The sequence below is a fragment of the Solanum dulcamara genome, chromosome 8, assembly GCF_947179165.1.
Source record: "Solanum dulcamara chromosome 8, daSolDulc1.2, whole genome shotgun sequence".
NCBI lineage: Eukaryota > Viridiplantae > Streptophyta > Magnoliopsida > Solanales > Solanaceae > Solanum > Solanum dulcamara.
This window is the reverse complement of record NC_077244.1, coordinates 2,882,188-2,996,559: the sequence shown is the minus strand read 5'-3', so window position 1 is coordinate 2,996,559 and position 114,372 is coordinate 2,882,188. Positions and strand designations below refer to the sequence as shown.

General features: G+C 34.2%; 6 protein-coding genes and 4 pseudogenes across 14 annotated transcripts; 4 read left to right on the top strand and 6 right to left on the bottom strand.

Annotated features, from left to right (window-relative positions):
- Positions 1–6,158: 6,158 nt before the first annotated feature.
- Positions 6,159–8,982, bottom strand: LOC129898911 (pentatricopeptide repeat-containing protein At1g63080, mitochondrial-like). Its single transcript, XM_055973622.1, has 4 exons — positions 8,433–8,982; positions 7,593–8,316; positions 6,921–7,154; positions 6,159–6,561 (listed from the first exon to the last, which is right to left on the bottom strand). The coding sequence occupies exons 1-4, from the start codon at positions 8,980–8,982 to the stop codon at positions 6,159–6,161; spliced, it is 1,911 nt and encodes a 636-aa protein (XP_055829597.1).
- A 2,467-nt stretch (positions 8,983–11,449) lies between these two features.
- Positions 11,450–14,729, bottom strand: LOC129900519 (putative pentatricopeptide repeat-containing protein At1g12700, mitochondrial). 6 transcript variants are annotated; one of them, XM_055975513.1, is made up of 4 exons: positions 12,656–14,729; positions 12,015–12,415; positions 11,693–11,919; positions 11,450–11,537 (listed from the first exon to the last, which is right to left on the bottom strand). In XM_055975513.1, exon 1 carries the CDS (start codon positions 14,637–14,639, stop codon positions 12,852–12,854), a length of 1,788 nt encoding a protein of 595 aa, XP_055831488.1. In that variant the 5' UTR covers positions 14,640–14,729; the 3' UTR covers positions 11,450–11,537; positions 11,693–11,919; positions 12,015–12,415; positions 12,656–12,851. The 6 variants fall into 6 exon arrangements, with proteins under 6 accessions (XP_055831488.1, XP_055831489.1, XP_055831483.1 ...); XM_055975514.1 differs by lacking the exon at positions 12,015–12,415 and having other exon boundaries at positions 11,693–11,780; positions 11,863–11,929; XM_055975508.1 differs by having other exon boundaries at positions 11,693–12,415.
- A 668-nt stretch (positions 14,730–15,397) lies between these two features.
- On the top strand, positions 15,398–39,469 carry LOC129898910 (serine/threonine-protein kinase prp4-like; annotated as a pseudogene).
- Positions 39,470–44,073: 4,604 nt separating this feature from the next.
- Positions 44,074–49,191, bottom strand: LOC129898909 (putative pentatricopeptide repeat-containing protein At1g12700, mitochondrial). The gene is made up of 2 exons (XM_055973621.1): positions 49,150–49,191; positions 44,074–45,840 (listed from the first exon to the last, which is right to left on the bottom strand). The coding sequence occupies exons 1-2, from the start codon at positions 49,189–49,191 to the stop codon at positions 44,074–44,076; spliced, it is 1,809 nt and encodes a 602-aa protein (XP_055829596.1).
- A 1,358-nt stretch (positions 49,192–50,549) lies between these two features.
- Positions 50,550–51,576, bottom strand: LOC129899327 (mitochondrial import receptor subunit TOM40-1-like; annotated as a pseudogene).
- Positions 51,577–63,388: 11,812 nt separating this feature from the next.
- Positions 63,389–68,454, bottom strand: LOC129899326 (pentatricopeptide repeat-containing protein At1g12300, mitochondrial-like). Of its 4 annotated transcripts, none has more exons than XM_055974256.1 (3): positions 66,465–68,454; positions 66,156–66,216; positions 63,389–63,672 (listed from the first exon to the last, which is right to left on the bottom strand). In XM_055974256.1, exon 1 carries the CDS (start codon positions 68,402–68,404, stop codon positions 66,617–66,619), a length of 1,788 nt encoding a protein of 595 aa, XP_055830231.1. In that variant the 5' UTR covers positions 68,405–68,454; the 3' UTR covers positions 63,389–63,672; positions 66,156–66,216; positions 66,465–66,616. The 4 variants fall into 4 exon arrangements, with proteins under 4 accessions (XP_055830231.1, XP_055830232.1, XP_055830233.1 ...); XM_055974257.1 differs by having other exon boundaries at positions 66,156–66,211; XM_055974258.1 differs by lacking the exon at positions 63,389–63,672 and having other exon boundaries at positions 66,107–66,216.
- On the top strand, positions 63,574–64,304 carry LOC129898908 (putative late blight resistance protein homolog R1A-3; annotated as a pseudogene).
- Positions 68,455–72,049: 3,595 nt separating the features above from the next.
- Positions 72,050–73,948, top strand: LOC129898905 (uncharacterized; annotated as a pseudogene).
- A 19,619-nt stretch (positions 73,949–93,567) lies between these two features.
- On the top strand, positions 93,568–95,608 carry LOC129901237 (CBL-interacting serine/threonine-protein kinase 11-like). The gene is made up of 2 exons (XM_055976366.1): positions 93,568–94,342; positions 94,715–95,608. Exons 1-2 carry the CDS (start codon positions 93,758–93,760, stop codon positions 95,474–95,476), a joined length of 1,347 nt encoding a protein of 448 aa, XP_055832341.1. The 5' UTR covers positions 93,568–93,757; the 3' UTR covers positions 95,477–95,608.
- Positions 95,609–96,947: 1,339 nt separating this feature from the next.
- LOC129899649 (CBL-interacting protein kinase 2-like) lies at positions 96,948–101,287 on the bottom strand. Its single transcript, XM_055974662.1, has 2 exons — positions 101,191–101,287; positions 96,948–99,565 (listed from the first exon to the last, which is right to left on the bottom strand). Exon 2 carries the CDS (start codon positions 99,201–99,203, stop codon positions 97,770–97,772), a length of 1,434 nt encoding a protein of 477 aa, XP_055830637.1. The 5' UTR covers positions 99,204–99,565; positions 101,191–101,287; the 3' UTR covers positions 96,948–97,769.
- Positions 101,288–114,372: the final 13,085 nt, after the last annotated feature.

Genomic DNA, 114,372 nt, shown 5'->3' with positions numbered 1-114,372 from the left:
TTGAGTTGGGGGTTTTGAGCATACTTAAGTATTGAAATATTGTTGAAAAAGGGGTGAATATTTAAATGAAAGTGTGTTCTTTCCGTTACTATTTATTGAGGGTAAATATCATGTGTAGGTTAAGTTTTGAGAATTTTGAACCTTATACCACATGTGAGTTGATTATTACTTCCATGCATATGTGATTTGATGCATTCATCCTCATTCATCATATCATGAAACATGGGAAGTTGAGAAATATGGAAATTCTTTTTGAGAAAGAAAATAAAACACCTTTAAACCTTTGTATCTTGAGTCCCTGACCGAGGCAGTTTTCCGGCAGGGTAGTGGATGCATTGTGATCCCAACCTTTGTATCTTGAGTCCCTGACCGAGGCAGTTTTCCGGCAGGGTAATGGATGCATTGTGATCCTAACCTTTGTATCTTGAGTCCCTGACCGAGGCGGTTTTCCGGCAGGGTAGTGGATGCATTGTGATCCCTTGACCACGAGGAGGTGGCAAGGATAATGAGATATTGTGATTAAGGTATATGGTCTGCGAGACCCCCATAGGTCCTGCTTGGTAGCACAGCTCGGCAGGTGTATACGACAGGCTGTGCGATAGTCTTGATTCCACCGTACCACCACATCATTGCATCATCATATTGCATTGCATTGCATTGACATTTGTGCTGCTTGAATTATTTGATTAATTGTGATTATGAGTTGTTATTATACTTTATTCGTGCCACTATATATATAAACTGGCGGCACCGATGCCGAAGTGGGACTTTTCTGTATGCAGGTGGAAGCGTTCCTTAGTTTATTTCATAGGTTTGATTAATTCCTTATACTCAGTCAGCTAAAACCTACTGAGTACATGTGAATTGTACTCACCCCTACTTTTGTGTCCCTTTTTGATGCAGATACTAGTCGGGGTACCCCACGTGACAGTTAATATTCTAGCGGATTGTGTATTCTCAGGTTAGTGGTGAGGTCCTAAAATTCGGATCGTCACTAGTCTATCTTTATTTTTCAGTCTTTTATATCATTCAGAGACTTATGTTGTATCTTCAGATTCGAACCTTGTATTAGATGCTCTTTATACTTATGACACCAGGTTTTGGGATAATTTCTTCATTTTTTTTTTCTTTTTATTTAAATCGTGGCATCACTTTCCCCTTTGGGAGTCTTGTATGAGTTTTATTTTTAGGGTTACAAATCAGATTGGGTTTTGAGATGTGTATCATCATGACCTCAGTTTTTGGATCGTGACAGGTATGTTGATGATAATGTTCGAGGTGAAATGGATTGGAGTCTAATGTGACTACATGATATGTGATTTGCATAATTTGATTTGATTGGAGTCATATGAGTATAAATTATTGTTTGAGAAAGAGTTTTAAATAAATAATTTGTGAACACTTTTGCATAGATTATTTATACACTATTTTGAGTTTAAAGAATGATTATTTTCATCTTTGATTTAGAAAGACTTTAAGCATGATTTTAGTTTGAAAAGTCTCTTAATCACTATTTTGAGTATAAACGAGTTGATAATTTTTATATTAAAATATCTATTTTGAGATCGAGTTGAGGAGTTAAAAACTATGTTTTAAATGCATTCATTGAGTTGAGATTGTATCAAATTTAAAGAGAAGAGTTTGATGATTGAGATGAGCTGATTTGAAGGAAGGTCCAATGAGGCCAGATTTGATTGAGTTTTGAAAAGAGTCCAATGAGACTAAATGAGTTGATTTGAAAGAGTCCAATGAGACTAAATGAGTATTTTGAGTATTTTACTCACCTGATAGATATGAGCATATTAAGTCTTGGGAGGAGTATTGAGCATCGAATTGGGTAAGAGTATAGTTCATACTCGAATCCCATGAACTACGTAGTCAACATAGGAAGGGATTGGACCATTAAAGTCGGATGTTTCCCATTTCATTGTCCTGAAATGATAGGACTTGATTGATTGATGGATCCATGATTGGTTAATTCGTTCATACCCTGGCAAAGTATGAACGGATGTGGCAACAACATCGGCTTGTTGTACATCACTGGCTCATAGATGATGTTTGTCGGTTAGAGAAACTCCCAAATTGAGTGAATTGTGCATGATATGATTGGTTTGATTGTGATTGTAGATGATTGAGTTGAATGGCAAAAGTTGTTAAATTCTAATTTGCATATCTATTGAGTTGAGTCCTTTGACTTGATTGTTGAGTTGATTGTATATGATTGGATTGGATTAGACGATATGTGATTGGATTGGATTAGATGTTATATGATTGGATTGGATTAGATGTTATATGATTGGATTGGATTAGATGGTATATGATTGAATTGGATCGTATGGTATATGATTGGATTGGATCGTATGGTATATGATTGGATTGGATCGGATTGTATATGATTTGATTGAACTATATTGTACATGATTGGATTTGATTGGATGGTATATGATTGGTCTCTGTCTAAACTGTATTCTTATTTTAGACTTATGACACCTTGATTGAGTATTCTTATCTTTATGACTTGAGATATTTGAACCGACATTGTTTTATTCTGCCATATTACATACTCATACATTTCACGTACTGACATCCATTTGGACTTGCATCATTACATGATGCAGAGACATGTTTAAGAGATCATCAATAGGCACACCGTTGAGGATCTGTTCACACTCAGCTTATTGGTGAGTCCTCCCCTACATTCGGAGGATACCACTTAAGTTATTCTTGCGTCGAGTTAGTATTTTCATTCTGATTTGAGGTAGCCATGAACCTGTCATTGACACCAATTAGATAGTAGTGATAAAGGCTTCATAGACTATATAGTGACGGGTCGATTGAGTATTTTATTTTCTTGAATTATTCTTATCAAACTATTTAACGACATAGATTAGAGTTCGATTTGCTGGACCATGGCCTTTATTATTTGAGTTAGATTGATGATTTAGGTTGCCCACTAAATTATTTCTTTATTTTAAACTTTTCGCTGATTGATTGATATGAATGGACGTGTGATTGGATCAAGTGGTTCGCTTGGGGACCAGCAATGGTCTTCAAGTGCCGGCCACGTTTAGGGTACCCTCCCGGGGCGTGACATATTGTTACTATCTTAGCCATATCATGTATCAAAAGTATTCATGTTATGTTGTGCACACCTGATACAAGTCAAAATTCATTGAGTATTGGACAAATGCTTGAAAAGAATCATTCATTGCATTTTATGAATTATAAATGTGTTGTTTTTGACTCTTTTAGGTTAGAATTATTTTGTGTTAAGATAAGTAACAAAAAATTTTCTGTTAATTGAGAGAAAACAATTGAGCAGACTTATATCAGTATTTCACAAATATGTATAAAACTATGACACAAAAAGTTTGGTCACTTAAATATAAGAAGCATCGTAGAGATGAAAAAAGGGAGTTAGTAAAAATTATGCCCGAGTTTTTTCTAATGCTCAAGTTTGTGAAATCTTTCAGTAGGGAAAACAAACAAAACTATCATTTCAAGCAAATCAAATATGAAAAGCTAACTAGAAACTTAAGCTCATGCTGGGTTCTAATGTTGAAATTGAATGGAAAATGGAGGGACAACAAGTAACTACACTTTTTGTAAAGAGAATTTCTCCCATATTGATGGGAGAAAAAAAAAACTTTCATATTATTTAGCTTAAAAATAAAACTTCCATTTTAAGTTTATTAAAGTAAAAGAAATTTTATTATTAAAATTATCTACATTTTAAAGTTATTTACATTTTAAGTGATAAATAAAAATATAATTTTTAAGTGAGTAATAAATTATTTAATTAAAAATATGCAATTTATTAGTGGAGTGAACATTTTAAGAGAAATCAAAATATAAACAAACATAAGAATTAGACAAATAAATTCAACTTATAATATATTCATAGTAGAAATTGTATTTATAAAATGTAACTTTTAATAGAAAAATATATTATCATAAAACCAAACAGGGAATTAAAGGGCACTCAAAAATTATTCCAAAATTAACTCTTCTTAGCTATCACACCAAACGACCCTTAAAGGATTATTTTGTTGCTCGTTAACAAGTAAGTTATTTATATATTATAATTATTATAACTAATAACACACTTAAGTAGTATTTTAGTTGCTATTCATAAACTTGAGAACTAGTTTATAATTTATAAATTGATACGCGTATAAATTATGAGAAATTTACTTACTATTTTATAGGGAAAAAAATAAAATAAAAAATGCTACATGAATAATTAAATCTTACCTTACAAATAAGTGAATAACTCTAACTAGCAAACAAACAACCCTTTAGGGGTGATTTGTTATGCATAAAATAACTCATACTTATAATGTATATTTTAGTTATGTGTGAGTGTAAAATAATTACACATTGTAATCAATTCGATCAAATTTTTAAAATTAGCTTATTTTAAAAAGTGGTTAAAAAAATATTTATGGCAAAAAACAACTAGTGTTTGATTATTAAATTTTAAAAAACACTTTTAAAAATAATTGTTGTTTGACCAAACTTTTAAAAAATATTTTAAAGTTTATTTTTCTCAAAGATATATTTTTAAAAAGTGCTTTTAGAAAAAAAAAATACCTTTTAGCACATGAAAAACAGTTTGTGCTACTATCCAAAGTACTTATATTCTGGCAAAAGTTTGGCCACACTCCTTTATATTTTTTATTAAAAAATATTTTTTATTAAAAAATATTTTTTAATTAAAAAAATACTTTCGACCTCCCAAAAGCTTAGCCAAACAGACTATTAGTGTGCTAAATTTATATAAAACCATTAAAATCATTAATATGATATTGAAAATTTTAATTTTTAATACATGAGTAATTCTCTTCCTAATTAGTAATCAAACGACCCCTTATATTTTAAAATTTAAACTCTTTTCATGTTTATAATATTCAAAAATCTACAAAAATATAATAGTAGAATTTTCTTTACCTTTAAAAATCAAACACCAAAATCCCTTAAAATGGCCGTGTAAGTAAATGAATTTAAAAAATATGAGGTAGAAGAATGAAAAAACAAACTAATTCGAAAAGCAAGAAAGCCATTACAATAAGTAATTTGTTGTTATTTCTAATTAAAGCCTTTTTAAATTGTGCATGCTTGATTAAAATGTCTGTTATTTTTTTAATTAAAGAAACGTGTATCCTATATGAATACATTGATTTTTCTAATAAAAATACAGGGTTTACACAAAAGCTCTTGGTTTCACCCAAACGTGTAGTTGATCCTCTAGTTGGCCCCTACGCATATATCACTTGGGCATCCTCCTAAATCAACCGAGAGGGAAAAGAATTTTTTTTTGAAACTTGTACTGTAAACATGTCGTAATATTTGTATGAATATAAAAACTTTTAATTAAGAAATTATAAGAATGTTATTATTATCTAGACGGATTAATAAGAAAATAGTGTTGAACAACATGAAAAGAAGTAATATAAAGTGAACAGAGTATCGTTCCTATGAGAAATTTTGATTAGCTTTCTAACTAAACTAAAACTAATAATATCTAATCCTTTTAGGCTTTGTGGCAGAAAAGTGAGGCTCCACTGATTCATGCTGTGGTGTCATTAATTATTCCTCTACACTCACACTTTGTTTAATTCTAGAATATTGAGCTGTTAAATGAATGACAAAGCAAATAGAGGGTGAATAGAGGGGAGAGGTTGGGTTATGTTGGGCAAGTTGGGTTATTACTCATTGTTTGATCCAAGCAAACTTTGAGCGTGATGGGTTTTGATCCAATAATTATTTTGACCCAACCGAATTTGACACAACTTGCCCATTTGCCACTGCTAATTCAGCCCCTAACATTAAAAGCTACTATCATATTAAAGTACAGAGAGGGTGAGGGTCAACAGTATCCCCTAGACTTGGAATGTTTACACATAAGGAAACTCATCTTATTTCTCATATTAAGAGAGCAGTAATATCTGATTTCCAAGATAAAGAAGAATGCAAAAACAATACAAATATAAGAAGTGGTTTACCTTTTGAATAAACCTGCGTACAAAGCCCAAGCGACATCCTAATTGCCATTTCTTATGCTTCCACAACTGCATTAGAAACATTTCTTTTGCAGTGCTAAAAGGAAATTGTATCATAGTGATAGTGTAGCCAAATAAATCAGGCTAAAGAAATATTCACTTCATAATTTTTGAGTGAAGCTCTAGTATCATGTCAAGGACGGATGGACTATCCCTTAGAACGTCTACCAATAACCCAGTTGTAGTTGCATCAAATGAGAAACCCCTGCCAGTCATTTCCTTCATAAAAGTTGTCATTTCAGTAATTTTGCTACACCTGAGAAATCCCGCACAAGGACATTGTAAGTGAAGGCGTTTGGCAAAATAACCGTTCTCTTCCATTTTTCTTACCATATCATTAGCTTCATCTAACAAACCTTCAAGACAAAATCCATTTATCATCTTATTGTATGTTGTCACATTCGGAAGCAATCCAATTAAAGAAAGCTTCTCAAGAATAGCACGAGCTTTGTAGAGTTTTTCATTTTTGCACAATCCATTGATGACGGCATTGTAAATACTAGACAGTATAAAGTACAAAGATCATTTGACAGAAGATTACATGTCTAACTAAGACCAACTATTTGTGTTGGCATCTAGTAAATCATCTTGAAAATACTAGACAGTATAAAGTAGAGATTCAAAACCATGTGTATTCTCATAGTTCCCCTTGTAAGTGAGTTTGAGTCTGAACCTATGAGCATAAAGAATAAGCTCTGAAAGAAATTTTCACTTCTTATTTTTTGAGTGAAGCTCTGGTATCATGTCAAGGACAGAAGGATTCCCCCTAATAACATTTATCAGTAACTCGGTTGTAGTTGCATCAAATGAGAAGCCATTTCCTTCATAAAAGATGCCATTTCACTAATTTTGTTGCACCTGAGAAATCCTTGCACAACAACATTATAAGTGACATTGTTTGGAGAACAACTTCTTACTTCCATTTTTCTTAGAATATCTTTATCTTCATCAAACAACCCTTCTAGACAAAATCCATTTATCATTACAGTGTATGTTCTCACAACCGGGAGCAGTCCAGTGAAAGAAAGCTTCTCGAAAACAGCATGCGCTTCGTTGAGTTTACCATTTTTGCACAATCCATTAATGACAACACTATAAAAATGCAATAACATTTTATTTCTGAGAAAAACAAAAGAGGATATAGAACTCAAAATATCAAAATTCGATGTACCTCCTCAGTAGGTCTGCCTAGAAAAATCAAGCAACGTTCTTATTGCCATCAACTTCTACAATTGCACAGGATGTCAATTCATTGGCAAGGATAAAAAGGAAATTGTATCACAGCCATAGTGCAGCCGAATAAACCAGGCTAAACAAATATTCACTTCTTTTTTAGCTAGTGAAGCACTGGTATCATATCAAGGGCGGAAGGATTCTCCTTTATAACATCTGCCAATAGCATTGTATTAGATACATCAAATGAGAAGCCCCTTCCAGCCATTTCCTTCTTAAAAGATGTCATTTCACTAATTTTGTTTCACCTGAGAAATCCTTGCACAATGACATTATAAGTGACATTGTTTGGAGAACAATTTGTCTTCCATTTTTCCTAGAATATCTTTAGCTTTATCAAACAACCCTTCGAGACAAAATCCATTTATCATTACATTGTATGTTCTCACATCAGGAAGCAATCCAACGAAAGAAAGCTTCTCAAAAATAGCATGACCTGCGTCGAGTTTACCATTTTTGCACAATCCATTAATGACAACACTATAAAATGCAATATCAGTATATTCTCTCTTTCTTTGTAACTTATTAAGGAGTGACATAGCTTCTTCAACGAATCCGTACTTAAAATAACCATTGAGCAAAGTGAAATAAGTGCATAAGTTAGGTAGGGGCCCTGTAGATTCCATCTCAATGAACAATTGTTTGGCATCACCAGTTCTTCCAACTTCAAACAGACCTTTCACGATAGTATTGTAGGTAACAATATTAGGTTTTGATCCCTTTTGAGAAATTTCACAAAACAATTGCATGGCCTCGGCGAGTTCCCTTTTCTTACAGTATCCAGTTATTAGTATGCTATAGCTAAAACTGTTAGGCTCAATGCCCTTATCTACCAAGCTATCAAAAATTCTCCTCGCTCTATCTAGTTGACCTCGCAAACAATACCCATGCATTATTGCATTGTAGGTGATTATATCAGGCTCTACACCCTTTTCGACCATGTGTTTCATTACTTCCTTGGCATCTTCAACTTTCCTTTCTTTGCATAGTCCATCTGTTAGTATGTTGAAGGTGCACACATCTGGATACATATTAAGATTCACCATCTCAGAGAACAAAATCTTAACCTTTTCCCACTAACCGAGCTTACACAAACATCAATTAATGAATTATCCGTTAATAAGTCTTGACGAATGCCTTTCTGTTTCATCTCATTCAAAAGGTTGATAGCAGCATCTGAGTTTCCATCTTTGCATAGGTCATCTATGACAATGTTGGGCTTAGTGCCACTCCCTTGTTTCATTAACTGGAGCAAACTTAAAGTCTTTTGAATATGACCCCTTTTGTTGAGCCCATTCATGACGGTTGCATACATTACTTTGTTAGGCTCACAAATCTTCTCTCTCACCAATTTCTTGAACAATTCAACTGCATCTTTGACCTTATTTTCATCAAACATTCCCCTTATTAGAGTGGTAAACAGAATGCCACTCTTTAAGTAAATGGGTAACACCGAAAATGCACAATCAGAACGATGCATCAGACAATAACTATTAATCACGATATCCAATGTGAAAACATTAATTGGGATACCCAATTTCTTCATTTCTCGAAAAAGAGAAAGGACAACAATGTAATACTTCATACTTATCATCTCAATCAAAAGGTTGATAGCAGCATCTGAGTTTCCATCTTTGCACAGGTCATCTATGACAATGTTGGGCTTAGTGCCACTCCCTTGTTCCATTAACCGGAGCAAACTTAAAGTCTTTTGAATATGACCCCTTTTGTTGAGCCCATTCATGACGGTTGCATACATTACTTTGTTAGACTCACAAATCTTCTCTCTCACCAATTTCTTGAACAATTCAACTGCATCTTTGACCTTATTTTCATAAAAAATTCCCCTTATTAGAGTGGTTAATAAAATGCCACTCTTTAAGTAAATGGGTAACACCGAAAATGCACAATCAGAATGATGAATTTGATTGAAGAGGCTTCATTCTAACCATTTGATTGAAGAGAGTAACAACATCATCTAAACACTCAAAATTGCAACTATTTACAATAACTTTAGTAGGGCGGCATGAAGAAGAAGAAGAGTAAAAATGGGAAATATGAAAGGAAGAGATAGAGAGAATAGAGCCATTCCATTTCCGCAGATAAATTCTCCTCATCTTCTATCTCTCTCACTCAATTTCTCCATAATTTTCAGTGGACCTAATTTTATAGAATGCATTGTATAAATTAGAGTTGCTTATTAGAGAGATAACGACTTATGTAATATGGATTTTTAAGTATACTAATAAGCTATCGATTGGTTCAATATCAAATTAGTAATTAACACTCTGTTTGGATGGTGGTTTTCCATGATTTTATAATGTATGGTACTGTAAGGTATGTTGTTTGGTTTGATTGTATGGTACTCTATTGTAACTAATAAATTTACAAAAATGCCCTTAATTATTACTGAATGTCAATGCGGTGTCGTTACAATCTCACAAAATGTTACCATTTCCTTCTTCTTCAATCAGATCTCATCGAGTTTTCATGGCTTCAACCATTCATCGACCTTCTGTGTGAGTTTTTTTTGCTCTTTGTTTTCAATTTTAAGCTAATGGGTGCCGCTCAATGTGTTTGTTTTATGTTCTTTTGTTCGCTGTGAAGTGGGTCTCGTTTGTTTTTTTCATTTTGTTATGTGATTCCACTGGAGATAACGACCACAAATGATTTCAATTTGAAATTTCTAGAAGCTTCAAAAATTATTGCGGAGGAGAATGAGTAATGACGTAAAAGCAGTAGATATATTAGGGTAACATTTAATAATGAATAAAGGTAAATTAGAATTATTTAAAATTAAGTAAGGGTATAATTGGAAAAAAAAATAAACGATGAGATACCACTGAATTAGTGGTTTCAAAAGGTGAATGTTTTCATGGCTACAAAACCATGAAACCAAACCATACCATACCACGAAAAACCGCCATCCAAACAAGATGTAACAAGCGATTATCGGGCGGTGTATTGACTCAATCATTTCATGCTCCCTTCTTCTCCTCATCTTCTTCAATGGCCTAAAAGTGTTTTTGATGACTATATATAGTGAGTAGGGTTGAAGGGATTATTTTAATTTTTTTCGACCAAAAATTACGCTCTTTCTTTTTATATGATTAAATTTATTTTTATGTATATACAATGAATTTTGAACGTAAATTTTAGAATAAAAAAGTTATTTCCAATAAACTATCACTCTATAATATTATACTTTGTACTTTGCTATCAAAATCATTATGTTATTTTAAGATTTGCACGACAAACTTTATTATTAGTAATTGATACTAATGATATTAGTCCTACTACTGCTACTACACCTAATTAATGCATGCATTATTTTTGCTAACACACTACCAAACGACCCCTAAAATCAGAAAGGTAGATCTCTCTGTCCGAAGAAAGTCAACTCTACGAATTCTAAACTATCTAAAGAAGTTCTAAAAAAAAAAAGGCAGCTCGATGCAATAATCTCCCGATATGCACGAATTTAGGAAAGAACCGAACTACAAGAGCCTATTGTACGCAACTTTACGATGCATATCCAAAGAATGACTCAAATTGCAAAATCAACTACTAGTGACAAGTTGCACCAGTTGACAATGTCTGCTCGATAAAAATACAAAACTGATGTTTCAATTCTTTTATTGCTGAGAAAACGAAGCACTTGCTAAGATGCTTTCAATTTACTTGTGCTCATATATTAAAACTTAATCCCTGTTCAAACATCCTCCTCTATTCTTCAACTGTGAGTCCAAAGCCAAAGTTGTAGTCTTTCCTTTTGTGATCGACCTGAACAAGCGATAAGGAGCACATTTAGGACACTGATGAAAGTTATACAGCCAAACTGTGTGAGATTGTATTCCAAGCAGTAAAAGCAACAAGGAAAAGAATAGACAGAGGGGTGTGCCCCTTATCTACCAAGTTTGTATCCATGCGCCCTTCGGAGATTTCTCGGTTATCAGGAAGAGACAAAAAAAAAAACAGGTTAAAGTTTGAAGCAAAAGCAAAAAGGTGGGAGGAAATCAAGAAGCTTTTCATATTTCAGCATCATTGAGAGAAGGAGAGACAGCCTCAATTCTAAAATAAAGGCGTTAGGAACATGTATTCTGTGAAGGAGCTACGACAAGATAAAAAAGTCCAGATGCAACCTACCTCGGCTGCTAAATTGAAATTAAGACCCATGTTCAAGCGCTCATCCAATAAAGCAGCAACACATCCATTGGAATCAATCTTCCCTCTGAGACTACACTGTAATGCATGAATAAGTGTTGTTATAGAAACAAAATTTTAGTATTCAGTATTTATAAAGAGAATACCGAAGTACATACATAAAAAAGTATAAAATAGTATTAGTACAAAACTAATTATTTAGATTTTCAGAAAAAATTACAACAAAAGGTTACCTGCCGAAGGATGTAATCATAACCAAAGCTTGATGTAACATCTCTAGACATATGGTTGGTTGTACATAAAGTCTGATCCTAGAGACAGCTGCATCGCAGAAAAGAGTTTAAGAAAAGCAAGTCACAACTGAAGTCCTTAAGATACTAATTCAGTGCAACCATTCCCGTACATGGTGCAACTTTCTGAACATAACTTGGTGCAACCATTCCCGTACTAGTAACTTGCCCTGCATCAACCTCCAAATAAATTAACAAACGTTAAAAATGTGAAAACCATTAAAAAAGATATGATTCTCTACAAAAAAAAACCCAATTATCTAACCTGCATCTTCTTGATCCCATTTATACCAGCACTTTAGTCATTCCATAGAAACACACGCAGAGATATGATTCACTACAAGTTTCAAAAAAATATATGATTCTCTACAAAAGACCCCCAATTATCTGCCTTAAATTTGGAGCTTTCATTTTTCACTAGATTGTGCACAGTTGTAGCAAATAGTAAAGTTACACAAGATCAAACCACCAAGTTAGAAACTAGGAAAAAAGATTTCCAAGCCAACAGGAAACTGCAAAACTACTGGAAATGCACATGCCACATAGTAAAAGTGTCAAGACCAACACTAGCCTGCAAAAAATCAAGTTAGATTCTCGGAAAAAATAATAACATAAACAAAGCATGTTGTAACTCAGTGCAAAACTAGCAACTTGCCGTGCATCAACCTGCAGATAAATTAACATATACTAAATAATGTGAAAATCATTAAAAAGGGTAAACCTAGAAAGATGAAAGACAATTACAAGCAATGCTGGTGAAATCGGCAAAAGAAAATATAACAGATATATTTTTTTTCTTTGGGAGGGTTTACTCAGAAACATGAATATTTTGATGTTTCTGAAGATATCAAATAGCACTGAAAATGATATTACTAGACTTATAGTGTGTACAAAAAGGGAACTTACCATTATTTCTTTTTTAAGAAAATCAGTATGGTCACCATTTTTTTCTCAAATCAAAACTGATGTCTGGAAAGGTCAAGCAATGTTCTAATTGCCATCACATTTGGCAAATGCATTGGGTGTCATTTCTTTTGCAGGGATAAAAAGGAAACTGTATCACAGTGATAGCGTAGCCGAATGAACCAAACAAAAGAGATATTCACTTCTTATTTTTCGAGTGAAGCTCTGGTATCATGTCAAGGACAGAAGGATTCTCCCTTACAATGTTTACCAAAAACTCAGCTGTAGTTGCATCAAATGAGAAACCCCTTCCAGCCATTTCCTTCATAAAAGAAGCCATTTCACTAATTTTGTTGCACCTGAGAAATCCTTGCAAAATAACATTATAAGTGAAATTGTTTGGAGAACAACCGCTGTCTTCCATTTTTCTTAGAATATCTTTAGCTTCGTCAAACAACCCTTCAAGACAAAATCCATTTATCATTACGGTGTATGTTCTCACATCTGGGAGCAATCCAATAAAAGAAAGCTTCTTGAAAACAGCACGTGCTTCGTTGAGTTTACCATTTTTGCACAATCCATTAATGACAACATTATAAAATGCAAAATCAGTATATTCTCTCTTTCTTTCTAACTTATTAAAGAGTGACATAGCTTCTTCAACAAGTCCGCACTTAAAATAACCCTTGAGCAAACTGACATGAGTGTATATATCAGGCTCGGTCCCCGCAGATAGCATCTCAGAGTAAATTTGTTTTGCTTCACGAGTTCTTCCAACTTCAAACAGACCTTTCAAGATAGTATTGTAGGTAACAATATCAAGTTTTGATCCCTTTTGAGAAATTTCACAAAACAATTGCATGGCCTTAGCCAAATTCTTTTTTTTACAATATCCGTTTATTAGTATGTTATAGCTAAAAATGTTAGGCTCAATGCCCTTCTCTATCAAGATATCAAAAATTCTTCTTGCTCTATCTAGTTGACCACGCAAACAATACCCATCCATTATCGCACTGTAGGTGATAATATTAGGCTCTACACCCTTTTCGACCATGTGTTTCATTACTTCCTCGGCATCTTCAACTTTCCCTTCTTTGCATAGTCCATCTGTTAGTATATTGAAGCTGCGCACATTTGGATAAATATTAAGGTTCACCATCTCAGATAACAAAATCTTAACCTTTTCCCACTGACCAATCCTACACAAACCATCAATTATTGAATTATATGTGACTATGTTTGGAGGAATGCCTCTCTGCTTCATCTCGTTCAAAAGAGTGATAGCAACATCACAGTTTCCATCTTTGCAAAGGGAATCTATAACAATGTTGTAGATATATATGTCGGGCTTAGTGTTCCCTTGTTCCATTAAACGGAGCAAACTTAAAGTCTTCTCAGTATGTCCCCTTTTGCTAAGCCCATTCATGACGGTTGCATACATGACTTCGTTGGGCTCACAAATCTTCTCTCTCACCAATTTTTTGAACAATTCAACTGCATCTTTAATCTTATTTTCAGCAAAGATTCCCCTAATTAGAGTGGTAAAGGTGACAACATCAAATGGAATGCCATTCTTCAAGTAAATGGGTAACACCGAAAATGCACAATCAGAACAATGCATCAGACAATAATTATTAATCACACCAGTCAAGATGAACCCATCAATTGGGATACCCAATTTCTGCATTTCTCGAAAAAGGGAAAGGACAGCAGTGTAATACTTCATACTTATCATATTGTTAAACAATTTAGAGAAATGGACAAGTGAAGGAAGAGGTTTCATTCTAACCATTTGACGGAAGAGATTCACAGCATCATCTAAACTCTTTACTTTGTCAAAATTGCTACTGTTTAACCCAACTTTACCCTTTCCTGAAATGGATTTATCAGAATAATCTCTCACTGTAATTGCGGAAGCAGAATGTGAATTAGGGAAGAAAGAGATAAAGGGAATAGCATTGCCATTTCGCAGAGAAATTCTTTTCATCTTCAATGGCTAATGGATGTCTCAGTGTTGCTCTGCTCAGCGTGCCCTAATTATAGCCTTTGTGCTTTTTGAAAATTTTTAGAATATTTAACAAGTGAAAAGGCGAATAATTTTTTCGATTCGATTTATTAATCGGTTTGATTTTTACACATTCTTACTCTCCACAATCTACTTTATGGAATTATATAGGTATGTTGTTGTTTTTGTTGGATAATCTTAGATTTTAAAAAATGTTTTGGACATAAGTAATTAATCTTAAGAGTAAAAAAAAAAGTAATTATATTTTCTCGATATTTTCTTGATATGTTAAAAGTAATATTACAAAATCTTCTCATATTTTTTAAATTTCGTACCTAATCAAACTGTATTACATAATTGTGACAAAAAATATATTTTAAAATGTGAAAAAAATGAAGATTTTTTAACTATTTTGTTTTATTTATCATTTGTACAGGAATTATAATGGATGGTCAAATTTAATCTATTTGGGATTGGAAACATAATTTTTTATATTAGCTTAATTTCTTCAAAATTAAATAATTTTTATTTTTGGACTATAATTTAATTCACCCGATCCAATATTTTGATTCGTTTTTATTGAATAGCTTAATGCATCATTTTGAATTCCACATGTTAAGCATAGTTAATAAATATATCATTGCCCAATTAGTAAAATTTTCAACGTTTGATTATTCAAATTGAGTTTATTTTGTCACTTCTACGAAAATTAATAATAAATATTTTTTTATCCATGATAAATGTATCAGGAAAAAATTGCTTTCCAACATGCTCAACAGGAAAAAGAAGAAGAAGAACTTGCTAGAATTAAGGAGAAGAGCAGAAGGCGCAGGCAAGCTATTCTTGAAAAGAATAAGAATCAGCCTTCACAGAAGGATCAAGTTACTCAATCCAGAGACAATGGTAAGTTATTTGACCTGTGATTTTTGTAAAATATAATTCAATTTTGTTTTGTTGTATTTCTTCTTGCCTGTTGTAGAGCTCTATCTGAAGAGGGGAGGGTCTGCCTGAAACAACTTCTCTACCTCACAAAGGTTGGGGTAAGGTAGGCGTACATCCCACCCTCTCCAAATTCTACTTGGGGATTATACTAGTATATTGTTGTTGTTGACTAATTAATAACCCAGTTTTGCTAAGCAATTTAACTGCCAAGTTCCTGCTTTCTTAATGTATTTTAATTTTGAATCCGAACTCTTAAACGTGCGTGTTATATAATTTAGGATTTGAGTTGGATACTGCCTCCACTTAAGATTTTATGAACATTGTAAATTCACCTGAGCCTCTTCAGAGTTATTTTCTCTACTGTTCCTCTGCATCTCTCTCTCTCTCTCTCTCTATCTATCTATCTCTCTCTTGTTGAGTTTTTGGTCTAATTGTACTTTTCATTTCTAGGCATTTGGTGAGGTTCATGCGGATCAGTCTACTGAGAAACGTGTAGCTGGAGATAGTATTGTACCAGAGCCCATTGATGGTCCAACCAATGGTGCAGATGTCCATGTTGATGAGCCAACATTTTCTTCTGGGAAATCACCTTCGCGAGGTAGTTATAATGCTGAAGAGAAAGCTTCTGGACCTGGTGGACTGGGACAGGTTACTCTAGAGGTAGGTGTGTTCACTTGACCCTGAGATTCAAATGGGTTTTTCTTTTCTGGTGATGTCATTCTTCCTTTTGTTTTATTTATCTTCCACACTAATTTCTGGGAGATCTTAATACTTTCTCCTTTTGTTAGGGGGTTTGTTTTCGAATTAGTTGATGAAATACTTCCCCATTGGGTTCAAATATTTTGGGATGCTGATAATGCAGCTTACTTCTTCTAATCATAAGTCATTACTTTGCAGTTTTCAACAGAGGAGCTAGTGAAGAAGCTTGAGAAACAAATTGAACGTCTCCAACAACAACCACAGGTTAGAATACGTGCTCATTCTCTTTTTTTCCCTATCCTTCAACACTTAGTTATGTGAGCTCGTAATCATTCTCCCACATTATGGGTTTTTAAAAAAATTAGTCGATGAAATAATACTTCGAAATGCTGATATTGCAGCTTACTTTTTCTGATCATAGTCATTACTTTGCAGTTTTTAACAGAGGAGCTAGTGAAGGAGCTTCCTAAACAAATAGAAAAATTCAAACAACATCAACTGGAGTTGTTACGTCGTAAAAAGATGGTTTAAAATTAATTTCAATTTTATAGAGAAAAAATCACCAGACCCCACGTTGTGGGATTTCACTAGGTTGTTATTGTTGTTATAGAGAAAAAATCAATTTTAGAAAAGAGGAGTCGCCACTTAATTTTTTAAAGTAATTAAGAAAACTTAATTTAAAAGACTCTAACAGATTTAAGTTTTAAACATTCAGAGAAAAATGTATGAGGTTCTTATTTCCACTTTGAGAAGATGTTAAGCATTCAAAGTGGGCGCTAACGCGCGGTTATCCGACGATTTGAAAAATTATATGACTAACTTTTGAAAATATTAATTTAAAAGAAAACGAAGACTTTAAAATTATTTTTTTTTTAAAAAAAAAAGATCAAACTTAAACATTTAAAAATAATATATATGTGTATGAAAAAAAGTAAAAAGTTTATCAAATGACTAAGTAAATGTAGACAATTATTTAAAGAGTAAATTAACATGAATTGGTTTATCTTTAGGGGAATCTAATTAAGTTAAAACAAATTAAAATTAATATCTAAGTGAGCATAAATAACGTAAGTAAATAAATTATTATAATCCGAATTAATATAAATAAATAATAAATAACTCATGAAAATATTGTCCGACGCTTAGTTTCTGTACGCCTGGACTTAGCTGTTGGGCCATCTGCGTTTGGGGTCTTAAGCACAATTTCACTATATATCGCAGTTGTATATACATTGTATATCGGAATGTATATATACTGTATATAGTGTATACAATAATATTTCTGTATATTGAACTGTATACACACAGTATACCACCTATTTTGTAACACCCCAGAATTGTTTTTGCAAAGACTCGAACGTTTTTCCACGTGTGTGTAGACTTAAACTGAAGGACTTGTAATTATATATATGAGTTTGGATTAATTCCTAAGTATTTCAAGTGTGTTAGATGTGTTTAGGGGTCATAAGGGATCTCTAACACCAAGTTGAGTCCAAAGATTTCCAATCGATTAAGTTTTCGGAGGAGTTAGTATAAGGGTCAACTTCAAACGACCATATCTCTTTGAATATAATGAATTGGGTAGCCCACGACCTACGAAATTAAAGGTCTTTGATTCATCTTTCCAACTCCACCAAGATTGTAATTTTTGGAGTTCGGAGTCAAAAGTTATGACCATTTTACTACATACTAGTATTGCAGGAATTTCAGGCTTGGGCGACCACTGCAGGAAATTTAGGCTTGGCGCTCCAGTGGCGCCCGACGCCACTATAGCGCCAACAAGATTTTTGCCCAGTTTTCTAGATTTTTGAGGAAGGGCAAAGTGGACTTTTTCCCTAATTATATATACCCAACTTGGAACATTTTGGGATGATATTTTTAGCCTCCTCACCTCCTAAAAACCCTAATCTTCATCCCCTCTTCTCTTCCAAACATCTCCAACAAGAATTTGCCCTCAAAAGCTCAAGGATTCAAGCTTCTCATTGAAGACCCAATAACAAGGTTTCTTCAAAATCTACTCTAAGGTATGTAAGGCTAACTTAAAATATGGATTGAGTTCTTCCATATGCCCATAGATGTGTTGGATAGAAGTTGTGAAAGATTTGAACCCTTTATGAAGATTTTTCTTAAAATTTCCTAAACTATAGAATATTATTAAAATGTGTTAATGATGTTTTTGAGTTGACTTTTTTGAGGGTATGGATTCATGTATTCATTCACATGAACCCAAGATGAGATTTCTTTTTGGTCATAATTTATCTTGAGGATGAGATTGATGGTTTTTATGTATAATAAAACAAGTATTATTTTTATAGTGAAATGGGGTATTCTTTTACTTGAGTTTGATGAAATTGATTTTGAGTTATATGAGAATTGGGATAGTTATGAATGTGAATGGCATAAAAATAAATGAAACATTGGTAGAGTTAGAATGTCCTTTTGTCTCTATAAATTGAACATAGAATTAAATAAGGATTTTGGAGTAGATGTTTGATGATGATGTGAATGGTGATATTTGATGATGATGTGATGATGATGTTTGATGATGATGTGAATGATGAGCCCTTCTTCTTCTGGTGTGCCATGATGGTATGGAAGATGCATTTTATGTTGATGAGGATGTTGTGTGATGAAATAGATTGGAGTCTAATGTGATTATGTGATATGTGATTTGCATAATTTGATTTGATTGGAGTCTTATGAGCATTTTGAAAATAAATGATCTTTAGAGAAGGAGTTTTAAATAAATGATTGTGAGCATTTTTGCATAAACTATTTATACACTATTTTGAGTTTTAAAGAATGATTATTTTCATCTTTGATTTTAAAAAGAGTTTAAGCACGATTTGAGTTTGAAATGTCTCTTAATTATCACTTTGAACATGAGTATTTTGAGTATAAATGAGTTGATCATTTTTACATAAAAATGTCTATTTTGAGGTAGAGTTGAGGAGTTGGAATTATATTTTAAATGCATATAATATTTTCTACATCCATTGAGTTGAGATGGTATCAATTTAAAGAGAAGAGTTTGATGATTGAGATGAGTCAATTTGAAAGAAGGTCCAATGAGACCAGACTGATTGAGTTTTGAAAAGAGTCCAATGAGACTAACTGAGTTGATTTGAAATTAAGTCCTAAGAGACTAAATGAGTATTTTGAATATTTTACTCACTTGATAGATATGTGCGTATTGAGTCTTGGGAGGAGTATTGAGCACCGAATTGGGTAAGAGTATAGTCCATACTCGAATCCCATAAACTACGCCGCTAACATAGGAAGGGATTGTACCGTGTTGGATGTTTTCCTATTTCATTGTCCTGAAATGATAGGACTTGATTGATTGACGGATCCATGATGAGTTTATTCGTTCATACCCTGGCAAGTATGAACGGGTGTGGCAACGACGTGGCTCGTTGTGCATCACCTACTTATAGGTGGTGGGATTGTTGTCGGTTAGAGAAACTCCCAAATTGAGTGGATTGTACATGATTTGATTGGTTTGATTGAGCTTGTTGATAATTGAGTTGGATTATATCACATTACTAAGTTCTAATTTGCATATTTATTGATTTGATTCCTTTGACTTGATTGTTGAGTTGATTGTATATGATTGAATTGGATTGGATGATATATGATTGGATTGTGTAAGATTGGATTGGAGTAGCTGATATGTGGTGGATTGGATTAAGCGATATATGATCAGATAGTGTACGATTGGATTGGGTTGAATAGAGCGGTATGCGATTGGATGGGATCGAATTGCAAATAATTTGATTGAACTATATTATACATGATTGGAATGGGTTGTATGGTATATGATTGGTCTTTGTCTAAAACTGTATCCTTACATTAGACTTATGACACTTGATTGAGTCTCTCTTATCTTTCTGAATTGAGATATTTGAACCAACGTTACTCTTCCTTGAGGTATGTTTCATCCTGGCATATTACATACTCGTACATTCCATGTACTGACGTCCATTTGGACCTGCATCTTTTCATGATACAGAGACAGGTTTAAGAGATCATCAATAGGAGCACCATTGAGGATCTATACACACTCAGGGTATTGGTGAGTCCTCCCCTATATTCAGAGGACACCGCTTATGTTATTCTTGCGTCGAGTTAGCCCTTTTCATTTTTATTTGAGGTAGCCATGAACATGTCATTGGCACCAATTGGATAGTAGTGATAGAGGCTTCATAGACTAGATAGTGATGGGTCGGTTGAGTATTTTCTTTCCTTGAATTATTCTTGTCAAACTATTTTAATGACAAAGATCGGAGTTTGATTTGTTGACTCGTGGCCTTTATTTCTTGAGTTAGATCGTTGATTTGGATTGCCCGCGAAATTATTTCTTTATTTTAAATTTTCCACTGGTTGATTGATATTGAATGGATGTGTGAATGGATCAAGTGGTTCGCTTGGGGACCAGCAATGGTCCTCAAGTGCCGGTCACGTCTAGGGTACCCTCTCGGGGCATGACATATTTGTTCCCTGTATTTGCTGTATATCACCATATATTAGATTGTATATATATTATATATCAGTGTATGCAACATTATTTTCTTGTATATCAGACTATATAGATACTGTATATCACTGTATACGATACTATTTTCCACTTGTATTTCATGTATACAGCTCAATATCAATATATAAATTATGAATATTACTTTTCTTTCCATGTATCAACTTTCCAACAATTCGAACAAGATGATGGGAGACTCAAAACTCAAAAATTGCTTTCATGTATTTCTTCTTGCCTGTTGTAGAGCTCTATCTGAAGAAGGGAGGGTCTACCTGAAACAACTTCTCTACCTCACAAAGGTTGGGGTAAGGCAGGAGATAGTGTTGTACTAGAGCCCATTGATGGTCCAACCAATGGTGCAGATGTCTATGTTGATGAGCCAACATTTTCTTATGGGAAATCACCTTCGCGAAGTGTTTATAATGCTGAAGAGAAAGCTACTGGAGCTGGTGGACTAGGACAGGCTACTCCAGAGGTAGGTGTGTTCACTTTACCCTGAGAATCAAATGGGTTTTTCTTTTCTAGTGATGCCATTCTTCTTTTTGTTTTATTTATCTTCCATACTAATATCTGGGAGATCTTAATACTTTCCCCTTTTGTTAGGTTTTTTTTTAGAATTAGTTGATGAAATACTTCCCCATTGGGTTCAAATATTTTGGGATGCTGATAATGTGGCTTACTTCTTCCGATCATAAGTCATTACTTTGCAGATTTCAACAGAGGAGCTAGAGGAGCTAGTGAAGAAGCTTGAGAAACAAATTGAACGTCTCCAACAGCAACCACAGGTTAGAATACATGCTAATTCTCTTTTTTCCCTATCTTTCAACACTTATTTATGTGAGCTTGTAATCATTCTCCCGTGTTATGGGTTTGTTTTAAACTTAGTCGATAAAATAATACTTCGAAATGCTGATATTGTAGCTTACTTTTTCTGATCATAGTCATTACTTTGCAGTTTTTAACAGAAGAGCTAGTGAAGGAGCTTCATAAACAAATAGAAAAATTCTAACAACATCAACAAGAGCATGAGGATGGAGTTAAGCAACATGTTGGAATTTAACTGAATACTTCTGAAAATAACCTGTTAATTATAGCTGACCACTAAATTTCAAGCTACAGGGCTCAAATACTTTGGCATGCTGATAATTCTCAAAAATAAAAATAAAAATACTTTATGTTGATAATACAACTTATTTTTCTGATCATTAGTCATTACTTTGCAGTTTCCAACAGAGGAGCTTGTGAAAGAGCTTGCTAAACAAATTGAATATCTCTAATAGCATCAACCGGAGTATAACGACCAAGTTAAGCAAAAGGTTGGTTTAGCTTTTTTCTCCTTTAGTGTTTTTCCTAAATGCTGGCTTCTTCTATCTGATAATTGACTTACTGTTTTAACACTTACAGAGTGAGAGGTTGGCTGACATGTTTTGTGACGATATATTTGGAGAATCACCTGCGGCCATTTCGAAAATGGTGAATCTATCTTGGTAACGTCGTCGAAAATTATTATTATTGTTATATTAATTCAAATAAAATGTGAGTGTCCCTTTCTTTCCTACTGAACCAAAAATGCAACGTAAAAAGGAACCATTTATTGAAGTGATGACTGCAAAATGGCTTTTATTTTATTATGTTTCTAGTTGAACGTTATTCCCTTTGTCCATATTGTGGGAGTGTATTACTTGGTGGCAGTTTTTGCTACTACTATTCAGTTTAGAGTGTGATATCTAGGAATCATGTATTGTTTGAACTCTATTGATTCTATGAATCCCTCTATCTTGTGTTGTATGCTCCAAGGTAAAACCCTAGCCAATAAGTGAGAGAAAAAAGAGGATTGTTTTTGTCACGCCCAGGAGGGTACCCTAGACGTGACCGGCACTCGAAGGCCATTTCTGACCTCTGAGCGAATCCCTGGTCCAGTCACACATTCATTCAATAACATTTTCTTAGCGGACACTCAATTAATGAAATACTATTCACAATATGGGGGCCGAAGGCCAAACATTCATCAACTCAACAAACAAATATAATAAGACTCCTCAAAATAACCGTTCAACCTCCCCACACTCCAGTCTATGAAGCCTCTATCGAAGCCTAAGAGGTGCCAATGACAAGTCCATGGCTACCAATAATCAAAATAAAGGGAATGACAACACACTATACATGAAAGCTCAACATCCTCCAAAAACTATGAGGACTCACCAACTATCTAGGAGTGTATGTGGATCTTCAACGGAGTGCCGGTTGATGATCTCTAGTACCTGTCTCTACATCATGAAACAATGCAGGCTAAATGACATCAGTACATGGAATGTACGAGTATGTAAAATGGACGAATACAACGAACATTAAGGAAGAATTAAATCAACTCGGAAGCTCAACTCAAGGGACACAACAACTCAATCAAGTGTCCTAAGTCTAAACAAGAATATGATTTAGATGGGACCAATCACATACCATTCAACTCACTCTAACTCGGAGTACTATCAAGACCTATTTGGGAGTTTCTCTTAACCGACAAACATCACTTATGAGCCAGTGAAAGTACAACAAACCGACGTTGTTGCTGCATCCGTTCATACTTTGCCAGGGTATGAACGAATTAACCAATCATGGATCCAATCCAACCAAGTCCTAGATGTTAGGACAAATCTCTCGGGGAAGCGTCCGACTTTAATGGTTCAATCCCCTCTATGTTTGGCAACACAGGTATTGGGTTCGAGTATGGACTATACTCTTGCCCAATTCGGTGCTCGATACTCCTCCCAAGAATCAATGCTCATAAAACTCCATCCAATCAACTCAATCAACTCATATCGACAAGTCTCATTACAACCTTGTCAACTCATAAACTCTATCACAATCAAATCTCTTCCAATCGTACTATCCGATCAATCTCAATCATCTCTTTAAAAGAAATTTAAATGCACATTCATAGCAACATATAGATATAATCAATCATTACCTCCATCCATTTGAGAAATCTTTGTGACTCATCACAACTTCAAGACTTTAAATCGACATTTTTAAAATCGACAACCTTTTTGGAAAAAATAACATCCTTTATCACAATCTAAATAATTAAAAGGTCAATAAAAAAACATATTTAACAACTCATCTTTATCAACTCATACTCACATGAAGGCCCGTTTTAAGAACCTTTTAGCTCAACAATATCAACACATATAGAGTCAAATAAATAGGGGACAAAGCTCATACAAACATAACCATACCAAGAAAACTCCATTTTTCATGAACATCTAACCTCAAAGCAAGAGTAGGGCACATGGGTGGACTCAACCCATGTTTTGGATAGCCTTACATACCTTAGTGAAGACTTGAAGAAAACCTTGTGGTTGGGTCTTCAATGGAGAACACAAACCTTGAAGCTCTTGGAATTCTTCTTATTGGAGGAGGATTTGGAGAGGAAGAAGAAGAGAGAGAGAGGAGCTCCTAGGGCTTTTTTTAGAGAGAGAGAGAGGGGCTGCAATTATGATCCCAAAATGCCTAAAGATGATACATATATAATTTGGGACATTTCCCAAATTGCCCCTTCTCAAAAGTTCTAAAAAATAGGCAAAAATGCACCTGGCGCGATAGCGGCGCGTCGCGCCATTGCAGCTCCAGACTGATTACGCCTAAAACCTGCACATCTCGTAGTGGCGCGCGCCACGGACCAAACTACTGAGGCACATTCTGTTGACACCCAATTTTGGCTCTCTGTACTCAAAATTAACGTCTTCAGGCTACTTGATCGTTAAAGAACACAAAATATAATATTTGTTTTTACACATTTTTTTTAGTTTTTTTTATTTATTTATAATTATCCTTATTTTTAGCATTTTCATGAATTTGTTTTCTCATTTTTTTATAATTTATGTATAAGCATTCTTATCCATGTTGACATCGATCCTCCACAATGCAAATTAATCATCGAGCTTCTCCAATTTTAACCAATTTGAAATAATTAATCTTTTAAAAATCCAAAAATATATATTTTAAATACTTTAAAATAACTTTGTCATTTTATAATTTTTGAATGATATATATAGTTATATATAATAATTTATTACTTTTTATCATTATTCAAAAATAATCTCAAACATATTTTATTTTAATTAATTAATTCATAAATTAGTGTTGACATCCAATTTTGACCGACCTATAACCCATTTTTCGATTGCTATTTAATTAAATGTGTATTCTTTAAATTTTTATTTATTGTATGTTTGAGCTTACATTTAGTATAATATTTAAAATTTTATTATTGTTATTATTATATAAATAATATTACTATTTACTTCATTGGTTATTAATTTAGAATATTTATTCTAATCATCCATCTCTTTTTGACTAATCCTACATAAAGAAAAAGGAAGACAATCTTATTTTTTTTTCTTCTTTCAAAAGAAGACTAACACATACTACTCTCTCTATTATCTTCTCTTTTCCTCCCCCACAAACACACCACTCTCTCCATTCTATTCTCTTTTTCTTTCTAAAAAATACATCACTTTCTCCATTATCTTCTCTTTTTCTTCCTTAAAAAGTCTCAAAAGAAGCTTGTCCTTTCATCTAGAACAAAGCAACTTCTCCCTTGTGGTAAGTAAATCAAATTCGATTTTTTGAAACTGCATAGCTGTTAGTAATTTTGACGTATATCATTGTATAGATCTTTGTTTTTAGTAAAGAAATATGTTTTGAAAAGATAAAATACGTACCTACAACTTTTATGTTTATGTTGGAGCCTAGATCTGCTGTTATTGGATCGAAAAATAGGACGCAACATAAGACAAGTTTTGTCCAGATTTTTTATTTAAAATTCCAGCATGTACAACCGCTTGTATTTTGATCATATCTTTTTGTACAAAATGTATTTTATGATGATTCTTTTCTTTTTGCAAGCTTAAGACATATATCTACAACTTTCATGAAGGACATAAAGTCCAGTTTTGCCGTTTGGAGTTTCAAATTTTAGGTACAACATGAGGTACATTTTTGGTCGGATTTACTGTTTTGATAGCTTTAAGTGTTGTTGTTTGTTGTTGTTGTTGTTGTTGTTGTTGTTGTATAGCCTTAAGTGATAATATGAAATATTACTTCAAATTTATATATAATTCAAATTATAACTGGCCAATAAAAAAATCTTTCCGTCGATTTTCGAGGCCTCCCCATTTTAAAAAGACGGAAATTTTAGTTTAAGTTTATATTAGACGTTATATTTTGCAAGTTAAAACAAAGTCCAATAATGTTAAATCAATAAACTCTGGGGTGGCTCCATCTTCGAGAAATAATAAATAGCTATTGCGATGGTAAATTCGGTAAGAAACTAACAAGTAACACAACTCTACCTCTCCTTTGTTTTTTTATTTTTTTTCATTATTATTTTACTTTTTTTTGTTTATAGATCTACTTTGTTTTATGATAGATATAATTATTGTGATGTGTTTCTATTATTTTTTTTTACTTTATTATTGTTGTCTCCATTATATCTCTTTATTAGTGATATTTATTGTCATATATGTTTGCTTTTGATTATTTTAATTGATTGTTTAAAAGATATGATAGTTTTGATCTACTTTGTTTTATGATAGATATAATTATTGTGATTTTTTTTCTATTATTTTTTTTACTTTATTGTTGTTGTCTCCATTATATCTCTCTATTAGTGATATCTATTGTTTGTTGAGTGAAAATTATTATTTTGTTTTTGTTTGACTACTTTTGTTAATAGTTTAACTTCATTTGTTTTGGCTATATTTATTCATCACTTTTGTTTGTTGGTGGACTATAATTGATGATTAGTGTATACTTTATTTATTTATAGTTATCTTGTATCTATTTTTATATAGATACAAGATAACTATAAATGAGGATATTCGAGAAATGAGGCTATTCGAGAAAAGGTAGGAGTGGCCTCGGTGGAAGACAAGATGCGGGAAACGCGACTGAGATGGTTTGGACATGTGAAGAGGAGAGTCCTAGATGCACCAGTGCAGAGATGTGAGAGGCTGACCATGGATTGTTTCAGAAGAGGTAGGGGTAGGCCGAAGAAATATTAGGGAGAGGTGATCAGACAGGACATGGCGCATTTACGACTTACCGAGGACATGACCCTAGATAGGAGGGTGTGGAGGACACACATTAGGGTAGAAGGCTAGTACATAATGATTTTATTCTCCCTTATTCGTAGGCGTATTAACGCACTATGATTTCTTGTACTCTGATGTATGCTATTTATGGTATTTATGTTATTATCCAATAATAATATCTACTGTTTTTGTGCTTTAATTATAATATTGTTTGGACCATTTTCGTCATCTACTTATTTATTCTAATATTCTTGTCTGACCTTTTTCTATGCTTTTATTGAGCCGAGGGTCTTTCGGAAACAGCCGTCCTACATTGGTAGGAGTCAGGTCTGCATACACTCTACCCTCCCCAGACCCCACGATGTGGGATTTCACTGGGTTGTTGTTGTTGTTGTATCTATTTTTAATTTTGTTTGACTACTTTTGCTAATAGTTTAACTTTATTTGTTTTGACTATATTTATTCATCAAAGGATTATAATTGATGATTAGTAATAATTTATTTTCTTTAATACATGATTTCTTATTTAATGGATGTTGATATTATTGTTTTTATTCTTTTTGACTATGTAGGATATACTAAAGCTAGGTTGATTCACTTTTCATTAACTTTAGTATTACTATTTTATTTTTTATATTATCATGTGTTTAAGTTAATTGATAAAATCTTCTCACTTATTTTTTTTGTCATATTGTACCTTTATTTTTGTGGGTGTTGGTGTTTGATGATGTAAATATTCACTAGTTATTTTTTTCTTTTGTTATTTTGTTTATGTTACTATTTTTGTTGAATTATTGTTGTTGGTTTGAATTTTACATCTTTTATCTAGTGTATTTCTTATTATGTTATTAATTACGCTATTATTGTTTCACTTCTCAAATATCTTATATGTTATCTCTATCATGTCGATTGTTTCATCAATTATTGGTTATCATGGCTTTCACGCCATTTTATTGAAATAATTTTATTATTTTTAATTATTATTGTAATTCATCATATTAAATAGAGATTACACCTAATAGGTCGATGAAGAAATTACCGTCGATTTCCAAGGCCTTCCATGTTTATAAGACGGATTTTATTTTTAGTTATTATTATTATTATTATTATTATTATTATCATCATCATATTTATTCCTTACTAACACTTCTATTAAGTCTTTTACAGGTACTCAAAATTGCTTCCTGAGAAAGCTATTCGAATTAAGTTCGAATAGTATATTTAATTTATTATTGTGTATATTATTGACGTTAGACAAACATTAGGCCGTTCCTTATATTATTGTTTCAATTTATTCTTTATGTATATTTCATTACATATTTGCGCAATATTTTCATCTCCTCAATTTAAAACCTGAGTTTAGCTGGGACCTGCAGTTGTTAATTTCGAAGGATGCTGATACCTTCCCTTTGAAATAACTTGAAACCTTACTTAGGATCCATTGAATTTGTAGACATTTTTAAATAATTGTTTGGTTTCTAATTATCCTAAAATTATGGTGACTCCTTAAATTAAACTATTTTCTTTTAAAATCTCTTTTGAACAATTGAATTGATTTTTTTACGAATCAACATGACGTTCTAATAGGAATGTAATATTTATTACAGTTACGCCTCTGAGCTTACTAAAAATAGAATTCTATTTTTTGTAGTATATATACACACATATTTTAAAATTATTTTGATAATAATTTATTCATTATTAATATTTTACCAAGTGTCTGTACATGTATTCGGAGATATTTTCTGCAAATGATATTCAAAATTATTTTTCTTTTCATATGATAAAAGAATTCTTTGTTCATATGAATAAAGGGCTATTCTTTTAATATTGCATAAAAACTACCTTTTTTATATACATATACCTTTCTCATATTTTTCTACATATAATTGGTGATAATATACTTTACTTACCTAGTACATACTTTTTTTATACATATATTCTTATACAATTTTAGTGTATATATTTTTATATATATGTTTGTTATACTTGCAAATAATAATTTTATCTCCTCCTTTTTTGATGAATTAAGTCTAGCTGGGTACCACATTTTGTGGATTTCGAAGGATGCCTAACACCTTCCCTTTGGAATAATGTAAACCCTTACCTAGAATCTAAATTGGTTTTTTGCAGATTGAAACGTGTGTCATACAGGTCATGCATCAAATAGGTTTTCCTTATTTTCCTTAATAAATTAGGTGGCGACTCTATACAATAATTAATCCTTTTAGAGTCTGTATGTTGTGCTTTATCTAATCTCGATTAAAAATAGGGCATAACACATTCTTGGCGCGATAGTGGCGCGTCACGACCTTATGACGCCAAGGCCAATATTTTCTGGGTTCTGGAAATTGGCTTGAAAAACCCTGCACACCTTATAGTGGTGCGCCGCGCCAGATCCCAAACTACTGAGGCATGTTTCTGGCGCGATAGTGGCGCGTCGCGCCACTGCGGCGCCAAGCCCAGTTTTCCAGCAATTGCAACCTAGGCCTGAAAATCTCTACTGTGCTAGTTCATCTTAGGATCGTCATATCTTTTGACTCCGAACTCTAAAAATTACATTCTTGGTGGCGTTGGAAAGAAAACTCGACGACCTTTAATTTGATGGGTCGTGGGCCGCCTAGATTGCCGTCTTTCAAAAGATAGGGTTGTTAGAAGTCAACCCCTTATGCGAACTCCTCCTCAAACTTAGCCACGACGAATCTTTTGGATTTGATTTGGTCCTAGGGGTCCTTCGTGACCCCACATCACCTCTAGCACTTCTCAATTTCTCAAGGACTCGTCTTAACTCCTACAAATGCTTTACAATACTCGAGTTCGACCCTACTCGAATACAAGAAGGGTCCGAATCTTAGGGAAAATTTTTAAGGGGTGTTACATTATCTCCCCTTTGGGATCATTCGTCCTCGAATGATGAGAAATCAAGAATAGACTTGGGGTGCAAATCAAAATCAAAACTCAGTCATTCAATCAATCAAATTCTCTATCAATTATCAAACAACACTCAAAATGCACAAATGAATTCAATGTCAAGGAAGTGGACATTATCTTCGACATTCTCCTCGGTAGGCACGAATAGATGTGGATATTTAGATTTCATGGCTTCCTCCGCTTCCCATGTGGCTTCCTCAACAAATTGATTCCTCCACAGGACCTTGACTGAGGCGACCTCTTTGTTCCTCAATTTGCGAATTTAGCGATTAAGAATTTGGACCGGAACCTCTTCATAAGACAAGCTATCCTTAACTCCAACGCTATCAATGGGGACTACCAACGAGGGTTTGCCCAAGCACTTTTTCAACATCGAAATGTGGAACACCGGATGAATAGAGGCTAGTTCTGAGGGTAACTCCAACTCATAGGCAACACTCCCAATCCACCTCAAAATTTGGTAAGGACCGATATATCGGGGACTAAGCTTCCCCTTCCTCCCGAACCTCATGACTCCCTTCATGGGTGACACTTTCAAGTATACCCAATCACCCTCCTCAAACTCTAAGTCTCTCCTCCTCACGTCAGTGTAAGATTTTTGGCGGCTTTAGGCTGTCTTTAGCCTCTCTTGAATAACCCTCACCTTCTCCATGGCTTGGTGGACAAGGTCAGGCCCAATCAACTCGGCTTCACCAACTTCAAACCACCCAATGGGCGATCTACACCTCTTTCCATACAAGGCTTCATAAGGAGCCATTTGAATGCTTGCATGATAGCTATTGTTATATGCAAACTCTATGAGAGGTAAGTGATCATCCCAATTTCCCTTGAAGTCAAGCACACATGCCCTCAACATATCTTCCAATGTTTGGATGGTGCACTCTGCTTGGCCATCTGTCTGGGGATGAAAGGCCGCACTCAAGTTCACCTTCGAACCTAATCCCTTCTGAAAGGATTTCCAAAATTGGGAAGTGAATTGGGATCCTCTATATGAGATGATAGACAAAGGGACCCCATGCAACCTGACGATCTCCTGAATGTACAACTTTGTATAATCTTCTACGGTATTAGTAGTCTTAACCGCCAAGAAGTGAGCTGATTTCATTATTCTATCCACAACCACCCAAATGGAATTGTGTTGCTTTCGGGACTTCGGCAAGCCTATAATAAAGTCCATGTTGATCATCTCCCACTTCCACTCTAGAATTTCTATATTTTGGGATAAACCACATGGCCTTTGTGGCTCAACTTTCACCTGCTGGCAATTCGGGCACTTGGAAACAAATTCCGCAATATCTCTCTTCATCCCACTCCACCAATAGATTTCCCTCAAGTCATGGTACATTTTTGTGGAGCCTGGATGAATAGAGTATCTAGAACTATGCGCTTCGGCCATAATCCTCTCTCAAACATCATCGACATCAGGCACACACAATCTACTTTGGTACCTCAATACACTATCTCCCCCTTTGGTGAAAACCATCACCCCTTGTTTGTGAACAACTTCTTTCAACCGGAGGAGGATGGGATCCTGATCTTGTTTCTCCTTTACCTCTATTACAAGTGAGGACGTAGCCCCATCTCGAACGTTTACTCCACCTTCATTGTTCTCTTCCAGTCGAACTCCCAATCGGGCTAATCGATGTACCTCCTTCGCCAATTACCTCCTTCCCTCTTCCACATGGGTAGTGCTACCCATGGACAACCTGCTAAGTGCATCAGCAATAATATTAGCTTTACTTGGATGGTAGAGGATGCTCATGTCGTAGTCCTTAAGTAGCTCGAGTCATTGCCTTTGCCTCAGGTTGAGTTCCTTCTGGCTGAAGACATATTGTAAGCTCTTGTGATCGGTGAATATATCAACATGCACTCCATACAAGTAGAGGCGCCAGAATTTAAGCACAAATACCACAGCTGCCAACTTAAGGTCATGAGTCGGGTAATTCTTCTCATAAACCTTAAGCTGTCTTGAAGCATAGGCTATCACCTTCCCCCTTTGCATCAACACACAACCCAAACCAATTCTGGATGCATCACAATAGACCACAAAGCCCTCTGTTCCATCGGGCAAAGCTAGAACAGGAGCAGTGGTTAGCTTGGTCTTCAATTTCTGGAAACTCTCCTCACAAGCATCGGACCATTGGAACTTAGCCTTCTTTTGAGTCAGCTTAGTCAATGGTAATGATATGGATGAGAATCCCTCTACAAACCTTCGATAATAGCCAGCCAAATCCAAGAAGCTTCTTATCTCTGTCGAGGATGTGGGTATGGGCTAATTCTTCACTGCTTCAATCTTCTGAGTGTCAACCTGAATACCATCTCCAGATATAATATGGCCTAGGAAGGCCACTGATGCAAGCCAAAATTCACATTTGGAGAACTTTGCGTATAATACCCTCTCTCTCAAGGTTTGTAAAATGACTCTAAGATGATAGGCGTGCTCCTCTTCATTCTTGGAGTAGACCAGAATATCATCTATGAATACAATCACAAACATATCAAGATATGGTTTAAACACCAGGTTCATGAGATCCATGAAAGCTGCGGGGGCATTTGTAAACCCAAAGGACATGACCAAAAATTCAAAGTGGCCATAACGAATCCGAAAAGTAGTCTTCGGAATATCACCTTCCCTCACCTTCAACTGATGGTAGCCGGATCTCAAATCTATCTTTGAGAAACACATGGCACCCTGAAGTTGATCAAATAAATCATCTATTCTGGGGAGAGGGTATTTGTTCTTTATGGTGATCTTATTTAGCTGCCTGTAGTCAATACACATTCTAAGGGACCCATCCTTTTTTCGCACGAATAGGACCGGAGTACCCCATGGTGAGACACTCGGCCTAATGAATCCCTTATCTAATAAGTCCTTTAACTGTTCTTTCAACTCTTTCAACTCAGTTGGGGCCATTCTATAAAGAGGAATCGAGATAGGCTGGGTATCAGGAAGAATATCAATCCCAAAGTCAATCTCCCTATCAGAAGGGACTCCAGGCAGATCTTCAGGAAAGACATCCGGAAACTCATTGATAATTAGAACCGACTCAAGGGATGGAGACTCAATATTGTCATCTTTCACTCGGACAAGGTGATAAATACACCCTTTTAAGATTAGCTTCCTGGCCCTAAGGTATGAAATAAACTTACCCTTAGGCGCAACAGGACTGCCCTTCCACTCTATGACAGCCTCATTCGGGAATTTGAACGTGACCATCTGAGTTCTACAATTAATAGAGGCATAATAGACATAGAGCCAGTCCATGCCAAGGATCATATCAAAATCAACCATATCTAACTTAACCAAGTCAGCCAAGGTATCTTTGTGATGAATTGACACAGTGTAATCTCTATAGACTTTCTCAGCTATGACAGAATCACCGACAGGGGTAGCTACGTAGAAAGTCTCACTAAGACATTCAGGGATTTTACTGAACTTACTAGACACGTAAGGAGTTATAAAGGATAGGGTGGCACCCGGATCCATCAAAATATAATAGTCAAGAGAAGAGACTTGAATCATACCCGTCACGACGTTTGGAGAGTTCTCCTGATCTTGGCGACTACCCATGGCATATAGGCGGTTTGTACCTCTACTCGTACCTAAAGTAGTGCCTCTCTGATTACCCCTAGTTGGCGGTGTGGTGGTAGAGAACTGGGCTCTGTTCCCCCATGCTGGACACTCCTTTTGAAAATAGTCTATTTGGCCGCATTTATAACAACCAACCCCTCTCGCTCTGCATTCTCCCAAGTGGAGACTACTACACTTGTCGCATGGTGGCTTCCCTTGCAAACCTTGAACCACGCTAGCTTGTGATTGAGAACCCTGGGGTCTGAAATTCTGGCGACTCTAACCCCACCGATCGTACCTATTCTGCGGCATAGGTGCACTGGCGGTAGATGAGGCATAGTTGGGAGGTCTCTTCTGGAAGAAGGACCTATTGCCCTTGTTTTGCCTCTGTTCACTCTCATGGCCCGCTGATTTTACCTTTTTGCTCAGGTGCTCTTCTCTGTCTCTTCGTTTCTCATCCTCTACCTGTTGAGCATACACCATTAATCTGGAAATATCCATATTTGAGATCAACAATGCTGATTTGCACTCCTTCTTCACATGCCTCCCTAATCTGGAGATGAACTTCCTCATCTTTGACCTCATATCTAGGATCATTTCTGGAGCATACCTGGACAGCTGGATGAACTTCAGGCCATACTCCTTAACTGTCATACCTTCTTGTTTCATATTTACAAACTCCTCCACCTTTGCTTCCCTCAATTCTCGGGGAAAGAAGTGGTCAAGAAAGGCTCCCTCAAATTCATCCCACATAGCAGGTTCAGCATCCTCACCTCTACCTTGCTCCCATTGGTTATACCAAATGTTTGCCACATCCTTGAGTTGATAAGACACCAACTCAACCCCCTCAATTTCCATAGCATGCATAGCTTTCAGAATTTTCCATATCTCATCAATAAAGTTTTGAGGGTCTTCATCAACCTTAAAACTCGTGAATGCAGGCGGATTCATCCTCAGGAAGTCTCTAATTCTAGTGACAGCAGACGACTCTTGGGAATTAGAGCTAAGAGTCGGCGAACTCTGGTTACCATTTCGGGCAGCCATTAGTTGCATGAGCATTGCAATTGCCCCTCGAAATTCTGCCTCTGATGTGGTTGTAGGCGGAGTAGCAGGCACTTGGGGCGCTTCCGCATACCTCACAGGTCAGCCTCTAGCCTTTGCCGGGCGTACCTCAGACTGAGGCATCTCTGCATTTTCGGCAGTTCTCTGGCTGACAGTACGTTTTGGAGGCATTATCTGTAACGTACAAACGCACGAATTAGAAAGGAGTTTTATAGAGTTTAACTTTATCGCACGAAGTCAGAGTATGAAAGAAGGGAAATAATTCCTAATGTCCTATAGCCTCCTGCATATAAGTGTGGTGCACAACACGCCCATAAGCAAGACTCCACTAGACACGGCTTCATAGACTCCCTAGGACTCTTGAACTTTGGGCTCTGATACCATGTTTGTCATGCCCCTGGAGGATACCCTATACGTGAACGGCACTCGAAGGCCATTTCTAACCTCCGAGCGAACCACCTGGTCCAGTCACATATTCATTCAATCACATTCTCTTAACGGACACTCAATTAATAAAATACTATTCACAATATGGGGCTGAAGGCCAAACATTCATCAACTCAACAAACAAATATAACAAGACTCCTCAAAATAACCATTCAACCTCCCCACACTCCAGTCTATGAAGCCTCTATCGAAACCTAAGAGGTGCCAATGACAAGTCCATAGCTACCAATAATCAAAATAAAGGGAATGACAACACACTATACATGAAATCACAACATCCTTCGGAAACTATGAGGACTCACCAACTATCTGGGAGTGTATGTGGATCTTCAACGGAGCCCCGATTGATGATCTCTAGTACCTGTCTCTGCATCATGAAACGATGCAGGTCAAATAGCGTCAGTACATGGAATGTACGAGTATGTAAAATGGTCGAATACAATGAATATCAAAGAAGAATCAAATCAACTCGGAAGCTCAACTCAAGGGACATAACAACTCAATCAAGTGTCCTAAGTCTAAACAAAAATCTGATTTAGACGGGACCAATCACATACCATTCAACTCACTCTGACTCAGAGTACTATCAAGACCTATTTGGGAGTTTTCTTAACCGACAACCATCATTTATGAGCCAGTGAAAGTACAACAAACCGATGTTGTTGCCACGTCGTTCATACTTTGCCAGGGTATGAATGAATCAACCAATCATGGATCCAATCCAACCAAGTCCTATGATGTCAGGACAAATCTCTCGGGTAAGCATCCGACTTTAATAGTTCAATCCCCTCTACGTTTGGCAACACAGGTATTATGTTCGAGTATGGACTATACTCTTGCCTAATTCGGTGCTCGATACTTCTTCCAAGAATCAATGCTCATAAAACTCCATCCAATCAACTCAATCAACTCATATCGACAAGTCTTATTACAACCTTGTCAACTCATAAACTCTATTACAATCAAATCTCTTCCAATCGTACTATCCGATCAATCTCAATCATCTCTTCAAAAGAAATTTAAATACACATTCATAGCAACATATAGATATAATCAATCATTACCTCCATCCATTTGAGAAATCTTTGTGACTCACCACAACTTCAAGACTTTAAATCGATATTTTTAAAATCGATAACCTTTTTGGACAAAATAACATCCTTTATCACAATCTAAATAATTAAAAGGTCAATAAAAAAACATATTTAACAACTCATCTTTATCAACTCATACTCACATGAAGGCCCATTTTAAGAACCTTTTAGCTCAACAACATCAACATATATAGAGTCAAATAAATAGGGGACAAAGTTCATACAAACATAACCATACCAAGAAAACTCCATTTTTCATGAACATCTAACCTCAAAGCAAGAGTAGGGCACATGGGTGGACTCAACCCATGTTTTGGATAGCCTTACATACCTTAGTGAATACTTGAAGAAAACCTTGTGGTTGGGTCTTCCATGGAGAACTCAAACCTTGAAGCTCTTGGAATTCTTCTTGTTGGAGGAGGATTTGGAGAGGAAGAAGAAGAGAGAGAGAGGAACTCATAGGGCTTTTTTTAGAGAGAGAGAGGGGCTGCAATTGTGATCCCAAAATTCCCAAAGATGATACATATATAATTTGGGACATTTCCAAAATTGCCCCTTCTCAAAAGTTCTGAAAAATAAGCAAAAATGCACCTGGCGCGATAGCAGTGCATCGCGCCATTGCAGCGCCAGGCTGATTATGCCTAAAACCTGCACATCTCGTAGTGGCGCGCCGCGCCAAGGATCAAACTACTGAGGCACATTCTTGGCGCGATAGTGATGCGTCGCGCCCTTACGGCGCCAAGGCCAATATTTTCTGGGTTCTGGAAATTGGCTTGAAAAACCCTGCACACCTTATAGTGGCGCGCCGTGCCAGAGCCCAAACTACTGAGACATGTTTCTGGCGCGATAGTGGCGCATCGCACCACTGTGGCGCCAAGCCCAGTTTTCGAGCAATTGCAACCCAGGCCTGAAAATCTCTACTGTGCTATTTCATCTTAGGATCGTCATATCTTTTGACTCCGAACTCCAAAAATTACATTCTTGGTGGCGTTGGAAAGAAGACTCGATAACCTTTAATTTGATGGGTCGTGGGCTGCCCAAATTGTCTTCTTTCAAAAGATAGGGTTGTTAGAAGTCAACCCCTTATGCGAACTCCTCCTCAAACTTAGCCACGACGAATCTTTTGGATTGATTTGGTCCTAGGGGTCCTTCGTGACCCCACATCCCCTCTAGCACTTCTCAATTTCTCAAGGACTCGTCTTAACTCTTGCAAATGCTCTACAATACTCGAGTTCGACCTACCCGAATACAAGAAGGGTCTGAATCTTAGGAAAATTTTTTGAGGGATGTTACAGTTTTGTTCTTTGTACTTGTGCTTAGACTGAATTATGGAAAATAATTTATTGTGCTTATGGAGAGTCTTTTCTTTGTCAAATCAGGCTGTAATAAGTAAACTGATTTCATTTGTTTTGGTTATATCTGTTTTGCAGGGCAAATGAGATGGCATGCCGACCGAGCGCAATTGTGTTCATGATAATTGGAATGATCCGGAAGGGTTTTATAGTAAGTATTTCATCTCACATTTTGCTTGGATATTTCTTATTGAGATTTTACTTCAGAGCATGTTGATCACACTTCTAAATTTGTTTTTTTTCTCCCTCTTTCTTGATATTTTCTCATGACAGTCCCTTCATTCTGTTATTTGATATATCATACTGCAAGTTGACATTGTCACCTCAAGAAAATAGCTTTATCCTTCTGCCTATTTTTGTCAACTTTTCCTGTAATGGCTGGTAACTTTTGTCTTAGTTGATGTTCTAATTCTCATTGACTTTTGCAAGATACTACTTCAGAGAAATTCTTGATGGCCGTTATGAGATTCTTGCTGCTCATGGGAAAGACGTGTTTTATACTATTGTTCGGGATAAAGATTTGAAGGTTATACCCGGTGACCCGACAAAAGTAGCAATAAAAATCATTCATAAAAATGAAACCATGTGAGTTAATCTATTAATTTCTCCATTTCGTACCAACCTTACTTGTTTTGGTGGCCTAATTTTGTTGTTTCTGCTCATCAAGTATAAAGCGGGTATGGAAGAGTTGGTCATATTGAAGAAGCTAGTTGCTTCAGATCCTAAAGACAAGCGCCGTTGTGTTCATTTAATCTCTAGCTTCAAGTACCGGAATCATCTTTGTCTAGTATTTGAGTCTCTCTGGATGAATCTCCGTGAGATCCAGAAGAAGTTTGGGCGTAACATTGGACTCAGCCTCGACGTTGTGAGGCTTTATGCGAAGCAAATTTTCAGTGCTTTGAAGCATCGAAAGAGTTGTGGCGTGCTTCGTTGTGATATTAAACCTGACAACATCTTGGTAAGTGGAATGTTTTGAGTATTGTATTTTTTGCTGGCTTGCTGATTCACCCACTTTGCATCTGCTGAGAGTAGCTTTTCATCACTTTGCTTTTGTATGCGTATGATAAGTTTTTTATATTTAATTGTTAAGGTAAATGAAGCGAAAGACAAGCTGAAGCTTTGTGACTTTGGCAATGCTATATTTGCTGGCAAAAACGAAATTACTCCATACCTCGTGAGTGGCTTTTACCACGCCCCCGAGATCAGTAAGTATCATTTCTCAAGATTTGCCATTTATTATTTTTTGATCTTCCTTTTCACTTTGCTTCTTTTGTTTGATGCTCCAATGTTTTGATCCTAAGTAGTTTTATGGATCTGGGGTTTTGTTTGTTAATGTATTTTTTCTTGTTGCAGTACTTGGCTTGTCATACGATCATCCGATGGATATTTGGTCAGTAGATTGCTGTTTGTTGAGCTTTATGCTGGGAAAGTCTTATTTCCAGGTTGTACTAATAATAACATGCTCCGTCTTCATATGGAACTGAAAGGTCCATTTTCGAAGAAGATGCTTAGAAAGGTTCGTCTTAAGACATTCTCTGAATGAAAACGTTTATGATTTGAAGTTCATAGGCTTGTCAATAATTTGCTGTGGATAATTCTGTTATGATGATTGTATTATGTGGCGGCTTTTATAGTTTGTAATGAGTAATGACATGATATAGCTAGTATGGAAACAATAATACTCTTTTCTTCTTTTATCACAGGGTGCATTTACATATCAACATTTTGACCAAGATCTCAATTTCCTCGCCACTGAAGAGGATCTCGTTACAAAGAAGGTACGTCTTGTAGACCGTTGAGCCCGTCTTTTCAATCCCTGATAAACAACCCTTTATAAGAATGAATGGTAATAACTTTGTTGTACTTTTAAGTTTTGCATGTGCTTCTATTTGTTTGCAGGCTATAAGGAGGCTGATTGTCAACATGAAGCTGAAAGATATTAGTTCAGTAATTTCAGGTGACCCAGGTGAAGAATTAAAGATGTTGGCTAACTTCAAAGATTTGATGGAGAGAATCTTTGTGTTAGATCCTCTAAAGAGAATCACTGTTTCTCAGGCATTAGAACACCCATTCATCATGAAGAAGTGAACAACAATGATGATGTAACACCATAAATTTTGTAAATTTATTATGTGCCTTTAGACGATCTTGTTCTTATAGTAAATATTATTTTATCATTTCTCTTGAATTTAAATTTAAATTTTGTTTGAAAAGAAGAAAAAGAAGACTTATTATATCTTGTTGATATTCACCATGATTTGCTTAAAACATCTTCAGATTTCAGACCCTTAGTGGGTGTTTGGTTGTGTATTAAGCTAAGGAGGTCGACATAATTGCTTGATTATTTGCTTTGAGGATCTATACTTGATGTTTGTTTGAGCTTTAAGTATGAAACTATGACTAAAAAGCCACATTCCTACTTCAGCTCAGATTCTAAAGACGGTTTACACAGAATATCTCCCTACCATTTGGTCTGGAAGGAATTTCAGAGTCTTTTGTGTAGAAAGAGAGAACTACAGATAGTCTAGCTTGGGAAATAACTTGCATTTGCAATTTTAGATCATCAGTGAAGCTAAGCGTTGTGTTCTACAGGCTATCCTTTTGATAATGTTGTTTACATTCCATAGATAGTAGCAGTGTTTTCAATGGTGAAAAGCGAAAAAAAGCTCTAAGGTCTGTTGGGGGTTTAAGCGCAAAGCGCAAATAAAGCTTGGGCTTTAATGAAAAAAAGTCAAAAGGTACAAAAAATACAACTATATATGTTTATTCCAATACTAATAATTATAAACATGAATGACAAATATATGACCAAAGAAATTGGAAAAAAAACTATGATAAAGTGAAATATCAATTGTTTAGTGTCACTTCTTTAGAAGAGGCTCATTGGCAAGTAAAATCTTGCCTTAGAACCTTGCAGACGACATTAAAGCGCACATAAAGCGAGGCGAAGCACTCAACACATTTTGAGCCTCGCTTCAGGGATTAAGCGCGCCTTTGACTACACTAGATAGTAGGTAGTGTTTTTTGATGTATCATGACTTTTATTTGAAAAAAGGTGTAATATAGCTTAGCTGTGGTGTTTATCATTCATTACTTGGTGATTAATACAAGTAATTAGTTACAAAAAAGGTACTTTCAACAGTAATCTTTATCCTCTTGATTTTTGGGTGGATTCCGGTTCTTCTTCTTATTCGATTATGCTTGATGTTGTTGTTTGACGTAGTGTTGGGCAAAATTAACTAATTGGTGGAATTTTGGATTAGCTTTGTGAAGCTTCTTGACAATTGAAATTTTGAATATTTGCATCTTGATATTTGATTTTCTTGAAGCATCTACCTTCATCATTAAGTATTTGATGGTGATTTTGATAAGCTCATTTCTAGAATTCATTTCTTGAGCACCTTATATGGCTATAGCTAAATTCATGTGTTTAAGTTTGATATGATATGTTGCAGTTTTTTTTATGGGAATTGGAGAAATTTATGGCTCCAATCCCAAAGTTTTTGTGCTACTAAGCTTTATGCTTAGCGATAGTCTGTTGCTATCGTAGGTGATGTGCCTGAAAAGACTTGAGGATGGTCACTTGAAGTGGACTCTCTAGAAGCATAGATGGTGATCATATTTGCATAAGCATATATTTTATCTTTTAATTATGATGGTTTTCCATATATATATATATATATATATATATATATATATATATATATTTGTAGACTTTTGGGGATTTGTACATGAACCATATGATACACTTAGATATGTACTTTTTAATGAATGTTGGCCATGATGTAACTTGAAATTGGTGAATAGTTTATCTACTTCTTTCTTCCATAGAGAGGGAACTTATCCTTAGACTTTTGGAGGGTGTGTAAATCGAGTCTAGTTATTTACTATGTTTACTCTTGAATTTCACTTTAGTGGCGAAGGGGACTTAAATAGTTAGTGCTTGACATTTGAAATTTTGGATTTCATGCCTAGTATGAGTCTAGAATGTAGTAGTATGAAAAATAATCTTCTACTTGATATTAGATACAATCTAAGGTGTTGATTTAATTGAAAGATGTGCTTCCCATTTTAACTCAAAGAGTCTTGAAGAAAATACATAACTTTGTATATTAGATTAGTTCGATTAATAAGTGGCCTTCAATTTAGCCTGAAAAGAAAAAAAGTGGGGTAGAAGTTAAGTTCCCTAGGAAGTTTCTACAAATGATATTCTACTAGACACAATCATCTGGGGGAGCGATGCTTGGAATGGTTGAAGTTGCAGAGACAATGACTTGTCGTGGGAAATCTATTATCTTGGCAAACAAGCTATCCTTGACACCACAGTGACACGGTTATCAATTTTATTATTTATTTTTTAAAAAAAAAACTTACCAACTTGCAGTACACGTTTTGGGTTTGTTGTCTCTTGAATAGACTTGTTTGTATCCCCTAAATACCATACATGTGATATTTTCCAACGACTTTTTATGCTTCAACTCTTTCTTTTCTAATTTTCTGCATAACGTGTCACCAGATAATCGCATCAAGCACATTCTTGTCGTTGATTAGACCGATATGACGTCCATGTAGATGTAGTCTGTGCTGTTGTAAGTGAACATTGGGATGAGCTGAACCGTTTAAAGCCTACATATAAGGAAGTCATTAGTTTCATCTTGTTTGGAAGGAGACCTTTTAAAATTTGACTTTACCGCTCTTTGGTGAACTTTTTTAATTCTTTGTAACTATTTGCATTGTTAAGGGGAGCCTTGATGCAAAAGTAAAATTTATTATCGTGTGACGAAGAGGTCATAGGTTCAAATTGCTGAACACAACCTTTTTTTCTTCTAATTTTAATATAGATTTTGCACGGATTGCCCTTATTTCAAGATGATCTTCTTGATTTTCATTTAATGAAAATTTATCGGTTAAAGTACTCTTAACTATGACCTAGTTTTGCAACTTGTACGACAGAAGTTCCATAGGAATAAATTATGCATAAGTATTCTGAAAATGACACAAGCACCGTAAGAACTAAATTATGCACGTAAAACTTGTAGGTTATGAACTTCTTAAGGCATAATGTTTTGAAATGGAACCAAATTTTTACTTGAGATTTTTTTCTTAGGTATAACTTATATCTTGCGATTTCTTTTTTATATCGGGGTATTTTCAGTTAATTTTTTGTAACTTCAGGTGTTGAAAGGGCAAAAATTAGAAATCATCCAGAAATAGGAGCATTCAAACTAATGAGCCAATTTTAGTTCATTAAAGTGGTGGTGGCTTTACGACCCCTACCTGTATATTAACCACCAAAAGGAGAATAAATGTAGCCAAGATTAATAACTATCCAAGTTGTCCCAAACCAAATCAAACACTTCACGTGAAATTAGGAAATAAATGATAAAGTTTAGCTTTTTCTATATTATTAGAATATATCAAAGTGGAAGCATTATATGAATATACTAATAGGAATATAACTTTTTCTTAAATATAATTTAATTTCATAATGCTAATGTAATTCCATTGAGGCATCAACTCACAGAAATTGGATTCATGCTAAGTAAAAGGTTAATCAAATATTGTCCCCATCTTATTTCTAACAATTTGGATATGTGAAGGTGTTAAACTAATGAAAACATCCTAACCAATATTTTAGTATTCTTTCTATGTTCCATCATTGGATAATTGAATTAAACTGTAACGTACCAACGGATTCCAAGTTACTGCAAGTTAATTATCTATTGTTAATATAACAAAAATATGTTTAACAACTCATATCAATCAACTCTTAGACATAACAAAATATGTATAACAACTCATATCAATCAACTCTTAGACATAACAAAATATGTATAACAACTCATATTAATCATGAAACATTTATCAATTTCTCAACTTATCAATATCAACATAACAAAATTTGAAGAAACCTTGATGTTAGGTCTTCAAAGGGAAACTTGAATCCTTGAGTTTGAGAGGATTTTATTGGAGATAATTTGAGAGAGAAGGGGATGAAGATTTGGGTTGTTTGGAGAGGCAAAAGACTGAAATTATGATCCAAAACGCGTCCAGTTGTGTATATAGATATTAGGTAATTTTACCAAAATATCCCTACAAAATCTGGAAAATCCGCCAAAATTTGCTGCAGGCCCTCTCTGTTCGACCAAGCATAACTTTTGACTCCGAACTCGGAAAAATACAATCTTGGTGGAGTTGGAAAGAAGACTCAAAGACCTTTAATTTAATAGGTTATGGGACACCCAGTTCATTATATTTTAGGAGATATGGTCATTTGAAGTTGACCCTTATACTAACTCATTCGGAAACTTAGCCGAAATGAATTCTTTGGACTTGGCTTGATTTTTTTTGGGATCCCTTATGACCCTAAATCACATCTAATATATTTTAAATACTTATGAATCAATCATAGATCATATATACAATTTGAATCCTTCGAGTTCGATCTTATACGTACATGAAGAATGGTCCGAATCTTAGTGAAAAAAAAGTTGGGATGTTACAGATAACATCTGATTTTTAAGAAAAAGAAGACAGGAATAAAAACTCAAAATATCAAAATTGATGTACCACCTCAAAAGGCCTACCTAGAAAGCTCAAGCAACATGCTAATTGCCTTCAGATTGTGCAATTACATAAGGAAATTGTATCACAGCGATAGCGTAGCCAAATAAACCAAACAAAAGAAATATTCACTTCTTATTCTTCGAGGGAAGCTCTGGTATCATGTCAAGGACAGATGAATTCCCCCTTTCAACGTCTACCAAAAAAACAGCTGTAGTTGCATCAAATGAGAAGCCCTTTCCAGCCATTTCCTTCATAAAAGATGCCATTTCACTAATTTTGTTGCACCTGAGAAATCCTTGCACAATGACATTATAAGTGACATTGTTTGGAGAACAACCGTTGTCTTCCATTTTTCTTAGAATATCTTTAGCTTCATCAAACAACCCTTCAAGACAAAATCCATTTATCATTACAGTGTATGTTCTCACATCCGGGAACAATCCAAGGAAAGAAAGCTTCTCGAAAACAGCATGCGCTTCATTGACCTTACCATTTTTGCACAATCCATTAATGAAAAGATTACAAAATGCAATATCAACATATTCTCTCTTTCTTTCCAACTTATTAAAGAGTGAAATGGCTTGTTCAACAAATCCGTACTTAAAATAACCATTGAGCAAAATGGCATGAGTGTATATATTCGGCTTGGTCCCCGCAAATAGCATCTCGGCGTAAATTTGTTTTGCTTCACCAGTGCTTCCAACTTCAAACAGACCTTTCAAGATAGTATTGCAGGTAACAATATCAGGTTTTGATCCCTTTTGAGAAATTTCATAAAACAATTGCGTGGCCTTAGCCAAATTCTTTTTCTTACAGTATCCATTTATTAGTATGGTATAGCTAAAAATGTCAGGCTCAATCCCCTTATCTATCATGGTATCAAAAATTCTCCTCGCACTATCCACTTGACCACGCAAACAATATCCATCCATTATCGCATTGTAGGTGATTATATTAGGCTCTACACCTTTTCCAACCATGTGTACCATTACTTCCTTGGCATCTTCGACTTTTCCTTCTTTGCATAGTCCATCTATTAGTATGGTGAAAGAGCGCACATCTGGATAAATATTAAGGTTCACCATCTGAGAGAACAAAATCTTAACTTTTTCCCACTGACCAATCCTACACAAACCATCAATTAATGAAGTAGATGTGACTACATCTGGAGGAATGCCTCTCTGCTTCATCTCGTTTATAATAGTGATAGCAGCATCTAAGTTTCCATCTTTGCAAAGGGCATCAACAACAATGGTGTAAATATATATGTTGGGCTTAGTGTTGCCTTGTTCCATTAAACGGATCAAACTTAAAGTCTTGTCAGTATGGCCCCTTTTACTAAGTCCATTCATGATAGTTGCATACATGACTACGTCAGGCTCACAAACCTTGTTTCCCACCAATTTTTTGAACAATTCAACTGCATCTTTAATCTTATTTTCAGCAAAGATTCCCCTTATTAGAGTTGTAAAGGTGACAATATCAAATGGAATGCCATTCTTCAAGTAAATGGGTGGCACTGAAAATGCATAATCAGAACAAACCATCAAACAATAACTATTAATCACAGCAGTCAAGATGAACCCATTAATTGGGATACCCAATTTCTGCATTTCTCGAAAAAGAGAAAGGACAACAGAGTAATGCTTCATACTTATCATATTGTTAAACAATTTAGAGAAATCGACAAGTGAAGGAAGAGGTGTCATTCTAACCATTTGATTGAAGAGAGTAACAGCATCATCTAAACACTGAAAATTGCTACTATTTACACTAACTTTAGTACGGTGGCATGAAGAAGAAGAAGAGTAAAAATGGGAAATATGAAAGGAAGAGATAGAGAGAATAGAGTCATTCCATTTCCGCAGATAAATTCTCTTCATCTTCAATCTCTCTCACTCAATTTCTCCATAATTTTCAGTGTGACCTAATTTTATAGAATGCATTGTATAAATTAGAGCTGCTTATTGGAGAGAAAACGACTTATTTTTAAGTATACTAATATGCTAGCCAACTAATAAGTTATCGATTGGTTCGATATCAAATTAATAATTAACACTCTGTTTGGACGGTGGTTTTTCATGATTATAGACTGTATGATTTGTTATTGTTTAATGATAACTTTATTGTTTGGTTTGACTATATGGTGCTGTAATGTCCTTAATTATTAATGAATGTCAATGCGGTGTCGTTACAATCTCACAAATGTTACCATTTCCTTTTTCTTCAATCAGATCTCATCGAGTTTTCATGGCTTCAACCATTCATCGATCTTCTGTGTGAGTTTTTTTACTCTTTGTTTTCAATTTTAAGCTAATGGGTGCCGCTCAATGTGTTTGTTTTATGTTCTTTTGATTCGCTGTGAAGTGGGTCTCTTTTGTTTTTTTCATTTTGTTATGTGATTCCACTAGAGATAACAACCACAAATGAAGAGATAATTTCAATTTGAAATTTCTAGAAGCTTCAAAAATTGTTACGGAGGAGAATGAGTAATACGACGTGAAAGCGGTAGATATATTAGGGTAACATTTAATAATGAATAAAGGTAAATTAGAATTATTTAAAATTAAGTAAGGGTATAATTAAAAATAAAAAAGTAAACAGTGAGATACCACTGAATAAGTGGTTTCAAAAAGTGAATGTTTTCATGGCTACAAAACCATGAAACCAAACCATATCATACCACAGAAAACCATCATCCAAACAAGCTGTAACGGGCGATTATCGGGCGGTGTATTGACTTAATCATTTCATGCTCCCTTCTTCTCCTCTTCTTCTTCAATGGCGTAAAAGTGTTTTTGATGACTATATATAGTGAGTAGGGTTGAAGGGATTATTTTAATTTTCTTTGACCAAAAATTAGCTCTTTCTTTTTATATGATTAAATTTATTCTTATGTATATACAATGAATTTTGAACGTAAATTTTAGAATAAAAAAGTTATTTCCAATAAACTATCACTCTATAATATTAAACTTTGTACTTTGCTATCAAAATTATGTTATCTTAAGATTTGCATGTCAAACTTTATTATTAGTAATTGATACAAATGATATTAGTCCTCCTGTTACTTAAATTCTGGATCTGCCACATGATGTCACGACCCAACCAGGGCCGCGACGGGTACCCGAAAGTGTTATTCCGAGCACCTACTATACGTATCCTATTCTTACTACTGAGTGGGCCGAATGAGAGATACCATTGTTAATAGCATCTTTATAACCATGCGACAACAGACTTTGCTAACATATTACACAGCGACGAACAAAGTTGCAAAATATCTAGCTGTACATATCTGTCTACGAGCCTCTAAACAAGATACATATGACCACAAGGAGGGCCGGTTTCTGCCGTGCCCAAATATATACACAAAACTAGTACCGATAAAATGAAGCTCCGAAACAACTGGAGCGCTCTTGGTGTACTGCTAGTGGAGCTCCTAAGGACCGAACTCGTCCGCCTGCCTACCTGCGTGGCATGAAACGCAACGTCCACAAGAAGGGACGTCAGTACGAGTAATGTACCGAGTATGTAAGGCAAAAAAAATCAGCATAATAGAGAACATAGGGTATGAATAACTATATCATAGAATCATAGAGCATATAATGAGATAAGAGAGTAACCTGTACATATGAGTGCCCTTTTAGGCCGGATGCCATGCATGCTTGTCTTATCATGTAAAACATATCTTTTTCATATGCATAGAAAATAGAAGTCATATCACCGAACAACGTCGGCGTGCCCACATATGTCCCGCGTCCGGGCATCCCTCGTCCAGGATGAAAATTACTCCAACTGATCAGGTGGGAATGCGTCTATAGCGCCACATATACACCTCCCCATATCCCCCATATACATATACATATACATATAGACAGCATGCAGGAGAGCTCAACGAAAGTCATGTATCTATCGGAGTGACGGAAGGTCGGTAACCTCCGATTATATTATGAATTAATCACGGTCGCTTTGTCTCACCTTGAAGGAACAATTGTTATAAGATGAGACTATCAACGAAAGATAATATTAAGAGAACGTAGAATAAGGTCACAATCTTATAAGGCGTCAAATCGTATACATATGCACATATGATCAATTTTCAAGACTCGTAGAATAATTAGAATGAGCTATGATTAACAAAATAAGATAAGAGTCATGTCAAGTACCTTTCGAAAATTACCATGGATTATATCAAAATGAAACTTTTGGAATCATATACACATATCTAAGCGCGAGAAAATATCCTTTGGAAACTCAAGAAAATTGGCGATCCTAGTGGCTCTACGAATAGGACTTCCTTGAAATTGTACAAAATGACATATACTTGTTTCATAAAACTCATGCCAAAAGAAAGAGTATCTCTATATACTTATGTCAAAACATGCCAAGAAAAAGAAGGGTAAACCTTTATTTTGGGAACTATAGACATTTTAGAAAACATTGACGGGTTATAAGAAAAGTAGTCATTTCCTTGGGACCATTGGCACCTAGCTTTAGAAAACAAAGAAAATATGGAAGCACTTATGAAACCATAACATCGGGATCATGCCTTGAAAAAGAAGGCTAAGCCTTACATACCTTGTCCGCTTCCTTAGTCAATCCCACTTAACTCTTGGCTTTCCCAAAATCTATAACAAGATTAATGAATGCCAACATTAGCTATAGGTATCCAAGAACCTCATTCTAAACTAACATTTTGTCTACCAAAATTTCGACAGCACTTCCCTTGTAAATACACCATCCCCGAGGATCTAACTCGGCCAATTTACCAACAATCATACCAAATCAATATACTACTTTCTCCAAGACCTTCCAATTCCAATAAGAACAATAACAATCTAATCCCTTCTTTCAAATTCAATTACCACAACCCAATAATTTACACACTAACCACATCATACTAACAATATTAGCTTCCATATATGCAAGAACATCATATTAAATTTACAAACTTCTAAAACAAGTCTCCAACTACTATAACTTTATAAGGATCCTTAAGCTTTTCTTAGCAACATAGAATCCATAACAAAAACTAAAATACTAAATAGAATCAATTCACCATAACTTGCCAAACCACCCCCATATTTGGCCACAACAACTATATGCATATTTTCATGAATTTTCCATCCATTCCTATACCTTGCAACAACAACCACATACTACATAAAATTAATCTATTCTTTCCACACAATATCACATACACGGCCAACACCCACATACATATTTTCATATACTTCATCCATTTCTTCACTCTACAACATATACCAACCATCCATAAAAAATAGAGAAGATTGAAACCTTACCTTTTCCACTTAATTCTTCAACTTGCTAGAATTGTGCCTTGCAAGAACGAATAGCCTTCTTGTTCCAACAATCTCTCTATGTTGATTAGGGCCTTCAACTTGCTTGGAATATTAGAAGAATTAATTTTGGAACAAGATTTCAAGGGATAAAATCCCTAGCTATGCCAATTTTCCTCTCTTATTTTTTCTCCCCTCTTTTCTCCAAGTTTCTTGAAAATTCTAGAAATTGAAACAAGATGACTACTAAGTCATCTTTGGGCTTTTTCTACTTCTTGAAGTTTCTAGCAACTATATATATATATATAAATAGATAGTAAATGGGTAATGGGCCTCTTAATTAATGAACTTAATTTCCAAAATTTGGGCCATTTCTTATTTTGGGCCTCAATTCTCTTATCATTATTCCTTTGTAGCCCAAACTTATGTATCTCACTTTTGTAATTCCCAAACTAATTTCCAAAAATTCCACATAAATTTTTCCCTCGGCCTTCCTCCGTATTTCCACCTCCATGTTTTCTTGAACATTACACCGGTATTAAATAAAATAACTCATAACCTCTTTCCTTGCAAGTCAATTTTTTTTTTTCCAAATGCGCAAAAGTGCGAGATGTAACACATGACATCATACACGCAAAAAATTTGAAAAAATTATGCATAATGCAATGCAAAATCCAAAAGGTTGTATCACTTATATAGAGAAAATAGAAGTTGGAACCCTCACAAAACAATAAGGGGTCGTTTTAGTAGAGTGTACTAAAATAATGCTTAATAGAATATATATTAGTAATGTTTGTATTAGTTATGCTTGCATTAATTAAACATAGAATATTTCTCATGCATTGTTTGGTTTAATGTATTAAAAAATAACATTCATTGCATAGAAATATTTATTTACAAAAATATCCTCAACAATTATGATGAAAAAGATGTAAAAGAGATTTTGAGGGGTAATTGGGTCTTTAACCATAATAATGCAAGCATTAAATCCCCACCTAGAAATCCATGGTATTAGTAATGCAGCCTTAATACACAATAGAGTGTATAACCAATGTACCAAAGAAGGTACTGCTAATACACCTAATTAATGCATGCTTCATTTTTACTAACACACTCTACCAAACAACCCCTAAAATCAGAAAGGTAGATCTCTCTGTCCGAAGAAAGTCAACTCTACGAATTCTAAACTATCTAAAGAAGTTCTAAAAAAAAAAAGGCAGCTCGATGCAATAATCTCCCGATATGCACGAATTTAGGAAAGAACCGAACTACAAGAGCCTATTGTACGCAACTTTACGATGCATATCCAAAGAATGACTCAAATTGCAAAATCAACTACTAGTGACAAGTTGCACCAGTTGACAATGTCTGCTCGATAAAAATACAAAACTGATGTTTCAATTCTTTTATTGCTGAGAAAACGAAGCACTTGCTAAGATGCTTTCAATTTACTTGTGCTCATATATTAAAACTTAATCCCTGTTCAAACATCCTCCTCTATTCTTCAACTGTGAGTCCAAAGCCAAAGTTGTAGTCTTTCCTTTTGTGATCGACCTGAACAAGCGATAAGGAGCACATTTAGGACACTGATGAAAGTTATACAGCCAAACTGTGTGAGATTGTATTCCAAGCAGTAAAAGCAACAAGGAAAAGAATAGACAGAGGGGTGTGCCCCTTATCTACCAAGTTTGTATCCATGCGCCCTTCGGAGATTTCTCGGTTATCAGGAAGAGACAAAAAAAAAAACAGGTTAAAGTTTGAAGCAAAAGCAAAAAGGTGGGAGGAAATCAAGAAGCTTTTCATATTTCAGCATCATTGAGAGAAGGAGAGACAGCCTCAATTCTAAAATAAAGGCGTTAGGAACATGTATTCTGTGAAGGAGCTACGACAAGATAAAAAAGTCCAGATGCAACCTACCTCGGCTGCTAAATTGAAATTAAGACCCATGTTCAAGCGCTCATCCAATAAAGCAGCAACACATCCATTGGAATCAATCTTCCCTCTGAGACTACACTGTAATGCATGAATAAGTGCTGTTATAGAAACAAAATTTTAGTATTCAGTATTTATAAAGAGAATACCGAAGTACATACATAAAAAAGTATAAAATAGTATTAGTACAAAACTAATTATTTAGATTTTCAGAAAAAATTACAACAAAAGGTTACCTGCCGAAGGATGTAATCATAACCAAAGCTTGATGTAACATCTCTAGACATATGGTTGGTTGTACATAAAGTCTGATGCTAGAGACAGCTGCATCGCAGAAAAGAGTTTAAGAAAAGCAAGTCACAACTGAAGTCCTTAAGATACTAATTCAGTGCAACCATTCCCATACATGGTGCAACTTTCTGAACATAACTTTAAGAAAATCAGTATGGTCAACATTTTTTCTCAAATCAAAACTGATGTCTGGAAAGCTCAAGCGATGTTCTAATTGCCATCACATTTGGCAAATGCATTGGGTGTCATTTCTTTTGCAGGGATAAAAAGGAAACTGTATCACAGTGATTGCGTAGCCGAATGAACCAAACAAAAGAGATATTCACTTCTTATTTTTCGAGTGAAGCTCTGGTATCATGTCAAGGACAGAAGGATTCTCCCTTACAATGTTTACCAAAAACTCAGTTGTAGTTGCATCAAATGAGAAACCCCTTCCAGCCATTTCCTTCATAAAAGATGCCATTTCACTAATTTTGTTGCACCTGAGAAATTCTTGCAAAATAACATTATAAGTGACATTGTCTGGAGCACAACCGCTGTCTTCCATTTTTCTTAGAATATCTTTAGCTTCATCAAACAACCCTACAAGAAAAAATCCATTTATCATTACAGTGTATGTTCTCACATCCGGGAGCAATCCAATAAAAGAAAGCTTCTCGAAAACAGCAAGCGCTTCGTTGAGTTTACCATTTTTACACAATCCATTAATGACAACACTATAAAATGCATTATTAGTATATTCTCTGCTTCTTTCTAACTTATTAAAGAGTGACATAGCTTCTTCAACAAGTCCACACTTAAAATAACCATTGAGCAAAGTGACATGAGTGTATATATTCGGCTTGGTCCACGCAAATAGCATCTCAGCGTAAATTTGTTTTGCTTCACCAGTTCTTCCAACTTCAAACAGACCTTTCAAGATAGTATTGTAGGTAATAATTGTAACACCCCTCAAAAAAAAATTCCTAAGATTTGGACCCTTTTTGTATTCGTGTAGGGTCTAACTCAATTATTTCGAAGTATGTGCTTGAGTTAAGATGAGTTCCCGAGAAATTGAAAAGTGCTGGAGGTGATGTGGGGTCACGGGGGACCCCTAGGACCAAGCTAAGACCAAGAAGGTTCGTCATGGTTAAGTTTTAGTACGAGTTTGTATGAGAAGTCGACTTCTAACGACCCTATCTTTTGAGAGATGGAGATATAGGTGGCCCACAACCTATTAAATTGAAGGTCGTCAAGTCTTCTTTCCAACGCCACCAAGAATGTAAATTTTGGAGTTCGGAGTCGAAAGATATGACGATCCTAAGGTGAACGAGCACAACCGAGATTTTTAGACCTGGGGTTCAACTACTGGAAATCTGGGCTTGGTGCCGTAGTGGCGCGATGTGCCACTATCGCGCCAGGAACATGCCTTAGTAGTTTGGCCCTTGGCGCGATGCGCCACTAAAAGTTGTGCAGGGTTTTTCAGGCCAAATTCCAAAAACTCAGAACAATGGCCTTGGCGCTGTAAGGGCGCGACGCGCCACTATCGCGCCAGAAACATGCCTCAGTAGTTTGTTCTCTAGCGTGGCGCGCCACTACGAAGTGTGCAGGTTTTAGACGTATTCAGCCTGGTGCTGCAATGGAGCGATGCGCCACTATCGCGCCAGGTGCATTTTTAGCCTATTTTCAGAACTTTTGAGGAGGGGCAATTTGGGAACTTACCCAAATTATATATATATTACCCTTGGTCTTTTTGGAACACATTTTTCAGCCTCACTCTCTCTCTAAAAAGCCCTAGGAGCTTCTCTCTCTCTCTCTCTTCTTCTTCTTCTCAATTTCCAACAAAAAGAGTCCAAGAGCTTCAAGATTTGAGTCCTCCATTGAAGATCCAACCACAAGGTTTTCTTCAAGTCTTCACTAAGGTATGTAAGGCTATCTAAAACATGGGTTGAGTCCACCCATGTTCCCTACTCTTGCTTTGAGGTTAGATGTTCATAAAAATAGAGTTTCTTGGTATGGTTTATGCTTGTATGAACTCTGTCCCCTATGTATTTGATTCTATATGTGTTGATGTTGTTGAGCCAAGGAATTCCTAAATTGAGCCTTTATGTGAGTATGAATCGATGAAGATGAAGTTGTTAAATATATTTTATTAATATCCTTAACTATGTGGATTATGATAAAAGAGGTTATTTTCCTAAAAAATGTTGCCTATTATAGAGTGTGATTTAAAGTCTTGAGTTGTGATGAGTCTCAAGGATTTCTCTAATGGATAGAGTAAATGATTGGTTATGTCTATATGTTGCTATAATTGTGCATCTAAATTTTTTTTGAAGAGATGATTGAGATTGATCTGATAGTACGATTGGAAGGGATTCGATTGTGATAGAGTTTATGAGTTGACAAGATTGTAATTAGACATGTTGATATGAGTTGATTGAGTTGACTGGATGGAGTTTTATGAGCATTGAGTCTTGGGAAGAGTATCGAGCACTGAATTGGGCAAGAGTATAGTCCATACTCGAACCCAATACCTATGTTGCCAAACGTAGGGGGGATTGAACCGTTAAAGTCGGATGCTTCCCCGAGAGTTTTGTCCTGACATTATAGGACTTGGTTGGATTGGATTCGTGGCTGATTTACTCGTTCATGCCCTGGCAAAGTATGAACGGACGCGGCAACAACGTCGGCTTATTGTACTGTCACTGGCTCATAAGTGATGGTTGTCGGTTAAGAGAAACTCCCAAATAGGTCTTTATAGTACTCTGATCAGTTGAGTTGAGGGAGTTGCTATATGCTTATGAGTTAGTCCTATCTAAACTATTTCTTGTGTAGATTTAGGACATTTGAGTGAGTTGTCCTGTATATATATATATATATATGTTGAGATCCTGAGTTGACTGATTCTTCCTTGATGTTCATTTCATTCAGCCATTTTACATACTTGTACATTCCATGTACTGACGCCATTTGGCCTGCATCATTTTATGATGCAGAGACAGGTACTAGAGATCATCAACCGGCGCTCCGTTGAAGATCCACATACACTTTCGGCTAGTTGGTGAGTCCTCCTAGTTTCCGGAGGATGTTGAGCCTTCTTGTACAGTTTTGTTGTCATTTCCCTTATTTTGTTTGTTGGTAGCCATGGACTTGTCATTGGCACCTCTTGGACTTAGATAGAGGCTTCATAGACTGAAGTGTGGGGAGGTTGAACGGTTATTTTTGAGGAGTCTTATTTTATGTGTTTGTTGAGTTGATAAGTGTTTGGCCTTTGGCCTCATATTGTGAATAGCATTTTATTAATTAAGTTTCCACTAAGAGAATGTGATTGAATGAAGGTGTGATTGGACCAGGTGGTTCGCTCGGAGGTCAGAGATGGCCTTCGAGTGTCAGTTACGTCTAAGGTACCCTCCCGAAGCGTGACAAACATGGTATCAGAGCCCATAGTTCAAGTGTCCTAGGGAGTCTATAAAGCCGTGTCTAGTAGAGTCTTGCTTATGGGTGTGTTGTGCACCACACTTATAATCAGGAGGCTATAAGACATTAGGAATTGTTTCACTTCTTTCATACTCTGAATTCGTGCAATAGAGTTAAACTCTATAAAACTTTTTTCTAATTCGTGCGTTTATACGTTACATATAATACCTCCTAATCGTACCGCTAGCCAAAGGAATGTTGATAATGTAGGGATGCCACAGTTAGGGGTACGTCCAGCAAGGGCTAGAGGTCGACCTGCGAGATATGCGGAGACACCTCAAGTGTTTGCTACTCCGCCTGCACCCACGTCAGAGGCAGAATTTAGAGGAGCGATTGCAATGCTCACGCAACTAATGGCTGCCCGAAATGGTAACCCGAGTTTGCCGACTCTTAGCTCTAGTTCCCAAGAGCCATCTGCTGCCACTAGAATTAGAGACTTTTTGAGGATGAATCCGCCGGCATTCACAGGTTCAAAGGTTGATGAAGACCCCCAAAACTATATCGATGAGATGTGGAAAATTCTGAAAGCTATGCATGCTACGGAGATTGAGGGGGTCGAGTTGGTGTCCTATCAACTCAAGGATGTGGCAAATATTTGGTATAACCAATGGGAGCAATGTAGGGGTGAGGATGTTAAACCTGCTAGGTGGGATGAATTTGAGGGAGCCTTTCTTGACCACTTCTTTCCCCGAGAATTGAGGGAAGCAAAAGTGGAGGAATTTGTAAACCTGAAACAGGAGGGTATGTCGGTTAAGGAGTATGGCCTAAAGTTCATCCAGCTGTCCAGGTATGCTCCACAAAAGATTCTAGATGTGAGGTCAAAGATGAAGAAGTTCGTCTCAGGATTAGGGAGGCATGTGAAGAAGGAGTGCAAGGCAACATTGTTGATCTCGGATATGGATCTTTCTAGATTAATGGTGTATGCTCAACAAGTAGAGGAGGAGAAAAGAAAAGACAGAGAAGAGCACCTGAGCAAGAAGGCAAAATCAGCGGGTCATGAGAATGAACAGAGGCAAAACAAGGGCAACAGGTCCTTCTTCCAGAAGAGGCCTCCCAATTATGCCTCATCTACCGCAAGTGCACCTATGCCACAGAACAGGTATGACCGGCAAGGATAGATTCGCCAGAATTTCAGCCCCCAGGGTTCTCAATCCCAGGCCAGTGTAAGTCAAGGGTCGAGGGAGAAGCCACCATGCGGCAAGTGTGGTAGGCTCCACTTGGTAGAATGCAGAGCGGGAAGAGTTGGTTGTTATAAATGCGGTCGAATATACCATTTTCAGAAGGAGTGTCCGATATGGAGGGATAGGGCCCAATTCTCTACCACCGCACCACTAGCTAGGGGTAATCATAGGGGCACTACTTTAAGTACGAGTGGAGGTACAAACCGCCTATATGCCATGGGTAGTCGCCAAGATCAAGAGAACTCTCCAAACGTCGTGACGGGTATGATTTGAGTCTCTTCTCTTGACTGTTATGTTTTGATGGATCCGGGTTCCACATTATCTTTTGTGACTCCTTACGTAGCTAGTAAGTTCAATAAAATTCCTGAATGTCTTAGTGAGCCTTTCTACGTAGCTACCCCTGTTGGTGATTCTGTCTTAGCTGAAAGAGTTTATAGAGGTTGCACTGTGTCAATCCATCACAGGGACACCTTGGCCGACCTAGTTGAGTTGGACATGGTCGATTTTTATGTGATTCTTGGCATGGACTGGTTTTATGTCTGTTATGCCTCTATTGATTATAGAACTCAGGTTGTCAAATTCAAATTTCTGAACGAGGCTGTCATAGAGTGGAGGGGTAGTCCTATTATGCCTAAGGGTAAGTTTATTTCATACCTTAGGGCCAGGAAGCTAATCTCAAAAAGGTGTGTTTATCACATTGTCCGAGTGAAAGATGACAGTATTGAGTCTCCATCCCTTGAGTCGGTTCCAATTGTCAATGAGTTTCTGGATGTCTTTCCTGAATATCTGCCTGGAGTCCCTCCTGATAGAGAGATTGAATTTGGGATCGATATTCTTCCTGATACCCAGCCTATCTCAATTCCTACATATAGAATGGCCCCAGCTAATTTGAGAGAGTTGAAAGAGCAGTTGAAGGACTTATTAGATAAGGGATTTATTAGGCCGAGTGTCTCACCATGGGGAGCTCCGGTCCTATTTGTTCGAAAGAAAGATGGGTCTCTTAGAATGTGTATCGACTACAGGCAGCTGAATAAGGTCACCATAAAGAACAAATACCCTCTCCCCAGAATAGATGACTTATTCGATCAACTTCAGGGTGCCACTTGTTTCTCAAAGATAGACTTGAGATCCGGCTACCACCAGTTGAAGGTGAGAGAATGTGATATTCTGAAGACTGCTTTCCAGACTCGTTATGGCCACTTCGAATTTTTGGTCATGTCCTTTGGGTTGACTAATGCCCCCGCCGCTTTTATGGATCTCATGAACCAAGTATTCAAACCATATCTTGATATGTTTGTGATTGTATTCATAGATGATATTCTGGTTTACTCCAAGAATGAGGAGGAGCATGCCCATCATCTTAGAGTCGTCTTGCAAACTTTGAGAGACCAGGTATTGTATGCAAAGTTCTCCAAATGTGAATTTTGGCTTGCATCAGTGACCTTCCTAAGCCATATTATGTCTAGAGATGGTATTCAGGTTGACGCCCAAAAGATTGAAGCTGTGAAGAATTGGCCCAGACCCACATCCCCGACAGAAATGAGGAGCTTTTTGGGTTTGGCTGGCTATTATCGGAGGTTTGTAGAGGGATTCTCATCCATATCATCACCATTGACCAAGCTGACCCAAAAGAGGGCTAAGTTCCAATGGTCCAATGCTTGTGAGGAGAGTTTCCATAAATTGAAGACCAAGCTAACCACTGCTCCTATTCTAACTTTGCCCGATGGAACAGAGGGTTTTGTGATCTATTATGATGCATCCAGAATTAGTTTGGGTTGTGTGTTGATTCAAAGGGGGAAGGTGATAGCCTATGCTTCAAGACAGCTTAAGGTTCATGAGAGGAATTACCCAACTCATGACCTTGAGCTGGCAGCTGTGGTGTTTGCGCTTAAAATCTAGCGCCACTACCTGTATGGAGTGCATATTGATGTATTCACCGATCACAAGAGCTTGCAATACGTCTTTAGCCAGAAGGAACTCAACATGAGGCAAAAGAGATGGCTTGAGCTACTCAAGGACTATGATATGAGCATCCTCTACCATCCAGGTAAAGCTAATGTTGTTGTTGATGCTCTTAGCAGGTTGTCTATGGGTAGCACTGCCCACATGGAGGAAGGAAGGAAAGAATTGGTGAAGGAGGTACACAGATTAGCCCGATTGGGAGTTCATCTGGAAGAGAACAATGAAGGCGGAGTTACAGTTCAGGATGGGTCTACATCCTTACTTGTGGCAGAGGTAAAGGAGAAGCAAGACCAAGATCCCGTCCTTCTCCAATTGAAGGGAGTCATTCACAAACAAGAGATTATGGTTTTTACCCAAGGGGGAGATGGTGTATTGCGGTACCAAAATAGATTGTGTATGCCAGATGTCGATGATGTTCGAGAGAGGATTATGGCCGAAGTGCATAGTTCTAGATACTCTATTCATCCGGGCTCTACAAAAATGTACCATGACTTGAGGGAAATCTATTAGTGGAGTGGGATGAAGAGATATATTGCGGAGTTCGTTTCCAAATGCCCGAATTGTCAACAAGTGAAGGCTGAGCATCAAAGCCCTTGTGGTTTAGCTCAAAATATAGAAATTCCGGAATGGAAATGGGAGATGATCAACATGGACTTTATCACAGGTCTATCGAGGTCCCAAAAGCAACACAATTAAATTTGGGTGATTATGGATAGAATGACGAAATCGGCTCACTTCTTGGCAGTTAAGACTACTGACACAGCAGAGGATTATGCAAAGTTGTACATACAGGAAATCGTCAGATTGCATGGGGTCCCTTTGTCTATCATCTCAGACAGAGGAGCTCAATTCACTTCCCAATTTTAGAAATCCTTTCAGAGGGGATTGGGTTCGTAGGTGAATTTGAGTACAGCCTTCCATCCCCAGACAGATGGCCAAGCAGAGCACACCATTCAGACATTGGAAGATATGTTGAGGGCATGTGTGCTTGACTTCAAGGGGAATTGGGACGATCACTTACCTCTCATAGAATTTGCATATAACAATAGCTATCATACAAGCATTCAAATGGCTCCTTATGAGGCCTTGTATGAGAGGAGGTGTAGATCGCCCATTGGGTGGTTTGAAGTTGGCGAAGTTGAGTTGATTGGGCCCTATTTTGTCCATCAAGCCATGAAGAAGGTGCGAGTCATTCGAGAGAGGCTAAAGACAGCCCAAAGCCGCCAGAAATCTTACACCGACGTGAGGAGGAGAGACTTAGAGTTTGAGGTGGGAAATTGGGTATACTTGAAAGTGTCACCCATGAAGGGCGTCATGAGGTTTGGAAAGAAGGGGAAATTTAGTCCTCGATATATTGGTCCTTACCAAAATTTGAGACGGATTGGGAGTGTTGCTTATGAGTTGGAGTTACCCTCAGAGTTAGCTTTCATTCATCTGGTATTCTATGTTTCGATGTTGAAGAAGTGCTTAGGCGATCCTTTATTGGTAGTCCCTATTGATAGCATCAGAGTTAAGGATAGTTTATCCTATGAAGAGGTTCCGATCCAAATTCTTGATCGCCAAATTTGCAAATTGAGGAACAAAAAGATCGCCTCAGTCAAAGTCCTGTGGAGAAATCAATTTGTTGAGGAAGCCACATGGGAAGCGGAGGAAGCCATGAAATCTAGATATCCACATCTATTCGTGCTTACCGAGGAGAATGTTGGAGGTAATGTCCATTTCCTTGACATTGAATTCATTGTGCATTTTGAGTCTTGATTGATAATTGATTGAGAATTTGATTGGTTGATTGACTGAATTTTGATTGTGATATGTACTCCGAGTCCATTCTTAGTCCCTCGTCATTCGAGGACGAATGATCCCAAGGGGGAGATAATGTAACACCCCTCAAAAAAAATTCCTAAGATTCGGACCCTTTTTATATTCGTGTAGGGTCTAACTTAATTATTTCGAAGTATGTGCTTGAGTTAAGATGAGTCCCCGAGAAATTAAAAAGTGCTGGAGGTGATGTGGGGTCACGAGGGACCCCTAGGACCAAGCTAAGACCAAGAAGGTTCTTCATGGCTAAGTTTTAGGACGAGTTTGTATGAGAAGTCGACTTCTAACGACCTTATCTTTTGATAGACGGAGATATAGGTGGCCCACGACCTATTAAATTAAAGGTCGTCGAGTCTTCTTTCCAACGCCACCAAGAATGTAAATTTTGGAGTTCGGAGTCGATAGATATGGCGATCCTAAGGTGAACGAGCACAACCGAGATTTTCAGGCCTGGGGTTCAACTACCGGAAATCTGGGCTTGGCGCTGTAGTGGCGCGATACGCCACTATCACGCCAGGAACATGCCTCAGTAGTTTGGCCCCTGGCGCGACGCGCCATTAAAAGTTGTGCAGGGTTTTTCAGGCCAAATTCCCAGAACTCAGAATAATGGCCTTGGCGCTGTAAGGGCGCGACGCGCCACTATCGCGCCAGAAATATGCCTCAGTAGTTTGGTCTCTGGCACGGCGCGCCACTACGAGGTGTGTAGGTTTTAGGCGTATTCAGTCTGGCGCTGCAATGGCGCGATGCGCCACTATCGCTCCAGGTGCATTTTTAGCCTATTTTCAAAACTTTTGAGGAGGGGCAATTTGGGAACTTACCCAAATTATATATATGTTACCCTTGGTCTTTTGGGAACACATTTTTCAGCCTCACTCTCTCTCTAAAAATCCTTAGGAGCTTCTCTCTCTCTCTCTTCTTCTTCTTCTCAATTTCCAACAAAAAGAGTCCAAGAGCTTCAAGATTTGAGTCCTCCATTGAAGACCCAACCACAAGGCTTTCTTCAAGTCTTCACTAAGGTATGTAAGGCTATCTAAAACATGGGTTGAGTCCACCCATGTGCCCTACTCTTGCTTTGAGGTTAGATGTTCATAAAAATAGAGTTTCTTGGTATGGTTTATGCTTGTATGAACTCTGTCCCCTATGTATTTGATTCTATATATGTTGATGTTGTTGAGCCAAGGAATTCCTAAATTGAGCCTTTATGTGAGTATGAGTCGATGAAGATGAAGTTGTTAAATATGTTTTATTAATCTCCTTAACTATGTGGATTATGATAAAAGAGGTTATTTTCCTAAGAAATGTTGCCTATTATAGAGTGTGATTTAAAGTCTTGAGTTGTGATGAGTCTCAAGGATTTCTCAAATAGATAGAGTAAATGATTGGTTATGTCTATATGTTGCTATAATAGTGCATCTAAATTTCTTTTGAAGAGATGATTGAGATTGATCGGATAGTACGATTGGAAGAGATTCGATTGTGATAGAGTTTATGAGTTGACAAGGTTGTAATTAGACATGTCGATATGAGTTGATTGAGTTGACTGGATGGAGTTTTATGAGCATTGAGTCTTAGGAGGAGTATCGAGCACCGAATTGGGCAAGAGTATAGTCCATACTCGAACCCAATACCTGTGTTGCCAAACGTAGGGGGGATTGAACCGTTAAAGTCGGATGCTTCCTCGAGAGTTTTGTCCTGACATTATAGGACTTGGTTGGATTGGATCCGTGATTGATTTACTCGTTCATGCCCTGGCAAAGTATGAACAGACGCGGCAACAACGTCGGCTTGTTGTACTGTCACTGGCTCATAAGTGATAGTTGTCGGTTAAGAGAAACTCCCAAATAGGTCTTTATAGTACTTTGATCAGTTGAGTTGAGGGAGTTGCTATATGCTTATGAGTTAGTCCTGTCTAAACTATTTCTTGTGTAGATTTAGGACATTTGAGTGAGTTGTCCTGTATATATATATATATATATATATATATATATATATGTTGAGATCCTGAGTTGACTGATTCTTCCTTGATGTTCATTTCATTCGGCCATTTTACATACTTGTATATTCCATGTACTGACGCCATTTGGCCTGCATCGTTTTATGATGCAGAGACATGTATTTGAGATCATCAATCGGCGCTCCGTTGAAGATCCACATACACTTTCGGCTAGTTGGTAAGTCCTCCTAGTTTCCGGAGGATGTTGAGCCTTCTTGTACAGTTTTGTTGTCATTTTCCTTATTTTGTTTGTTGGTAGCCATGGACTTGTCATTGGCACCTCTTGGACTTAGATAGAGGCTTCATAGACTGAAGTGTGGGGAGGTTGAACGGTTATTTTTTAGGAGTCTTATTTTATGTGTTTGTTGAGTTGATAAATGTTTGGCCTTCGGCCTCATATTGTGAATAACATTTTATTAATTAAGTTTCCGCTAAGAGAATGTGATTGAATGAAGGTGTGATTGGACCAGGTGGTTCGCTCGGAGGTCAGAGATGGCCTTCGAGTGCCGGTTACGTCTAGGGTACCCTCCCGGGGCGTGACAATAATATTAGGTTTTGATCAAAAAAAAGGGCAGCCCGATGCACTAAAGCTCCCGCTATGCGCGGGGTCCGGGGAAGGGCCTGACCACAAGGGTCTATTGTACGCAGCCTTGCCTTGCATTTCTGCCAGAGGCTGTTTCCAAGGCTTGAACCCGTGACCTCCTGGTCACATAGGTTTTGATCCCTTTTGAGAAATTCTCTTCATCTTCAATGGCTAATGGATGTCTCAGTGTTGCTCTGCTCAGCATGCCCTAATGTATAGACTTGGTGCACTAACATTAATTTAATCAATAAATTAATATTTATTAATTGAAAGAGTGTTTTGATTCAAAAACACGGAGACGAAATTGACGAAATTGATATTTATGCAAATATTTTTTAAAACTTGGTATAATATTATATGTTGGCCAACATGTTAAATGATGTATTTGATTGAATGTTAAGCTATTCATCTAGAAGATTAGAAATCAATTCACAGTTTCACACTCTCTATCTCAGAAACACTCTCTATTTTATTCCGACTTTATAGTATTTTGCTAGATAATATTATTTATTTTATGTTAAACAAAACTTTTGATATATTAGTTTAGCAAGATATTTAGGTGTCTTTCATACTCCAAGAGCCCTTTTTGTTTGGCTAGTTGCCAAGAAAGGTGCAACTTCTACAAGATCCAACAGGTTGTAGTATTAATATCGAAGAAAAATTTAGTTATAACAAATATTATTTTATTTATCTCATAATATTAGTATTCGTGCGATGCGTGGTTGGTATAAAAAAAAATAGTTAAACAAATATTATTTTATTTATTTGATGTGATACATGGTCGGTATAAAAAAATTAGAAATATTATTTTATTTGTTTGACCTAAACAATAGTACAGTATCAGTATACTTTCTATGCTACGATGTTTATGTCATTCTCTATTTATTTTTCTTTGCATTCACACTAATAATAAAAGTAAAACACTAAATGGGATTCCATTTGCATCATGTTGCAAGGTTAAATGAATGTCTTGATTCACATTAATCTTCAAAGAGAATTACAACCAAAGATTAACCATACATGCCCAGAAGTACATGACAAGTCACTAGAGAAAGTTAAAACTGATACAAAATAGGATACACAGGGCAACTTTCTGGCCTCGTATACAGATGACCCGGTGTGCATGGAGCTCTCAGGAAAATGACTTAAGCCAATGGCCACTGAGGTCTTCCAATTCACTTTCTCCCAAGTCCAGTTCACTCAGATTCCTGCAGCAAATTGTGAGTTACATAATTGTAGGTTTTGAGGAGGAGACAAATTGGATAACGAGGAAGCTCACGAGTGGACCGGCAGATCTAAATATTATTACAATCGCTGGTATGCCAGGTTCGGGTAAAACTACTTTGGCGTACAAAGTATACAATGATAAATCAGTTTCAGATAAATCAGTTTCTACTCATTTCGACATTCGCGCATGGTGTACAATACACCAAGAATATTTTAGGAGTTGTTGAACAAAATTTTTAATCAAGTTACTGGATTGGTTCGAAATTGAGTGAGAATATTGATGTTGATGATAAGCTACGGAAACAACTGTATGGAAAGTGGTATCCTATTGTCTTAGATGACTTGTGGGATACCACAACAGGGGATGAGTTAACAAGACCTTTTCCAGACGTTGAGAAGGTAGTAGAATTATTTTTACTACTCGAGAAAAGAAAGTGACTTTGCATGGAAAACGACACATCTCTTAACCTTCAATTGCTCAGACCAGATGAAAGATTGAAGTTATTAGAGAAAAGGGCATTTGGAAAAGAGAGTTGCACTGTTGAACTATTGGGTGTTGGAAAAGAAATAGCCCAAAATTTCATCGTCTTCCTTTGGTGGCTGATCTGATAGCTGGAGTCATTGCAGGTTTGGAAAAGAAAAAGACTTGTGTGGCTTGAAGTTCAAAATAATTTGAGTTCCTTTATTTTAAACAGTGAAGTGTAAGTGATGAATATTATAGAATTATGTTATGACCATTTACAACATCACCAAAAGCCATGCTTTCTTTACGTTGCAACTTTCCACCAGGACAGAGAAAATTCAGTCAATGTTTTGAAAATGGTACGGTGTGCTGAGGAACAGACCGAGATGAAGAATGTGGAAGAAGTGATGGACGTTTATTTGGATAATTTAATTTCCAGTAGCTTGGTAGTTCTTTTCAACGAGATAGGTAAATACCCGACTTTCCAACTTCAGGACTTCTGTTTGAGAAAAGCAAGAAATGAAAAGTTGTTTGTGCATGACTTTCACGTATACTTGAGTGCTTGTTCTTTTTTTGATATGGATACAGATGAACCAATACTGTTAGCAGAGGATACAAAGTTAGAGAACTTGAGATGTTTAGATGAACTTGTGGTTTCCTATTCAAAAGATACAAAAGATATTTTCAAAAGGTTTTCCAATCTTCAATTGAGTCTCAAGAAAGCATGGGATTATTCAACAGAGCGATATTGGTTCCCAAAATTGGATGTCTGTAATGAACTAGAATCGCTTACAGTAGGTTTTATAAGCACAAACACAAATGACAGTGTAGAGACAAATCAGCCATGGGATTTTCACTTCCCATTGAGTTTGAAAAATTTGTGGTCTTCTGACTTTCCTCTGACATCCAATTCACTATCAACAATAGGGAGACTGCCCAACCTTGAAGAGCTGACCCTTGTTGACTCAATTATCCAGGGAGAAAAATGGAACATGGGGGAGGAAGACACCTTTATGAATCTCAATTTTGTTTAACATGAGCCAACTGACTCTTGACAAGTGGGAGGTTGGGGAGGAATCCTTTACCATGCGTCAGAAATTAGTACACTGGGGATGTCGTAAGCTTGAGGAGATTCTGCCTAGTTTCGGCGATATTTATTCATTAAAAATTGAAAGACTTGTAGAGAGCCCTAAACTTGAATATTCCGCTAAGAACATTAAGGAATATGCTGAAGATATTAGGGGAGGGGACGAGCTTCAGGTCCTTGGCCTTAATAATATCTCGTTATTTAAGCACCATGCGTGAAAAGTAGTGAGCGCTCTTACCTTGGGAAATATGTAAGTATAGACGGAATTTATTACATATTCCATTTAATTTTATGTGGTAGAGTTTGACTGGACACCGAGTTTGAAAAAGGAAGGAACTTCTAGTCTTAAACATGCCATGTCATATTTGTGGCTATAAAAGCATGTCATTAAAGGTAAAATGAGAAATTTATAATTAAATTATTTTCAATTATAGAAAGGCGTTGTACTATTAAAAACATGCTAAAAAGAAAAAGAGTGCCACATAAAATGGAGCAAGTTCTTTTCTTCTTTTATTCCGATTTCTTCAACCAGTGTAATTTTCTTTGCAGAGGGCGTGTAAGGAATAGAGATACAATTTTCTTTGCCAGTACATCAGCCTTAGAGGGCCAAGATAAATCCTCAGACAACTCTATTGTGGTGAATAAGTACTCTTGTCAAGTTTCCCCCTTTTTTTCTTCATTTTGTGTGCTTTATAGTTAAAAACCAGTAGTCTTGCTAAGTATTCCAAAATTTGTTCTTTCAAAATTGTTGTTCTTGTATACTCTCTTTTCTTTTTGGTGTGGCTTAAATTGTTTGTATATCATATGTTACTCCTCAAGTCCATCATATAGTACATTATTGCAAATCTTATTGTGTATAAAGCAAATACACTAAAAAAGGGCATTCAAAAAAGAAATGAAGCAGAAAGTAGTACCTATCATCAGTTGCTTCGCTTTCAGAACTTCAGTTTCAGGCGTGACCGTGATGAACCTGTTCTGCAAACCACACATTAATTAAATTGACATCATTTAATGGAATACCTATCTGAGATATACTACTCCTCAAATAGATAGAAAATGACAATACAGAAGATAACAAATAGCATTGGAAATGCTATTCCTAAACTTATAATGTGTACATATAAGGGTAACTCACACTATTTATCATATCAAGAGACCAGTAATACCAGATTTTCAAGATAAAGAATAGTGGAAAAACAATCAAAATATCAGAAGTGATGTACCTCCTCGATAAGCCAGCATGAAAACCCAAGCAACGTTTTGATTTTCATTTTTCATCTTCCACAATTGCATTGGATTCCTTTTCATGTGAGGTGATAAACCGAAATTGTATCAAAGTTATAACATAGCCAAATAAACCAAGCGAAAGAAATATTCACTTCTTGTTTTCCGCATGAAGCTCTGGTATCATGTCAAGGACGGAAGGATTCTCACTTATACAGTTTACCAGTAAATTTGCTGTAGTTGCATCAAATGAGAAGCCCCTTCCAGTCATTTCCTTCATAAAAGTTACCATTTCATTTATTTTCATGCACCTAAGATATCCTCGCATAATAACATTGTAAGTGACATTGTTTGGAAGACAATTGTTCCCCTCCATTTTTCTAAGCATATCTTTAGCTTCATCTAACAACCCTTTTAGACAAAATCCAGTTATCATTGTATTGTATGTTATCACATCCGGAAGCAATCCCATTGAATAAAGCTTCTCAAAAATAGCATGAGCTTTATCGAGTTCACCATTTTTACACAATCCATTAATGATAATATTGTAAGATATAATATCAATATTTTCTTTCTTTCCAACCAACTTATTAAAGAGTGACATAGCTTCTTCAACAAGCCCGTACTTAAAATAACCATCAAGCAAAGTGTGATGAGTGCATAAGTTAGGTACTGGTCCAGTAGATACCATCTCAATGAACAATTGTTTTGCATCACCAGTTCTTCCAATTTCAAACATACCATGCAAGATAGTATTGTAGGTAACAATATCAGGTTTTGATCCCTTTTGAGAAATTTCACGAAACAATTGCATGGCCTCGGCGAGTTTCCTTTTCTTACAGTATCCATTTATTAGTATGCTATAGCTAAAACTGTTAGGTTCAATGCCCTTATCTACCAAGCTATCAAAAATTCTCCTCGCTCTATCTAGTTGACCACGCAAACAATACCCATCCATTATAGCACTGTAGGTGATAATATCAGGCTCTACACCCTTTTCGACCATGTGTTTCATTACTTCCTCGGCATCTTCAACTTTCCCTTCTTTGCATAGTCCATCAGTAAGTATGCTGAAGGTGAGCACATTTGGAGAAATATTAAGGTTCACCATCTCAGATAACATAATCTTAACCCTTTCCCACTGACCAATCCTACACAAACCATCAATTAATGAACTATACGTGACTATGTTTGGAGGAATGCCTCTCTGCTTCATCTCATTCAAAAGAGTGATAGCAGCATCTAAGTTTCCATCTTTGCAAAGGGCATCAACAACAATGTTGTAGATACATGTGTCGGGCTTAGTGTTCCCTTGTTCCATTAAACGGAGCAAACTTAAAGTTTTTTCAGTATGCCCCCTTTTGCTAAGCCCATTCATGACGGTTGCATACATGACTTCGTTGGGCTCACAAATCTTCTCTCTCACCAATTTTTTGAACAATTCAACTGCATCTTTAATCTTATTTTCAGCAAAGATTCCCCTAATTAGAGTGGTAAAGGTGACAACATCAAATGGAATGCCACTCTTCAAGTAAATGGGTAACACCGAAAATGCATAATCAGAACGATGCATCAGACAATAACTATTAATCACACCACTCAATATGAATTCACTAATTGGGATACCCAATTTCTGCATTTCTCGAAAAAGAGAAAGGACAGCAGTGTAATACTTCATACTTATCATATTGTTAAACAATTTAGAGAAATGGACAAGTGAAGGAAGAGGTTTCATTCTAACCATTTGACGGAAGAGATTCACAGCATCATCTAAACTCTTTACTTTGTCAAAATTGCTACTGTTTAACCCAACTTTACCCTTTCCTGAAATGGATTTATCAGAATAATCTCTTACTGTAATTGCGGAAGCAGAATGTGAATTAGGGAAGAAAGAGATAAAGGGAATAGCATTGCCATTTCGCAGAGAAATTCTCTTCATCTTCAATGGCTAATGGATGTGTGAGAGTTGCTCTGCTCAGCGTGCCCTAATTATAGCCTTTGTGCTTTTTGGAAATTTTTAGAATATTTAACAAGTGAAAAAGTGAATAATTCTTATAAATTATTACTTTTTCTAATGTAATTTATATCATTTTTTTTAGTTATCCCAAAAAAAAAATGTCATGCTTCCTTGTTCAATTTTAGTTATTACATATTTTTTTTAAATAATGATTAATATAAGTATATGTTTATTATTATTATTATCATATTAATTGATATATAGTGTTAGATCTTAGCTCTATCTTTGAGTTAGAGGTTACATTTATATACACTTTATCCTCTCCACTAAGAGTGTGCATCAATCAGTTCGGTTCAATTTTATATATTATCGGTTCAGTTTATCGATTAGAAAAAGATAACTACAACAGAGATTTGAAACATAACCTTTGTCTAAAAACTTGAGTCCGGGAGAGGATAGTTTTCTGAGATCCAAAGCAAGGTTTAGTTTTCTGAGAAATTCTCATCATCTCCATTGCCAAATTGCTCAATAATTTTCAATTCCCCAACCGCGTGCGAAAAACGCAATCGACCAATAAATCTAGCCAAAAAAAATGATGAGTTAGGGGTTAATGAGTTTTTAATGATTTTATAAATAAAAAATTCATTGTTGATTTTTTTAATATTGGGCTGTTAGCCCAATATTCTGAAGGAAATATTATCAGAAAAAATACTTTTTAATAAATAATTACTGATTTTAGCGATACTTTTTATTTATTACCATTCATAGCTTTTTGGAAATTTTTAGAATATTTTTCAAGTAAACAAGTGAATAATTCTTATAAATTATTACTTTTTCTAATGTACTTTATATCATTTTCTTATAAAAATGTCATGCTTCCTTGTTCAATTTTTTAGTTATTACATATTTTTTAAGAAATAATGATTAATATGAATATATGTATTATCATATTAATTGATATATAGTGTTAGATCTTGGCTCTATCATTGAGGTAGAGGTCACGTTTGTATACACTTTATTCTCTCCACTAAGGATGTGTATCAATCAGCTCGGTTCAATTTTATGGTGAAGGAGTTTACATACACACGATCCTCCCCAATCTTGCTTGCAGGAATATATTGGATCTACTGTTGTTGTTTTGTTTTTAATTTTTGTGTGACGGTATCCAATTTTTTAAGAATAATAATTTATGTCATGTATTATTTAATATTTAACATAAAGACAAATACTCTGAATATTGTTTTACATAACAAAAGTTACATGGCTAGTAACATGAAAATTCACTTGCTATTGATAAAGAAAATACATTATCCATCGTACGCATTCAAATACTCCAAATATGTGGATAAATTTACATTATCCATCGTACGCATTCAAATACTCCAAATATGTGGATAAATTCAAATAAGTTAATTTGAATTTGAAATGATTTTTGAGAATTTACATGAATGTCCAATTTTTACATAAAATAATCTTCAAATCTCCACAGCTCTGGTAAAATAAATTATCTCAATAAACAAAGATTTTTCAATATATTCTTATTGAGAACATGAGAATGAAGGAATGATCAATAGGTGTCCAATACCATAAAAAATAATGTAATAGCATGGACAATGTCTTCAATGGACCACTTTTTATCATACCACTCTTAATCAACTATTGAGATATGCTTAATGTGGCTATCTGTCTTAATCAATTATTGATATACTCTTGACGTGGTTATCTGTCAAGTGTAGTGTTGTATCAGAAAGATAAAAATATAATAATGAAAAAAAATAAAGTGTGAGAAGTCATTGACCTTAAAAAATAGTTGAGGTGTATTATACACATATATATGCTCGTATTTCTTAAGTATATACTAAAACCAAAATAGGCATTGCAAATCGATAGTCACTTTCAAAGAAGATAAATTTATAGTGGTCGAAGAAAGAAAGCTATTTAGAAAAAATAATACATATCTCATTTTGAATTTCAAATAGAAATTTAGGTTTAAGATTTCAATAAAACTAAAATCTATCTTAGAAATAACAATAAAAAGGGCAGCCCGGTGCACTTAAGCCCGACCACAAGAGTCTATTGTACGCAGCCTTACCTTGCATTTCTGCCAGAGGCTGTTTCAACTCAAAAAATAAAAATAGTCTTTTATTTGAAGGTCCTTCCCAAACAACGATTTCAAATCACTTACTTAGAAATATTAACCATATATCTTAGAAGATTATATTTTTTTTAGATAAATCCTCAATTGACTTGGCAAAAATAAAACTTTTCTATACAAGATTGAATTTTAAAATAACATATAACCACAGGGTAAGAAGAAACTCGATAAGGGGAGGCAAAATAATGAGAGACAAAGTTTAATGAATATTTAAAATATATACCAATTTATTAGATATTTGAACCACTCAATTATGTGCTTTTATATGATTTCATTTTTTCCCCGTATTCTTTTGAGCTTCCCTTTTCATGGTTCTTTAACCTTTTCATTTCTTTTTATTTCTTTGTGTCTATTTTTATTTATCTATCATATTAAAAACATGTATTCATTTTTACTTGATCAATTTTAAAATATTTATCTTATATTTTATTATTAAGTACTAGTTATTTTTAATTCAATTTTTAATGAGTGAGATGTCTTATAATAATTAGGAGTGATATAATAATTTTTTCTATTATTTTTTAAAGAATGTACTAAATCAAATATAAATAAGTAAATATGAACGAAGGGAGTGATTTAATAGAACAAATGTTGAGATTTGTTGCTCTAAGTCAAAACTTTATGTTTATTAGTATTTTTAAAAAAATCAATATTATTCACAATCAACATAAGCAATATTACGTGGATGTATTTAAGAAAATTATTGGGTTTAATTGATAGGTTGAATCGGAAATAGAGGGAAAAGAAGTGAAGGGAAAAGAGAGCTATTCCCTCTTGCTTTACGAAATAAGCATTTGTCCCACATAGGTGGTGGAAAGAAAAAATCTCCTACTTAAAAGTAGAATCACCCATTCATGTTGCTAAAGAGTCAAGAAGAGGGTCTCCCCTCACGCCGTCGTCGTCGTCTTCATACGAAAATTTCTGAAAAACAATCTTCTTCTTCTTCTCTGCACTTCCTAAAACTCGTGTATTATACTGCCTTCGAGTGGTTCACAATCACCATAATTTATTGTACCGCTATTCTGGTGAGTAAGTTGTTCTATCTTGGGAGGAAAGATTTCAAAACCTCGGGTACATTGAGGGGAATAATTTCCTTAAAGACACACTTTGCATTCAGTGGGCTCGATTTTTGTTCTTATACTGTTCTTATTTTCAGTTTCTTTCCATTTTCAGAGATTATTGTTACTGTTTTAATATTTTATAATACATTTTACTAACAATTTTAAGAAAATTACTATCGTTTTTGTGTTTCTGATTAAACTGTATTCTGTTTTGGAGACTAAAACCTGTGTGGTTTTCCACTCCATATGAAATTTGGTATTCTGACTTGAAGAGTATAAAAACTTCGTTGGAATATTAAAGTTCATAATTGTACAAGATTTGAAGAATATAAAAACTTCATCGTTGCTATTATAAAAAGTTTGACATTCTGAAGTATTAAAATAGTTTATCTATTTTGACATTGAAAAGAAATGGCAAGTGAAACTGCTACTACTTCTGCGACTTTTGCTGCAACAAGCCGCACTGCTGTGCCACTAGCGGAAAAATCAGAAAAAAATTCTAGAGCCAACTTCAAAGGATGGCAGCAAATGGTGTTCTTTTGTATTACCACTCTTGGTGTGCAGAAGTTCACCAACGAAGACCCTTCTGTGCCTGCTGTTGATATGCTGGCCAATGAAACATTTATGATTACTGAGGCATGGACGCACGCGGATTTTCTGTGCAAGGGCTACATTCTAAGTGCTTTGGATGATGATTTGTACAATGTCTATAGTGGTGTGAAAACTTCTAAAGAATTGTGGAATGCACTTGAGAAGAAGTATAAGACTGAAGACGCATTCTTGAAAAAATTTATGGTTGCTAAGTTTCTAGACTATAAAATGATAGATAGAAGAATCGTTGGAACCCAAGTTCAAGAACTACAACTTATTTTTCATGAACTTATTACTGAAGGTATGGTAGTTAATGAAGCATTTCAAGTGGCTGCAATGATAGAAAAGTTGTCTTCTTCTTAGAGAGATTTCAAAAATTATCTAAAGCACAAGCGCAACGAAATGAAGTTGGAAGATCTTGTAATTAGTCTCAAGATTGAGGAAGATAATAAAACAGCCAAAAAGAAGTCGTGTGGAAATTCAACGATTATGGGAGCGAACATCGTTGAAGATGTTGCCCCAAAGAATAAGAAAAAGAAGAAACCTTTTGGAAAGAATAAGGAGCAGAACAAAAAAAAATTCAAGGGCAATTATTATAATTGTGAGAAAGCTGGCCACAAAGCCCCAAATTGTCATCTCCAAAGGACAATGGAAAGGGACAAGCCAATATGGTGTAGAATAAAGAAGACATGGATGATCTATGTGCAATGCTACCGGTATGCAACCTGGTAGGAAATTCCAAAGAATGGTGGCTTGATTCAAAAGCTACGTCGCATGTTTGTGCAGTCTGAGAAGACTTCGCTACTTATTCCCCTGCTACTCCTGATGCGACTATCTATATGGAAAATTCTGTAATGGCTAAGATTGAAGGATATTGCAGAGTATTTCTAAAATTGACATCCGACAAGGTGGTGATGCTGAACAAAGTTAATCATGTTCCAGAAATGCGAAAGAACTTGGTTTCTGCCAGTCTTCTTATCAAGAATGGATTCAAGTGTGTTCTAGTTTCAGACAAAGTAGTTGTCAGTAAGAATGAAATGTATTTAGGAAAAGGCTATCTCACCAAGAGTCTTTTCAAACTAAATGTAATGGATGTTGATGATAATAATGTTCAAGCTTCTTCTTACTTACTTGAGTCAAATAATTTATGGCATTCACGTTTAGGACATGTCAATCATAAAACTTTGCGAAAACCGATTAACTTAAATGTATTGGCTAACTTTGATTGTAATAAATCAAAATTTCAAGTATGTGTTGAATCTAAGTATGCTAAGAATCCTTATAAATCTATTGAAAGGAATTTCAGTCCATTAGAATTGATTTACACAGACATTTGTGATATGAAGTCAACACCAACTCGTGGTGGGAAAAGTATTTTATAACTTTTATTGATGATTTCACTAGATATTGTTATACGTATTTGGTTAATCGTAAGGATAAAGCAATTGATGCATTTAAGCAATACAAGAACGAAGTGGAAAACCAATTGAACAAAAAGATAAAAATGATTAGAAGTGATAGGGGTGGAGAATACGAATCTCCTTTTACAGAGATATATTTAGAATATGGAATTATTCATCAAATTACTGCCCCCTACACACCACAATCAAATGGAATTGCGGAAAGAAAATATCGAACATTAAAAGAAATGATGAATGTTTTATTAATAAGTTCCGATTTACCACAGAACTTGTGGGGGGAAGCTATCCTTACAGCTAATCAAATACTCAACAGGGTGCTCCACAACAAAACACAATATATTCCATATGAACTATGGAAAGGAAGAAACCTCAACTTGAAATATTTCAAAGTGTGGGATGTTTAGCAAAGGTCCAAGTTCCTTTGACCAAAAGGGTAAAAATCGGACCAAAAACCGTGTATTATGTTTTTATTGTCTATGCTACAAACAACAAAGCTTGTCGATTTTTGGTTCACAAATCGGACAATCTCGAAATTCATGTTAATACCATAATTGAATCAGATAATACTGAATTCTTTGAAAATATTTATCCGTATAAAACAGAATGTGAGTTCTCAAGTGAAAGATCTAAGCGACCGCGAGAAGAACCAAAGAAAAGTAAACCAACCAAAAAGGATCCAAGGCGTAGCAAATGTTAAAGGATAGCTACTTCCTTTGGATCAGATTTGTGACATTCTTGCTTGAAAATGAGCCTCAAACATTTAAAGATGCAATGTCTTTTTCTGATTTAACATGTCATGACCCAAATTCGGGTGTGATGGCACTCATCTCAACCCACCGAGATAAGTCAGCCCAATACCCAATGAAAAGTAGATGCGGAAGAAAAAGAAAGGAATTAAAATTTAACTTAAGAAAAAATGCGTAAAATAAACTCAAAATCCCCCAAGATTGGTTGTCATGTGTACAATCCACTAATACATTACCGAGTATAAAAGAAAATACAGTCACAATGTCTTTGTCTCTAAAATAGGACTAAAACATAATAAAAGAGTAAGAGGTATCCGCTAGATGGATGTAACAGTTACCTCAACACTTGAGATGATAGCCTCCAAATTGGTAGAAAATACTAGGAGATCAAGCAAGTTCGGGCTTACAACCTACACAAGTGTAGAAGTAAGGGGTGAGTACCAAACAACACGGTACTCAGCAAGTGGACAACTAAAACTAAGCAAAGCTCAATAGATACAAGTACTCATGTCCTCCCAACCAACCCTCATTAACTACAACCTGCATAAAATCAGCCCAACTCTATACTCGTACAATAATAACAGTAATACAATCCACGAATACTCATCAATAGTCTCATCAATGAATCATATAAAGTCAAGTTCAGCATATACAGAGCAATAAATGGGTAAACATGAATTCACAAATATCAACAAAATGCGATGCAATGCAATGAGATGATTCATGTCTGTCCTATCGGTACACATCCGCTGAATTACAGTTCAAAACTCATGGGGGACATTTTTATCCATGTAACCTACCACAGAGCGTGTGGATCATCCCCTTAATATACATATCCTACCACGAAGCATATGGCCCGACCCCTTTATTTCATAATACCTGCCACGGAGCATGTGACCCAACCCTTTTGTTTCATAATACCTGTTATGGAGCGTGTGGCCCGACCCCTTTTATTTCATATCATTTTCAATCTCAACACAATATGTCAGAACTAATGCAATTAATTCATGTTCATATAATTCACGATAATAACATGACAACAATAATAATTTTCCTATCTCACATCAACATAGTCATTTTATATGTCCAAAATAAACCCATAATCACAACATATCAATTTCACCAAAACATGTCATTAGATCACCATTGTATACCCCTAATCTCCATTTTTAAAGCTAATCATAGAGTCAATAACCCAGTCCAATTCTCATTACTCTCCAGTATGCATAACACGGAAATACAAGCATCTATAAGCTTAAACCGAGGTTTAGAGATTTATTTGTCTTAATTAATCAAGCAATCACTCTAGGACTTGAGCCTTCTCTTTTCGTTGGGCCTCCAAATCAATATAATCTAGTCAAATAAATAATCACAATAAGATTTTCGAAACTAACAACACCCTTATTAGCATATGTCTAGCCTAGACCCAAAAATTTAAGCAAATCTATAAACATGTTCCTAATCTTGATGCCACTTAACATGTCAACTCCTATATTTGCTGAATATCAAAACTAGGGTTAAACTTTAATTAAATTGAATAATCACTTTAAAACTTGAAACTTTTGTAATGCTTCCTAACGATCAAAATATGTTCAAATACATAATCTTCATAAGAATACGAATCCAATGACACTCATATTGTTATATTTATTTTCGGATCAAAATTGGGTCAAGAAGTCATTCCAAGTCATTGAAATCAAATATGAAATTTTCTTTTTGATTATGTTCACTCATGATAAAATAAACTCACATGTTAAATTTCAGCTAAAACGGATCGTTATTCGACCCCCAAATCAAGATTTTATGTGAAAAACCCTAGGATCATATTTTCTTATTTCAGTGTTATTTCTCCACCAATATACCCTAAAAATATGTTCATAATCACATGAAAATTTAATGGAAAGGATGAGAATAATTACCTTGACGCTTTGGAATGAAAATCCCTATTTTTCTCTTCTCCTTTATTTTTCTCTTCTCCTTTATTTTTCTTTTCCCCTTTCTTTTCTTTCTTCCTCCGTATATTTTTGTTTTCCAGTTTTCTGCCGCCGCTACGTTATACTCGTTTACATCTTATATATATATATATATATATATATATATATATATATATATTATTCTATTTTTATTTTCTTTTATAATTTTTTTTATTTTTTTCTTTTTCTTATTAATTATGTACTAAAATAACAAACCCTACTAACCTATTTTATTAAATATAAGAAAAGTGATATAAGTATTAGATAAATTAACACTTTATCCCATCAATTAAATTAATTATTTAAAATCACCCATCAATTAATTAAATGAAGTTATCGAATAGTCCAAAATTTCTAATTTAAATGTACGGAAGAAGTCTTTTATGAAGAGAAGATGACTCGTTCTCAAAATGACAAAATGAGTCATTACATAACATTTTAGAAAAAATAATCAATAGTGAGATTCAATCAATTTTGAACAACCATACACGGGAATTGGTTGATCTTCCTCCTGAAAATAAATCTTTAGGATCAAAATGGATTTTTAAAAGGAAAATGAAAGTTGATGGCACTATTGACAAATATAAGGCAAGACTTGTAGTCAAAGGATATAGACAGAAAGAAGGCCTTGATCACTTTGACACATATTCGCCAGCGACAAGGATAACATCTATTCGGGTGTTAGTGGCACTGACAGCTGTATATGGTCTTGAAATCCATCAAATGGATGGCAAGACGGCTTTTTTAAATGAAGAATTGGAGGAATAAATTTACATGGAACAACTTGAGGGTTTCGTAGTTCCTGGTAAAGAAAGGAAAGTCTGCAAACTTGTTAAGTCACTTTATGGACTTAAACAAGCACCTAAATAATGACATGCGAAATTTGACCAAACAATGTTGGCAAATGAATTTAGGATTAATGAATGTGACAAATGTGTTTACATTAAAAATACTCCAAATCATGAAGTCATTGTTTGTTTATATGTTGATGACATGTTGATAATGAGAAGAGATATTATCGATGTAAATGCTACGAAGCGTATGCTTGCTACCAAATTTGACATGAAAGACTTAGGGATTGCTGATTTGATCTTAGAAATTAGGATTCATAAAACTCCACAAAGTCTAGCATTATCACAGTCACATTATATTGAAAATATACTTGTTAAGTTCAAGTATTTAAATTTCAATGTTACAAAGATTCCAATTGATGTAAGCTTTGCACTTCAAAAGAATGAAGGTGAAAGTGACTCACAATTGGCCTATGCATGAGTTTTGGGAAGTTTGATAGATATTATGAATTGTACACGACCAGATATAGCATGTGCTATTAGCAAGCTGAGTCGATTTATGAATAATCCCAATCAAACTCATTGGATGGCAATGAAATGAGTATTGGGGTGTTTGAAACACACCCAAAACTATGCTTTGCATTATAATAAATATCCCATAATAATTGAGGGATATAGTGATGCAAACTGGATTACCAGATCATCTAAAGTTAAATCCACGAGTGGATATGTTTTCACTGTTGGTAGAGGAGAAGTGTCTTGGAATCATCAAAACAGACATGCATCGCCTGTTCTACAATGGAATTTGAATTTATAGCTTTAGACAAGGTCGGTGAAAAAACTAAATGGCTCTGAAATGTTTTGGAAGATATTCCATTTTTTTCCAAACCTTTGGCACCTATATGTATATATTGTGATAGCCAAGCGGCAATAGGTAGGGCAGGAAGCGTTATGTATAACGGAAAATCGTGTCACATTCTACGGCGAAACAATACTGTTAGATAACTACTCTCTAGTGGTGTTATCACTATTGAGTACGTAAACTCAAGAGATAATGTATCGTATCCACTAACAAAAGGCCTATCTAGAGAGGTTGTTGAAAGATTATCGAGGGAAATTGGGTTAGGGCCTAAGACAAGTCATCATGGTGGTAACTCTACCTAGTAAACTGGAGATCCCAAGAACTAGGTTCAAAGAGATCAAACAAAGTTATGAATGGGGTTCAACATTGTCAAATAACTCAACTCATTCTCATGATGATGACAATATTCTGAAACAAGGATAAAACCTTAAGGCTTTTTACTAAGTTAATAAAGCATTAACATTTTTTAATGATTATCTAAGTCTGACAGAAAATGACTAGATAGTGTGTCTATAGGACTACACGTTTAGAAATCACCTATGCGAGTGTGAAGTATAAGCCGCTTCAAGGGGAATGACGGTAAATGCCCATTCTCTATGCATTCACGAAATGAGGCGGTGTTCATGGATGAAACGAACACAACCGTGAGAACCATAGATGGTTTAGGATTAATTGTGTGACTTATATTGTCTAGTTATACAATAAAGTTCAACGGTTCAAAGATATCGCATCTACCGATTGATCGAGTATATCCTATATAAGTTCACTATGGAAAGTTCAAAGGGAAAACCTACTTATCCAGATGCAATTAATCTTCACTTGTATATCACACATTTATCCGTGCATTCCTTTATCTTATAGTCATTTCCCATTCATGTGGGGGATTGTTGGGTTTAATTGATAGGTTGAATGGGAAATGGAGGGAAAAGAAGTAGAGAGAAAAATGAGTTGTTCCCTCTTGCTTTATGAAATAAGCATTTGTTCCACATAGGTGGTGGAAAGAAAAAGTCTACTACTTAAAGGTAGAAGCACTCTTTCATGCTGCTAAAGGGTCAAGAAGAAGGTCTTCCCTCGCACCGTCATCGTCGTCTCCATACGAAAATTTCTGAAAAACAATCTTCTTCTTTTTCTTCTGTGCACTTCCTAAAACTCGTGTGTTATACTGCCTTCGAGTGGTTCGCAGTTATCATAATTTGTTGTACCGCTATTCTGGTGAGTAAATTGTTCTATCCTGGGAGGAAAGATTCCAAAATCTTGGGTACGTTGAGGGAAATAATTTCCTTAAGGACACACTGTGCATTCAGTGGGCTCGATTGTTTTTCTTATATTGTTCTTATTTTCAGTTTCTGTCCAGTTTCAGTCTTTTATTTTCAGAGATTATTGTTACTGTTTTAATATTTTACAATATAGTTTACTAACAGAAATTACTTACATGCACATATATCTCTTTAGTCTTCAATATTAAAGGAAAAAAAATCCATGTTGTTGTATTAAAACTCTTTAGGTTTTATACATTTTATTCTTTTTCAATTAAAGTAAAAAATAGAAATAGGAATTTATGTGTAAAAATATACTTTTAGTTTGAAAACCTCAAAATTGGTTTATACACTTTACTCATTGTTGATGTTTTTGAGAAACTTATAATTACTAAAAAAAATTTAATTTATGTGATAATATATAGCTGGGAGTAAAATTTAACAAAGAAAATTCTGGAACATGTATTTTAAAATAATTCATTTATGATCATGTAATGATAATCATCTCATGAAGGATGATATAGAAAATTTAAAATCAAATTATTTTTGAATATTAAAAAAAATTCTATGACAAAATAAAAAGAAGAAAATATCATCATAAAAGAAGGACAATCAAACAATTTGCAAAAAAATAAAAAAAAATAGTTGGCTTCCAACAATATTAATAATTTTTTTAATGCTTTCTTAATTTCTTAAAGCAATACTTATTCTGAACCAAAATGGATAAAAGGAATATAATGTTACAAATATTTTCTTTTTGTGGTCTAATTAGGATTAGGGGAAGTTGAAATGTGAGAGAAAATTATAAAATTGAGAATTAAACTCTCGTCAATAAGTTGAAAGTTTTTAATCCAAAAAACAAGATAAAAAATAGATCAAGACAATTGAAAAATGCAAAAGGAGGAAGAACAAAATTAAAAACAAACATAACTTTTAAAAGACAACTGTTATTTGTAGAGGTAAAATTATTTGTGAGATAAAAATGCATGAAATATATATTATACAACTATATAAATTTGAATTTTTTTAAAAGATAAATTTCAAAAATTTCATAAACTATATATATATAAAATTATTTTTGAAAATCTATTCCCAAAATTTATCGCCAACGGAAGCAAAGCAAAGTGTTGTTTAGGTGGTGCAAGTGTGCAGAAGTGAATTTTCAGTGATTTCGCTACAACTTACTAGTGTATTCCTAGACTAAGAATATGACACTGAAGAAGCAAGCTCAGGAGATCACCCGAAGGTAGTAGTGAAAGATTTAATGTATTCCAACCATGCAAGACCACAGGCAAGATTTACTACATGGTTGCAATTACAAGGAAAGCTATTAACGGTTGACAGACTCCTGAAATGGGGGTTGGAGATAGAGGAGAAGTGCAGCCTATGTCAACTACATAATGAGACTAGAGAACACTTGTTTTTTCAGTGCTCTTTCACAAAAGTTGTATGGGATAAAGTGTTGAAATTGATGCAAAGAACGCAATATGATTTGATCAATTGGGAACACCATTTGCAATGGGTTATTAAACTATCCAAAGGCAAGACTCCTCAAGCTCAATTATTCAAAATGGTATACCCGAAAGTATACATGCAATGTGGAAGGAAAGGAATAGTAGAATATTTGAGAAGAAGAATCACACACACGAAGCAATAGCAAAGGAGATTGTATATGTGGTATGTGTTAGGGCTCCAACCCAACTGCAATCTATCATTCATAGCTATGTATTTCCAACAACAATAGTCTTAGGTAGCTCGTAATTGTATTTTCTTATTTTGAGATATAGCTTGATGAGGTGTAGCAAGCTATTGATATGTAATTCCCTACTTTGGTGATTAATAAACAATACTTAATTACCAAAAAAAAGAAGCAAGCTCACTCTCATTGCAGAATTCAAAGGCAGGCATTTTTTCCGATAAATAAAGTTAGAAGTATCCGACTTGCTTTCTCTCTTCTCTTTTCTTGCCGTTGGCATTCTCAGTCAATTCCTTGTTCCAAACCTTCTCTTCTAGTCTATCTACTTATTGGATTGGTAGGTATAATCTTTCTTCTATGCTTCTCATTGAACTTTAAGGTAATGAGAGAGAAGATAATGACATATAATTTAGTAAGTAAAGCTATGGACTAGAGTCTCACTCTATGCCAGTACCGATAATTTAAAAAAAATGATAGACATTAAGCATGCTCACTCATTTTTTCTTTCTAATACGCCAACTCAAAGAGAAAAATGTTAGAAGCGTTAGCAGTCTTTTTTGCCTCGCTTGCTACTAGAAAGAAAGAGTCGTTGTCATTCGAGAATCAACACATGAATAGACTCTTTCTTAGATCTTCAAGGAAGAAGTGATTTTTTCCCAAAATTTATGAGAAAAAAAATAAAATTATTTTCTAAGGCATATATCTACATTGAAAAAGAATGTAATAAGAATATAATTGATTCTCCAAATAATAATACTAGCTAGTGCCAAAGAAGACATGACAATGTATCATTGATATATATATTTTTTTATTCATGAACAAAATTATGGAGTTAGGTGAACATTATGGTGTCTAATAGATCTCAAGGATCACTAGATAAGCTTGAATTATTACAAAAAGAAAAAATAGACCATTAACATGCATGCTTAACTCATTGCCTCATATGACTCGATCTCTTTCACCTAATTAATTTTTTATTAGTCACTTTTGTTTCAATTTAAATTGGATTCTCTCAACACTTTATGTTAGCAAAAACAAAATTACGGACTCTCTATACACTACATCAAAATAATTTTTATTGGCAATTAATTAACGACAATAACTTAATTACCGTTAAATATATATTTTTGTGACAATTAGCACTTTTTGTAAATGTCCATAAAGCATATAACGATATTGAATTCAGTGGCAATCAATTAATTCCACCAAGGACTTTAAATGATTTTTTAAATTATTATATTTAAATAAAATTAAATTATATAGTTAAATAATTTCTAAACATAATTTGTAAAACATTGCAATAACAACAACTCAAAACACTTTAGACATGATACAAGTTGATAATTATAAAAATCATGCATATAGTTCATATGTGTCTAACCAAAGAAAGTTGGACATTAGTGTTGATTGTACAAGTCTTTCTCTCCTATATTACGTCGATTTGATAAATTGTGAATCATTACTTATATTTTTACTAAAATAACCTACAATTAAGTAATTTTTTAAATTATTGTTTAAATGAAATTAAATTAATAATCAAATAATGTTTAAACATAATTTTAAAAATATTGGGATAACGAAAACTCAAAACACATTAAACCTGTTAAATGTCGATAATTATAGAAATCATGCATAAAGTTCGAATGTGTCGAACCAAAGAGAGACAGGCATCAATAGTATTGATCGTACAAGTCTTATCCCCTATGTTACGCAGATTTGATAACTTGTGAATCATTACTTATATTTGTTACTAAAATATTATTTAGTTATCGTGTTTAAAGAAAATTAAAATATATAATTAATTAATTTTTAAACATAATTTTGTAAAACATTGGAATAACGACAACTCAAACACACATTAAATCTAGTGAACGTCGACAATTATAGAAATCATGCATATACTTCGAATGTGTCAAACCAAAGAGAATTAGACATTAATAGTATTGATTGTACAAGTCTTATTCAATATGTTACGTCGATTTGATAAATTGTGAATCATTATTTATACTTGTTACTAAAATTACCTTAATTAAGTAATTATTTTAATTATTATGTTTGAATAAAATTAAACTATATAATTTAATAATTTTTAAACATAATTTGTAAAATATTGGAAACGACAACTCAAAACACTTTAGACCTAACGTTGATAATTATAAAAATCATGCATATCGTTCATATGTTTCGAACAAAAGAGAGTTCGACATTAATGTTGATCGTACAAGTCTTTCGCTCCTATATTACCGTGATTGAATAAATTGTGAATCATTACTTATATTTGTTACTAAAATGACCTCCAATTATGTAATTTTTTTAATTTTTATGTTTAAATAAAATCAAACTATATAATTAAAAAAATTAAACATAACTTATAAAATATTGGGATAGCGACAACTCAAAACACATTAGCCCTAGTAAATGTCGATAATTATGGAAATCATGCATAAAGTTCAAATGTATCGAACCAAAGAGAGTTAGACATTAATAGTATTGATCTACAAAGTCTTATCTCGATCCTATATTATCCCCATTTGATAAATTGTGAATCATTACTTATATTTGTTATTAAAATGACCTCCAATTAAGTGATTTTTTTAATTATTATGATTGAATAAATAAAACTATATAATTTAATAATATTCAAACATAATTTGTAAAAGATTTCAAAAATGAAATCTCAAAACACATTGTCAACCAATTAAACTATAAGCCCCTACAGATCGACTTGATAAATGTCGATAATTATAGAAATCATGCATATATTCGATGAGTCGAATAGAGTCAGACATTAGTATTGATCGTACAAACATTTCACCTCATTTGATAAATTGTGAAGCATTCATTATATTTGTTACAAAAAGACTTTTAATTAAGTACTTTTTTTAATTAATAAGTTTAAATAAAATTCAACTCAATAATTAAATAATTTTTTAACATAATTTGAAAAACATTATAATGGCGACAATTCAAAACAATTTAAACCTAGTCAAACACCATTTTCCATTTATATTTTTTCAAATTTATTTGGGAATATTTATGACTAAACGGCACCTAGATGTGGATGATTAAAGTGAATTGGATTTTTAAACATAATTTTTTTTTGGTAAAACATAATTTGTAAAACAATTTTTTGTTACTAAAACGTCACATTTTTAATAATTATTATGTTTGGGCTAAATTTTTGTGAGGTTAATGTGATGTTTTAATATTTTAAAAAAATCACATTTTTACTAAAACGTCACATTTTTAATTATTTTTTTTTGTAAAACATAATTTGTAAAACATTTTTTTTTTGCAGATTCTGAAAACATTTTTACTGAAACGTCACATTTTTAATAGAGAAGAATGACGAGACTTATGTTTTCTTTAGTGGACTTTGGGTTCCTTTCCCATGTTTGATTATGGAATCATCAATAATTAATTTCATTAATCATTTTCAATGTATTGGAAATATGATTGAAGAATATATTAAATTTTTAAGTTAAAGGGCAAAAATGTCCAAAAAGAAACTAGTTTATAGTGTGAATAAATCTTTTTAGAATTTTGGCCAAATTTGGGCCAAATATTTTGGGCCTAAAGGATTTTCCCCAACTTATATTCATCTTAAAATTTCCACCATTGGCTTATATAATATTTTCCTAATATATACTGAGTATTATTTTTGTATGACAAACATGCATGATAATTAATAATATGTTAAATTACTTATAGATGATAGTTCACATTTATTTAAAGACATACTAAGTGTAAAATGAGAAAAATAAGTTAATAAGTTTTTCATGTTTATGACAATCATTATGCATGTTAATTAATAATGTTGATTTATTTATCAAATATCAAAAAATTACTTATTTTTCACGTAAAATTAATTTCATCAAAAACACACTAAGTGTAAACTGAATAAGTTATATTATTTTAAATATAGAAATAAGTTTGACCGAGTCTTTGAAGTTTTTCTACGAACCAATAGGACAGTTCGTAGATGGACCTACGGGCTACGACCTGTAAGAAAGGCCGTAGGATGAGATTCAGAAGAATGATTTGTGGACTTCGATCGACGAAGTGAATGGTCTTACAGACCGTAGAACGTTTGACGGGTCTTAGAATGGCTTGTAGGGTGAGTTTCAAAGACTATGTTTTGGAGGTTCTGCAGAAAGAGTGGTACCTACGACTCGTAGACCTGGTCGAGGGCAATTTTCAGTAGTTTGATTTCTGTGTCATGTTTTCAATGAGGAATTTTGACGAATATCAGGAGGACCTACAGATCATAGGTCCTGTTCGTAGGTCACTTCCAATAGATTAATCCTAAGGTTATTTTGCATATTTCCCACTCATTTAACACCTAAGTTATATCGTTTTGGACTATATTGCACTATTTATATCGATTCAAATTCTTCAAATTTTACATAAAATAAAACGGAAAGAATAACAATTAAAAATAAAATCGTGTTGCCTAAAAATCTTTTTCTTCTTATGGAGAAAGTGGATTATTCTTATCATGTGGGGCCCACTTAAAAGTGGGCAAGATGGGCAAGTTGCCCACTTGGTCTTCTCTAGTTTGATGGCTATAAAAATGTCTTCTCTTCTCAAATGTAAGAAGAGATGCATACGAAATTCTCCTTTGTTCTCCTTTATTTTTTCTTACTTATTTTGTTAAGCTATTCTTTTCTCTTACTCTCTCCTCCTTATTTTGTTAAGCTAGTGTATTTTATAACACGTTATCAATACAAAATTCTAATTTTCTTCAGATAAATTAACTTTTATATCAGGTATATCTGCTGAATTTTTTTTATTTTAGTTGTCTTTGTTATTTCTACATTAATTTCTATATCAATTGTCATCATGTCAAATTTATCAAAACTTAAATTTGTGGCACTTGACATTTCCGGAAAAAAATATTTATCATGGATCCTTGATGCTGAAATTCACCTTGGCGAATCTTTCTTATAAAGATGATGCTTTCGAAGATCTACCAAATATTACTCATTTGGAAGATGAAGATTTTATGAATGTTGATCGAACAAATTGATCATCTAACTGGGGATAAAAATAGTTATTTTTTTATTATGTTTGATATTATGTTGTCATTCCTAAAATATTTCTTAAGGCAGTGCAATTTCTTAAAAGTTTCTTATGTTGTTAGTTTTTCACGTTCTTATAATGTATCTTTTTGTTTGTGAAGAATATGAAAATTTTCAGTCATCAGTTGGATTCAAAAACAATTATGATGATATATGGCTTATTGATAGTGCCACAACACACACTATTTTAAGAGATAAGAAATATTTCTCTTATTTGATTATGAAATAAGCTAATGTTAATATAATATCTGGTAGTACAAGATTAATTAAAGGATCCAGAAAAGCTAAAGTTGTTCTTGTCGGAGGAACAAATTTAACAATTAATGAAGCATTATATTGTAGTAAGTCTCAAAAAAACTTATTAAGTTTCAAAGACATTCGTCAAAATGGTTATCATATTGAGACAAAATGGATAAAAAGAATGAATATCTTTACATTACTACAATGATGTCGAGGAAAAAATTTATACTTGAAAAGTTACCCGCTCTTTCATCCGGCTTATACTTCACAAGTATTAGCAGGGTTGAAACACATGCCATAGTAAACCAAAGGTTTACTAACTCAAATGATTTTATTATTTGGAATGAACGGTTGGGTCATTCCGATTCTAATATGATGCGCAAAATAATTGAGAGTTCACATGAACACTCTTTGAAGAACCAAAAGATTCTTCAATTTAAAGAATTCTCTTGTGCTGCATGTTCTCAAGGCAAATTGATTACTAGATCATCAGTAATCAAAGTGAAAATTGAATCTCCAGCATTTCTGGAACGTATACAAGGTGATATATGTGGACCCATTCACCCATCATATGGACCATTTAAATATTATATGGTTTTAATAGATGCACTACAAGATGGTCACATGTAGGCTTATTAAAAACTCATAATATGGTATTTGCGAGATTACTTGCTCAAATAATCAAGTTAAGAGCATAATTTCTAGATTATGCAATAAAGACAATTCGTCTTGATAATGTTGGTGAGTTCACATCTCAAATATTTAATGACTATTGTTTGTCCACTGGAATAATAGTTAAGCATCTGGTTGCTCATGTTCATACTTAAAATGGTCTAGCGGAATCATTAATTAAACGTCTCCAATTAAATTCTAGACCAATGCTTATGAGAACAAAACTTTCCATTTCATTAAGAGGTCATGCTATTTTGCATGCAGCAAGTCTTGTGTGGAGTAGAGCCACAAGTTATCATAAAATCTCCCTATTACAATTGGCTTTTGGTCAGCAGACGAGCATTTTTCATTTTAGAATATTTGGATGTGCAGTATATGTTCCAATTGCTCCACCACAACGCATAAAGATGGGACCCCAAAGAAGATTGGGGATATATGTTGGGTATGAATCTCCTTCTATCATAAAGTATTTGAAACCTATGACTGGAGATTTATTTACTGCAAGATTTGTTGATTGTCATTTTGATGAATCAGTATACCCAACATTAAGGGGAGAAAATAAGCAGCTGAAAAAAAAATAGATTAGAATGCATTATCATTATCTAATTTAGATTCTCGTACAAATAAATGTGAACTGAAAGTTCAAAAGATAATTCATTTGCAAAATATTGCAAATCAACTGCTAAATACATTTACTCACCTATCAAGAGTTACTAAATCTCATATTTCAGCTGCTAATGCTCCAATTTGAGTTGATGTCCCATTATGACAATTAATTAATACAAATGAGTTTAAACCATGAGCCCGTTTGGATTGACTTAAAAAACGTAACTTTTATGTATGAAGTGCTTTTAGAACTTTGAAGTGCTGAAAGTTATTTTTATAAATAAGCAGTTGAGTGTTTGGATAAAAGTACTTATGATGTGAATTTTAGGGTTAAAAGAATAAAAAAAGGTAGTTTAGGAATTTAATTAAAATATAAGGGATATAAAAGTAATTTCCATGGTCAAAGAAAATGACTTTAAGCACTTTGGAAAAAAAAGTTAGGAATCCTAACTTTTCATTTTTGACTGACTTTAAGAACTTTATGGCTTAAAGTCAGCATTAGGCAAACACGTCCAAAAGCTAAAAAGGGGCTTTAAGTTGGATTTGACCAACTTAAAGCCAATCCAAACGGGCTCTATATTTAAAACGTGGTAGACCGATCGGTTCCAAAGATAAAAATTCTCGAAAAAGAAAAAGAAAAAATAATCAAGATGGTCATGATATGAAAGAACCTGCTCAAGAAGAGCGAGTAGACATAAAAATTGATAAGACCTTGGAAGAGGTTAATGCGCCTGAAAATGATAAAGAAATTTTAATAAATTATGTCTCATCTGAAAAAATATGTAGCCGAAATAATGTAATTGTTGACAATAGTTTTGCTTATAATGTTTCTATTGAAATAATGCAATACAATGGGATGTTGAACCAAAATCTGTCGATGAATATAGATAGAGGAATGATTGGCCAAAATGAAAAAATGCAATTTAAGTTGAATTAGCTTCACTTGAAAAATGCAAAGTTTTCAGACCAATAAAGAATTGTCATAACCCAAATACGGATGTGATGGCACTCATCTCAATCCACCGAGATAAGTCAGTCTAATACCCAATTGAAAGTAGATGCGGAAGAAAAAGAAATGAATTAAAATTTAACTTAACCGAAAACACGTAAAACAAACTCAAATTTTCCCAAGATTGGTTGTCATATGTACAATCCACTAATACATTATCGAAGTACGAAAAAAATACAGTCACAACATCTTTGTCTCTAGAATAGGACTAAAATATATTAAAAGAGTAAGAGGTGTTCGCTAGATGGATGTAACAACTACCTCAACACTTGAGATGATAACCTCGAATATGGTAGAAAACACTAGGAGATCAAGCAGGTCCAGTCTCACAACCTACATAAGTGTAAAAGCAAGGGGTGAGTACCAAATAACACAGTACTCAGCAAGTGGATAACTAAAACTAAGCAAAGCTCAATAGATACAAGTACTCTTGTCATCCCAATCGAACCTCCTTAAATACAACCTGAATAAAATCAGCCCAACTCTACACTCTACACAATAATAATAATTTAGTCCACGAATACTTATTAGTAGTCTCATCAAGTGAATCATATCAAGTCAAGTTCAACATATACAGAGCAATAAGTGGTAAACACAAATTCACAAATATCAATAAAATATGATGCAATGCAATGAGATGATGCATGCATTTCCTATTGGTACACATTCGCTAAATTACAGTCCGGAACCCATGGGAGATATTTCTGTCCATGTTACCTGCCACAGAGCGTGTGGCTCGTCTCCTCAATATACATATCCTACCACGGAGCGTGTGACTCGACCTCTTTATTTCATAATACCTGCCACGGAGCGTGTGGCCCGACCCTTTTGTTTCATATCATTTTCAGTTTTAGCACAGTATACCAGAACCAATGCAATTAATTCATGTTAATATGATTCACGATAATAACATGACAACAACAATAATTTTTCCTATCTCATATCAACACAATCATTTCACATGTCCAAAATAAATTCATAATCTCATCACATCAATTTCACCAATACATGTCATTAGATCGCCATTTTATACCCCTCGTCTCCATTTTTAAAGTCAATCATACAGTCAATAACCCAGTTAAATTCTTGTTACTCTCCAGTGCACATAACAAGGAAATACAAGCATATACAAGCTTAAACTAAGGTTTAGAAATTCACTTGCTTCAAATAATCAAGCAATTACTCCAGGACTTGAGCCTTCCCTTTTCGTTGGGCCTCCAAATAAGTATAATCTAATCAAATAAATAACCACAAGAAGATTTTGAAACTAACAACACCCAAATTACTATATGTTTAGCCTAGACCCAAAATCTCACACAAATCTATAATCAAGTTCCCAAATCTTGATATCAATTAATATGTCCACTCTCATATTTTCCAAATTTCAAGCTTAGGGTTTAGTATTACTTCCTCCAAATAACATAATTCTATTGGTATTCATATAATACGATCCACCAAATATTTAATTGCATATATTAATGTATCAAAACTTGAATCACAATGTGATAACTATAAGAAAGATCAAAATCTATCCAAGTTATACGAAATCAGTACTTAAACCTGGATACAAAAATTATGGAGACTTATTATTTCATAATTTACCTAATCTTCCCCAATAATAACTTATAACTTACCTCCCCCGAATCCTGCGCATAGCGGAAGTTTTAGTGCACCGGACTGCCCTTTTAATAACTCATAACTTACACCATTATTCACAATCATTACGCCGTGATTTATCCACTAATCTTACCCCCACTATTTTAGAATACAATGCATTCATTAGCTAATGATGGTGACATTTGTCTCCCCCTCAAAATAACAACATACACAGCAACTTCAAGTCCTTTCCAACTCTAATAATATAATAGTAGTAGGATACATTCTTATCTATTCAATTGTTATCATATTTAGTGTTAAGGAATATTTAACTTCTACCAGTAACAAAATTCAAGCATTGGAAATCTTACCTGAAATGCAGACACTGCAATAACTTGAGTTTTTCCGTGGAAGATTTGATATATATATATATATATATATTATTTTATTATTATTATTTTTATCAGAAAGTGTCAACCTAGTAGCTATAATTCATTCTTATATGTGGGCCACAAGATATAGAATGTCATATTAATTATGGACTTGGCCCATTAATCATAAACTAAATTAATTATTTTAAAATACTCATTTAAATTTTTTTTGCGAGAAGGATATTTTATTAAAGCAAGAGGAATAGTTCTCAAAATAACATAACGGATCATTACAAGAATATTTTTTTTAAAAAATATAACAATATCACACCTGAAATTATGAACCAATTTTGCACGATAAAATTCCCCCCTCTCGTATACATCCTCCCTTATATATTCACATGTCTGCTGCTGATGTATCCGAAATCCTTTAATTTTAAGAAATTTTTGTAATTTAAAAAAATAAAAAAATAATGTAATTAACTCTTTAATACTATGAGATTTATGCGTATTTTACTAAAATTATTGGACAAAATCAAAGTTGCAAGTAGTTGGTGTGCCCACAAAGATGTGGCGAAAATACCTTATGCTAATATTTTAATCGATTATTATCTTATGTTCTATGATTATTTATAAAAAGTACAATATCATTGTCAAAAATCATTCATGATGCAGTGTTCTTCAATAATGGACCTCATGTTTAATGTCGGAGTTGAAAATTCAAATACTTATACTCAATGTTAATTTTCTTTACAATAATCAAAGGAAAGTTTGAGCTTTAATACAAACTTAATTATTCTGTTCATCTTATATTAATTGTTTATTTTATTATAAATAATTATCTCAAATTGCTTATCAATTTATAAAGTCAAAAGAAAATTAGTTAAGGTTTTTTCATTTTTTCAGAAAAACAAGTTTATAATGTTCCAAGAAAGACTTTCTTAGAGAGTATATTTAGTAAAACTATTATTTTAATTTTTAATTTTTTAAAACAACTAATATAAGACGGTGGACATAGAATTTAAGCAAAAAATTGAACCAAAAAATTATTTTATCATACTCTTCAAAACTATTGGATGAAATCAAAGTTGCAAGTAGTTGGTGTGATATGTGGCGAAAATACCTTAATGCCAATATTCTAGTATCGCTAATGAGTAGGATAATGGCGGAATCAGAACTCTTATTAAGAACTTTAAAATATAAAAAATTCTAAAGGGTCCAACAATATATAAATAATTTTAATTAAATAAAAATAATATAACTTTTCGTTCAAAATAATTCAACTAAATCCCCATAGCTTAATGTGGCTCCCCCACATAAGTGGAAGGTAAGAAGAAAGGAGATTCACCAAATATCTGAAGTTGCCATTACTATTTTTAAAAAAAATTATTAGTGACTACGTTCATAGAACCTGATCGATCATGATTAGGCTACATCCCAAGTTTGACAGTTACATTATCAAGCTACAACCATAGTTATTAAATCAAGAGTTTAATTAATTTTGTTTACTAGTAGCTTATGATATCTTATACCGCACCATCTGGTTAATGTGATTTACGATAACAAGTAATTTTGTATAGTATCATGGAAAGTAGTGACTAATACTTACGATTAGATTAGATTGTTTACCTTATTTTGGGGGGGGGGGGGGATTATGACCTTTTCTGGGCTCTGCTAACACAATTTTAACTTTTTTAAAAAATAATACCAATTTTCAAAAGTATTATTATTTTTTTTCAAAAACTTGATTAGATATCTTCTTTTAAAAAAATTATTTTTTTAATAAATAAATATTTTTGATCACCCAAAAACTTAAAATCAAACATGCTTACTTGTTCAAAGCAAGTTGAACCAAAAAACACATTGTGAAGTCCACTTTTGCACCGACCAAGGATCTCCTTACGCCATTGATTCATCTTTAAAAAATTAATTTTATTAACGAAAATGATAAATATACATCATTTATTAAATGAGGATATATATATTCGAATCAAAAGAGATATTAGTACAATATGAGATTTCTCTTTTAACGGAATTAGAAAAGATTGTATTAATTGGCCGTACCATAATTACTAGAGAAGTAATAATGTCAATAATCAATTGTTACGAAATTAAATTGGAATTGTGATTTTAAATTAATACTAGTTGTCATTTCACGCCATGATGTTCTAATCCACCAAAAGCTCTTTCTAATTATTTCCTCATTCTCTTAAACAAAAGGAACTTTTGGACAAAAAATATGAGCTTTATTAACAATATAATTAATTATTTTAAAATCCCCTTTATTAGTTGGATCCACAATTAATAAAGAAAAAAAGAAGATAAAGAATGATTTTTTACTTTTAAAAAAAAAACATAGATGGACCAAGTGGTAGACACGCATAAAACAATTACAAAATCCAACTGTCACAGTGTCACCATTTGTTGACTTACAAACATTGAAACACAATTGTTTTCTTGTGATACCTTTCAAATTTCGAGAATTTTTAATTTTTTATTAATTGAGACATGTAATTTTATGATTTCCAATTTTTTTTTTATTAATTTGAAAAAGCTACATAAAAAGTTTTACCGTAAGTTACAATAACTTTTTTTTTGATAAATGTGATATCTGGATTAGTTTTTAAGTAACTTGACTAATTTTTTTTTTTGGTTTCTTATTCTGTATTTGGAGCTTATGAAGCTTCGATTATTTTTTCATAACCAGAATTCAAATCCGAATTCTCTACTAAGGGTGACGCAATTTCACTACAGTACTACAATCCATATTGATACCTTGACCAATTTAAAAAGCATATAACGCTTATGATTGAAAAAATTGGTTTAACTCTTGAAATTCGAAAGATACCATTAAAAACCAAAAGGATAGTACAAAATATGATGTTATAATGACGTGTGAGGATAGACATGATACACTCTGCAATTAAAATATTTCCAAAAAAAATAATTAATGTTAAATTGAAAAAACAAAAAAAACGAGTAGTATATATACATAGTGGCCAGAAAGACAAAAGTTGTGGGGATTCATTTTTTTCTTTTCATTTTTTGTGATTATAAGCCCCTTTTCGCCGAACTTCAACAAACTCCAAAAAAATTCCTCTATCAATTTGCTTTCTTTCTCATAAATCATCATTAGTTCGATCTCGATTTTTTTTTTAATTTTCGAGATCGAACGTACGTTGAATTAGTCGGCGCATACACGCCGATTATGGCCTCGGTTTCTTCCGAAACCACAATATTCAACAAATACGAGTTAGGAAAACTCCTTGGATGTGGCGCATTTGCCAAAGTGTACCACGCTAGGGATATCAAAGATGGCCGTAGCGTGGCGATTAAAATTATTAACAAAACTAGAGTTAGCAATGGGATTTTGATGGCGAACATCAAACGTGAAATCTCAATTATGCGACGTCTACGACATCCACACATCGTCAAACTTGACGAAGTGTTGGCTACCAAGACGAAGATCTACTTCGTCATGGAATTTGTTAAAGGAGGCGAATTGTTCGCCAAAATTGCCAAGGCTGGAAAATTTTCCGAAGATCAAAGTCGGAAAATTTTCCAGCAACTTATCTCCGCTGTTCGTTATTGTCATTCTCGCGGTGTCTACCACCGCGATTTGAAGCCTGAGAATTTACTTATCGACGAAAATGGTGATTTGAAAGTGTCCGATTTTGGGCTTAGTGCATTAACGGAACAAGTACAACAAGATGGGTTGTTACACACGCTTTGTGGGACCCCATCTTACGTGGCACCAGATGTTCTAACAAAGAAAGGTTATGATGGAGCTAAGGTATGTTAAATTACGATGAGTAATGATCTATTATATAGGAGACAATATGAATAATTAATCTTTCAATTTGAAAAATTCATCCTTTTTATGAGAAGTGGCAAAGTCAATTTCAGGATCCTATGGTATTGCTAAGGGATTTGTTTATATACGAGCAATATTTCTTTAAGAAATTTTTGTTTATATACGAACAATATCGCGTTAAGGAAGTTTATTTTCATTGTATTGCAAATGAAATCTAAATAATCATCTTTCAATTCGATATTCATCCTTTTTATGAGATATGTAAAAGTCAATTTAGATGTTTCTTTTAGGAAGTTGTTTTCACATCTGCAATATTTTTTATAACTTTTTTATTATTGTATTTTCTAACAGGCGGACGTTTGGACCTGTGGAATCATCTTGTTTGTGTTAAATGCTGGATATTTGCCATTCCATGATTCAAATCTTATGGGGATGTACCATAAGATTTGCAATGGAGAATTCAAGTGTCCTAAATGGATGTCATCTGAGTTAAAGCGATTTTTACGTCGACTTCTTGATACAAATCCTATGACAAGAATAACTATTGAAGAAATCATGAATGATCCTTGGTTTAAGAAAGGCTTGAAACGGGTTAAATTCTGTGGGGAAGACGGTAAGCCTCAGAGACGGATTCAGAATTCAAATATAACAGGTACATCCTCGTCTGATGAGCCTAGCGCGGAAATAGAAGAGGTCAAGGAGGGAGAAGACAAGAACAAGAATTCTTATTTGAATGCTTTTGATATAATTTCGTTCTCTATGGGATTAGACCTCTCAGGATTGTTAAACGAAGGATTTAACCCGTTGGAGGATTTCGAACGATTAGTTGTTGAAGGTTCATTGGAGATGGTAATGGAGAAAGTGGAAGAGATAGCAAAGAAGGAGAACATGAAGTTGAAGAAGAAAAAAGAATGGGGAGTGGAGTTGAAGAAAGGTAAATTGATTATGAACATGGAAATTTACAAAGTGATAGATGGTTTTGTTGTTGTTGAGGTTCGTAGAAAAGTCGGTGATATTGATATGTACAAAGAACTATTGAAGAATAATATGAAGCCAGTAATTCTTGGCCAACAACCAATAGAAGTACTGATTTCGTCAGAGGTGAATCCATAATCTAGAATCAGTAGATTCATACGGGCCTTTTGATCATAAGTGAGTGTGTTTTGTGCGTAAGAAAGAGAGTATATTAAAAGTAAAAAAAAAAAAGATGTATAAAAGGGAAGTTATTCATCACTTACCCATATATACTGTTAATATTTTTTTTATGTGGGTTGAAAATTTTGTTGTGAGAAATAAAACTACATTATTATTATTATGTGTGTAAACATTAATTTGTAACCTAATAAAAATGATAATGAACCTCTAGCATGGGTTATATTTGTATGAAAAATCTCCTATGACTTAAATCTATTTATATTTTACTTTATCCTTTTATAAGAAATAGAAAGTGTGAATGAATAGTCATAGTTATTGATGAAAGTTTGATTCTTCATATTATAAAAATATTCCGCAAAATCCTATTTGAAGTGTTACTCATAAATAAGCTCTATAACACGTGATTTAAATTTAATCGGACCTCTAATTGAGGCTCGTGAAATAGAAAAAAAAGAATCGTGTTGTCTTTTGTGTGGAATAATAAAAGTCTACCCCTGGTAGTTCCACAGTCAATAAAGCTCTACTGAAGTTGTTGGCCAAATTATTTTCCCGTGTTCCTTTAATAAATTTTTCCGCTTAATTTATATGAAACAATAATTTTTTTGAGAAATGATTGAATTTTTGTATCTTTTAAATATTTTAAATTATTAACTATTATAATTTATAATATTTTTATCTAATTTTTAAAAATATAAATTTTATTTTTTAAAAAAATAAAATTTTTATATCTAAATTCACAATTAAAATTTAAAAATTTGAAACTTCGAGATACTAATTATGTCACATAATAAATGGTTAATTAATCAACCGACTGAAGAGAGACCTTTGTCATCTTTGTCTCTTCAACCTCCAAATTTTGACTTATTCGTATTTCACTTATGTGTTTAATTTATAATATTTCTTAAGTTTATAATATATATATTACTTTCACTATTCCATATTAATTGAATTTTTAAGGTAATGCACACATATTAAAAAAAATATTTAAGGACAAAATTTGAACTATATTTTTCTCTATTACCTTTTTATTTAATTAGCAACACAATGATCATTAAATGTGAAATCATAAATACAACTAGTCCTTTATTGGAGTATAACTTTGTAAGTAGTGTAATTTACTTTTAGAAAATTACAAAACTTCATTATTGGAAAGGGTAAATATGAAAAACGTTTCAACATTTCTCTTGAACTTTAAATAATTCAACTATTTTGAACAATGAAAAAAGCTCTAGAAATTCAAAATTAATATGGAATAGAAAGGAGTAATTTATAATATTTAACAAATTTCTCAACTTGTACTAATCCACATTCCACACATTGCAAATACTGTTATCTCAAATTATTTATCGTATTCTTTAAAAATATAATAATTGAATTATTTTTTTGACTATTTTTTCCTTATTTATATCTTAAGATATAATCTATTTCCATTGGCTCGACTAAAACGGAGTTGCGCTGCATAGTTTCCATTAAAAATGAAAGCGCTCCTTACAAAGATTTTCTCGTCATGAAAGCAAGATGTGTCATTTCAATCATCCAACTGCTGCAACTAAACGTCACTCGACCACATAGTTCTTGATTAACTTGATTGATCTAATCAGTCACTTGCTTTTTATGAAGGCACAAAAAGTATACTATCAATTATGAGAACAGAAATCACTTACACTTGAGAGACATATTGTACAAAACAACACCATGATTAAGAAGCTTCCTCAACTACAAAATGTACATCTAGGCTACACGGTGAGCAAACCATAAATTCTAACAAGAGAATTCGAAAAAAAATGCAAGAATGCTACACCTGATATCTGTGAACATGCGAGTTAGAGCAACTTCTGAACCGACTTTCCCCCTTATGTCAAGAGGATTCGACAGTTATATAGACAAGACATCTTAACTTGGCCTCAACCGACAACTGAACATTCAACATTGAAAATACACATATAGACACCTCACCTCATCTCCACTGTCAGTTGAGCACTGCAACTTACGAAGTGATCATCTAGACACCTCTAAAATTTATCAGCGTCGGACGTCCACGAGACACAATAGAAACGAGTTGAGATATCTCAATGTGCATTCTCAAAATTGGAGTATTTAGTTGCCAGTTGAGATCATGTCAAATGTATTTTGCATACCCTATTTGCACAATATAGTTTTTCCGACAAAGGGGATTCATTGAAACCCCTCATGTCCACCTAGCTCAGCCCCTGCATTTAGGACAAAATCTGAACAAGGAAGTGTATGGTTATCAAGGTAACTGCTCTTGCTGAATCAGATGTTTTTGGAGTAGCAGTTGCTGCTGCTCCGGAGGTTGTTTTTCATTATCCAAATGTTGTTCCTGCTGAAGTTGATAATTTGGCGGCTGCTCGTCAAGCTGGTCTTCCGACTGAGGCAGCTGCTGATCTTCTTGCCAAGTCCAAACGATATCTTGAAGACCCGGTCTTAGGCCTTCGTTCAATATCTGTTGATATTCCAATGTATCCCCATTTGATTTTTTCACTTCCACCAAATGAAAAGCTTCAACGACCTCAAAGATCTCGACATCAATGCTCAAAGTTCCCTTTTTTCCTTCTTTTGTTCCTTCGAACCTCAGTAATCCTTCATCTCTTTTGCAAACTTTCAGCTTGAGATGTTTAGCAATATTTTCGAGCTTGGATATGATCACTGATGCAGGTTTCCGGGATGTGAATTTAGTTTCTTTCTTTAAACAAGGTTCCTCAAATAATCTGGATAAATCAAACTTAGCATAAAGGGAAATGATATCAAATGCATTCAACTTTGGAATCGAAGCCACTTCTTGCTTGTCCTCTGTATTTGCTGAAGCTAAATCCGTGCTTACTTCGTCTACTACTGTAGATTTAGATGAAGTTGAAATTCCCCTCCGGAACCAGGAACTTGCTCTAATTTTTGCAAGAGAAATTCTATTACTTGGATTAGGATCCAACATTCTCGAAAGTAGACGTCGGGCTTCTGGTGGAAACCAACTTGGACATTTGTATTCAGCTTTGCCAATCTTCCTATACATCTCCATCAAATTTGAGTCTTGAAATGGAAGATAACCAGCTAACAAAACGTATAGGACAACCCCACACGACCAAATATCAGCCTTAGTCCCATCATAGCCTCTTCTGTTGATTACCTCCGGAGCAACATAAGCTGGAGTCCCACACGTCGTGTGGAGGAGTCCATCTTGGTGCTTTGACTTAACTAGAGCACTTAAACCAAAATCTGAAATTTTTAAGTTTTCATCGTCATCTAACAGCAAGTTTTCAGGTTTCAAATCCCGGTGATAGACACCCCTGCTATGGCAGAAATCTACAGCATTTATCAACTGTTGAAAATATTTCCCTGCGACATCCTCTTTTAGCTTTCCCTTAGCTATTTTGTTAAAGAGCTCACCTCCTTTACAATATTCCATGACAAAATAAATCTTGGTTTTTGTCGCCATGACTTCGTAAAGATGCACAATATTTGGATGTCTGACTAGTTTCATAACAGATATTTCCCGTTTGATCTGCTCCATGAGCCCGACCCTGAGAACTTTTTCCTTGTCTATGACTTTGATGGCAACACTCTGCCCAGTTTTGATATTCCTAGCATAGTAAACCTTAGCAAATGTGCCTTGACCTAATAATCTGCCCACTTCATAGCGCTCCATCAGTATGCTTCCTTTATTGGCCATAACAAGAAATCTATATATCTCTTTCTAATACAACTTAGATGCAAAACCTTATAAACTACTGGCACTCAACCATCCGCGCACAAATTATCGTTTATTAACACAACAGGCAATGTACAGCTACTCCATGCACTTTGCATCTTCCCACAAGCAATGGTGCTATGGTCGCGGCACCTGGGCTCACTATTTTCAAGAATGAAAAATGGCAACTCTATTAAGCCCAAAGCCTCGAGATGATCACTTATAGAATTCCAGCCACTAAAACACATTTTTCAGCATTCCTAGGATTATCTCTCCTCAATGACCACTAGAAAACGCTGAAAAAGTGCGTAATGAAACAACTAGATGAACTTCCACTGCCCCCCCTGGAAAAAGTGAAATCAGAGGAAAAGGTTTCAGTAGCTAGACAGTATTATGCTTCCAACAATAGAAATTAAGACTTGAAAGGTAAAGAGATGCATCTAGAGAAAAATTGGTTTAGATATTGATTGATCATATATTAGCAATGTATTTATTCCGAATATAGTATACCTGTTTGTAATAAAACAAATGAATTTAAACAATTATTACCTAAGAACTTCTACTGCAAGGGACCTATAAAGCAAGGTGCAATGGGGGAACTATACGATTGCTCTAACTTTATGTGAACTATAAATGCACAACGTTTTGAATGGAAACTTTGGCACAACCGTAAGAGATGATGCAGTGTGATCAGGAGGTTACGAAGTCAAAATACAGAAGCAACCTCTTGCAAAATGTAAAGTAAGATTTCATACAATCAGCCCAATATAATCCGGCCCTTCCCCCGAAATCTACGATAGCGAGATGTTTTGTGCACCGAGCTATCCTTTATATAAATGCACAAATCCAAAGAAGACTTGAGAATCATAATGACGCATTGACGCTTACTTGGGACTTCCTAATTCCAAGGAAACAAGTGATAGTTCAAACGTGGCTAACATGGTAGATAAATCAAGGAAAACATTTATGTGAAATCTAAATGCACAAAATTTTAAGTAGAAACTTTGGCATGAGGGTAACAATTGCAGCCATGTGACCAGGAACTTACGAATTCAAACTATGGAATCAACCTCTAGCAAAACGTTAAGTAAGATCATGTACAATATAACCCGTGATAGTAAGATGCTTTGTGCATCAAGCTACCTTTTTATAATAAATGCACGAATTCCGAAGAAGACTCGAGAACAATAATGATGCTTACTTGGGACTTCCTAATTCCAAGGAAACAAGTGATAGTTCAACTACAACAACAACAACAGACCCAGTGAAATCCCACATAGGTTGGGTCTGAGTAGTATAGAGTGTTCGCAAACCTTAACCTACCTCGTAGAGTTAGAGAGACTGTTTCTGAAAGACTCCCGACTTAAGTATCCCATATTCGAGCAGTAAGATAAAAGGACAAACATAAAACAAGTGATAGTTCCTACTTCAACAAGAACATGCTATTTATTGAACATCAAAGTTAGTCTTAGACATTTAAGTTACTCAAACTAAAAGCCACAGCTAGTAAATACAAATCTGATTAAAATCAATATAAAAATCAGTCAGACACTTAAATAAATTATCTATAAAAGGCTCCATCTACAATAGCTGTAAAGGTCTCTTCTTTTTCTGAAAATAAGCTGTAAAGTTTCTTCAGCAAAATCCCACCATGGAAAAAAAACATTTTTTCCCCAAAATTAAGGGTAGGCAAAGGGGAAATGGGAATTGAACCTGGTAATAGCCAACCAACTGAGCTAGTAACAGAAAGGGTGTGGTCGATCAACCTTTCTGTTAATCCTCAATTCAAATAGAAGGGTTGTACAATATCATATCAACCCAACATCAAAGGGCCAATCTTGAATCATATTATCTCAAGAAATCAAACAAAAAACAGCAAAACAAAGAAGACCCAAAATCAAGAATCAAGAAAACAATACAATTTTGATTATCTTTATGAAAAATATATTTAAAAAGTTGAAATCTTTACCTTAATATACAGATTTTAAACAAAAGGGGGAGAGAAGGAGCCCTTGTAGCTGTAAGAAAATAAGATCTTTTTTATTTCCTAATTTGAGAAAGAAACAGGAAAATACCCAAGTGGCAACGTTGTATGTGTTTTTAGGACGCTGTTAATACGGCAGGAGAGACATGTTTCAGTGTGAGAAGGCCCATGTCAACGTCATAATCAATGACATAATTAGAATTTAATATCAATATATTAAAAAATAAAATCACATAAAAACTTAGAAATGTCAATATATAATATATCTATATATACACATAAATAAATATTTTTAACTCAATATACAGTGTAATTTTTCGATGAAAGAATGTCAATTGACAACCTTCAAGTATGTGTGACTCCGCCACTGGTCATAATCAATTTGTTTTTCTAACTTTTTTTTAATATGTTGTTAAAAAGTATTTTTATGAAATTCTGATTTTTTAATCATTTAAAATTACAAAATTAAATAAGAGGAAATACATCAAAACTCCTCCAAATATAATTTACTTTAGTACTTTAACTACAGGGGCATTTAATTACCCCTTAACAACTTCAAGTGAATTAAATTCCACCCTAAAGGAGAACGTGTCAGAGAGAGTGACTACACTCTCTTTAAGGCGAGTGAATACATTTTTTTAATAAAAAAAATTATAAAATCATACGTATGACATTTTTTTATAGGTTAATATATAATTAATATTTTAAATATTATTTTTTTGATATATTAACTTTTATTAAAATATGTAAATTTTCTTATTGACCACAATTTTTTTAAATCTTTTTCTTTCTGTATTCTTTTCCAATATAGCTTCTTCTCTATAGAAGCATCATTTTTTTCCTTCATCTTCATCTTCAACTCTACCATACCTATTCGACATACCATCATTGAAATATCAGTTACATGTTTGCTTTGAAATTGCAATTTTTCAAATTCTTCATTGATGAAAATCTTGATGAGAAATTAAGATACATTAGTGATGATTTATTTTGATGTATTATCCCATTAAATAATATTTATTGTATTTTTAATTTAAAATCATGAAATTTATATTATTTTCTTAAATTTTGTGAATGAGAAAATTAGATACTTTTTCGATCATAACCGTAATCAAAAGTTGCGGGAAAAAACTAGTCAATGCCACGTATTAATATGTTATTTTTCTTTTTTTTCTTGGACTTACCATGTACTATTTACACGTTTACACTTTTTCACATTTAATCCATGACCCAAAATAAACAAAACAAAAAGGGATTTTCATAATGTTCCAATATAGTTTTAATTTTTATTAGGACTCATGGCTTTTTGAGTTGAAAAATATTCAAACTCATGGCTGATTGACAAAACCGAAATTTAATTAATTGAAAGTTTAATTTGTATTAGGACTCCTCTATATTATAACCATATAATGAGTCTTTTTTTGAAGAATAACGGCAATTATAACCAAAAAAGGTATATAATTTTTATTTTTTCCATTTTGGATTGTTTTGCCTATTATTTTAAATCTTTTTTTATTAGTATTTTTTTGGGATCAAGTCTGTTTTAGTTGGAAAAAAATTATAGTAGGAATGCAATCATCATAAGAAAATCTTTTTCATTTAATTTTTATTATGTTTATTATAGTCAATATATAATATCATTAAAATACTTGTATAATAATTTGAGAAAAATAGTGAAAAGACATTTTTATCTAAAACAGAATATTTTAATTAAGGGCAAAAAATTCAATCAACATTTTAAAGATCTTTATGCTTTTAATATAGTGTTATCACCCATGACTTTAAGGTAAAACTCTTCTTCTTTTTTTCTAAGTGACTCGAAGAAAAGCATCTCTTCCTCCATTCCAAAACAAGCATCTCTTCCTCCATTCCAAAACAAAGGGAAAATGTACACATCAATATAATAAAAATATGTATCTTTATATAAATTGTTGAATTTGATAGTGAATACAGAGGACATTATTATGTATGATACTTGAAATTAGAGTTACAATCTATTGCAAATATTTCATGTATTATACGTCAAAAACATCATAGATATGTATATTTTGTTGTTTCTTGAGCAGGCTAAATTTATACATGTCCGAGTCCTTCAAAGGGGGCATACACTGCATGCCATAAAGGGTAAGAAATTCAGTGTATTATGTTGAATTTTTAATGTTATATTATCATCAAATTGCTATTGTGTGTGTGTAATATACAATTCTTTATTTGTACTTTTTGTTCTCTTGGAATGTTAATTTCCGGTACATCATCCTAGCAACTGATACAAGAACTTAAATATCTCAATGATATTGTAAGATTGCTTTGTGAAGTAATAATTGACATACGAGGGTGGAGTATGTCGTTTGTTCAAAGTTGAGGAGGCATGCAGTTTGATTTTTAATGTAAAGTTAGGGATGTAAATAATTTGACTTTTTTTAACGTCATGCACACGTGCAAAGCACGTACACTAAACTAGTATATATATGTGTATAAAAATTTTAGTGAGGAAGCATATAATTAAATGTCACAACCTAGAATGGGCCATGAGTGACACCCACACTTAACCTCCTAGGTAGGCGAACCAACGATACAAACCTCAACTTATGAAATACGATAATAATGCGGAAGCTCAATTTATGAAAGTAAGATGTAACAAAATCACCAAAGTGTATTACATACGTTTCTGAAAATCTGAAAGTCATCACATTAAGGACATCTACTCTCAAAATGTCAAGTCTAAGAATATCAAACACCAAAATAGATAAACAGAATAATTGTGTCCAAAAACAAAGGACAACATGCCATAACCAAGAGAACCCAACACGAGCTAGGAGAATAGCTCACCTTGAAATCTGATATACCGTAGACTAGCTAGAGCTGAGGACGAGTCGAAGTTGCTGGTACACTCGCTGCACTTCACAAAAGGAAAACGAAGAAAAATACTAGTAGGGTTCAGTACAGGGAAACATGTACTGAGTAGATATCATCGGCCGACTCAAAATAGAAATCAATATGCATAAAGTAATAGTAGGAAATCAACTACAACACTTAGCATGTGGCAAACAACAAGATCAAGATCAAGTGACAACAAAATGAAACAGTTACTTAATTAGTCAACAATATCCAAAGTATACATGAGGACTCAGGCCTCCACAACAAGCTCTTTTGGGAAATGAGTTATTTGGGATTGAGTAGATTAAGTCATTTTAATATATTTTCCTTTAATATTATCATGCCGGAATGTGATACCCTATCCAATAATATCGTATCGGAACGTGACACCCGATCCAAATGTCTGTGTCGGAACGTGACATCCGATCTAAATATACCATGTCGGAATGTGACACTCGATCCAAATATACTGTATCGGCTTGTGACACTCGATCCAATTATATCGTGTCGGCTCGTGACACCCGAACCAAATATAATTAATTTATCATTCTTTATTATCACATTCCACTTCATTAACAATATTTCATCAAGCCTTCTTTTTTCGACGCATCACTTTTGATAGGACAAGTTCAAGATTATGGATTATACGGTCTTGAGATTACAAACCAATCACAACAATATCAATCTTTCAAACTACAATAATTAAATGCATAGTAAACTTCACACATTACTTAATGATTATCAATCGCTATTAAGAGCTATCTATGATATAGAATAAATCATAACCTACCTCAATCGAAGAACCGACGTCAAACAAACTAATCCACCGATGTCTTTCCTTTCTTCGATGCCTCAGACCATTTTCAATCTATCAATATATAATATTTATAGGTAAATGAGTCTGTAGACATCAATATTATATATATATTTAACCTAGACTCAACAACTCACTCAACTCTATAATCAATTCCCTAAAATTCAAGTCTACAGTTAAGCCTCAATTCCTTCAATTTATAACTCTAATGATATTCATATAATATAATACACCTATTATTTAATTACCTATTTCAATATATCAAAACTTGAATTATAATATGATAATTATAAAAATAAATAATAAATAAAAACGAAGGTTAACTGAAAATTAATGGCGCAGCAAGGCAACAAATTGGAGAAACCAATTCTTAATCTTATATTATTATACATATCAATTCCAAACATCCCAATCATTGCCTCAATTATTAACTAATCATTGACCACCAAGCCTTTCTTCCCAAATACAAATGCTACAGTATATGGGAATTTGCACATTTTGACTTTGCAAATTTCAAATTCCCTTCTTTTTCTTTCACAAGCCATCATTTTAGTAATAATAATAATATGACATCTATCCAAACATACATTACACATATTGAGGCGTGATTTACCTGAATCACTCCTTCCTCTTCGTTCGACGCCGCAGGTGAGTTCTATATTCTCCCTTCCTCTTTTCTTTTCTCAGTTATGTGTAGTAATGGACAAAAAAAGGAATAAACATATCCACTTTATTTTAATAAATATGAGATAAGTGGTGTAGGGTATAAAATAAATTATCAATTTAGCCACTAACTAAATTAGTTATCTAAAGTTACCCTTCAACTAAATAATTGTAGTTATCGAATAGTCCAAAATATCCATTAAAAATTTATGAAATGGGTCTTTTATGAAATAAAAAGCTCTAGTACTCAAAAAACCTAATGAGTTGTTACATTAAAGGTTGGCACCCACAATAACATAATGACTGCTTTGGTCAACTGACAGCAGAGGCAAACCTAGAATTTAAAGACGACAGGTGCACTATCAATGACTAGTGCACGTTAGTTAAAGCATGTCATCGAATACCGTTTTGTATGATAATTTTATTAAACATAAATATATAAAACTAATGAACTAACGTATAAATATGAATTCAATGACTTTGCTAGATAAAGTTTGCTTTGTGGAGTGGTGATTTTGAACTTCACTTTGCAACATGAGGTTGCAAGTTTGAAACTAACCATCCCCTTATTTTATTCAACATTTTACAGCTTCCCAGTTAAAAAGAAAAATATTGTAGTAACTAAGATTTGAACCTAGGCCCTTCATGTCAAAGGTATGTAGCATTCAAACCAATGCACCAATTTTGTTTTTGTGTCTTTAGGTGCCTAATACGTTATATGTCATATCTCATGATATATATATAGTGTGCACGTACACCCTCAAGGATACACATGGGTCCGCCTCTGACTGACAGGGCGCCAGAGGCGTGGGCATAAATATCAAAAAATTGAAATATCGAATTGAATTGAATTTTTTCGAGTTTTTGATTTTGGTATTTTGGTTTTCGATTTGGTATCGGTTCATATTTTTTGTAACTTCGGTTTTTCGGTTTGGTTTCGATAATATAATTTATGTATTTTGATATTTTGGTTTAACCGAAATTTATGCACTACTATACTATACGATAAAACCTCACTAAATTAATATAGATATGATCATGAAATATTATTATTTTGTAGAGATATTATTTACTCGATAAATTAATATTTATTAATTTAAAGAGTGTTTTGAGATTCAATGAGGTTAATTTTGATTACATCAAAATCATTGTATCTTACTAATTTAAGTTTCATATTTTTTAAATTCATATAAAAATAAATTTATTATACATAAAGTACAATGAACATATCAAAATCATTGTATGTTACTAAATTATGTATTATATTTATTGAATTCATATAAAAATAAATTCATTATACATAAAGTACAATGTATGCATGTGTATGATTCATTTTAATTTTTTTTTTGTTAAATGATTCATTGTAAAATAAATTCAAGAATTCAATATAAATATAAATTCATTATACATAATGTTCATTGTTTCTTAATAATCAAATATTATCCATTGTATTATTACTAGAAACATTCAATGTATGATGGTGAGAGAATAAACTATATAAGCAATGAAATTTCTTGAAATCATATCCAAAAATGACTTCATTTAAAATCAATCATGATTGTCACAAAATCAATCACGACAGATCAAATATGTAAAGCATTATGGGAGTACAAAAAAGATTATTCCATATGTACTCAAAACAAATTGCAGTCATGACAACTCCAAAACTTTTTGAATCAATAAGAAAAGTTAGAGATGAGTATTTATTATAAAACTTTTGGATCATTAAGGCCATCTCTTGATGACTCTTGTTTGTGCATTTCTGTTGATAATACCAATAGAAGATGGGTTCTGTTCTGCTCCAATTAATGATTACAATGTGATGGCTTCTTGGCTAATCGTTTTTTGAATTGTTCTGTTAAGTTGTATTTATTCACTAATAAAAATGTAACGACCCATTGGGTCGTTTTAAGAACTAGATTTTTTTTTTTTATTTTATAAAAGATTCATTTCGTAAATTTTTAATGGGTATTTGGACTATTCGATAATCATAGTTATTTAGTTATGGGGTAAATTTAAATAACTAATTTAATTAGTGGGCTAAGTTGATAATTTATTTAACACTCTATACCAATTATTAAAGGAAAAGGATAGAGTTTATTAATTTTGATACATAATTAAGTAGAAAAGAAATGAAAGAACAGTGAGAAAACTTATCTGCGGCATCCCACGCGAGCGACAACATTCAGGTAAGGTTGCAAATTGATGTTTCTATAACTATTCTTTACTTAGTGATGGTCAAGTTATACGTTAATGATAATATAAATATATGTTACATGTAAGGAAAAAAAATTTAAAATCAGTTGATTGCAGGATTAGTGGTAGAGTTGGTGACTGCATAATGATATAGGATATGACATATAATCATTATCAATAGGTTACTGTTCTATGTGTTATTTGCGTAGTTACAGTTATTGGAAGTATTTTGTAGTTTCGATTTATCATATTCTACTCTAATATTTTGGCATATTGAGGTAGGTAATTAAATAGTAGGTGTATTGTATTATATGAATACCATTAAATTTATGTTATTGGGAGGAATTAAGACTTAATCCTAGGCTTGAGATTTTAAGAAATTGATTATAGAATTGAGTGAGTTGTTGAGTCTAGGTTAAACATATAAATAATATTGGTGTCTATAGACTAGTCACTTATAAATATTATATATTTGATAGATTGGAAACGGTATGAGGCATTGAAGAAAGGAAAGACATTGGTGGATTAGCTTGCTTTACTTCGGTTCTTCGGTTGAGGTAGGTTATGGTTTTATTCTATATCATAGATAGACTCTTGATAGTCATTGAGTAATATGTGAAGTTTACTATGCATTTAATTATTGTGGTTTGAATGGTTGTTATGTGGTTGTGATTGATCTGAAATCCCAAGACCGTGAAATCTATAATCTTGAAATTGCTCTATCAAAAATGATGCCTTGAATAAACAAGACTTGATAAAATATTGCTAATGAAGTGGAATATAATAATAAAGAATGATAAATTAATTATATTTGGATTAGGTGTCACATTTCGACACGGTATATTTGGATAGGTTGTCATGTTCCGACATGGTAATATTAAAGGAGACCAACTTAAAAGGACTTAATACTACCCAATTTCCAATAATTTATTTCCCAAAAGAGCGTGGTGTGGAGGCCTGAGTCCTCATGTGTGATTTTGATATTATTGACTGGTTATGTAATTGTTCATTACGTTGTCACTTGATCTTGATCTTGATCTTGTTGATTGTCACCTATTAAGTGTTATGGTTGATTTACCGTTATTACTTTATGCATATTGATTTCTATTTTGAGTCGGTCGATGATACCTACTCAGTACATGTTGTCCTGTACTGACCCCTACTTTTATTTTTCTTTGTTTTATTTTATGGAGTGCAGCGAGTGTTCCATCGACTTCGACTCGACCTCACATCTAGACAGTGTCCAGCACATCAGGTTCCAAGGTGAGCTATTCATTCTAGCTCGTGTTGGATTTTCTCGGACATGGCATGATGTCCTTAGTTTTCGGACACATTATGTTATTTATTTATTTTGATTTATGATATTTCTAGACTCAGTATTTTAGAATTAGATGTCCTTGAAGTGATGACTTTCAGGTTTTGGAAAAACGTATTTAATTGAGCTTCCGCGTTATTGTCATATTTATTAGTTGTGGTTTGTATCGTTGGCTCTCCCACCTAGAAAGTTAAGTGTGGGTGCCACTCATGATCCATTTTGGATCGTGACAAAAAAGATTACTATCACGGGAGGAAGTGACAAGCTAAGTTAAATTAAGTTGCTCAGACGACATGGTTGTGGGTGTAGGATCCGTACATGATTTGGTCGATCAACAAATTTCAAAATTTCTGGTCATGTATACATATGAGCCTTATGCGGCATAATACACGTAGAACACAAATTGTCATGTAGGATACGTGTGTCTATTTGCTTAACTTTATACAAATTTAATTGTCTATTTGTGCACCCCTAAAGTTGGAGGTCATAAATGTGAGTTAAGATCAAGTTAAAAGACATATATCTTAAGTTAATTACAAATTTTCTCTTTCTCTCCCCCTTCGCTCTCTCCGTCCCTCCCTTTTTCTCTTGCTTTATCCCTTTTACTTTCTTTCTCTTCCCTCTTTGTGCTCTCCCCACTCGCTCTCGTCCACTCTTCCCTCTTTCTTTTTAATTTGTTCAGTGATGATGGTACTTAGAGGTAATTGATGAATGTATCAGTGCATATTTTGATATCAGTTATATATATTTTTGCGCGAATACACTGATGAATGTATTAGTGCATATTTTAATACTAGATACATGTAATTTTAATACTAAACATATGTGTGTATGCATGAATACACTAAACATTGGCGAAACCCATCGGTGACCCCTTAAAGTTGGCACCAACTTTCACTTAGACACCTAAACCAGGAGATGTTCATTTTAGACACCTTATGTAAGGGTCTGATGTGTCATGTTGACACTTTTTAAATAATCTATTATTGGACTCAAGCACGTGTATTATAATTTCGTCCACATGGATTAGTTGTCCAATTATATCATGCCAACTCTGTCTTCTTTACACGTCATATTGGCTCCAAATTTAAAGGGTCAAAAGTTGATCTTCAACTCCATTTTCTCTTCTTCAGTTCAAAAATCCATTTTCTCTTCTTCAGTTAACCAATCAAAATCCTAGGTAAGAATATGAAAGTTCAATCTTTCTTGATTTTCATTCAATTCTTATTTAGTACTAACTGTTATGTTAGTTTATGTTGCCAATTTCCAAGTTTAAAGGTTGAAATCAAGTGTTGGAGATTGCATTTTTGTTTTCTCCGTCACCACTCTTAGTCACCACTAGTGTAGTCATCGCGATTTTCTTCGACTATTTGGTGATTACAGGAGTTGTCATGACGATTTTTTCAGGTTTAGCGTTTTGGGGAGTATCCAGTAGGCCGATGTAATTGACTAGTATCTCGAATCCGACGTCTTTGTTGCCTTTGAACTGGGTCGGATCTTATGTGATTTGATCTATAAAAAAGTTGCTGGGTATTTTTGGATTTCATAATCAGCTGTAGATTGAATCAATTCATATTTGGGTGTTTCAACACAGATCTTACCGAAAACCATGCCCATTTTCAGAAAACTTAATTATTGCATATGGAATTTGAGAATGTTGAGAGTAAATGTTGGCTGTGAATTGTTAGTACTTAAATGGAAGAAAAGCAAGTTTCCGCGGAACTTAGAAGAGCTGGCAAAACGGACTTGGAGTTTCGCTTGCTGCAAAATGAATGGTCTTATTTTACAAAGACATAATTTTTCCTTTTTTACTTTTAAAAAATCAATTACTAATTAACAATGGAAGTAAAATAAGAACTAGATCTAGGCAATGACAATGAGATTACAAAATCAAGGTCCAAAGTTATGGAGGAAAACGATTAGAAAATGGAGAAGAAGAAGAACAAGAAATTTTGTTTTAAAAAATATATATATATTTTTTAAAAAAACTCTTCACGCGCTCAAAATGGGTGCAGCGCACACAATATGCCGAGTAAGCACAAAGTGTCAAAATGACACATCAGGACCTTATTTGAGGTGTCTAAAATGAACATCTCCTGGTTTAGGTGTCTAAGTGAAAGTTGGTGCCAACTTTAAGGGGCCACCAATGGGTTCCGCCCTAAACATTTGATACTAGACATACATATAAAATTGCTATCAAATATACTGAATGAAATTGATATCAGATTTAAATTATAAGGGTATCTATGACCTTTTTCCATTTTTTTTTACATATTAATGATGCATATCGATGCAACAAACGTTCATATTTTTTGTGATAAAAATTGTAATTTATAAAAATATCTTTGTTCTTTGATTTTCTGAGTTTTTTTCCTTAATAATTGATTCACGTATTCTCTACATTTTATTTGGACCCTAAATTAAGGACGATATATATTCATTAAGTTATTATAAGTAAATAGTGGCTAAGCTTGCGTTAAAAGTTTAATTATAGGGTCCGAATCAATAAATATTTTTACCGATCAATAATAAACTTAAGTGCTTTATACTTCTTCACTATTTATACAGACGTGATGAAGTTAAACTGTGTTGAGAGAATGTTTTAGAATAACAACAATCCTCAAGAGTCAAGTTTCTCAGGGCAGAAACGTTGTTATAACAAAATCAATGGAATTGGAATGAGATTGTTAGCCAAAAAAATAATTTCATTTGATTAAATTTGAAAAAAATCAGATTTGATAACGTATCATTCGTGAATATTATTAATGAATAACATACTAGCTCAATTTCACATATTTTAAGAAATATATTTAACGTTTTTTTACTTATCAATAAACTAATTAGGTTAATTGAAGACTCCGATTTAATTATATACATTATTGAAAACTCTTTTCTTTTTTCTTTTTTCTTTTTATTTTTCGAAGTGAAAAGGAGAAGCAGGAATTGATAGATTTCAAGAACCTGTTTCTTTCATGCATGACAATTTATTCAAGTTTTAACTATTAGGATCCGAAATGAATATGTTTGTTCATTTGTATTAGTTCTGGAATATACTTTCAAGTATTTGTGTTTTTATAAGCGAATTCAAAATTTAAATTTGATGAATACGATTTGTTAAATTTTTAGTATTGAATTTATTTTATTTTAAAGATTATGAATTTAAATATAATATTTGTTGAAATTCTAGTAAATTTTCGTGTATAAATCTATGAGGTGTGTCAAAAATGTTGTATGAAGATGTATTTATTGTTAATGTGTTTCATCCACCCTATATATCTGATCGCTACGTGTCTTCAAGATCAAGTATGTACGTGAAATTCATTATTAAAATTGACAAGATTCTAGATAAATTAATGTATCAACTTGGTACGTGAAAGTTTGGTAAACTTTGACTTAATGTAGGAACTTGGTAGGTGAAAGTTAGGTGAAAAATTGATAAACTTTGACATCTTGACAAGAATGTGCTGTCATAGATGACATCAAGAGCAAAAATTTATTCTTATAAATAGGTAACTCTTGATAAATTTGAAATACACCTCTCATCACATTTTTCACTTGTCTTCTCATATTCTAAGGTGTTTGTAAAATACATTAGAAGAGTCAATTCTCTTAAATGTATTTGGGATCTCTTCCATTTCTTTGTTAATATAAAAACATTTGTTCTCTAGTGGACGTAGAATCATTCTGATCCGAACCACTTTAAATATTGTTGTTCTTTATTGCTCTTATATTTTCATGTTTCCGCTAACAATTGATATCAGAGCCAAGGTTCTGTCTGAGTATGCTCTGTGGTTCTAGTATAGTCTGAACTTCCACATCAGAAAAGAATTACTTTGGTATCCTGTATTTTCAAATACTTTGTACTAGAAGAGGACGAACAAGTAAAAATGAGTTCCATGAAGTTTGAAATTGATATATTTAGTGGGCGCAACAACTTTAATATCTGAAAAATTCAGATGATGGCATTACTGCGGAGGGAAGGTTCAATCCACACTATTGACGGAAAGTATTCGGATAACACATTGATTTCTGATAAGGCAAAGATTGATGGAGATGCATTAAGTGTAATCCAACTGTCCCTTGCACCTAACGTGCTCTGTAAAATGAGTACAAGTACCGAGGAGACATCCAAATAGTTATGGGATAGGCTGGAAGGGCTTTATCAAGACCGGTTGATTATAACAAGGATGTTGTTACAATGGCGTCTTCACACATTTAAGATGAAGTCAGGTACTTTGTTACAAGACCATCTAGATACATTCAACAAACTTGTGATAAACTTACAGATTGCCGAAATTAAGAAGCATAAAGAGACGTTTGCATGTGCTTTGCTATTTTCATTGACTTTAAAATATCGTGATATTGAGAACTCAATGATGTATAGCAAGTCACCTATCACTCTTGAGAAAGTGCAGCAAACACTTATCTCTTGTGATATGCGGAGGCATTTTGAAGGAGACAAAAATGATAAAGCTAATGGGCTTTTTGTGAGAGGTCGTACTAGCCAACAGGGAAAGAGCAAATCAAAGCATAAATCAAAGTTTCATGTGAATCAGAAGAATGCGGAGTGTTGGGGCTGTCACAAGAAGGGACACTTTGAATGAGATTGTCCTATGTTAAAGTCCAAAGAAAAGACGAGTGCATCCATTGTTGAGCAGGTACATGATTTTGATGATGAATATGTACTAACGACATCATACAATAGTGGAGTCTATGACAATAAATGGGTGTTAGACTCTGATTGTACTCTGCATATGACATTCCAAAGAGATTGGTCAGCAACTATGAGACAAGTGGAGGAACTATAGTAATGGGCAATAATACAATTTGTAAAATAGTTGGCATTGATTTAATTCGAATTCGCTACCATAATGGAATCGTGAGGACTATTACAGAAGTCTGTCATAATCCTGATCCAAAGAAGAATTTGATCTCCATAGGTACTCTGGATAAACAAGGTTAAAAGTACATGAGTGAAAGAGGTACAATGAAGGTGGCTAAAGGTTCTTTAGTCATGCTGAAGGCCAAGATGGAGGATGGCCTCTACACACTAGCAGGAAGCACCATTGTTGGCTCTGTTAATACATTTGCAGTGCAGTTATCTGATGATGACAAGGCAAGATTATGGCACATGAGACTGGGCCATATGAGCACACGAGGACTGGAGATCTTGAGCAAACGCAACCTTTTAAATAGTAAGAAGATCAGCACACTTGAATTTTCTGAGCATTACATCCTAGGGAAGCAGGTAAAGGTCAGTTTCAACACTCGCAAGACGGGAGGGATGCTAGACTACATCCAT

Coding starts and splice junctions, on each gene's coding strand:
- LOC129898911 (XM_055973622.1), bottom strand. CDS start 8,982: ATGGAACAAGGGAGTGGCACTAAGCCCAACATTGTCATAGATGACCTG. Junction 7,155..7,592: donor GGAAAAATGGAAGACAAATT/GTTCTCCAAACA, acceptor GCATTTTTATAG/TGTTGTCATTAATGGATTGT. Junction 6,562..6,920: donor GTTGTGCAAGGATTTCTCAG/GTGCAACAAAAT, acceptor TATACTGTCTAG/TATTTACAATGCCGTCATCA.
- LOC129900519 (XM_055975508.1), bottom strand. CDS start 14,639: ATGAAAAGAATTTCTCTGCGAAATGGCAATGCTATTCCCTTTATCTCT.
- LOC129898909 (XM_055973621.1), bottom strand. CDS start 49,191: ATGGATGAAGTATATGAAAATATGTATGTGGGTGTTGGCCGT. Junction 45,841..49,149: donor TGTATGTGGGTGTTGGCCGT/GTATGTGATATT, acceptor ATTGAGTGAGAG/AGATTGAAGATGAAGAGAAT.
- LOC129899326 (XM_055974256.1), bottom strand. CDS start 68,404: ATGAAGAGAATTTCTCTGCGAAATGGCAATGCTATTCCCTTTATCTCT.
- LOC129901237 (XM_055976366.1), top strand. CDS start 93,758: ATGGCCTCGGTTTCTTCCGAAACCACAATATTCAACAAATACGAGTTA. Junction 94,343..94,714: donor AAGGTTATGATGGAGCTAAG/GTATGTTAAATT, acceptor ATTTTCTAACAG/GCGGACGTTTGGACCTGTGG.
- LOC129899649 (XM_055974662.1), bottom strand. CDS start 99,203: ATGGCCAATAAAGGAAGCATACTGATGGAGCGCTATGAAGTGGGCAGA.